Source organism: Recurvomyces mirabilis, assembly GCF_035927965.1.
Source record: "Recurvomyces mirabilis strain CCFEE 5264 chromosome Unknown scaffold_42, whole genome shotgun sequence".
Classification (NCBI taxonomy): domain Eukaryota; kingdom Fungi; phylum Ascomycota; class Dothideomycetes; order Mycosphaerellales; family Teratosphaeriaceae; genus Recurvomyces; species Recurvomyces mirabilis.
The window spans coordinates 1-137,092 of NW_027041976.1; the positions used below are offsets into that span (position 1 = coordinate 1).

Below are 137,092 nucleotides of genomic sequence, written 5' to 3' on the forward strand. Positions count from 1 at the left end.
CTGAACATGTCGTGGCACTCGCTGTGGGAGTCCCACTTATCCTCCTCGCACAAGCAAGCTGAGCAGGGTAAACCGTCGTTATGCTATGTATCATAGATCCATCAGTCTTTGACGAAGGTGTACGCTTGATTTGCTTCAGGAACGTACCTTGACGTTCTGGCATTTGCTGTTATAAATCCCAGCAGCGGTAATGAATCGCGGCGCTCCATGCAGCTGTAGCAATTGCTTCTCGGTCATTCTTCAGAATCACGCGCGATTCTCTGGCACACCAGAGATGTCCGTTTGTATAGTATACAAGCAGACCTATCTCAAATGGGAAATGTTGCTCAAAATTTTCATAGTATTGGCGGGAATGAAGTACACAGCTCTCTTATGGCCGCTAACAGTCAAGCGCTCACAACCAGGCCTCTGCCAGTACAACAAGGTGAATGCTGGAAAAGATAACTGAAAGAGTTGGAAGCACGCGTTGAACTGTTGACTGAAAGCTATCTGACTCCGCGCAAGCCTCATCCTTCTCCAAGACATTGCGTGTATTGTACGTCAGCGGGCGACACATCTCAAGCACTGACATTGATACTCTCTGATCGCGCGGTGCTGGAGACCAGGCCGTAGACCAAGCCCCAGCAGACAGCGACGAGGCACGGTCATACACATTCTCACAATACGATCAATGCCATCACTCTTGACCTTACCAATTGAGCTTCTCGATCGAGCGCGCTCTGCACTTGCCCGGTCTGTCTGACTGGAAAAGATTTCGCTGCACTTCCCGCGAATGCGCAGAGCGCGTAACGTACCTTGTTTGATTTTCCGCAGGCTTGCCATCGACCTTGATCCTCAGGGATGTAATGGCCTATCAGCCATATCACGTTCACCCAAGCTGTGCGCATACGTTCAGACGATCCATCTGCGGCGTCGGAATGGCCTGAAATGCTTTGGTGATTTTAAAGCCTGGCACTCCGCGAATATTCACGAATACCAAGCAACTCTGGACACAGACCCGGCACTATCGTGTCCCCTTCGTGACCGAACCAGGCTGAATGGCAAGTTTTGAGCGAGCATCAGCTCCATCAACTCTATCGGGATTACAAATTCGAGGAGGAAGCACGAGACTCCTATACTGCACGGCTAGCAATTGCAGTATCTTTAAAAATCGTCGCTGACCTCGCCGAGCCCAGCCTGGTCACTGCATAGACATCAGATGCTCAGCATCTCCTTGACAATCTCGTCACAGGGATCAACGCGCTACAAAATGCTCGTAGCCTTACGTACAGCCCGCATTCGAAGATGAGGATCAGTGAGGTCATTGCTGGAGGAACCTTGAATTCCACCCGGAGGGACTTGTACATCTTGGAAGCTTTGGCGTTGACCCTAAGCATTGACGCCCTTCAGCTTTATGCTGTTCTCGATACTGTATTACAAGCGCAGAATAGCTTGCAATCCGTTCAATTGTTCTCTCGAGGGCATGCATTCTGGAGTCCGGCACATCTTCGATGGCTCCTCGAGTGGACGACAATACCTTCGCCTCACTTAACTCCATATGATGTCCGTATGAGTGCCGGCCTTGATCGCTGGGTACATGACATCGGTGGCCCCTCAAAGGCGTTACAATTTACCGAAGTGCTAACGCGTGATCTTGTCGGTGTCGAATCTGGCTTCTCTTGCCTTTCTCATCTAGAACTACGGGTGGATACGATCTCGTCTGAAGAACCTGGAGAGCTGGAGACGATTTAGAAAGCAATTTCACACATGATCCGGAAGGCGGTCGGCCCTCATCACCTAATTCTCGTTTTCCGAGATCATGCTGGGAGTGACGGCTGGGGCGAATGTTCGTTCTTCGATAATGCCCATAGTCCCTTGGATGTACGCCAAGCAAGTCTGCCTCAGATTCCCCTGGCATCTGGATTGCTGCTGGCTGCAGTTTCTTATTTTGAAGTCTCTACGTGGGCTCCACTTATCATTTGCTGTCAACGCAGCCCATTTGAGACGATTATTGCAGGGCTTATCACACCTTCAGCATCTCAAACTCAGCTATGTCACATTAGAGAAGTGTAGATCTCTGCGGAAGGCACGACCCACGGCATGACGTCTCGTTGGAGTCTCGTCTCGTTGAGCTCATGCACACTCTTGAGAACATCTTTCATTTTCGAAGCTGAATAGCAAGGAAACAAAGTAGGTCCTTGCTGTCCCTTCAACAGCCCCTGACACAACCTCTTGCTTTCTTTCTTTAGCAGCACTGAAAATTTCATGTATATTCCATTCTCTTCGAGCCACTTCCTTTTCTCAGAGGGATGCGCAGATGAGCCTTGATCCTGGTGTAGACGCACTATCTGGCTTCGACATCTCAAGTGCAGGCCACTCGCGGAATGTCGCCCAATATGCCACCGATTCACAAGGGGGTGGAGGTACGGATAATATTGCTATTTATGCGCAGCTCGCTGTCGTTTGCGACAGGGCCCCGTGTCTTCGGCGACTTCGGTCTCAGCGTTCCAAATCTGGGAGGTCTTGCGCTTTTGTGGTGCATACGATGAAGCTGGTAATGGAAGCTGGTGATGATATTGCAGTTGTTCTTGCTGCTTTGATTTTGACGCGTGCGCAAGTCGAGGACTTTTGCGCAAGCGATTGTGAGGAATGAAGCGCTGCTTCGCTATTTCAGACGGTCGTATTGCTATTAAAGCACGATACATGCCAGACAGTGATGTTTCATAAATGTGTAGACGTGAAGGAGTATTTGAGAATCGGCGCCGATGTTAGCTGCTGAGCTTGTCAAGCTTGCTCGTCACTCCACTTCTTCCGGCCAAGACCGGCGTTTCGGAACTGCGTGTCATCCTGGAACACGACTGCCGAGTGGGTCGCAGACGCCGGGGATCATGTCGCATTGACAGCTAGGCTATTTAAGGAGGGTCATGTTGAAACGTGACTGTTGGGGAGGTAGGTCAGGTCAGTGATGCATTGCTTCCACTCAGCATTCGATCGAACAACCGGGTCACGCCTCGGGATAAACTTACCGATGAGCAGCATCTGCTTTTCATCTGTATTCCTATATATGGCGCTCACATTCACAAATTGTGACTGATGTCTCATCATCAAGGCATATCCGAAGCATCGCCATGGCACACCAGTACAAGCCCGACCGTGACAATTGCCACTGCGGCTCTCAGTCATCAGCAAAGCGCTGTCTAAACTCCAACGCTGAAGCTTCGGTGGCGTGCTTCAAATTTTGGTCTATGTGCGCCACCAGCCATTGGGTTTCTCATACGCATCATCGACAGTCTTTGTAACCGCTTCTGTCTCACATGGCACTATGCCGATCACATACATAATATCGTTGGTACTTTTGCGCTTACGACACATTCGCACAGAAAGCTGGACCACCACAAACCATGCCGTCCCAACAATATTTGTTCTTCTACTTCGACTGTGAAAGTGGGGCGATCGACAGTGCTCAGCGTATAGCTGTGCGTGCGCATGCGACTGCGTATAGTCACCGCGTAGCTCCACGAACAGGATTGCGAGCAGCGAAGTACAAGCAGCGGAGGTATCCCCAGGAGGCGAACGACACGATTTTCCCGACTCCGTCAGACGATAGTGGGGCATCTGCAGCTTCTGTATCTCGGAAGACTATCCATCAGAGCAGCCCGAAACTTTTGGAGACTCAACTACCACGAAGACCTATGGTCGAGCAATTGGCAGCCATCAAAATACAGCAGCCTGCGTTAGTCCAGTCGTACAGTCATGCTAGTAAGCGCATCAGCCAAGATCTGACCATCACCAGAGTCTTGTGTCCAGCGTCAGCTATCAAAGAAGGAATTGTGTTTAGCCGACCGCAGCCACTGCAAGTATTGCAGATACAGAGATCTTCTGAAAACCGACTTGCTAGGCGTGCTAGAGTATCGAAGGAGGGAACCAAAGATCTAGAGCCCAAGACGTTTCGCTGTCTTAGCGAGGGTGGAGCGCACCAGCGAGGAAAGTCTGAGCTCCTGCGGGACATTTTCATCCTAGGTGCCACGTTGAAAGACCCGTTCGACACTTATCCGGTGCCGTATGAAGACTGGTACGGACCAGTACTTGACCGCTTCTACAAGCGCCTTACCCTCGGACCGCAATTGCTGAAGCTGTCGCCAGCACAAATCGATAGCTATATCGAGTGGGTCCGCGCACTTGAGATGTCACACGCCGCTGTTTTTTACACCTCGATACTGCTGGCAACAGGTACGCCTATTGCTACAGGCCGGATGCCACTAAGCCAAGGGTTTCCCGTGCGTGGTCTTGCGGTGCAGGCCATGAAGAATGCGCTGAACGATCCGGCCCAAGCTACGAGCGATGCGGTAATATCTGCGACCGGTAAGCTCGCATTACCTGAGCATCTGTATGGTGATAGGAACACAGCCAACACCGTGCACCGGGCTGCGCAGAAAAGGCGAGCATTGTATTCCCTAGAGCTGCGTACTTTCCTACTGACATTGACTAGGATGATCGACCTCCGCGGCGGCCGCCTGGAAAACCTGGGGTTCCCAGCATTCGTAGTGCAGCTTATGGTGTGGTACGACACGTTCATGGCCAACGAGTCAGGCACAGAGCATTATTTCGCAGAGATACCTCAGCGGACGGGCCTCAAGAAGTACAACGAGGAGGAGGCTTCTGAGGTTGTGTGGAGGTTGAATCCAAAGCGGCTGCTGCACCCAAAATTCTCGTGACATACAAAAATGTACAGAGTTCTTGGGACGGTAATTTCTTCAACACAAATCCAGTACGAGCAGCCGCTCAAGCCAGTCGTTGGGTAAGAGACATTCACGTGCTTCCGTCCGGTCTCCGCCATCTGCACGGGATCAACCTGGAGGATGAGCTGCAGTGCGCCTCTGAACTATTCCCATACCTTGATACCTCAAGAAGGTGATCGATTACTTCCTATCACACATCGTCTTCCCGAAAGAGGTCAAAGAATTTCCTACGAAGCTCTCCACTTCCGGATGGGATACGGCGAGCTTCCAATCGATTCCATTCGCTGTCTTTGGTCGAGTCACAAAGCATTTTCTACTCCATTCCAGGAATAATCGACCGACGAGAAAATTTCGGGTCGACGCCTGCTGTATCCGATTGGGAAATTTATAGTGCACTTTCGACTCGATTGGTGGATTAGCTCCAAGCGCGTGATTGTATGCCAGACCCCTTCATATGCAAGTGAAGCAAGTTGTTCGTTTGGGCTTGACTCGCTTGCCGGATTGAGACACCTTACTTAGCTTGCAAGCAAGCAGTTCGTCTGGACTTGGCTCGGCTTGGCTTGGCTTGGTTGCAAAGGGGGGGGGGGATCATTCAATATCTACCACTAATCGATCGTTATGACCACCTAAAGGGTGAATTGGCGGTGTGCTGAGGGTGTTGACGTTGCGGAGGTTGGTGTCATGAGTGCGCCAGTGGATGTCGCCGGCGCAAGTAGGTCCCTAGGGTCACTGTCAGTAAGTAGTACCCTTCGAGGGGTGGATATTGCTATACCGCGTAAATGTGATTATCCCCCTTTGAATCCAGCTCTTTAAGCACACCTCATATTGAATAGTCTCGCTGTTAAGAGCTCGTCGCCGTGTACCAACCGCTGCTCCGGCAGTACTGAGTAGTCGCTCTGGTTCGTCTGACACCACCGGCGTCCTAAATACATTAGGAGCCATAGTAGCGAGCTGAGGCCACCGAGAGCGCTGTTCGAGCCAGTAGCTAATATGTGAATATTTAATAGACACCGTCTTGCTCCGCGGCTTGCCGGCGTACTCAACAATCTGCTTCGCAATTGAGTGTGGCACGTCGTCGATGTCATCATCAGATATCACATCATCGTCGTCGCAGCGGCGTGTGTCGCGCTGCGATCGTGGCGACGGCTGGAGCGCCTTGTCGTCGAACTGAAGGCTGAGTTTAGTGAATGAGAGCCTAGCAGTTGCAACCAGTCGTCTTTGAATGTGTTGAAGTATGCCTCAGACAGTTCCTGGATCTGCTGCACGTTTAGCGTCGGGAACGCTACATTTGAAGCTCTGCAGGAATCGGATGGCGCAGCGGTTATAGTGAAGCATAGTAGACCAATGTCGGACGGTAACGGATCTGGATGCTTTGCTATCTCTCGCGTAATGAACCACGGCGTGCCTTCTTGCGGGACGTACTGCAGGTCTGATGCAGTGGCGATTCCGTAATGCACTAAGTGGACGTAGATATTTGGCCACAGCATGATCTTGTGAGGTATTGTGAGGTATTGTGAGGTGTTGATATGATTTTTGGATAGTGCCGCCAACAGTCAATCCTTCTGTATTCCGCTGTGCCGTTTCGGCTTGTGATGCTTCCCTTAGCGAGACAGACGAGGCACGGCTGACCGAAGCTCGAGTACCTAAAGAGCTGGTATCCGGACTATTTCCTTGTGTCATGGGCATATTGTCGAATCTATTCTCCAGGCGAGCGAGGGTGGCCAGAATATGGACCATGGTCTTGTCCTTCTTACGCAAATCTGTTAAAGGCGGTGTTATTACCACTGGCCAACGGAACCAATGGCACAGACGGATTATATCGAGCATCTGGGTGAGCTTGTTCCAATAACGATCCTATGGTCTACTTCGTCGTTGACTTTGTGGTGTAAGGGAAGGACTTACTTCGTCGGTAAAGATGCTGATCGTCTACTGCAGAAGTCACTCGCAGGGCCGTTGCCTGGCGGCGTCACTGCCGCCCCCTTCAAGACTAGAGATAACAGCACTTGTGTGTGGGAACAGATGAACGCGCAAACCAGTATTCGGGGTTTCGGCAGAGTAATAAGCTCGCGAAGGATATGGGTTAACGATGATGCAGTGGCAGCAAAATTAGAGAGGCAGAGCATAGCGTTTGATCATCAGCCTGTCGTCAGTGACAGTTGCGTGGTCGATCTGGTAATACTCGAATTGGCAGTCAAAGAGTGATGACTACCGGATGTGCGATCTCGCATCAACGATCCCAGCTCAATGTTAGCGCATGCGACCACAACAGTCCCTTTGGAGAAGCGAGATGATCCTCTCGTGCAGACGTCTAGGCGCCTTCAGACCACGGCAGAAGTATGGCAGAGTGTGTCGTTCTCAAATCAGAGCGGATGTCCCCCAGCTGGCTAGAAGTGCGTTGGTGTCCTGTCCAGGTCATTCGTCGTGACGCAATCGCGCCGAGAATGCGTCCGTCGGATCGCGAAACCATTCCGTTGCAGGGACAATTCGAGAAGAACCTATCCATCTTCCTCCAGGAAGTGAGCGCGGTCTGTTCTGCTTCTCGTGGATCAACACATCCACAAGTTCGACTCCGCTAGACGGCAGCGGTACCGAGTTTTAGCGTTCATTGATCGGAGTCGTAACCGTCACCCCGTAGGATCCTCCGGGTGGCAAGTCAATCGGCACCAGGATGGTCGTACAGGCTTATCAAGTTGAGATGTACGGGTAAATCTCGGCCAGAAAGGAAGGCACAACACTGTTACAGACCTATGTTTACTTGCGAGAATCACGCTTTGATATAGCGGAGTCTTCGTAGCTCCTTTTGGTTGGCGGTACTGGCAACTCCGCCCTCTCTGATCAGACGCCTCCGAAGCGCATCGTTATTTTGGCACTAAATCTCTGACTGCTGCGCTCCGGCATCGCTTCTGCTGACGGTCCGTGCAACGAAGCTCCTCAGAGTTCCATCCGCTTCTATCACTAGATTACCGCCGCTACCATTTGACTCCTACGCTTGCGGCTATGCGCCATCGAATGCTTTGCGCACCATCTACAAATCTTCTTTCACAGTCCAACTGAATTGTATCCAGCTTTGGAGCCACGGCCGATTCCAGGTCCAGTGTTCATGGAGGTGCTTCATGTGAGTCACGCGCCTAGCAATGGCCAGAAGTGGTCGCTTCATCGTACACACGATATCCGCAGAAGTCGAACTGTCGTTGATTGCGCAACTGGTTCTTACCGTTCAAAGGTCGTTTGACTCTCCACGCGCTATGGCTTCAACGTCCCACCTTCCCACTGCGGACTACATTTTTGGCGCCAGACGCAAGCCCGACCAATACACCACAACAGCGCCTCCCTACAAGTTGTCCTTGTTAAGCGTCTTGCTTGATCCCGATGTTCAGGAGCCTACAGTAGGATACCTGGCCTCCCCTGGATCCGAGAAAATCGAATCAACCACTTCCAAATGCTGCAATGCTTGCATAGCACCCGACTCCAGCATTGGCATGGCCGACAAGATGCTCATAGACGGGGAGCAAGGCCCGGCAGGCTCTTGGTGCGATGTACAAGACTGCATCATTGATGGTTTCGTTGGCGCACGCCTGACGGATCCTGCAAGTACATTGCGAGCGATTGCACAAGTATTTCGGCCTCTAGCTTGCCAGAGCCGGAGAGACTGGCACCGAGAGTCGTATCAGGAGCATCTCCGGACAACGGGTGATGAGCAACTGCCCCAGGGCTGTTCAGACTCCAGTGTATTTTCCAGAGGCAGTTCTCCCATAGAAGAGACGCGGCTCAGGGGGGAAAGCAGATCTGTCTTACGTGGAAGGGATGGGTACAGGCGCGTAAGAGATCGTGTGGCCACTCCGTGGCCGAAAGGCAGAAGATGCATGCCTGAGGACGGCTGAGGCGCAGCTTGGCTCGCCGAAAGGGCTCGAGGCGCAGAGGGCGATGTTTAACAAGCGTGCTTAGAATACAACTCCTTTCAAACATTACTACAGAGGTGATAACTATTCGTTCTCCACGGGGAACTTTATACGTGGACAGACAATGCGTATATATGTGATGTGGCTTGTAGCTTTAACGTGCCATCATCTTGAATAGAACTCCGACGGAATCTTGGATACCGGCGTGACCATAGGAGAATGTTGATAGAGCCGCTTCATTTGGTGGACAGTGAACAAACTGTGGTTCTCAATGACATCTCGGTGCATGAAGTGAGCCGTTGAACGATTGTCTCATCGCTTTAACGAATTTGGGTCTTTGAATCGACGGTTGGTTGCGACAAGTAGATTGAACTCAATTCAGAGACTTCTGTAGACCTGTCAGATCCAACTGTTACGTTGTGAGTATAACATCGCAATGAGTAGTTCCCGTTGTCTGATTTCGCATTGCTCCCACTATACGGCATCAAATGCGGAAATCGCAAGAGCGCGAGCGATATCACGTCGCTTGAAGCCCGGTATACGGCCTAGGCATACACCAGAGACGATCAATACTACAGTCACATTAGCTTCTACGTAGCCAACACATGCTATACGATCTGCGCACCTTCGACAAACTTCGCGACGTCGACAATGACGACCTTCAAACAAGGCTTAGAGATCGGTGGATGACGGTACGTGGGGACCTGGCGACCAACTTGTGTATCGATGCTGCTCAGCTGGTCTAGATACTCCCAGGTTCCCGAGCCTCCCCAAGGCATGACTTGCCTCGACACCGATCTAGGTTGTTAATGTTGCTTCCCTAGATGGGCAGATCCAACAAGGTCCGTCCAGGGACTCGTAGCCGCGTCGGGGTAGCTCACGCCAGAGAAAGTCATTTTAGAGAAGTCGTTCCATTGATTCGGGTCCGCCAGAGCGTGCTCCACCACTTTTAGTTGTTCAAGATTGAATGGTGCAATTCGATGTTCTGTAGAATACCGAACCTCACCTCTTGGCGTCTGCGACATAGGTCTGGGGGACGTTGACATGCTCTCTGGAGTAGGTGTGTGTTCCATGATCTCGACTGCGGCGAATGATAAAGTAGCATCGATCGAGATGGCCTTTTCCTCTAAATACCCTTCAACGTCGTATGGGTCAAAGCACTCGCCTTCGAATCCTGCTATTTCGACGGTCATGTCTGCACTGAGACTGTCGCGTCCCAGATTATCTAGCACCGCAAGGGTCTGTGGTCCGACGAAGCAGACGTTATAAGAATCTCTTCTAGCCTGCAGGTTGCCGAATTGGTCTCGGTATGGATAATGAGTACCTGCCCCTCCCACGTGAATCAGAGGAGCAGAAAGGGAGCTCAGTACCTCGTGTTTGCCTCGTTCCAGCGTCGCTTGGAAAGCAGCAATCAGTTGGGCCCGATCTTGACTAATCAGCGAAAGCCTGAAGACCCTGTCGTAGGTATGAGGCCGACGCATAGGGTCGAGCAGGAGCTGATAACCCGCTTCAAGGCAAGCTCTGTGCAAACGGCGCCCGAACGGAGTTTCATAAAAGCTATACGTCCTTGGTGGTGACAGTTGTGGTGGGATCTGAATTTCCTTGGGGAAATTGGCCTCGAAAACGTTGTAAGTGGTCGGCTGTTGGCCCATGCGCTCGCTTTGGTTGTAAGAAGCTGGAACAACAGCTTGAGCCTGTTGTCCGAAGCTGAAGTATTCTACTTGCTGCGGGACCTCTTTGGCTTCCTGGATATGCACAGCATAGCCCTGGTCGATTTCGACAGGGCCTGCTTCCTTCTGATGCAATGATTGCAAGGCTACAGTCTCCTCCAAACAAGAGGACCACTTTTCGTCCGCTAAGAGGATATGCATAAGTCTGGGCGAATGCTCCTCTTCGAGATTACATGCAAGTTTCATGAAAGCCGGGCCCTGCATAGATGTCTCCCGAATGTCTCGTAGTTGTTGATTTGACAGCAACAAGTTGCGACTCGATCATAGCATTCGAGGAACGCTTCGTTCATAAGGTCAACTGTGTCTGTGAGCGCTGACACTCGATTCCAGGCCTCGTCAACGCTGTCACTTATTCGTTTTCTGTAAGCACGCTCAGCCGCTCGGTTCTGCGTCCGACGCCGCTACAACAAGGTCAGCGCTCGAGTTTTCACCTTGCTACCACTCCCGCAGAGCACTTGCACTGTAGAGTAGATCCGAATCCAGTACGTTGAAGATGGCTAGTACCTGAGATGGGTAAGAATTTACCTACATCTGCTCCAGATTCATTTCTCCTCTCTATTAACACACGAGGTCTACCACGTTTCATCTTATCATCACTGCCCCTAGTTCTGCTTATCTTGGCACACTTCCTTTCGAGTTGATCAGTGTCCTCCATTGCTCCTGTTGAGCTTCGGTGCTTCTGAGGAGCAGTACGAGAACGTCCCTACAAACAACGCAAGATATTGCTGTGACGAGTCCTACGTCTGAAAACAATGCTTGTGGCCGATTTTGTTCCACCGTGATCTACCCAAAAATTCTTGGATCTTAGCAAATCCAGCATTGTCTCCGTAAGCCAAGTATTACTTCTGACTAGGCCTCGCGTGTATTGGTAGCAGGCAGATCCACATTGACCGTCTTCGGACTCTCGCTTTGTATTGGCACGCATATTGCAGCATCTCGGTGGCTGTAGATCGAGGTCTGGATTAGGATCACGAACCGGAGTGTTTCGACGTCGCAGCTTGATATACTTGGGAACCATGCTCTTATCGTCGCTGCACACTTCGGACGTCTCTCCAACCACTCGATGAGCGTGCTAGTGTTTACTCGCGATTGCACCGCTTAGACTCACCGAAACACAGCAGTCTGTTCGAGTGTATGCCACAAATCCTGTTCTCTGTCCAGATTCGCGTTCTTCTGAGTTCTTCTGCTCGTCTATCCATTCCAATTCTACGTCACTTATTGGTCATACTATCATCATCATCTGCTTGTATAGCTGCAGAAATCTTGTAGTAGGCACCACGTACAGGTGGACCTCGTCGCTGGCCTATCGAAGTTGCAGGTGTGCGCACTAAATCCCGGGCTGCAGCACCACTTCCCCAGGATTTACGACAGTAGTTCAGGATTTTGAATTCAGAACCTCTAACTACACTAAACGTTCGGGCTAACACAAATCCCGTGTTACGAATTTGCTGACTACTGGTGAGTGATCTTGGGCTAGCGTCCTGCAAAGGAGAAGTTCAAGATGCGGACAACCAACCGACTATCTGTCAGCATCATGCATGGCTGGGTCATTCGTTGGATCATTCGTGCCCGATAACGGAGTCCAGATGCGGACACACTAAAAGTAGCTTACTTCGCCGGAACCAGGATATCCTGTGGTTGATCACCTTTGTATACCTAAGTTAATCATGCAAGTATCTTTGATTATGCATCGTCATTATCTCTACCAACTGTACAGACAGCCTGCTAACTACACAGACAGCTGGAAATACACTGGTCTGCAGCTCGTGTAAGCGCCGTCAGCGTAGTAGTGATTGATCCGTCGGTGTGATTATTAGCCTCTCTTTGTACCTCTTACTTTCGACTGAGATCTATAGAAACGCTATAAGTAGTCGATCTCCAGGCAGTCTACCTTGTTAGCTCACCACAGTGCACATCGCATCAGTCTCAACATCGCCACTATAATTGCACCGTTTCCTTCAATGACCGCCACTTGGCACAACGATACCTACCCATCCATCGACCCTAGCCTTCCCGGCATGTCTGTAAGTGGGAAGAAGGTCCTAGTGACAGGCGGCAGCTCTGGTATCGGCCGTGAGACTGTTAAGACCTTTGCTGCTGCTGGCGCGGCCTCTATCGCAGTCATCGCCCGTCGGCAGGACTTACTCAACGAAACAAAGAAGATCGTCAATAACGAATTCAAGGATGTCGGAATCACGCTACACTCGGTGGACATAACCAATGTCGAGCAAGTTAGGACAGCAGCGCAGAAGATTGGGCCTTGGGATATCAGGGTCTTGAACGCCGGATATATGTCGACGCCTGCTCGGATCGAGGACGACGACCTTGAGGAGTGGTGGAGGGGCTTTGAGGTATCGTTACTACCACGTTCTTGAAAGGCTTACCCATGACGCTGGCTGATAATCCCTCAAAACAGATCAGTATTAACGGCCAGTTCATGATCGCGCAAGCATTTATGCCATCGCGCAATGAAGGGGCCAAGGTAATCGGGACGAGCACCAGCGCGATCTCGATGGACGCATCTTTGCAGACCTCCTACTCCTCGTATGTGACGTCGAAGTTTGGATTGGTGAAGTTCTATGAGGTCTTAGCCGCGAAATATCCAGACACTCACGTTGTCACGTTTCACCCTGGCATCGGTACGTACACACTCCTAGACCTAGAGCCGACACTCTTTAATGCTGATTGGCGGACAGTGGAGACAGACATGTTCGTCAAGTCTGAGATGACTGGTATGCCAATGGACAAAGGTTTGACTTCCTTTACCCGCTTACACATCTGGCCGTCGTTGGTGCTTACAATTTGCTAGCTACTCTGCCTTCGCACTTTGCCGTCTGGCTCGTAAGCCTTGAGGCCGCCTTCCCGCGCGGGAAATTTGTCTCGACGAACTGGGATGTCAATGAGTTGAAAGTAAGGGCCAAGGAGATACAAGACTCGTCTATACTGACGAGCAACATTCTTGGTTGGCCGTTTAAGCCCTAGAGCTGGTCTAAAGTAGAACACAGAGGAGGTTGTGCCTAGCACTGTAGTGACATGAAGGATTCGTGTCGTGCGGTGGTTTCGTGGCTGTTGAATGTGAGGGTGGCTTACGTGGCTGCGTGGGCTAACATAGTTGTAGCGGAGGAATTGTGAGAATGGAAAAAAAAGCATATTCTAGTGCTTCCCCGGCTCCCCGATTCTTATCATCCACAGAGGCAAGCAGGCGCCTACGATGTTGACCTCAGTCCTATTCTTGATCTCAGTCCTGATCCAATGCTCCGGTTCAACGCGTTCCCTTATCGGCTATACATACTTGTCGCTCTCCATGGGCGTGAGCTCGAAGCCCAGCGTGTAGCAGAATGTTCTGAGATCCGTGGTCATGAATGCACTCGTAAGTGACTGGCTGGCTGCACGTTCTCCAACAAATGTCGTGATCTAGGAGATCCCATAACGAACCGGACGATACGTTTCGAGTTCTTGGTGAGGTTAGCGAATGGTTCAAAAGAGGCTGGACTCTACAGGAGCTGCTGGCTCCACGTCTGGTCAATCTCGTGACAAGCTCATGGCAACTGATTGGGCATAAAGGAATATCTTAACTTAGTGGCTACGAGACTTTGGTCGGGCCTAGCCTGGAATGTGATAATTCTAAGACCACTGGTATTCCGCAAACCGCGCTGCACGGCTTCCGAACAGATGCTGAATACGGTGTGGAACAGAAATTGGCATGGATGGAAGGCAGAAGTACTACACCTGAGGAAGATGTATCGTACGCCTCGTACGGGATATGTGGGGCCACGCTCGGTGCGAATTATAGTGAAAGAGGTAAAGGAGCGAGACAGCCTCTGCACTCGTGCATCTTTATCCGCATCTACGCAGATGGTGTTGACGGTCGACTATCTCAACATGACTGCACAATTTGAGACGGGTCAACAACCACCGCTTGTAGTGCTGAAGGGAGAATTGTTGTGTTGGATAATCTGGCCAAGGATATACAGAATATATCCGCTCTTCTTGAGCATGCAATCAAGACAATAGAGCGCAATGCAAGGTCGAGCGAGTAATATCTTCTCGGGTATATCAGTTGGTGCCAGAGTGAACGACCGCTGGCCACTCTATTTAAAAGCAGTCGAGAGAAGCCGCGAAAACTTGTGCTTGACTATGTGGTATGTGGCCCCACCCAGCATCTGTGTCTCGGTGCTGTTGCGCCTGCCATAGTGACTCGAATTGATCTTTTCATCCTTCGAGGCATGCCCTTGTGCTGCAAGCCTGGAGAGAAGTAGATGCTCGCATTGGTGTGACTATAGTCTTCCCCCAGATGGCTTCAGCTCACCACATTTTGGCAACGGGAATCACCTGTTGCACTGGCATGAACGTGCCCTCTTACATCTCGACAGCACAAGACTGCGTTAATCCTCCTTCCGAACTTAGCGCATCTACATACTGCTCGGTTTCTATGCATTGCATTGGGTTGGCCTCAGCCGCCTTCACCGTCGGCTTGACACCGGAGTCTTCGACGTTCGAGGTCACGTTCCTAGACTTCCTTGCCTCTTTCTCGGCTTCCTTCACGGCTTTATCCATTCGTGCCTTTTGGAGATCTTCGTAACTCGTCACTCTAGCCTTTCCGACCTTCATTGAGTCCATGTCTCCGACCATGCTTAACATCCAGGCCGTGAAGGACAGCAGGAGGAGCGTTCCGGACTACGGGCAGGAGCTCGTCTATAGGGACGAGAAGGGCACGGTGGGGCTCACGCAGAACGCTTACGTCTCGTTGTTTGATGGAGGGAGGGCTAGATAGCTATGTAGCCCTCAGGGGCGGAAGGATAGCATCGAAGGTGCATTATAAGTGACATCGGTGACGGAGGTTCGAGAGATGATTGACAAGAAGTAGAGTGTGTGGCTTACAAGCAGGTTGAGGATGCATTCACCTTATGTGGACTAGCTCAGGTCGTGCGCTGATATATCTCTGCCCAGTTCTGATCGTATCTTGAAGACGCCGATGTCCAAGCACAAATGCCTCTTCGACCTTGCCTCCAACACGCGCTTTCCTACTTGGCGGCGTATTCATACTCTTGAAGGGCGGTGTCCGCGCTACCCTGGAGACAGTCGGCAGGCTCCCACGTGTCTTGCCAACTTACTCGATAGTACAGCTTCGATCCACGACGCCTGCTATTTGTAATACGGGCTACAGCCCATGTCGGTCCGGATGGACGACTCACGACTTCAGGTCTTGAGCTATGCCTATGACGCGACAGCAAATTTGCGCTGCTGCTAGCCGGGCACGAGCTCGTTTTCGTGCGAAGTCTCCGGTAAGGCTTCCGCGGAGCTTCGCTTTCGCTTTCGCTTTCGCTGTCATCAGTTGGAGCGGTAGCCAAGCATCTTGACTGGAAATGTGTGCTGGACGCCAAAGACTTCTGTAGGCGCCAGGCCGTGTCACTGCCGTCGGAACCGGCTGGCGGGATCGAAGTCGAGGGCGACAATCCATCAGAATGTCTACCGGGTTCAAGGAACGTCGGTGGACTCAGGCAGCTTATAAAGCGGGTAGAAGGCTGTTCGGTAGATAGTTCGCGAGCAGACACTCCGCTGGTAGACGACATTGCAGGACGGTCATCCGTGTCTTCGGTGCGAAACGGGACACCAGGTTCGGCGGATGTCGTAGTATCCCAGCAGAGCTTTTCCGCATGGCCCGGCAGCTCGGCGACGCTGCTCCGTGTAGGTGTGCGTTCGATCTGCAGCGGTGATGAACATGCTGCTACAACAGACTCCGCCAACGACACATGGTTATCGCCTAGTGATACCGCAGTCGACGCGGTACTGGCCGTCGAGAACGTGGCATCAGGGATCTGCATGGCCTCCCCAACAGGGGAATCGCCTGCAGCCCTAGATAGAAGCTGGGGCGGATGGAGCTCCCGGCCGTGTGACGGTGCGATTATCGATGCTATACGGAATTCGGTGTCCATGCCGGCGCCGGGACCTATTGTTCACTCGTCAACGTGCTGAATAAAGGCGGGTAGGCTCGAATCTTACCGATGGACGTACGATTCACTGGCGGCTGGTGGCAAGCGCTCGAGATGCTGAACACGGCTTCGCCGGGGCGACTTCTCGAGGCGGCGAAATGTTCGAACGACTTGCGGGCGGTCGACTGTGGAGGTGGGCCGGGGTAGAAGACCATCTTATCTAGCGACACTGCAGAGGCCATTGCCCTGGTTGAGGAGTTCGAGCTATCCGTCTACAGACTGTTCTGGGAGGTGGGGCCCTGTTGGGCACCGAAGAATCGTAGACAGAACGGGTCGGCAGACACAATACGCTATATAGCCGCATCACAGTGAGCGCAGACTTGCCTGCCGGTTTCAGACTTTCCTTTTCGAGGGAGGACCGAGTCGCAACATTTCCTAACCCCCTCATTGCCATTCCCGGTCGCAACCACAATCCGTTGAGGCGCTAGCAGCGTCGATGCAAAGTCACGCGCATGCGTGTATGAGAGCCTAGCGTCCAGGCAGCACTCAAGAGCAGACCACTCGACACGCGAGCCGACGAGCTTGCCAGGATGATGCATAAATGAGATGGCGAAAGTGGCAAGTCTGTGCCCGGGTTGGCGCTAGTGTGATAAGAGCGCGCTGCAGCGAGGCTGCAGATGGGAGGAGCGGGTGTGGTCGGCTTGCCACGGCGAGAGTTGGGCAGTGATGAACGCTGAGATCGACACCGCACACCCAGACGGCAAAGTTCCATCCCCGCGGGGCAATGGCACAGATCCATGGGCAGCCGGGGCGCGGCCTCAAAGAAGGCTCAGTCCGAGAATCGCGCGGGCGAGGTATTGCAGAGAGTCGGCGCAGCATGACCACCACGCAGGTTCGCTTGAACCATCGTGGAAGCTGCGTCTTCGCGGCGACGGCGATCTTCCATCGTTAGACTCCAGTGTTGCATCCTCGTACCGACGAGACGCGTCAGCTGTGGAGGCGCAGCGCTATCTGCGGTCAACGATCGCGATGCTGGCGAGCGGCAGGCTGGTGCAGTCGTATTACGAGCAAAAAGGGTCGTGGGAGTTGGGCGCGCACCGCAGGTGAAGTCGAGGTGGGCACGCTTGGCCGGACGCGGCCGGCGCTAGACCATCCCCGGACGACGCTGCGCCCGATCGGGGTGCGTCCCGATCGGGGCGCAGGTCCGCTGTCGCCGGCTTTATATAATAATATTAGGTTACCTAGATTTTCGATAATACTAAAGATTATAGTAACAAAGTAGGCGTCGCGCTACTAGAGAGTAGGCGAGAGTACTAGGAGATATAGTAGGAACCTAATAACTAATTCGTTTATACAATAGACAAAGAAGGCAGCGTATAGGTGTTACGGACACTGTCACAATGATTGGTGGGATAAGCGAGTGGACAGGAAGGCAGGAGCGGAGGCTTCCGCTCCCGCAACTGATACGACTGACACTCCTTCGATCAGTCGGATCAGACGCCACTGACTGAACTGACCGCACCGCGATCAGTCAGATCAGTCGAGGCACGAATCTCCTATGTATATAGAATGAACGTTTCTTATGTAGGTAGTTCGTGTTCAACCTAAGTTACCAACCCGCCGAAAGGTCAAACCTCAGAGCAGTCACTTACCCGACCCATCGCTTGAAACTCACTCGTCTAACGAGCTCTAACCCCCTTGTACCGCAGGTGCATAACAATAGGGCTAACTAATATATAGTACCTATATAAAGACGGTAGCTTGCTATTACTAGCGAGGCATTATAGTAGGGAACTATTACGCCTGTATATTGAGGTAGGCAATTATAAACGAGCCAGAGCATTATCTATTTGATTGATTGGCAGCTATCTTTGATTAGTCTTGTAGCTGCGGTATCCTGATAGGTGTGATGGATCGCGCAGATCAAAGAAGCTGTATGTAAGGGTGTAGCGAGGCCCATCCCGCTCTAATTGCGGAGTAACACGTCCGTGTGCCCCACATGTACAAAAGCGCTAGCGTCGCCATATGTTCACTCCGCCCCAAGAGGCGAAGAAAACATTTACACAATTCTCAGGATTTTCCGTGGGATATGTCGCCGCGGCTGCGCGCAGCACAATACATTCTGGTCGCTGTCATTTGTCCTTGAGGTGTAGATAGCAGTGAGGGCTTTGAGTTAGTGCTTGGTATCTGCGTCTCATGTGCCAACATCTTACCATGGCGGGAATTGACTACATCGATCCGGAAAGCATGTTCCGAGCCATTGATTCTGGTTCTACGCCAGACATGAGGCCTATACCTGAGATCCTCAACAAGAATGACGTACAGTGGCAAAGCCGACCACGTATAGCGAGCATCTTTCAAGACTGGAAGTTACTGAGAGCTATCATGGAGCGGCACGAAGCAACCATTCAGAAGCGGTGGCGCAAGAAGACTAAAGTACAGCGCCTCAAGATTCTCCTGACGGCATGGCCTGAAATGGCAGCGTCGCATCGGCCTGATTACTTTGCACTTAGGAAAGAGACTGCAGAGGAACGGCGGGCAGGTACAAAATATCGCGCATATTTTTTATGGCCGTATATCAACCAAGAGGACCTTACCGACGCTAAAAAATTGTTGCTGCTTTTTCAAGCACGAGGACGAAGCTCACCGGATGTCTTCGCCATAGCAGATGAACAAGCTGCACATCTCGGATTCACCTCTGGAGCGATCGTTCAGCCCTTCCTTAACAACTACACCATGTACTTCTCTGGCCGTAGTACGGCCGAAGTATATGGTGAGATTGTTGCGTGGGATGATGACGATGCTGCATTCCAGGATATGATGTACCAGAGAGCATTACAACCCGGTGCGGGTCTTACACTTCTGGAGATTCAAGAGCGCATCTATGACTTCTTGGTTGAGTGTTGCAAGAACATTTTGCATGATATATCCGGTATTGCGCTCACGAGCGATGCATATCCGATACAGTCGGAAGTTTCAATCGCAAAAGATACCGCCATCGGATTTGACTCGCTTGCGGTAATGGCCGCGGAAGCGCCGTATCGCGTGCCGGCAGAGTTCGACCTTGCAAGGCTTCAATCGCTCTTCGCAGCCAGGGTTTCGGCAGCAGAAGATCACATATGGTCAATGCGCGAGGATCCTAGTTACTATGCCGAGCACCTAACGGAAGCTAGTGAGCACCGGACTGAGAGACTGAGAGACTCAGCCGGGAAGGCGCACCCGTTCTTCAGCGTAGCTTCGAATGAGCCGTTTTGGGCATATGTGATTAGCGACGTGACTGGAAACGCCCACGTTCTACTTGAGGTGTTTCAAGAGCTCTATCTTCAAGTGATTGCGCTAGGCGAGCTGCATACGAAGTACGCGAAGGATCTCAGAGTCGATCAGGACCTCCCGCAAGAGTATCTGCATGCTCTGCTCAGGTTCCGTTACTACCTCGACCAAGCCGTTAAAGGCCCTCTGCGGCAGCTTCGTAACTATGCGCTTGCATCTCCGCCTATGCGTCCATACTTTGCTCGATCCCCTGCAGAAGGTCAACCTCTGAAGAACCAGATCGTGCAGAAGCCTGGTGTGAAATTCGACAAGTCGCAGCATGAGCTTCTGCAACTGCTGATGGTGCTGTGGGAAAATGATTATCGAGTGCACTTGATCGGCCAAACAACGGCAGTTGACGAGCTGGAGCGGCTCCTTCGAAGCGAGCCGAATGCCCGCGACATGATATCCAGCTATGTCGCCAGCATCATCTCTAACCTATCTGTTCTTACAGAAGTAACTCGACAGCTGAGTAGATTCCAGCCTTGGGCGCAAACGTTTGAAGACACCATGGTCAACCACAGGGAAGCGATTGAGGAGGACTACAACCAGCGCACCAAACACTGGAATGGCTTGCTTGAAGTCGCCAGAGGTTCTTCACAAAGTCAGCTCGTTCGTCTCGGCGATCCAACAGAGAGGCGTTTCTACTATCCAATCGATAAGCGGAGGAGTAAGGAGAATGTCGAGGCCGTGCGCTCTGCTGAGCAGGGTCTTGACGCCTTCTGGGCTGAATTCGATCGTGCCTTGCTGACGAAGATGGGCGAGAACCTGCCGGGCACAGCTTTGTGGAAGCTCTTGTCTTGGCCGAGGACGTTGCAAAGGATGCCGGAATGGACTGAACCGAAGAAGAAGCTGGGGACTGGGCAGCACGTGGACGCGGGCGGTGCACTCGCAAAACCGCTGTCGGAACTGTACCTCGATCTTCAGCAGCGTACAGAAAAAACCATTGATCGTTCACGCCCTGCTCAGATCGCTAGCATGAAGACCAAGACTAAAGGTACGGGAAATCCTCCTCGGACGCACGAAGACCCGCCATCTAGCGCACAACCCGATCCTCAGCCAGTCTTCGCTGTTGACGCTCGCGCACTCAAAGTGTTTCGCACCCTCCTCTTCTTCACGCCATCTGCCCATGCAACACCTGGCGAATTGGCGTGGACGGACTTTCTATATGCCATGGACTCCGTAGGCTTTCATATCGAGAAGCTGCATGGTAGCGCTTGGCAGTTCCAGCCAACCAAACTCGGCATTGAGCGGGGTGTACAGTTTCACGAGCCACATCCAAGTGGCAAGCTGACGTACAGAGTCGCTAGGCGAATCGGACGGAGACTGGAAAGGGCATATGGATGGTTCAGCGGATCGTTTGTGCCGGGGGACAAGGATGGTGGGAAGGCTCAGCAATAGACTATGGACCTGTCTCCTCGCCATGAGTCAGGTGTTGAGATTGTAGCTGCCTCTGGTATCTCCGGCTTGAATGGTCGGCGCTCGGTCCAATCTTCCTTTCTCTTCATTTTTAAGGGAACAGCTGTCATTGCTGGATGGCTAAGCGATTACCGTTCTTGGCCGTTCGACAGCATCGGGAGCCACGAGGGAATAGGAACGAAAACGCCGCAATAGTTCTTTAAGCTCTGAACCTTGAATTCGATGTTTGGTACATCGCAAATGGCGTCTCCACGCTGTTTCTTCCGGTTCTAAACAGTAACCACAAGTCCGACACAAAAGCGTGCGTACGGTGATCTCCTCTCGAGTCGTGCGGTACACAAAGCACAGCAAAGCCTTCCAGATGCTGACATCTTCGCCATGTGGCTTTCTGGAGGTGTATCATCAATGAACGATCAGCTGCATGCGGCCGATGAAGGAAGCTATTGATTCTGACCTGGTCGAAGACATTGACGCGGTCGCTACACACTGATTCGTGCGCAGCTTGTACGAGGCGCTCTAGGCTCTGGCACAACGCGACACAAAGAGGCTCAACTTCCTTGTCTGGTGGACAGAGAAGGCTGGCGGTAGAGGACAGGTGTTGACCAACAAGGTACTCCAGCCAGCGTGTCAATTGTAGCCATGGTGAAGGCTGTTTCCTAGTTGGCAGGTCACAAATCCATTCCTCACCATGCTGCGCCACTATCTCCCGAGCAGCGAGTTCTTCTAGCATCAGGGTCGCGAGCGGTAGGACTGTATGAGACCAGCTAGTCTTGGCCCTGGTGTAGATGGTAAGCTTGGCGCGTTCCTGATCTGGAAGTATTTACTCTGCCGTCCAGTATGAAACAGACGCTGAGCGTTGACATCGCGAAAGGCTGAGTTCGTGCGCACTCGAATTGCGTGCCGTCAGGATATACTGTGGGCTCCTCCACGGGTGCCAGCTGTCCAGTTATGGGCGTCGCGCCAGTGACTTCGCAAGGTCTCAAAGTTTGGAGATACGTACGCACAGTGATCAGGGTCGAGGCGGCATAGGTTGTATTCCAATGGACTTTGAGACCTGGTATCGGGTCGTCAAGGGTAGCTGGTAGAGTGAAGGTATCCTCGGATTGATGGATTGGCCACGCCTCCAGATCCCGGACGATCTGTATGCGCTGCTTAGAGGGTATCGACGGGTCCTTCGCACGAAGATGGGTAACAGCGTGAATCGGCCACACAGCATAGCGGCACTTGTAACAGACGGCGACCCCAGGGTCTGTTATACACCCGAAGTACTCATCGGCCATTGGCTCGTATCAACGAGTGTTTTTGGAAAAGCTTGTTTGTTCGTCATAATTCCTCTATAGTCGTGCCGACTCACACATCTCGGTCATAGCTGCTAAGCACGAGCCTGGCTGGAGTCAGTGCTATGGCATGGAAGAAGAATTGGGGGCGGAACACCAAAGCAGCACCATCGCTGACAGCTTCTGGTTCTCGGAGTCGTGTAGCTGTCAACTGGGCGACCATGAGCGTGATATGGCGTCCCTGACGAGACTTTTGACCATGATTGAAGGACGATCCCAACGCGGGGTCGATCCGTGTGCGGAATAGAAGTGAGAGAATAGAGAATAGTCGTGTCCGTCGTAGCAAAGAGAATAGACCTGTCCGCGGTCTTGAGGAAATGTGCCCCCCCACTCAAGCGCGAGTCCAGATGCACTCCCAACATTCGTACTACCGGGGACGGATCACCGTCAAAGCCAGGGATCCGCACTGTGGCCTGCATGACGAAATTCTTCAGCCGTGGTGTAAATTGGATCAGCTGGCACTTGTCGGGAGCGAAGGTGGCACCGTGAGTCTTGTCTTAGTCGGCGCAGATCTCGTGTGCTCGTTCCAACATGCGGCAGGTTGCTATCTACTGCAGATCTAGTACACCAAGAAACCCGCGTCTTCCTACAAGATGCTCATTCAGAAAAGGGACAGACTGCACGAAGGTGATCCACGTGCAACCGCTGTATCTCGCATTCCAACCGCTCCATGAGCCGTTTGTCACGCTCCATGCAGGAGATCTTCTCCTTGATAGCATTATTGTACAGTTCGAAACGCTCCCATTTATCGGCATCGTCAAACCGCTCCACTTCCTTGTTTCTTTCGTCATGCATAATCTTAAGAGTGTTGTCAATGCCCGCAACCGAAGCCTGCATCTCGGTGGACTCATGATTTCGTAGCTCAATTTCTGCAATGTACACCGACTTTGCAGTCACCTCTACCCGGTCGTCTGACATATGGGTCTCAAGTTCGACAATCGCCGCCTTATTGAGGTCTATTATGCTTTTCTGTTTCACCCTCTGCTCTTCTAGCTGTTCCTTTTTGGCTAACCAGATTGCGAATTCACCCATGGCAATCTCTGTCGCCATCCGCAACGGACTCCGTGCTCCTTAGTGTCGTAGAAGATTCGTCCAGTCCGTGCCGTATCGTAAGCGCAACTTTTTATCTCTCGTAAGAGCTCCGTCCTGTCTGCCGATCCGATCTCGTCAGCCTTTAATGTCTCGTGATGAAGTCGGCAGCTTATACAAGCGAGCTCTAACAGCCTCCAAGGATTGAGTTATGAAGCCTCTTGAGTAGTCGGGCCGGGCCGTGAAAGCCCGCTTTGGGCGGCAGTCTTGGAACGAGATGGAGCAATTCGAAAAGTTCTTAACTTCTTAAGTTCAGTTAGCAGTGCATATACACCACGAGACCCAATGTCATGGCTCCTCACTCGTAGCAGATGGTTAATCGTAGACTCATAAGACTTCGGGATAGCATATTGTGGGGATGACCATGACGTCGAAATGACGCCCAGAAAGGCCTTTGTCACGCAAGAAAGGTATTTGAGTACCTGCCGCGTCGCATTGAATGCAGCAGTGATCGAGCAGCATCTAGACAAAGACAACGAGGTGTACAGGCGAGGTGACAGCATGTTGATTTCACTTCACATCTGCAGTCAATCTGGTTTCAGTCGTGCTGTCAGGTATGCTCGGACGCAGAGATCAAAATTATCTTTCGATGGAACATTCACTGATTCCAATGTATGGATGCACACTGTCGATGGTCAGGACTTCGAATGAGAAGACATCGAGCTTCTGGGTCAAAATCAAAGCAAAAGAGTGCGAGTGTTGCGTAGTCGGAAGGTTTTCGGGATTTGGGTTACGGCTGATAAATGGTTCGCCATCGCCTCAATTCCACCTAGCATGGTTATCGAGCATTTTGAACTTGCTGAAGGGTCAATATTCGGACGGCCGTTCAAGCTGGTTCCATTACAACCTGCTTTCGTCCCTCCTAATTTGTGCTGCATCGAGGATCCAGTTCGTGCCATTGATGACGCGCGGGTTCGCCGGGCAGAAATGAGTGAGCAGGAGCAGGATGAGCAATGGCGTAGAGCCTGTGAAGAGGAAGAGAAACATCCCTGGCGGAATCATTCAGGGAGTGATGAGCGCATCTATAAAGACTTCAGGCGGGGAACGCGGAGCGCAATAGAAGTCTTAGCGTTCATACACTATCATGGTCAGAATGTCTTGCAATTGGGATATGAAGATCAGGCAGGCAGCGGGTAATATTCGCATGAGCATGGTGACATTGGCTTTCACTACTTCTACCTGCCCGTAGCGAGACTTCCTCGACTCCGTCGCACCTCGGCTGCTGCCTAAAGGCCTTGAATGAAGCTTGTAGACGAGACATGGATCTGAATCTGCCTTTGCCACTCCTTCATGGGTAGCGTAGGGGATTGCTTGTAGGTTCTGACTCAAGTCAGTCCACCTTGCGATGCTGGAAGAGGCGTTAAAGAGACCCGTGGGCTCTAGGTTGTCAAGATTTCATACCCGTTACAAGCTCTGATAGGAAGATTACGACATTCTTTCTGGCACACAAAATTTGCTTGATGGACATCCTAAATGAATCTTTGCCTTCGGAGATCCGCAGGCCGACCAGACTACTGAGGACATGCCATCGATTTGGCAATGCCGGCTAGGTAGTGGTCAGGTAAGCCTGCATAACTCAAAGCGTTGCATACTAGACTCTTATAGGCTCCTATCTCTTACGGCATATGCCAAAGAGCAACTACCACTGAAGCAAGTGAATATTTGCCCAACGTCGTTTGACCCATAACGGAAGCATTGCCGCAGAGACATTTTTTTTCTTCGGTATGGTGGGTGACGACAAGATTCGAGATGGTCCCCCACCTTACGATGACTTCCGCAAGCCCCTTCACTGATGAGCGTCGATCTCGTCAGCACAGCCTAGGAAGTCTGACCTTGTGCTTACTGACTGTGCTGGGATCGCCACGGTATCTTGCTCCTGCGATAAATGCCAATGACAACGCCGACCCTTCGTCCCAGTAGAAGAGCAGCGTATGCAGTTGCTGTCATTGTCTCGTTCCAGAAGAACGTCCCATGCTTGCCGCGGCCTGCTTTATCTGCCGAGTGATATTGTTGGTGCCGTTGTTGCTGGTCCGCGGAGCTTAAGAATCCGTGATTTTGCTGATTCGGCTTATGTTCGCACCATTCCCACGTCTTCGAAAGGCCGCATCACAGGAGGATTTCCAGCACGACAACGTCCATTCCACTGTTGATGTCACGTTACTAGGTTCCCTGTGGCTCATCGCCAGCACAACGTGGAGTTAGGTGCTTGGGCGATTCTTTTGCGTCTGAAGAGCACATCTGTTTATGTGTCGCACACGACGAAAGTCGTTCGTCCTTTCTTTCTTCATAGCTCGTCTTGTGTATCATCTTATCATACATGCCTGGACGTATGCCATTTCTGCTTGTTTCGTATTCGTGATAAGGCCCCATCCTCGGCAGTTGGCAGGCTCCTCCTTGGCCACTCCCACCTAGATTGATTCATCCTTCCGCTCGCACATGTTGTTTACACCGTGTGCATTCGTCAGTCTGATCATTCATGCCGTCGTGTCCTGTTGAGCCGGATCGATGACGTCGACGACCGCGTGGAGGTTGAAACGTGTTGTCATCTTCGTCTCGATCCTCCCATGATGCATCCCTTGCCTGCTTTGACTTTCCCATTGCAGACCAGTCCCTCCCCTCGTCCAGCTTATTGATGCCCCAATCTATAACCGGGCGCGAATCGCCCATGCTCGGAGCCCAATCCTCTCTTGCCTCTCCGGTAATGCCCGCTATGGCAGAATCAAAAGAGTCGGACGAGAGCCTCTGTCGTTTTCCCAATGCATGGTTAGTCTCCAGCTCATCAACAACCTCGTGAACATCATCATCAGTACCTACCACCGCATCCTCCCTCTTCCGTTTCGAAGGACTCTGCGAGGAGCGCTTGGTGGGACTTCGAGAACTGCGACCAGCGCCCTGGCCCTCCATGAACTGGACGCAGTCGCCAGCAGTGTATCTCTTTGTCTCTTGCAAGCCATTGACGATTGGCACGATGAGCCATCTCGCCTGTCCCGAACCCAGAAACGTGCGAAGTTGTGGCAGGATGCCATATGCGAATCGTACAAAGAGGAGCTCCCAAGCAATTCCGCGCAGCTCTTGGAGCTCCACGTTGTGATACAGCGCCAGTAATTCCGATGACCAGGCGGCTACATGTACCACCAGGCGCGCCTTACTGGCACCGTCAGATTTCTTGGGCACGAAGAACAGCCGAGAAGCATCCCAGGACCTGTGAACGTCTTGTCTTAAGGTAATGCCATTGACAGGCTTGTCGATGGTGTCTGGTCCTGCTGTGGGATTGCCGCGCCAATACGTCTGCATCGCGTTTTCTTCGAACCACTGACCCTCGGCTTTAGGAACGAGATGAGCCGCTTGAATTGATTCCCGGCTATCGGTCAAACGGCAGCGTTGTCCATCGCGCGAGAGGACACCCTCCGTCCCGTCTAAGAGTCCCCCGTCTCTTACGCCGATGTCTTGCCAGTGTGGTATATGCACAGCACGAGGAAACTTCCATGCGCGGAAGTTAGGAACGACGGGATATGGCGTCACGGCTTGAGAGTCGGCTCGGGCTTGGGCTTGGATGTGGTCGGATGGCGGTATATGGAAGTAGTACGTAGCAGCGGGCAGGACAGTCATGTGGTCGAGATCCTCGTGATCAGCGCCAGGGTCAGCAGACCTGGACAGGTAGCCATCGAACCGATTGTTGGCGATAATGGCGCAGGCAACATGAGTGGTGCCGTGGTCGACACCAGGTAAACCCGACTCGTCGTCGGTAGCAGGTAGAGAAAGGAGGATGGCGCCGGGATCACTGGGGTAGCCTGGATGCCGTACGTCGACTGAACCTCGACCCAGCAAGCTGGCCTCGTACTGCTGCCCAGCACGCGTCAATCGCTCGCGCAATTGCATGGTAGACCTGCGTCTGTCGTGGCCGCAAGATTTCGAAACGGCAGCTTGTACTTTGAAGCACCTCCAATTGACCGTGTAAACAAAGCTGAGAGCTTGTGCTCCAAAGGAGGTTAGCTTCAGCCCGTTGGTGCCTCCAGCAACGTCACGCCGATCCTCCCGATTGGGGTAACGCGCCTACAAACGCTCTTGCCGGAATGGCTAGCGAGCAACCATGTACTGTGACTTTCGTGGGTTCCGACGCGTTCAAGCAAGCACACTATGGCTAGAAATGTTACTACCGCGACAGCTCACAGCAGTCTAGTCGTATATGGCTTAGTGCCTCGATTCCTGAGCATCATCCAAGCACTAAGTCATTTTTGTCTAGCGCAAAGCTGAATACAAGATGCGTGTTCCACGCGTCGTCTCTCTTTAAAATGGTCGGTGGCACCCACGGTGTCTCATGGTTGAATGTTGACTATCGAGGTGGTATACAAATCGCGCTCTCTAAGACGCCTTTGTCTGGCATAGTAAAAAGTACCGCGAAGTGCATCGGTGGGATCTACAAGCATAGTCGGGGAGCAGCAGCGGAAGAGGCCATGGACTCCTCATCAGATCTCTTCAATCTCGATGTCAACGACTCGACGAATGATCATCCGCTCGGAGCCATCGCTCTTTACGCTATGGGTCTCTCCTACACGGTGTTCTTTGTCCTGAAAGTCGGGAGCAATATTGACAGTGTACGCGGAATCTTCAGGTCTTAGACGGACGCAAGATTCGCCATTCTCGTCGCGGCGCTGCGAAGTACGACGGTTGTGCACCGATTGTAATTGATATGTATCGGGGACTGCAGGGTGATCGGCTCCAGTGTCGTGGGCGAAGGAACTCAAGTTAGTCCTGTTCCCGCACAGTCAGCAAGCAATGTTTGATGCAAATTGCAGTCGTCACGTACAAGGTAACACCATTTGACCTGAACGAGCCTAGTAGACTGCGCAAGTATGGTATCGTGGCTGTCAAGAGCGACACGCAGAGGAGTGACTCCTACCATGCCACAGTTTTGGCAAGTCCAATGCTTGAGACACCAGTCCGGTTGAAGTTGATGTACGATACGGTGGTTCCAATGAAGAGAAGCATTTCTGCCAGCTGGAAAGAGAAAGAGAGCATCACAAGCACTTTATTCCAAGCACTCACGCGGTACTGGAATATCAGCCACAGCGGTAAACCAAGGATAAGAAGTTCCGTGGCCGCATCTGAAGCACATACGATGGTCCAGCGAGTCGACTAAACGGATCAGCTTGCGGCCTCGAAGCGTAGATAGGTAAGGCTTACATACGTTGAGGGAACAAGACCATATCCGATGCTGGACACCAATCGCTCCTTATGGAGATTTCTACTGAATATGCGCCTGATAAAAACCAGCAACGAAGCCTTGGAGAACGCCAGAGCGAGGAGCAGACAGATGCGTAAAGCGAAGTACTTCTATCAACCACCACGGAGGATCAGCTCCTTTCAAAAGCGAGCGAACTGCTCCAGCCCAGACACTCCAACTGACCTTTGCAGGAGTTTCGATGCTGGCTGGATTCAGAGTCGTACAGCGTACGATGTGCTCGATCGATCGTGAAGCGACAAAGGCATCGCACCTGATCCATCGTGATCGACACCCCATGGTATGTGAGCTGAGTCTTCTCGAGATCCCACGTCGCAGGGCGGCTGACCATGGTGATCGGGGGCAATACCGAATAGTCAACGTCGCCAGAGCAGCAGATACGCTAGCGGCTTGCTGATGGTATTCGTGAAATATGCTTGCATATGACGATCAAGCTCTTCATCTAGACCACTATCGAAGTCGTCGCTGTTGCCGTCTAGTAAAGCCCGTCTACAGCGTGGCATGCGAAGCGAAACACCCACGGTTGGGCACAATAAACCAGTGCGGACAGATGATGGTTGAACGATCCAGGCTGCTTCCAAAGCCCTGATTTCTCATCAACACACAGCATGGCTGCATAAGCGGCAATGGGCGACCGAAAAGGTGACGCAGCTAAGTAGTGCTGTATCAACATCTTCGAGATTGTCGTCACTGCCTGCCGTAATGTCGCATCTCTCGTTCTGTCAGATCGACTTGACCTGGCAGATGAAGCAAAAGCCTGTAGATGGCGCCTAATATAATTAAAACCCTGGGTTCCAAAGTTTCTACGCTAGAATTAAAGTTAGGGTTCGTCGTTCTACTCCGCGTTTCAACGCGCACCCAACGCGTCGCCCCTGTGAAGAGATATGTATGCCACGGCGAACTCGCGACCGGATCCCTCTGTCGGAGGTTGCGGACGAATGGTGAAGACTATAGTGTACCACAGATCTCCTAAGAAGAATTGCATCTCGCACCGTTGATTTCCATATCAGTTTGTCTTCGCGGACTATGAGGACAACGAGCTGCGTCGGATTCTAGTCCTCCAGATCGAGACACGCTTCCAAGGACAAATGGCATCCGAAATGGACTCGATGGTGTCTTTACGCGTGCGCCGTTTGTGGTGTAGGCTACCAACGGGATTTGGTGGTAAGCAGAAGGATTTGATGAACAACAGACTCCGAAACTGACACTCCTTAGTCATCGTGAAAGACCCTCCAGACTCCATGGGTGACGTGCTTGGTGCCTCCGAGAACACGATGTACGGAATACTGAGCTCGACTGCTGACAGATCCCTTGTCATAGACGAGCCTTACGGATTGTACACCTCCTCGACCGGTCAAGCGGCTGATCCGTGAAAAGCAGCATTGATCGACACTCTGGTTGCCAGGATACAGAGCGTACCCGGCGACGATAGATGCGTGCTTCATTTTGGATACCATAATAAGATGCGAGACCATGCTGCGCAACGCCAACCCCGGTCTGTCTCGCCATTTCCTGATATCCGAAGCATTCCACTTCCAAGACTTTATTGACGAGGAGCTGGCGGACATAGTCAGACTGAAGTTTACACAGTAAGCATATAAAGTCTTAGGCCATGCCATGCAATGTAACTCGGAAACCCTGCAACACGCCCGCAACAAGCTCCGCTTTGGCGATGCGGGCGAAGTGAATATACTTCTCAACATAGCAGAACAACGTCATCGATAGCGATGTCCAAAAGAAGGGCTATTCTCCAAAATTCTACTAGAGGCAGAAGATTTCGACGTCAACTTCGCCCAGACTGACATCTCGATTGCCGAGCTTTTCAAGGACCAATTTAGGCGTCATAGGCTTGTGTGACGGCTTGGGCAGGTCAAAAATGTTGTGATGAGCATGAGAGCCCGGGATCTTGATCCGCGCCAGCGTGTCCCTTACAATCTTGTCTTCTGTGAGCCACGTGACAGGCTGAGGGTCTTGGAGACTTTTCCTCATGACTGACTATTTATAGGCGCCGGTAAGACAACGAATACTTGGACAACACCTACCTCGATTGAACGATCTTGGCCACAGATGAGATCTTAGAAACATCAATAACTGAGCCAGTAGGTAATTTTGTCGGACATACTGGCAACAAGACTAGAAAGCTCCTAAAGAGCGCGCTCGCCAAAGTACTGTTGATAGACGAGGCATATTGCTTAGCAAAAGGCGAATTCGCGAAAGAAGCTGCAGACGAGTCGATGCAATTATTGGCAAAGCCATAATTCTCGAGTAAGCTCATCATTATCCTGGCCGGCTACAATTGCGATATCGAGCGTCTGATGGTAACAAACCCTGGCTTGACGAGTCGATTTCCGGAGGTATTCCCTTTTACAATCTGTCGCCAAAAAGTTACATCACGCTTTTGATCTCGCGGTTGGGAAGAGAGACTTACTTCCTTGTGTCTCTGTGCAGTCTCTTTCAACGTCGAGCAATGCGATCTTGGGGTTGCAGAGACTCTTTTGTGTCGAGAACTAGGCAAATGCTAGAGACGTCCGGAACTTGGCCAGCGACATCGGCAGCGAGGTGCTGCAAGAAGATGATGTCTCGAGTGCGAAGAGTCGAGAGATCATCATAGAAGAGAGTCGGAACTACAAGTACAAATCATCAGGGGCGAAGGTGCGAAGATCACTATGAAGCAGTATAGAGCGTTCGGACGCATAGGGTGTCATCTCTTCGTGAGAATCGGTTTCCTGTCGAAAAGCTGTCGTGGTTGTGTCCGCGAACAGAGTCTTATGTATCCGCAGGGAGGTTGTAGCCCGAGAGAGCTTGCCAAAAAGCTCCGGGCTAGCAGCAAGGATGTTGTGAGCGGGAACTTGATGTCGTCTAGACCATTTAAGTCGGCACAGATTTGTATGTGGACGAGCTTCGAGTGAATCTTTTTAATTGGATTTCAGAATCTCGACAACAAGCGGTGTTGCTCATGCTTCGCATAATATGAACGATAAGATCGACTCCGGTTGCCCCAAGCTTCTTCCCCTCCCAGCACTGAAGATATGCCTGCATCTCGAGAGTGGTCCATTTCTCCCATCAGACGCATTGGAGACAACGTCACGTCGAACTACCTGTCGGTGGGGTCACGTTCGGCTTATCTCGCTATCGTTTATCGAAACCAATTCATCGTTCGCGGCCAACTTCAGCAACGAAGACGGCTTGATTCCTGCCCAGCGCAAACCTCGACACAACCACCACCGCCAGATCAGGAGTGCTCGTTGTGACGCTATGCATGCACAGCATGAACGCTTTTTCCGGTTCTTTACCGCGCCAGGATCAAATGATTATTCATCCGCCAGCAGCTCCGTGATGAAACATGTCACATCTGCATTCTACAAATGCTACTGCAGACGGAGTATATAAATCCGACCTCTACTGAACGCCTTGTATGCCCAGCTCTTAGTCAGTTCTGCCAGACTCGATAAGCAGGCCGGTAGGTTTGCTTGTTCGTCGCACCGTGCTCGCGAGAAGTCTGACGTTCCGCGTCTTTGCACCCTGTAGTAACACCCTGTTTGCTGCTATATTATTTCTTTTTTCCGCTTTCTGGTATTGTAGAGAGGAGACTCGGGGAATCAGCAAGTGTAAACCAGGCGTGATATGTTGTTGTACCTACACTTGGCAAATCGCACAGGCTGTACTGTTACGTGGTAATCCACGTAAAGAAGCATCCCTATATTATTCACCCTGCTCGCCATCCCATCTGACAATCGCCGGTCTCTACTTGCTCGCGTATAGTCCCTGGCATTGCTCAATATCATGTAAAAGTTGATAGGTGGTTGCAGCAGCTATAATTCTCTTGCTGTCTGACCGCAATGCATCCGCACCAGACGCAAGGGTCGCGATTCATCCTTGTGGATGGCTGCGGCGAGCCGACCTGTTCTGGGTATGCCGCTGTTCAAATCACCAAACTCTGTACAACGCTTCATCTATTTTAACGAACGCGCTGTTGCTCGCAGTGATCTTGAGTTGAAGCATCGGCCGCGCAGCTTGTAGGAGTCTTGCTTGACCGAGGGGATAGACGATGTATCGGCGTTGTCCCCGCGGGACCTATGTCGTGGTCCACTTTGCACTTGCGAGTCGAGCAGATTCAACAAGGGCGGGAGAGGTTGTTGGAAGTGGCACTCTCACGTTTCGGCTTTGACACAGATGGTACCGTTGGATCCATGGACAGAGTCCAGTTCTACTGCGACGACTAAGATTAGTGCCGACGCTAGATACTTGGCGCGTTGGCGTCATGCGAAAGGTTAGCTGAGAGATAAATTCTTGCCTTTGTAAGTCGACATGTTGAGAACTACACGGCTGTTTCTGCTATGTCAAAATGAATCTCGACGAATATGAAAGATCGTTACAAAGCGCTGCGAAAAGCAGCCAAGAAAAAGATCTAAATCTCGACCACAATGCTGAAATCGTTCAACTCCTGAGTGACACGGATACTGGGCTTGCTGATAAGGCGATTCGAGAACATTCCGACAAAGCTCAGAGCATGACCAGATACGAAATGGTCTCTGGAGCAGGTGCCGAAGTTCCGGAGGTGATCACATAAGCGCGAAGGAAATTGAAGGAGGTGCGAGGATTTGTCCTCCAGCAATGACCAAAAGCTCACGGAATCCAAAGATGTTGCCAATGAAGAAGATCAATTGGGGACCGATTGGGATCGTCTCAGCGAAGCTAACTCCACCCAACGGGTGAGATTCCCGTCCACTGGCGGCATTTTGGATTCACTAGCCTGGAAACGGGTAAGGTAGTGTACTGGCCAGAAAGTTCTAAGGGTTTTGTAGAAGTTGGGCAAGGGCCGATAATGTGGCTCACAGCGAAGTGAATTGCAGCTTTAAGAAATATCCACAAATTGATCCCAGTCAACTCTCTCGAGGAAATTAGCCCAGTCAACCGTGCCAAGCTCATCCAGGAAAGGTGTCAATGGAACACTTTCTGGATCTCCTGCGAAGCGCGGTGCACCGTCAAGCACGGGTGCTCTGAGACCATCCACGCTATCTTCTGGGAGATTCAGCGGAAAAGGTGCTTGAACATCTCCGACCTCAGTCGCTCCTGCCCATGTAACATAGCATGGCGGGACTGAGGCGTCCCTCCTAGTTGTATGCTGTGTATGTGTACCTGCTTCGCCTGGTGCTTCGCTGTCATCGAGGAGTCTCCGTGTCACCACGCTTTCGATGTTCCCGGATCCTATGCCAAGAACGACTTCGCCGCCTCGTCCTGCATAGAGTAACGGTCGTGGAAGGCTCGAACGTCCGCTGTGTCGCTCACGACGCTCATTGCGCAGGTCTTCACCTTTCTCGTGTGTAGTCGTGTGCATGTTTTCTTCAGGGACATCTGTGCATTGTTAGTCAGGAACGAATCAGAGCTGGTTGAGCAGATGCTCGTACGTTTGGATACTGACTCGGTGACATCGGCATCGATTGGTAGCTTCGGCTTGTCGAAGGAAGCTCGCGGGGTTTGCAGGTCGTCACATGTCACGCTTGTGTTTTCTGACACTTTCAGACCCGTGGATAACAGGCTGCTTCTGGACGAGCTACTATCAGCATCTATGTCTCGACCAGGCTCTCTCGGTGACCTCGGGTGGAGGGCCGATGTGTCACCAAGGCACAGAGGCTGCGATGCCTGGATGCCGCGAAGCCCCGTGTTGCTTGAGACTTCTTGAGTCGGCGTAGCCGGATTCACAGCCGCTCCATTTGCTGCGTTCTCAGAAGCAGCAACTACGGTACCACGCTGTGTCGGGTCCTGCTCGACATATGGATGCCCAGGCGAAGAAGATATGATCCTATCGAGCGGAAAATTCACAGATGCAGCCCGCGTCGCATCTTCGATGTGCTGAGAAGTCTCCAGGAGTACTTCTCTGTAACCCTGTCGTTGTTCTGCAGTCCGACCGTCCTTTGAAGCCTGCCCTGCATTCACGTGCTGGGGAACGTTGCCGCTTGGACGTACGTGAGCCGATGTCGTTGCGTGGTCGTCTGCTTCATTAGATGCGTGTCGTACAGGAGCTAAGCAGAACTTACCAGAGCAAATGGAGTCTGTAGAACCATCATCCTCGCCGACGGATGGCAGTTTGGCAATCGTGGGAGACGTCCGTAGCAGCCGCAATATCTCCATTTTGAAGGCCAAAGGACACGTTAGACTGGCCGCGTCCAGGTCATTGCCACGGATCCAGTGTCGCAACACCCAAGTGACATAGACGCCACAGTTGACGTAGTCGTCCTTTGCCTGGAAAGGACCATCGAACTTCTCGAGACGCCACACGGACTGTCCACCATCACGATGCCTAGCCCACCTCTCAACATGCTATGAGGGATTAGCGCCGTCTGAAGGACGGTACATGTGGCCGTACCTTGAGCGTGAGTCGACTGCGAGCCGTGGCTCCCTGGTGCATTGGATCATAGTGCTGGATGAGGCGCTGGACCCAGTCAATCCTGACGGCCATCCAGTGACCACTTTCGTGTACCCCGAACGCCCATCGTTTGGCCTGCTTTGGGATCTTGGCCGCCCAGGTGTCTAAATCCTTGTACCTGGCTTCGCGAACGAGCTCCATGACAAATGTCGGTAACAGATATTCTTTCACATCCTCGTGTTCACCCAGTAAGGGGACTATGTTCACGAATTCATCATTCAGCCTGCCATCGGTGGCCAGTTTGCGAAGATCTTCTGCTTTACACATTCCCGGGCTCAGCATGATCAAGGGAGAATCCCCTGTCCATATCTCCTGGCCATTCTGCTCCAGAGTCTTTGCCTGCCACTCGTCAGTAGATTTGTGGTTGAAGAGCGTCTTCACATACCAGCGATTCTGCTTCTGTCCTAATGTGCTCCTCCGTGATGGCATTGTTACCCACACCTTCCGCTTTTACTTGTTCTACGTCTGCTTCCTTTTCCATATCGGCAATCGACGAGTGGTGACCGCTGCCACTTGTCTTACTCAAGCCTAGCTCGTTACCCGCGACTGAATGCTCATGCACAGATTCCGGCGCCGGGACACAATGATCTAGACTCAGTCAGCAACATAGTAGAGATGGTGCAGAAGATCGTGGTACCGTGCTGCGCATCGAGACGCGGTCTGTTGATCGCTCGATCCTCCGTTAAGGACGCTTCGCCTAAGGATCGCTTCCGCTTCTACCCATCAAATCAGCGCGGCAAAACTTGATGTAAGGCTACGGCGCGGACAACGTCCGAATCGTGGCTGCCGAGAGCGAACGACCTACCACACCATGAATTGTTGCGCTTGTCGATGGAGTTCCCACTACGGCAGACGTCAGAACACACTTTTCGCGGCTCGACTTGAGGATACACTTGCCGGTCACTCCCCAGTCACGCCTAGCAGGCGTAAAAATCGCTGCCCGTGCGTTGAGTAGCACATCCGTCATAGGCCGGAAGGGCTCTGGCTTTGCCGTTGGTAAGAACGCCCTGGCTTGCAGTGGAGGTTCTGCCGGTGCTGTTGATTCAGCACGGACACCTGACGATTGCAACGGAAATGCCCACGGGCTGACAGGCGAATTTGACGACTCCGTGTATGTAAAGTTATTCTCCTTGAACCAAAGTCAGCCAAGAGCAGTGCACGATCAATTTTGGAGGAAGGACTCACGGATGTCGATGCCATAGCGCCGTAGTACCTAAAGCGGCTGTAGTTCGTACCCTCAGAGTCAGCCGTAGGTAAGTCGTCGCTATCAGCCGGCTCGTGGATTTCGCTGAAGTCCTGCGCTAAGTCGTCCAAACGCCGCCGCTTGGTCGGACTGGTCGTCTTGTCGTATCCTGTGGCAGAGGACAATGGGCGTTTTCGAGCCAAAGATATGAGACCGGCGGCGGCGGCGTTGACAACACTGATCGGCAGGTCACTCGCTCGACTAGCAGCAGTCGATGGCGAAAGGGAAGCTGGGTCTGTGGTAAGCCATCTCATCGGCTAATATGTATTGTTACCCAAAGACGCTTACCGTGGGCCTTACGCTCCTGTGAGGAGCCTGACGGCCACGCAGGTTGGAGTGCTCGCTCATCGTATGTAGAATCGTACCCTAAAGCAGAGGCGACGAAAGATGGCCTATAACAAGTGAGGAAGTTATATGCGAGCACTGTGAATGGAGCTGACGTACTGGACGATGTGCTTGACCCGGTCCTGTAACATGCTCAGGGGCGTTGATCGAAGCAGAATGAGCGGCTCCGCCAGCGTTGCGTTTGCCACTAGCTGACGCATCCAAGGACAATGCTTCTCGCAGAGATCTGGATCATTTAGGCCTTTTACCAGTAAGAGCAGAGCGGCGGGTCTTCGCGCTCGTGCGAAGTAGATCTGCAATTGCTTGACACCTGCTCTCACTGGACGACCGTCAGCGTGTATACGTCGTGGATGGTGTGCCAGGTCAAGTCACTTACGCAAGAACACAAGAAGCAACAAATGAAGTCCTCGCCAACGTTCGTCCAGGCGCAGAAGAACATAGTTGAGGCAGATATAGATGTCCATGCACTCAATCTCATGTTTGGTCCATTCTGTCAGGGCTTCTCGATACTGGACGCGATTAGTAATTTTGACCACGACGTGACATTAAGTATCCTTACTTCTTTCTCATCGTGTTGCTTTGTGACCGTAATCATCAGGCTTTCCAGGCAGCGAAAAAGTCTCAACTCATCTCCTGCGACCTCGCTCCGACGGCGCAGTGCTTTCACGACATCGACCAACCGCGAAGTCTCCCCGTCGCGCAGGGGGGAAAGACAGAGCCTTCGAATGAGGTTGGCGTCCTTCTTGTCTGCCTTGTCGTTGCCGGCTGTCGGTAGACAAGCCAGGAGAGTAGATCTTGCGCTCTTCAACTTGGTCATTCGAGGTGTCGTCAGTTCTGCTTGGCCTTTCGCAGTGGAACTCATGTATAACTCCAGCGGGTTTTCGGAAGGACGTTCGTATGTGATAATGAGCCGGGACGGGTCCAGCCCGGCCGCTGCATAGCTCCTGCGAATGTAATCTTCTGGTCGAGATCTTGTTCGTCCAGAGCCTTTCGCGCTGGTGCTTTGAGGTTTTTGTCCACTCACGAGCGATTGATCCCGCTCTCCATTGGTCTTGCTGGCGGGAGTACTTTTCTTGATTTTCTTTTCTCGCCGAGCAGTCTTGCGCATCAGTGGGGACAAGAGTTCATCATCACCAGCAGAATCGCTGTCTCCTGCTATCGAGCTAGGCGCTTGCAGCGTAGCATCGGAAGATCCGACGTTGTCTACAGTCGTCACTTCGTCTTCTATCGCTCCCGTGCAGGATGTCTCTGGTCTCTTTCCCCACGCCACTTCGATCTGCGAGCCATCCGAGGCGGCTGATTGCGGTACTGGAGGTCGAGTCCCTTCCTCGAGTGCTGACGGCAATTGCCGCAGACTGGTTTGTGCGTCGACCGAGGTGTCGCCGATGCGCGTTGTTGGCGAGGGGACCTGGCCCCCATTGGCAAAAGACGAGAGTGGCGACGTGGTGCTTGGCGAGATATCCAATTGTGGAACTTCCACCTCTGCTGTATCGTTTGAGGCTGGCACGCCACAGCTGGTGCCGCCTTGCGCCACATGAATGGGCGAAGGTGATCGCGAAGCGGACGACTCGACCAAAGGCTCCGCATCCTGGTCGCGCTTCGACAGCTCTGTGGACATGTCTGTCAGTGACCAGTCCAGCGGCGGAGACATCAGTTCCGGGCTTGGCAGCACGCTTCGCGAGGAAGCGGGTATGGGTCGGCCTTTCTCCACGTCGACAATCATATTTCTTGCTGGCGTTTCTGCAAGCGAGGCGGGAGAGGTGACGGAAGCTGTTTGCGCGGGCTCAGCATGTGGTGTAAAGGGCATGGTAGGACCAGCCAAGGTGTCCGTGTCCCACACGTGTGTGTGCTCGGGCTTGGCGTCCGTGGTAGCTTCGCAATGTGTCTCGTCCATGGTGCTGCGAGGCACGTCGTGAGTAGCTTCACCTAAAACCTCCCGAGGAGGTTCGTCGACTGCGGGAACCGGGACGTTGACTGGTGAGTCGGGTGCTTGTGGAGGGACAACCTTGAGCGATCCTTCGACAGCGTCTCCCACCTCGAGTCTCATCTCGTCCTGGGCCCTAGCCACGTCCTCCAAGGCATTGTCGTCATCACAAGATCCAGCCTTCGAGGCCAGCACTGCTAGATCATTCAAAGGTGGTGCAGCTGGTGCAGATTGGGCGTCTTCGATGCTAATGGCCGACAGATCCTCCGCTTTATCTTTACAGAACTCACCTGTCGGGCTTCCCGCCACAGTCTTTCGTGTCGTAGAGGACGGTGGATCACGACTGCTGACCGACTCCGGGACTGCGGGGCTTGCAAGATGGCTGCGTCCAGCATGTTCGGCCATGAGAGCGTCATCCAGCGACGAATGCCGTTCAGAAAGCGAATACAGAGGGCGGCAGCCAATCTCGACAACCGCTCGTGGAAGATTTTCCGTGGCATGTGAGACCGTAGGTACCTCGAGTCCGTCTGGACTGCACTCTGCCATGGGCGGTATCGATGCTCGCGGTGTCATCTTTCCTGGTGTAAGAAAAGAGTTGACTTCCATGTCCTCTCCTTCGAGGTTTGAACCCGAGAGGGGGGAGCCGCATCTTGGCATGTGCATCTGCCAGGGGTCAGCGTACGTCAGAGCTCAGATGCTGTATGGTAGGTATGGCATGAGATATAAATGTACTGACCACTCGTCTCAGTGAATCGTTCTCAGCACGGAGTATGGCGAGTTCAGATCGCGTTGCATCTCTGATACTCATGTCAACTCTCGGATACGTCAGTCACAGCATGAGAAGCGATACCTCTCGTATATTGCAATTGCCTCTCGACCCTCCGAGTCTGCCAGTCGTTCTGCCATAGTCTCCAACTCTTTCCGAAGGGATGCATTCTCCCGCAGCAAGGTCTCTGCATCGCGCATTGCGGGGAAACCGCCCACTCTATGTTCTGGTGTAGCCATTGCTTTGGGTCACACACTGCATTTCCTAGCAGAGCAAAAGGACAACGGTTCTGGCAACGGAGTTGTGGCCAGTCATATAAGAAGGCAAGCACGTATGGGCACGGGTAACCGCAGCGCTTACACAATCCAGTGATTGGTAGTCGAGAGCCTACGAGCTTTGGCGGGCTATCTCCAGAACAGCTACAAATTTGACACAATTCCGGCAAAGGCGTACAGGGGACGGAAGCGAAAACGTTCGGGAAAGGAAGACGCGGAGGAGGGGAATTAAAGGACTGCAGTATCTATGAATAGATGTGACTCATGCGGTCCCGCCGCGCGCTAGACCCAAGCAGCCTAGCCGCTGGAACTTCGTAGAACATCAGAGCACTAAACTGTTCGGAGTCAGACCTCGATCAACAGCAGGCAAGGATTCATGTCGTGCATGCGCAGTCCGTTCTTTGGCGTTACGCTGATTGCTGCATTGTTTGGTCATTGAGCAGCGCTCTGTATAACTCTACAATCACGATGGAAGGGAGCAGAGAGTCTTCTGCACATCTCGGCGAAATCTAGAGATGTTAGAGCACAGAACTGACGGGATAGACAAGATGCTCCCATACGACCACTGTAGCGGTGAAGGAATGATCGGCGTTGAGGCAGCGAGTCATAGGCCTTTCGGTGAGGTCTCGGTATTCCACAGGGGCGAACGACCTTGCCAGCTCTCTTACCATAGCACAGGGCTGACCACAGTAAATTTATGCTATGTTGGGCATATTGCCTACGGTAATCTCGCCGTCAACAGGGATGACCCGTTGTCTGGGTAACAGATGTTTGTTTACTTCTGCAAGTAGGACACGAGCGACATATAGCGTGGTAATGGTCGCCAAAATACTGGCTTCATCATAGCTGTCGAAACGGATTCCTGCTCTCAACACATCACAAGATTCACGCAATGTCGCCGCGTACGGCTGCTCCACCAGGAATTGCATCATTACCGCGGGAACTGTTCTTGTCAATCTTGTCGTGCCTCGACGGGCGGACGCTGGCGTGGGTGTCAAGAACGTCATCGTTCTGGTACTCTATATCCAGGGATTCGTGTCTCTGGCGGCAATTGTGCATGCAAGGTGGCTGGTCGTTCGAGCCTGAAGCTGTCTGCCACCAGGCTGAAGTCCCAGGACGCGAACCACACACGCCTGACTAGTACAATCTTTACAAGCGCCGTACACGGTTGAGACAGCGGTGGAGGGAGGGACGAACCAGAGGCTTCCATCTCCCAAGCCACGATCACATGGATGAGGGACATAGTGAAGATGTGTACGCAATCCAGATGGTGGGGTGTATCTTGGTCAGTGGCAGCATGGACAAGACAGTCCGGATCTGGGATCTTCTGGCGCAGCGACTAGTTGCACCGCCTTTGCTGGGCCATAACGGCGGGGTGCTTAGTCTCCAATTTGACCCCAACCCAGGCCGGGACATTATCTTTTCCGGTGACACAAATGGTCAAATGATCTGCTGGAAGTTCTCGACACGTACAATGATTGGGCGACTGACTGATGCCCATGCCGATGCTGTGATAACCATGAAGATGGACGGCGACCGTCTCACCACCGGTTCCGCAGATGGAATGATTAAGCTGTGGCAACTGGGCCACGACCCCAGAGATGCTCTGCAACCAACACAGATCGAGCACAAACGATCGTTCATTGGGCACGCCGGAGGTATCAACGCTGTCGATATATCAGGCGATCTACTTGTGTCTGCATCGAGCGATCGGACAGTTAGAATCTGGAGTGTATCTACAGGTCAGTGCCTGCGGATCACTGTTGAGCCGCGTACGGTTGCATGTGTAAAGCTTTGCACAGACATGATCATCAGCGGTGGTGGCGATGGCACTTTACGACTCTACAATCGACATTTGCAGGGTGTGGAGAAACGTCTGCGCGGCCACCGTGCTATGGTGAGGGCACTGGAAGCCCATGCATATGAGGACCATACCGATGTCATAGTCTCCGGATCCTACGACGGATCAGTCATAGTTTGGACAAGAGAAGAGGCGGGCAAATGGCTTCTTCACCATTTGAATGCTTCCGCGTTTCCGGGGCGTGCCGCTCGAGGTGTGGCCCACACAGCGCGCACGGCCTCGACAGGAAACGTTGAGGCGATTCTGCGCTCTCGTCCGCGGTCGATAAGGACGAGCACGCGCTTGCGGTCCGAAGACAGTCTCCATGCAGATCAGCCGGCTATGGTGTTTCGAGTCGATATGAATGAACGATGGCTCGTGTGCGCCTGGGAAGGCTCAAGCAGTATCTGTGGATGGGACTATACAGACCGTGAGCAGATGATGGCAGCAGTGACGGAATGACGTCAGCTCGATAGCGCAGAGCCGTGTGGCCATGATTTCTGGTTGGGCAGGTTTGCGCTTGTGATCTTAGTGATATGAGACCGTGGATCGACCTTTCACATGGCTTGTCGTGTCTTGTCTCCCTGCGTGCTCAACTTCTTTACGAAATAGTCTGTCGTGCGGCGAGGCGTATACTTGGGCTTCCACCCCTCGATAAATCTTTGCCGTATCGATCCTGAAGTGGCGGCGGCTCCTGTGGTGATCGCTCATGTCTGATGTGCCTTAGCAAGTTTTGCAGGGCCTTGCCGCGCGGGCATTAGGACCGTGCAACTGAAAACAGGTGGAAGTTTTGCGAAGATAACGAACATTGCAGCATATCGCGAGGGACGCTTGGAGAGATGATGCACACAAAATTGAGCATACACTGGCAGACGTGTTAGGGCATGCCGGGACATGGAACAGTCCGAAGAACGTGAGCGTAGCGACTTTTGCTGAATGAGGCACCACTATTGTAGAGATTAGCATGTTCTGGCGACGCCATGTACCGCTGAAATCACAGACTACTATTTGTCCAAAGCGTCACAAGACTGAACTTTTGCACGAACTTCGAGACACAAGGAGACATGGCAGTACATGAAAAGCGATCGAGATCCGAGCTCTGCTCGACTGCTTAAAGATCGTCCAAATATTGGGATCATGCCTCGGCTGAGTCGGTGTTCCTGGCTCTTCCGAGAATGGTTCGCTACCGTTCATTGACAGTCGTAGCATCGCATCGGCCCCGTGTAAGCCATCAAATCCGTGGGGCTTTGGTACGAGAGCAGGAGTGGAACATATGAGCAACGGACGCCACAGGCCGTTCGTGCCGATGTGGCGCAGCAACTTCATCCTTATCAGTTCGCCTTCGTACGCACTACGCATGCTGGAGATACCCGGAAACCTGGTCAGCAACGCTGATCGCATAATAGACCTTCAACAACCATTGAGCAAGCTCTGACAACTCGGAATCGAGATTAGAGCACGTCTCGGGTCTCTCTCGCTGCAATATCTGTCCATGCCACGCTGGCCATCATTAATCAGCTCTCCAAGCCGAGTGGCAATCAAGTCAGGAGATCATGCGTCTGTACAGTCAGTGTAGCAGGTTTTCGATCAAGCTCTCCAAGCGTCATGCCTTGGAAAAGTGTCAAGATCTAAGAAAGGACCGACAATACTGACAGATCTTGACCGTCAAGAGATTTGCCAACACGCGAAGCTGTATTCACATGAGAAGCAAGAGGATCTTGCAGGTATGTCCCTCAGAATGTTTCAAACCACAATATTGATACTTGCGCAGATATTTTCGTTGTCGACCGTAGGTACGGCTGTAGCTGGTGTGCTTCAATGTGAGGTTTGCTATTAAGATGGTACCATTTCGAAAATTTTAGTAAGAGAAGTATCTGGCAGCGGACGATGGGTGAAAAGCGCGATCCAAGCGTAGGCAGGGCCGTTCACCAGACACTGTCCGGGCACTGACGGTACAGGTTCGAAAACGAGTATGTAATCGAGCCAGAAGCTGCTGGGCTGCGACTAGAGATTGAACCAGAGGGACAGGTGGGAACCTCTGTCGGACGAGCCCATCATCAAGCAAGCCGAAGCGTTTACTGCAACAACACTTTCGGCGAGCAGACTGGAAGACTTAGGACTCGGGTGCCTTCAACGCTTCAAAACGGAAAATGGTTTAGTGGACAACCTCTCGACCGGTGTTGACCGTTAAATTGCGTCTCTTGCAGTAGCCGCACCGCCATCTTCGCTAGGGCTGCAGCATTCATCAAACACCGGAATCTTGGTGTGCGAAAAGTCTAGTGACAATCTTGTTAGGTCGGATCCCTCTCCGCTACAACTATCCCCACCGATCCTTAAACCCAACAAGCGATCAAAACATTGCCACTCCATCGCCGACTGCTACCAGCACTTTCCCAGCGCAAGAAGAGCAAGATTTAGAGGATCTGTGGGAAGACACTTGAGAGTATGCCTTGCTTCTTGAGGCTGGCGATCGACCCTCTTACCCCTTCCATCTCCTTAAGGAGACATTCAACCATCCAAACAAATACTTGGCGGATTCCGCTTACGGCGATATCAATACATTTCAGGAATCGCATTGACTTTGCAAGCAAAAGTGGATACTGTTGTATGTGGGTCCGCTGTCTAGATGAAGCGCATTCTTGAGAGTTCAGCACATAATCAGAAGTCATAGTATCAGGAGCGAACGCACATTGATTGGCTCGACATATTCCCATGCGCCGTAGAAGGTCTTAGGGTCCCCTGGCTGTAAGGAGCATTAATAGACATTTTGCAATTATGTTGCCAGTATCGAGAGACGGCTGGAAAAACACGGATTCACTGGTACATTCCAGCTGGAATCTGATCTATCCCGACACGACCCCCTCACGACCTGGGTCCAAAGTTAAGGATGCTGCCGACGGGCGTCGTGCTGAGCAAACGGTACCATCAGCAATGAATGCTCTTGTGGGTGTTGGGAGCGAGCTCAATGAATTGTCCTCTCGTGAAGGATTATGGAAATGTCGCAGCACACGCAGGATCACTTTGGAAGGTACGTTGGACAAAGCGCAGGTGACGCACGCGACGCTCAAGCGATGCTGTAATGCTACCACAGACTTCTGCCAACAGGCCAGAGACTGTCGTAAGGCACACAAGAACTTGGAGTGCCAAAATAATTTCTTGCATTGGGTCCATGAGTAGGTCCCGACAATCGGGTACGAGTCTTAACACGACCGAAGCAATGGACGTGACTATGAAGAGATGTGGGGCCATCAATGGCTCCACAGTGTGCGATCCCCAGTAGGCCCAGGCACATTCTACGGCGTAGGAACAGAAGAAGCGGAAATGCTGTCACAAGGATGCTATAGATATGCGTGTGGGATCTAAATGACGGGAAACCGTATGTCAAGGCAACGAGGCAACGTCTGCGTCATACACGACCGCTGTTGCCATGATAGCGAGAGGGAGTCATAGAACTTGTGGTTCTCCGCTGCTTTGTGCACTACCACGGCGTCGTGGTGAAAGGATAGCTCAACGGGAAGCGCCAATGCATCTGGAAGAGTCCATGGAGATGAGGCCGGCGTTACGTTCCAGACTGGATGTGCAACTTGTTGGTCTGCCACCCCAATATGACCGCGCGCACTTCATAGGCAATGTGTTTTCAGTACGTCCGTGCAGATCGTGAAAGACAATAGTATGCGAGGCAAAGCCTGAACCGTTGTGCTTGAAGCGATATCCCGAACCAAACTGAGGCTCCATACGATAGCCTACGTGCGTCAAGAATGCTTGTCATTCCTTGAATTCCACGGCTCTGTTGGAGTGCCAGAGCTCATGCCAGAAATGTGAATCATCTGCCCTCGTAATATGGGGTACTGGGAGTTCCGATGCTGGATCAATCCGACTCTGCCCTTGTGTATGCGTGGTCGAGAAGGTACGCACGAGTGTTCTAGCTTCAGATCGTTTCAGCTGCGTTGCTGTGGTATTCGCCTCCTTGAGCGATGAGCTCGTGATCGCACTGACTGCTTCATAGTCCCGCACAGAAGGTACATGATCCTGGATGGTCCGTCTTAGGACTGGATGGTTATGACAGATGTTGTGTATCGCATCTCTCGGAAATCAGGTGGCTCCCGATATGTGTCTCGTCCGAGACATTTTATGGATTTATGTCTGAAAGCACCAACAGCCCTGCTTAGGGAAGAGATCAGTTGACATCCGGACAGTGCATCTAGAAGATGCCGTACCAAAGCTACCACTTCCGAAGTATGGCGCGGGACTGCTCTCATGCAAGTGACGAAAGTCGGCCAGAGAATGTGGTAAGTCATCCAAGCCCGCGACGAGAGCAATGGTTGAATGGCAGGCGAAACAGTTTCGTGATGTAAAGGTTGACATCTCGAAAATTTTCTCGTTCTCAACGAAGGCATTACAGTACCACAGAGCCACATGTATCAAGGTTCTTGGCGCCGCAGTATCACTGCTAGCTCGACCCTTAGTGATATAGGGGTTTCGACTTCGTGATCATCCACCTCTTTACCACAGTTCACGATTAGTAGACCGAGCTTGAACCGAGTGCGTGGGTCAAATATGACAATGCGTTGCTCCCCTCTATTCCTTGTGCCACATGTGTTCACCAGTTGCTGCAATGCCTGAGGTAAATTCGTATAGGATATGTAGGCTGTAAAGTCTTGACGCTTGTGATCCGCGTGCTTTGTCAAACTGTTGTATCGCGATCATACCTCTTATTAGCACCAGCACTTGCAATGAGCGCAGCGTCATTGAAAGCGCGATGCACACATTGGTTGGTCTTGGAGCGATCCACATCGTACGCCGCTTGTAACGTTGATCAAACGAAACAGTGCACCATATCTGACCCGCTGATGCAATCCTTTCCTTCATGTTACGCCACGGCACTCACGCCATGCTTCCCGTCGAACGCCACGCTTGAACTTCACACGGTCTATCATTGATCGCGTCTCACCGTATGCCTGACTTCTCACCCTTCTTCGTCACCTCGTCGATCTTCTTGATCAGGTCGTCGACTTTGTATGGTTTGCTTATCACCTGTCGCACGTTAGCACGACTGCCACCTTGTGTACTAGGATGTGCACTCACATCATCCATGCCAGAGTTTACCATTTCGCCCTGCTGTGCGGGCCTCACGTTCGCCGTAACACCTAAGATCGGTATCCTCTCTACCTCACCCTTCTCTGCCATCTCGCGGATCTCGCGAGTCGCGGCGTTGCCGTCGAGTATCGGCATTTCTTGGTCCATCAGTATGATGCCGAATGCACCCTTCTCTCCACTGAAGTGCTTGGATGTTTTGCGGACTGCCTCCACCGCCTCTCGGCCGTTGTTGGCAGTGGTCACCTCGAAACCCCTAGCTTGTAGCTTCCGATGTATGATCCGCTGATTGATAATGTTGTCTTCCACGAGTAGCACGTGAAGCTTCGCGGGTTTCTTGTCGTGATCGGCTCCCTTTGGTCGCCCTTGAGCATCGCTCTGCATTATGCCAGGACGTACCGGCGTCTCCGATACCTCGGTGTAGCCACGTGGCGCCGAGTCGTCACTCCGGCTTGGTTTAACCTCTGACGACGTCTCAGCATGCGTGTGAGCGTCTGCTTCCGACTCCTCCACCTGTTCAGCCACACGTTTTATTTGCGCGTACCGATCATCCTTTTGCGGACTTCGATCAGGCGGAGCTGCGATAGTATCCTTTACTGAAGGATTTTTGATGCTCTCAGGAACATCTTTTGAAGGAACAGCTTTGCCCGCAGGATACCCCTGGTCCTGTATGAGGCCTTCGAGTCTGTCATCGTCCATCGCGTGCTGCTCGGAGCGACCCTGGTAAGAACCGGGGTCATCGGCCCGCTTGGCTTTGAAAAAGAAGCCGAATGTGCTGCCCGCGCCTTCTTTCGAGCTGACCCCGATCTCGCCTCCGTGAAGATGACAAAGCTTTCGACTGATATTGAGGCCCAGCCCTGATCCACCATACGTGTCGCTGGTCTTCGGCGTCGCTTGGCGGAACCGCTCAAAAAGCCGCTCCTGCCCTTCTTTGCTGATGCCGATGCCCGTATCTTTGACCGCGACCATGATATACATTGTTGGGCCGTTACCCCACTCGCTGCCATTCGTGTTGTCCATCTTGTACGTCTCGTCTGAGCTTAAGAAGACTAGGTTTGGGGGATAGCTCGTGGGCCGCTCACAGCTTGCCCCTACCACGACCGTGATCTGCTTCTTGCCACTCCTTCTCGCGGTGAACTTGATCGCATTGGATATCAAATTGACAAGGACTTGCCCAACGCGGGCCATGTCGGCCATGACCCAGTCAATGCTGTATTCTGCGTACGATGTATCAATCTTGAATTCAAACTGTAGTCTTTGCTTCCGGAACTCCGGTTGGAACATTCTCAGCGCATTAGCCAGCGTCTCGCTTGGGTGGCATGCTCGCGGTGCCAGAGACAGCATAGAAGCGTCCAACTTAGAGTACGAAAGCACGTCATCGACGATGTTACGCTGATGCTGCAGGCACAAGTTGATGATATCTATAGCCTCCCGTATAGTAGGAATGTCGATGTGCTCTTTGTCACTGATGGCGGCGTCAATGTCGTCTGAGCAGTGCATGACGGCCGAAAGCGGGTTTCGAATTTCGTGAGAGATCATGTCGATGAAGCGTTCTTGCTGTCCGCGGCGTTCTTCGGCTTCTTGTGCAGCCCTGCGCTCGGATAACGCCGCCCTCTTCTCAGAGGTGATGTCGACTAGGCTGCAGATGAAGCCTCCGTATTCACGTAGGCTGACGTGTTGTAGGTTCTCCTCCCCAAGTGGCGTCAGCAGCAACAATCGCCAGGGGTAATCGTCGCCTAGCGAGCGAAATTCCGTCCGTAACTGCTTTCCTGAGTCGAACGCTTCCCGGTACTCCGCCATGACCCGCGAATAATCGTCTGGATGTATGCTTTGTGGCCACGACGTGAAAGACTGCTGATCACCTTTGTGGGTTGTAAGCGTATAAAAGTGCTGGTTAACAAAGACAGAGTGCGCCTATGCGTACCATTAGCATTCACTCCAACGTAAGCATGACTGTATAACGCACCTTGTGGTCCAAAATTGCAAGCCCAGAAGGGAGCATCTCCGCAAACCGATGAAAGAACGGATGCTCGTCTAGGGGTACACTGTCGATCTTATCGTGCTTCACGATATCGTCGGGTTTTGCCGTGCCCATATTTGGCGTATCCCTGTCCTTGATTTCCTCCTCGCCGTCAAAGTCGTGTTTGGGAAACATCTGTGCGAGCAAGCCTGCTGCTTCCACCTTGGGACCATCGTCGGCGAACAGGGGGCTAACAAGGACCGTGAATCGCTCGTCCTGGTCTTCTGAGTCGTTTCTAAGCAGATCGCGACTCGCAATCTTCTTCTGTTGGCCACCATGAAGAGCCGAAGACAGTGCACGGAAAGTATCTGCGCCAAGATTGCCGCGTTGGCGTTGCCCCTGCTCCGCCTTTCCGCCGGCCCCTATCCAGGCATCGTTGTGCAAGAGTATGAGTTCCTCGCCCCAAAAGATGCCCGCCGGATAGGCAAAGGATGACAAAGTACGAGCGTAGGACTGCAGTGCCTTTGACCAACCTTTCGGCTGGCCGAGGACACTGTCCCTCCACCCATCTCGACCGCCAGGTAACTGTTCGCTCAGACTGGTAGGGTCGTGGGCATGCTTCCGGTCCTGGTCCTGGTCATGGTCCTGATAGGGGCGTTGCCGCGGCGTTTCCATCACATCGCGCTTGCCCTTGAGTGATCCGGGAGGATGCTTCATCAGGACGTTGTCGCACGCCCGGGCGAAGGTGTATCCCCTATATGGCGCAAACTGCGTGCATCGCGGGTTCGTTCAGCGGGAAACGCCAACCAATTTACGGCTGACATCGATCTATGGTGCATCGTCCTCGCAAACCGCCCAGCATTCGTGATGACGTTGGATTTTGGGAGGCGGGTGTACCCGAGACTCCACACGCGCATTGAGGTCCGCTCGGATTCCGTCGGCGTCTTCACCTCCATGTCTCTTTCAACGGCATAGATTATTGCGCTGCTCCACTCCATTTCGACAGATTGCAAGTACTGACAGCGCCCACAGTCGACACAGCGGGTGAGCTTCGAGTACTTATATCAGCAGACATCGCACCGCTTCCTCGACCATGAACAGGGCTTTGTTTTTAAGCCAGAGCATCGGGAGAAGATGTTCAAGTGCTGAAGGAGTATGGGGACCAGAAGGGCAAAGGCGTTGCATACCTCGACACCAAGATACAGATTCAGTCCCCAGATTCCAAACAACCCTCTTGTTCGACGGCTTTGAGACGAAAGCGGAAGGTCGATCGAAGAAGGAGGCGCGTCAGGAAGCAGCGCAGATTGCATGCGTTCACTTGGGTATTCGCAGAATTGCGCCGTAGGTTATACAATCATCAAGGATGTCTCTTCGACAGTTTCCACTTCTTTTCCGTGGCGCATCTACGGGACAGATGCCTTGATCAGGCTGGTCATGCAGAATGATCTCTATCTATTGAGATATGCTCAATTCGACCGAAGGCTCGTGAACCGGGCGTCGGCGTTACTTATGCAGCATCGCTTCCAGCTCTGAAGTGCTTCCGTATGCACGTCTTCCTCTCGTCAGGGTTCCGTTCCCGAATCTACCCACCTCGAACAGTTCGCTGCCCCAGACTAGAAAGGCGATAGAGTTCTACGAAGACTTGATCCTGAGGAGCGTCTTGTCAGCTGGGCGTCGCCATTCACGACCTCGACTGAAGCCTGGGGAGCGTCTTTAGATGATCTTTCACAGCTCTGTGACACAGAGTCTGGCGGAAAGACTGTAGTGTCGGTCGCTGTGTCATCAAAACACCACAGTCAAGTCTTCTGGGTCTCTGCGAATAGCAAGGTCAAGAAAAGCTTGTTCATGGCTGGAACGACTTTTTAAAAGATCCGTCGCGCCTGTGGCGATTCGAGCCTCAGTACGGAGGAAAGAGAATCGCAGATGCTCGGTGTATCGATGGCAAGGTGTTGTCCCAAGATGCGGAATTACATAAGGCAATTACGGTTACGGATTGGAATGTTAAAGAGAGCTCACCTCTCAGGCGACGGTAAATGGTCCGCGATCATGCCTACATCGCCTCGCTGAGACGGTTTCCCAAGGTGACCAGGTATTGCAGTGTATACTGTCGCTGGTCGCAGTAGAGGACTACGTCGAGTTGTCCAGGAGACGTACAGTACCATGCTATGTTGGCGATGGATCCAAATTGCGATGTTATCGAAGGGATGGCGGGGGCGATGATGGTACTGTCAAGTGCTGCAAGGAGGATGCTAAGAACCAGGCCAAGCGTAATCACGACGAGTTTGAAGCCGGATGGATAAGTAGGCGGCGAGCTAGAGATTGGGTCTGAAGCTTCATTTTCTCTGTCTGGGGACATGTTTTCTAGCTCCATGGCTCCATCTGATGGTGTTTGTGGTGAAGACATGCTTGGGTAGCCTGTGCAATGCAGGATTTTCGAGAGAGAATGAACGAGATTTGGGCTTCGAGTTCGTAATATCACTTAAATCCCTCGCGTCGAATAGCTTTTCCGGCTGCATCGTTGAACAAACCAGCACGCTGCTGGAGCTGAGCAATATCTCCCGCTTCTGATATTCCCTCGACGTCGCTTGGCGCAGCGTTCTCTCAAAGCTGACTCATTGTCAGTGTCATGCGTGAGAGCGTGGGCGCGGGAGCGAATACACAGAACTAAAAGAAAACGGTAACCCAACAATAACACCTGACCCGTATCGCAGGGCCAAAGTCATATATGCCCTGCCTCGTGTATACAGCTCGGCTATGCGGTGTTGCGGAGATTATACGAGACTTATTAGTAGTATCGTAATATATCTGCAACCGTTAGTATTGCTAGTATTAGATACTAACGTCTCGTAAAGCACTACCGGCTTATTCTAGTCGTAGCGTTAGTTATTAAAGATCTAAGTAAGGAGGTCTTTCGTTAGAATAGAGACCGTCTCGCTAGAACCGAATTAAGTAAGTTTCCCTATCCTAGAGTACGGAATAGAGCGACCTTCCTTCCTAAATATACTTTACGTACTTTCTAGGCGGGTGCTATTAGTATCCGAACGAATAATATATATTTAAACCTAAGTAATTACGATATATACCTAGACCGCTTATACCTTCTAAGCTTCTAAGGTCCTATTACTAAGGTCGTCGGCTCGATATACTAGAGATAGAGCTATAGATACTATTAATAAGGCTAACTACAATTAGCCACTGTAAAAGTACCTCGAATCTAGACCTCGGGTATTTCTACCGATAGCTAGACCTTGGGGTATTTTTACCGCGGATAACTTTACGCTTTATAGTTTGACTGTAGTAGTATGTTCTACTGTCGAGAGATTCCGTTTTGCAGGGTTTTGAGCGGAATTAAGGACAATAGGATCGCACGAAATAATTCTGAGCTTTAGGCGTTTACGACTGAAATTGGGTTTTCCCTCGGCAAAACCCGGTAAGACAACAGTTTGTTAAGGCTAAGTTTACGCAAGACATTTGTCGGTTTACTCTCCACGCAACACTACTAGTTCCTAGCACCTGATCGCTCCGCCGTAACACAATAAGGATCGAAGGAAGAACTTTTGTTAACGTAAATCCTAGGGAAGTGGTGCACCCCGGGATGTGGTGCACTTATTACAGACGTCGCTGCATCCATTGCTAACTTCTTCTCGCCACAATAATGCAATCGGAGTACATGCTTCAATATGCTCTTCACATTGTCTTCAATTTCTAGGCTGATCGAGCGCTTCCGTGGTTGCCTACGACCCTTTTTGCACATAGCCTCCGCTTCGGCTTCCCTTGCGATCTCGAGCACTTCCTGAGTGCTGAATACCAATCGGCCTTTTAGCTTAACCCGCTTCCCATTTCTGTGATTCTTACGGATCTGTAGGAGTTCCCTGTGCTCTGCAAGCTTATTCCGAATTGTGACAAGCTCGCTTTGAGTCGTTTCAAGTGCTCGGGTCATGCGCTGTGCGTAACGCTTGGCTGGAGACGAAACGTCCTTAGCCCTCGTGATCTGAGCTTTGAAGAGCGCATTTGCTTGTCTTAATTCCGTACCGTCTGGTGGAGAGCTATGGAGAAGCGATGCGTCGAGGTTTGAGGGTCCGCCCGGTGTAGAAGGTGGTACAGGGTGTGAAGCCGGAGGCGTAACAAGCTTTTCAAGCACTGTAATCGGACTCAGCGGCTCCAGACCCGTTGCTCTCCAGCCGGAAGTGATATTCGGTGATGTGAGAGCCTTCTCACGTGCACGAATATACAATTCAGTCCATTCTACTCGCTGTATGCGACCGTTATCGAGTCTTGAGACTGCGTCGGTGTCCACGGCCAGCGCGCGCCACGGGCAGCGCGCGCTTTAGCGGTGCAAACACACTGACTTCGAGGGGTTGTAGCATGTGCGACGTATGAGGTGGAAGGATGAGCAAGTCAGTTGCATGCTCCATAAAATGTGATATCACATTCGCTGTGATATGACTCCCGTGGCCGTCCATGATAAGAAGGCAGTGGAGTGCTGGGTCAGCTGGCCGGGTCAAAGGCTCGAAAACGGTGGTCAGCCACTCGTACGCGTGGCTGTCGGACGTCCAGCCGCTGTTGCTTGTCGAGAACCGCCAATCCGGCGGGGTATGTGTCGGTATCCAGCCAGTGTTCGTATGTTTCGCCTTGAATATGATGAGAGGCGGGAGCGCTATGCCGCCGGCGCTGACATACTCGATCGCGGTTACCCACTCCTGCCGGCCTAGAATCACCTTCCAGCTTGAGTTCTCGCGAACATTTATCAATGCCCTTGATGATTGACTGTCTCCGACTGCAAATCCCGACTCGTCCATATTGTAGATGCGGTCGGGAGTGTATTGATGCTGGAGACGGAACTCCACTACTGCTTCAAACCATGTCTTCGCAGTCCCGACACTCATCGCCTTGTGCCTTGCGCCTTCTATTTTGCGAGCCCATATACCTTGTATCTGGGGATGGCGTGCACGAAAGCGGTCAAGCCAGCTCTTGCCGATGGATCGTGGGTAGGAAGGCGGTGTTCGTGAAAGCTGGAAGCGGTTGCGGCGGATTTCCTCAGCCATTTCTATGGCCAAGGACGGAGATGCAGGAAACCCGGTACTTGTGAGATGAGTAATTCATCTCACTAGTGTCCTCTCTTCGGCGTTCGAGAGAATCTGCATGTGTTCGTGGGCGTGCGGCCGTGGAACGCGTCCGGAAAGGCGGTTTCGGAGGCTCTGAACAGGAATGCTGTTTGCGGTTGCACACTTTCGCACTGAGGTGAACCTGCCTGTGTTGCTGTCAAGTATAGCTTTCTGTATCTCAGACTCCGAATACGCTTTCGAACCGCGTATTATCGCGTCCATTGCAGGTAAAAACACGGTGTTTGAAGAGGAAGTGCGGGATAAAGTGCACTACATCCCGGGGTGCACCACTTCCTCAGGATTTGCGTTGGTGATAGTAATTACTATTGGCTCAAAATAGCAGTTACTATAGTAATTTACATCCTTAGCTCAAGCAATAGATCTAGTGCACTAATACCAATCTCGAAGCTAGGCAACGTTAACGGCAAACCGAGTTACCCGAGGTAGAAATCAAACGGCCCAACCTACGTCGTAGCCCTCGGTCCCTGGAGTAACAACGGGCATTGTGAGGATCGCCCATTTCTAATAAGCCGTTGTCCTGGCACTGCAAAGCGACCGTTGTTGCGTTTCGATTCTACAATTATACGTGGATCGACTTACATCTAGCGTCATGACGACCCCGACACCCCGTCACCAAGAGACTGCCGTCACTGCCGCGAAAGCAGATGACTTTGCGTACGATTCGGATACTGGCCTGATCGAACGTCGTCGCGGATATCGGTCCTACACGGTCTTCGTTGTTCTCTTCACTTGTCTCGGATCAGCGTCATACGGATATGCTGGGTCCGTTATTTCAACTACTCTTGGACAACCGTCGTTCATCACATACATGGGACTCGGAACTAGGTCGAACGCGAACGCGTTGATAGCTGCATGATCTCGTTGTTCTATGTTGGAGGGATTGGGGGTGCATTCTGTCATGCATGGATCTCTAACGCATACGGCCGAAAAGTCTCCATTATCGTTGGGAACACCATCGTTCTAATAGGAGGGGCTCTCACGACCGGCGCTGTGAAACCCGCGATGTTCATCGCGTTTCGCTTTGTGACTGGATGGGGGTAAGTCTTGCCTTTGTTCACATACCAGGAAACGAAGACGAAAAAGGCTGATGGAATTCGCAGCGCATTCCAATCGCTCGCAAGTGTGCCGCTTTGGGTGGGCGAAATTGTTCCCCCAAGGAACCGTGGGAGGCTCGTTGACATTCACGCGGTCCTCTTGAAATTTGGCTACACCCTTGCTGGGTATGTTGGGGTTGGGTTCTATTCCTACTCCGGAAATGAGCATTGGAGGGCTGCACTGAGTTTTGTGATGCTATTCCCAGCGATCCTCCTTGCAGGAATCCACTGGATGCCCGAATCACCACGCTATCTCCTTTCGAAGGGCCGCGTCGAAGAGGCATGGGCGGTGGTCAAGCGACTTCGATCCGACCCTCAGGATTCCTCTGATGAGTACGCCGAGCGCGAATTTTACCAGATGCCGAAGCAAATTGAACTGGATGCTACTTTGAAAGCGAGCTATCTCGACACTTTCCGACGGCCATCCTACCGGAAGCCAGCGCTCATAACCATATACTTGTTTTTCTCGCTGGTAAGCTCAGGAGTGCTTGTAATCAACAGTCCGTATTCAGTTGGAGTCGTTACATGTGTCCTATTAACCAAACCTAGGTTATGGCGCTCTGCTGTACTCCGAGCTGCGTTACGACGCTACAGGGGTCTTGCTGCTCCCGGCAGGCTAGACACTTACTGGACTTGTCATAAACGCAGTGGCTATAATATTTGTGACAAGTTGCCCCGACCATATCTAACATCCCTGGGCTTTGTTCTTTGTACATTGACACTCATCGTCGATGTCGCGTTGCAGAAGAACTTCCTGTATACCAAATATCCGGGAGGACTAAGCGCCGCCGTCGCGATGCTCTTCTTGTTCTTTATCTTCAACTCCCTCACTCTTGATGGCACCTCGTACTTCTATATCGGCGAGTTGTGGCCATCACATTTGCGAGCGCAAGGCTTTACTTTGGCACTTGTCACCCTTTGTGTGATCAATCTCGCCTGGGTCGAGGCCGCCCCGTACGCATTCGCTGCTATCGGCTGGAAATACTACATTTCCTTCATCGTCCTCTCAGCTCTGGCTGCTGTGGTCTCATTCCTCACTTTTCCGGATACGCTACACAAACCTCTCGAGGAAATTGCACTGCTGTTCGGGGACAGCGACCAAGTAGTTGTGGATCAGAGACAGCTGGCTGGCGCTTATCTGTCGCGCGACATTTTGAATGCAGAGGACACTGAGATAGAGAAGATTTGAAAAGTTCCGCACGCTAACTCAACTTCCATAGCGGATTGTGGCTCAGAATTGAGTGGACTGTTGTATTTTTGTAGGCCAGAGTAGATTGGTAGTAAGTGATATCGCCTTTTAACTTCCTAATATTCATTAGTTGCTGTCTGGCATCAGACTCCTCGGAATGTGTGACAGATCAACACTCGAACCCTTAAGTTATCGAATCATGACGCCGAGCAGCTTTCGAGATAGATGACACGGTCGTAAGAAGGTGGAACGTAACGGTAATCTCAAAGGTCGAATACTTGCTATGTTCTAAGTTACTTAAAGGTACTTTTATTTCCGCTGCTTATATAAATGCTATCGATTTGAGCAGATTCGAATGGCGCAAGAAGGGGTCTGAACGCTAACGTTTTGCAGCTTTAGCATTCGATTTTGCGCGGATATCTGGTGCTAGACCAGAGATGGCTAGATCACAGGGCTAAATATAGGACAGCAATCACCGTTGCACCTAAGTCTGATTAGTTAGGTCTAGCAAGGCAGCATCCATGCCTTCCGAGGCTGTCCAACCCGATGGACAGGAATGACGGCGATGGCTGGGCACCCTTGATGTGTTGTGATTTTAAAATGAGGATGGCATGCCCCTACTTTCCTGTGTATAGCTGTGATAACCTGCATGGGCAATGGAGGCCAAGGAAAGCGACGTCGGATGCAACATGCAGGCACATGTCACGATGACCCAACCAGCCGTTGAGCAGAGCGCTGACCCTCCGCTGCAATGTAATGAGCAGCAATTAGCGGAGATTCGGGAAACGCTGCACGTCGCGTCACATCGGATAGCCCGTACTTTGATCTGAATTCTGGGACAGGAACGCGAGCACTGCAGAAAACGAGACGCTTCGGCGAGCGAATGATGCAGCTTTAGCAGAGAACAAGCTGCTTCGCCAAGCACAAGATGCGATCTCAAGAGAAACCAGTCGCTTCGCCAAGCGAGATGCGACCACAGCCGAGCTCAGGCAAGTCAGTAAAGCATACGCTCGTCTCCAACGCTCGGTAAGTGGGTTGCGGTATCCGAGCATAATCCCCTTGGCGCAGAGCTTCGAGTTGCTGGATGCTGATCGGCGTAGGTTAAGACCATGCGCAGCTCCAGAACTCTCTTCCGTCCAATTGATAAGGAAAGTCAACAGATGCAGCTCACAGTAGCTTTGGGAAGTTCGGTTTCGAAAAATCACGGCAGGTTGGAAGATGATCGAGCTTCGGATGATGAGGAGCTCGGTAAGGGAGGTTCCGAAACCCATGACTCCGCCACAGTGCCAGCGCGATTGCAACATCACAACAGTAGCGGTGACAAAGCAACGGTACGGAGTACCTTCATGATGACGTCTATGCGCCCCACTGGCATACTCCAAACGATTCCCAACGGAAGAAAGAAAGGCCATTCCTTCCAGTGTGTGACGCCGGTGATGGCGCACAGAAGGAAACCCAGATTATGAGATCAGAGAGGTCCAGCAGAGAAGGCTCGACCCGTGGTCTTCCCGTCGTTCTTAAATGGCAATGCTACAGTCCCAGTAGACGACGAAGGAAGCCTAGATCCCAATGCAGCAGTACCACCATTCTCCTTCTCGAGCGCTAGAGCGGTGTATGAAGGCACGTGACCATGCAATGCCTCTGATCCGGGAGTGCGGTAAAGCACCGAAGCTTCCTCGTTCAAGGTCGGATTCGTATAGACCAACGGTAAGTTGGCTGCCGTGTTCGTCTCCAACTTTGAAAACGCTGAAGGCCCAGGTGAGGCTTGCGAAGAACAACTAACATCGATGGGCGGTACAGGCGATTCTGGATATGGTGACGATGTATGACCGAGGAGATTGCTGCTGCTCTTTCGAACGGCGACGGATATGCTATAGGTTCCAACGTAGCCGACTGGGATGTGGATGGAACCACGACTTCTCCTGCAGAATGCGCGGCCCGGAATGGGCTCCAGGATGTCGCTATGGCCCTCCTACAAGACCAAGCCGATGTCAACGCCACCGATGAAAACGGTCGCACAGCGTTGCATGGGGCAGCAGGGCTAGGCCACGTTGCCGTTGTGCGGCTGCTGCTGGACAGTCATGCTGATGCCGGTGCAAAAGATGTCAACGGATGCACAGCTCGCGAATTTGCCACGAGAAGGCATCACTCAGACATTGAGTCCCTCCTGTGTGACCACCTCGAGTTAGAGGTCAAGGACAGTGAGCCCTTTTAGACTTAGGCATCGTGCTTAGCATTCGCCATACCCTCAGCGCTTCTCAATGACTGAATGCAATGGACTGGACAGTCTCGATCGTTGCAGGCAAACATTGTTCCAGTCGCACTATCTTATGACCACGTGCATCTGTTGACCTTTCCACATGTTGAAGCCATGGCCTATACCACGACGCCTTTCAGTTCGTCGACGACAAGGTCCGTAAAGGCTGTATGGAGTTCAACGCCGATGCTCGAGTTGTTCGTCTCGTCGCCATCCTCTTCGACACGCATTCCCAACTCACCATGAGCCACAATACATCGGGGAGTCGCCCTCCAATATCTGTCCCCGACGGTGTGGCGTAATACGCGGAGCGAGTTTGCATCTTCGAAGGGCGGGAATCGCCCTTCCTCCAGAAGCCAGCCACGAATTCGGGCATCTTGAGGGGACGGATCCGGCCATTCTTTCAAGGACATGAGCATATTCAGGGGCTGCCAGTAAGCGATTTCGAGGAGTAGAAGGCCTAGGCTGTAGATACCATACATCTTTCGTGAGCGGGAAGCTGTCGGAACATCTGTCTGTATGCTAGGCCAACGGAGATGTCCCAGCGAGGGTCGAGCCCACGAGAAGTCGTTTCGTCGCTTTCTGGTCGGGAGTACTCGAAACCTGACAGGAAAGGAGAATCAATGTCGAGGTCTCCAGTTTGGTATGTGAATAGGACATTTGCACTACACACCGCTTTGTGCAACCATCCCGCGGTGTGAAGACATAGCAGTGAAGAAGCCGGTACCGCGTCTCACCCAGCATGCTATGGAGCGTCCTAAGCGAGGTCCTTCCGTCCGAGCCGTCCGGCATCGCGAAGATCCAGCCAAAGCGGCCCTGTCCGGCGTGGTCGTCTGCATATCCGATACAGGTTGGCGCGAGAAATTGATGTGGTTTGGGGAGAGCAAGCATCTGCGCCAGCGTGGCGATCCGTATCGTCGTTTGCCGCACAGCGAAGGACCCATCGAGACTTGTGCTTGCCTGTCTCCACTCGATTTACACCTCTCTGTCTTTCCTCCGCTCGTAAGGACCCATCGAGGGCGCGGTGACGAAAGATTGGGGTTCGCGACCCTCGTGACGGCGCGGCTGAAACATTGTCGAAAACGGAGTCCGTCATAGCGCTGCACTGTGATCAAATCTTCCAAGAATCGATCGACGTCAAGATCAGCATCCCCCGTAGATTCCAACAAGGTAGATTCCGAGATGCACTGAATCTCCTTCAAGTGCAGGAGATCTTGCACGGTCTCGCTATTCTCCCTGCTGTAAGTTTTCCCAGCTGTGAGCTCAACCAGACCAGTGACTGCGTCTAACATGTCTCTAAGCTCTTTGACGCTGTTGCGTATAAACACCATTTCTCGAAAGGTCTTCGCGGTGATCTCATGGATCTGTCTGGCGCGATAGTCGCCCATCAGCTCGTTCATGCGCTCCGTCAAGCGGTGGAGGCCCTGCAGAAATTCTTCAAAAGCTGGTTTGTCCACCATGACCCATCGGACTCGAGCGGGATGTTTGATCGCGACTTTGGTATTTCCTGCGCCTCTCGATATCCATCAGACCACGCGGTCGACACGCTTCAAATACGAATGCTTTGCTCGGTTTGACTCATATTGTGCGGCTGAGCTCGAGACTTGCTGGCTGAAATCTATCCGTCCAGCTTGGTCTTCTGTGGACAGTAGTCGGTGAGCCTGTGATCGCAGTACCTCGCCCTCCCAGCGGCTGTTGATATCGTTGAACTGTTCGAGAAGCCAGCCAATATGCGCGATGATACTGGAGAGCTCAATCGCGTTGGTGCCAAGGCACGATGCAACATGCGCACTATCTGGAGAATCCACTAGGCCAACAGCGTCACCCCATGCGAGTAGACGATTGTACTCGATCATTAGCTGCAGACGACAACGTTCGGGCATATCGACCATAAACGAGACAAACCTGAATACTGGGTTTAGGTCAGCACGGTCGGACGTTACCTTGCTCTCTAAGGTAGGCTTACGCTTGACCGACCGATCAAAAACGTCAAAGGCGAGCGAGACCACGCCTACCGCAAGGCCGCTTGCACTTGCAGGGTCCATTTGGCATTTGGTTGAAGCTTGAAGAAGGATGGAGCGGACAGTGCGATTGATGAACAGCAACATCTGGGCGCTGCGATGAGACCCCGCGCTTATACGTGCAAGAAAGGGCGCGCCTGCGACTGACAACTCATCGTACAGCTTGTTACGCATGAAGACGCTGCTACCGAGCTTCCAGAGGCCCAACATGCGGAGATAGCAACACAGGGGCAAGTCGTCAAGCCTGCATCTTCAGCGATACGCTGTACCACTCGTATTGACCAATTCGCGGAGGGAACCAATCTAAGGAGCATCATGTGCTTGCAAGGTGTCCAGGACGTTGTGATGTACAGTAGCGTCCCATCTGCATGTCGTCCTGTCGCTACTCACGTACTGACGCCAGACTGCGGTCTGAAACCTAACACGCACGGTGGAAACGCTGGTGGCGTACCCCTCCCAGCTGCAAAAGCGTGGCCGAACCTTATTGGTGGTACATGGAGATTCGAATTGTGAAGCTCGCCTTTGAGACCACGGGGCAGGCTCACCGAAGCATTGACCAGAGTCTTCAGCATAGGAGGAGAAGGAGATGGTCACGATAGTAAGGCGACTTGCCGAGGTACTCGCGACTGTGACAATACAAGATGCGCGCGTGCAGGCGTTTTGCGCGGCTTGTCACCCCAATGAGATGAAACTGCATGACGCTAGAGAGGAATCAGCCTTGACTTGTTTGCCATATACGGAGTGACGCATCCTTTGCTTTACGTCCCTCGAAAACAAAGCACACATGATTGAAGAGTTGAAACGCGAATTTCAGCAAGAGAAGCAGCTGCGCGAGGAAGAGCAGCAGCTTTACAAATAACAGCGGCGGCGACGCGAGGAAGAGCAGTGGGGCATTTCAAGTTCCCTCTACGCGATGAGTCCGACGACGTCTTCCATACCAACGCTGAGATCATCTTGTGTAAGCTTGCACGTGACTTGGAGCACGCCTTCTATATGGCGGTCCACTATTTGCTCGGGTAGACGGACAGTGGAATAGTTCATCCAACATGCACGACATAGCAGTTTAGGCGCATGCCTCCCAGCACATTCAGGGAACGTCCTTGGATTGAAAGGTTAGGGACTAAAGGTATTCTCGGTCTTCCTTTCCGACAAGGGCAACTTCCCTAATAAATCTGCTCCTTCGGCTGTACTATACTCCGGACGGTGACATCTCTGTGGACAGACCGGAGCTCCACATTGATCCACGGGTATGCATTGACGTCAGCACCAGCAGCCAGCGAGATCCCCCCGTTCGACAATTTCTCCGCTACAAGAAAAAGGCTGAAATGAAGTTCTCTATACTGTAACCCGCCCCTTCCAACACGATGTCGTTGCCTAATCCCCTCCTCCTTCTTACCGGCCTTACCATTGGTGCAGCACTGATTCTGCCGCCCAGTTATGATATAGTTTGGAACACCCCAGCTCCGCCAGTCAATGGCTCGTCTAGCTCGATGCCGGTTGGTGGCGGCGACATTGGTCTGAATGTCTGGGTTGAGAATGACACTGTTCTGTTCTACGTTGGCAAGGACGGCTGCTTCGACGAGAACAACAGTCTGCTCAAATTAGGGAGAGTCCGCCTTACACTGGATCCAAATCCGTTCGCGCACAGCCAGGCATTCGAGCAGCGACTCGTCCTTGAGGACGGTTATGTGCAAATCTCGGCTGGCAATAGCTCAACGGTGAAGCTCTGGGTCGATGTCTTCAATCCGGTCGTCCATGTCGAGGTGTCGACGTCTGCACGTTCGCATTTGACAGCGTCCTTTGAGGACTGGAGGAATCAGGACCATGTAATGGCGTTGGCCGAGCAGGCGCAATCATCATGGAACGGCGTCCCGGATATGAATACCATCACATGGAAAGACAACGTCACATTCTGGCGTAACAACTCCGTCCTGTCTTCTCACCGCAACATCAACTCAAGAGTATTTGATGCGACGCTCGCGCAACAGCAGTTGAGTGATTACAAAGAAGAGCTCTACGACCCACTTGCGAACAATACTTTCGGCATGGTGATGTACGGCTCTGGACTTGCGCCTACCAACGTCACATCTGACCACTATGTGAACTCGTCGTACGAGTCCTGGAACCTTCAGAGTACACAAGCACGCACAACATTCAATCTGACGATCGTTGCGCACACAAACCAGACTTCTTCGTATTCCCAGTGGCAGGACGAACTTGTGGCAATTGATGCATCGGCATCAAATCAAGGGCAAGGCCCCACTGTTGACTGGTGGAACTCTTTCTGGAACAGAAGCTATATTTTTGTCAATCCTAATTCCAGCACTTCCGACCCGTCTTTTCAAGTCGGTCGAAATTATCAACTCTTCCGCTACATGCTTGGATGCAATGCCTTCTCAAAGTGGCCTTCGAAGTTTAACGGCGCACTCTTCACCTTCGATCCGGTCTATGTTAATCCAAATTATCCATTCACTCCAGATTTCCGACTTTGGGGCGGTGGCACATATACAGCCCAAAACCAGCGTCTTATGTACTGGCCCCTCTTAAAGTCCGGCGACTTGGACATGATGATTCCGCAATTCAACTTCTACGAGCGGATTGTCGGGACCAGCACTCTCAGAGGAAGAGTGTACCACAACATCAATCACTCTTGGCTGACGGAGCAGATCGATAATTCAGGCCTCCCACAGATATTCAACTTCAACCCTGACATCTATATCTATGGGACCAAGAGACCGCTGAGCTTCAATCCTGGATTGCAATTTGATGCGTGGATCATTTGGTTGTCAGACACTGCTGTATGTCTGCTTAGAGACTTTCCTCTCAGATTGTTGTGCTAATAGAATGCTGCAGCTCGAGTTCGCTATGATGATCTTGGATGCGGTTCAATTCTTCAGCTTCGACGCAACACCATACATGCCATTCATTGAAAATGAGATCATGTGGTTCGACGTTCTCTATACGCAAATGCAGCAGAGCCGTGACGTCTACGGTTTGACGGGAACAAGCGGCAATGAGACACTCGTCCTCTACCCGGCTACTGGGTGTGAGACTTATAAGGCGGCTTACAACCCAGCATCTACTGTGAGTGGGCTGCGTGCAATTGTGACCCGCATCTTGCAAGTCAATCCACAGTATGCGATCGGCAATACCAGCTACTATCAGGGACTGCTTCAACGCATCCCGTCCACTCCACTGCGGCAGCAGCAAGGCCATCAGTGCATCGCTCCAGCAGAGGCGTATGCACGCCTCCAAAATGTTGAGATACCACAGCTTTACCCTGTCTTCCCTTGGCATGAGTATGGCTTGGGTTTGCCAAACCTGAGCTACGCAATCAACACTTATCTCTACGATACCGAAACGCAAGCTTTCCACTCTTATGAAGGCTGGAAGCAGGACGCCATTTGGCTCGCGGACATGGGCCTTGCCGATATGGCCCAGAACGTAACGACTCTGAAATTACAAGACAGCAATACGAATCGCTTCCCGACGTTTTGGGGACCCGGGTTCGATTGGACGCCGCAGATGGACACCGGCGGTACAGGCATGATTGCGCTGCAAGACATGCTGATGCAGACGTACGGCAACGCAAGCCGCACCATACGGCTCTTGCCCGCTTGGCCAGGAAATTGGACGGCGGAATTCAAGTTGGTGGCACCGTTCAATACCACCGTGGAGGGCAGCGTGCGGGGCGGAAAGCTGGTATCGCTCAGTGTAGACCCGACTGAGCGCAGGGGAGACGTCATCATTTGATAGTACGTGTAGCGTGCTTCAATGATAATGCCCGAGTGGAGGGTTTCGGGATTACCCCGCCTTTTGCGACTACCCCTCGAACAGGCAAGTATGGCTATATGTCCACCCGTTACCAATATTCCGTTCCCAAGACCCGTCCCATCGTGTCCTCTCGGCATTCAAGATGACAAGACAAAGAGTTGGAAAAGCAGCTTGGTATGAACCAGAGCTCCCTATTCTGGGCTACGACGCTGAAAGGTCGAACGCAGCCAGACATGCCGTGCTAGACACTTCGATTGTGGGCACGTGTGCTCCTCGATTCCATCAAATGTGCTCACGCGAGAACAGGCGACAAGGCCCAACCAGTCTGCCGGCGCTGCAGCGACAGTGGTAGGAAATGTGTAAGACTTCCGCCTTCAGGCCGTATTATCCGTTTGAGGACTAATGCCAACTCCAAGGTCCCGGCTTTCAACGTCCGATTTCGACCGCGCAGCAATTTTTCCGTAGGTCGAGGTAAGTTCAGTGCTGGTCCCCAGCAGAAATGGGCCGAGACTCGGAAGACCTGTACGTGTTATTGACCTTGGTTGTGCATCCTGACTCTAATCTGTGGCAGTAACTTTCGTCGATGAAACGCAAAGTGTGGGCAATGAGCCTCTGCCAACTCCATCCTCCGCAACGTCTTCGGCGGATGCCGGTCTGGGAACAACAACATTGCCGGTGACAGATGATCATGGCGCCCAACTTGACCCGCATGCTGTCGAGACGATCCAGTTCATGCCTCACAAAAGCCCACTGCAACCTGTACTTCCAAATGACGTCGGTTCTCAAGACTACGACGACACCGCCGTCAGGATCCGTGACCTACCATGTCAATCTACTGTCAACGACACCTACCCAGTCTCTTTCCATGACCCGTTGTCGAGTCCCATAAGTCCATGTCGAGCCGGGTCACTCTATGTTGAACCCTATCACAAGAATCTCATTGGATACCGATTTAACGAACTTCTCCATTATTTCAAGGTGGCGGTTGGATCAGTTTGGGTAAGCTTTGCCACCTGCTGAGTTAGAACTGACAGTCTTTAACTGTTCACAGTTCGACGTAGCAGATCCGGAGTTCACAAGAGAGGCTCTGCGTCTCGCTCCGCTTTGCCCTTTGCTCCTCTACTCCATGCTAGCTACAGCGGCAATACACAAAAGTCGCTTCGCCGACGATCCCATTATTGCGAGAGATTGTGCTGCCGAAGCAGACCGCCATCACGGCCTATGCGTAAGTCTGCTACTACCAATGCTGCAAGATAGGGAATCGATCACCGACGGAGCCTTCCTTGCATGCTCAACAATCCTCCGCTTCTACGAAGAGATTAGCGGTGAGTCTTTGACCTTGGAGCCCACCAATTCTTGCCATGAGCTGACTTGCACCGTCTATTCAGCTCCAGTCCATGGAAGGGACGATGCACGCCACCTTCTAGGCGGCTACGCATCAGTTGAAGCGACGACAACCGAGTCACAGAGCTATACTGGACTGAGCGATGCAGCCTTCTGGGTACACCAGAGGCAAGACGTCTACAATGCACTGATCAATCAGAGGATCCCTAAAACAGACCTCTCCCAAGCACGCCTTGATCGCTCCATGACTCCTGCGGATGAATGCGTATGGGCAAAACGTGCAACTTGCCTGAACGCTGATGTTGTCGATTATTGCTTCGGCATCGATTCAGGATCCGTGCAGAAGTATCATGCCATTGTGGATAGGTTGGAAGATTGGCACCAGAACCTACCCGACACTTTTCGCCCAGTATACTATCGGGAGAGAGAATCCGACAGCGCACGCTTCTTTCCAGAGATTTGCCTGCTCCTGGATTGTTGTAGTCAGTCTGTCCGCTTTCCTTTGTAGAGCGACTCTGGTCTGACTCAGATGATTTGTAGCTTTTGGGCTGTCGTATTATTATTTTTGCATGCTCCTAATGGCCATCTATGATCCCACGACTCCAAAGATCGGTTTACGGTACATCGAAGGAAGGAAGACGACGAAGGTATGTAACTCATTGAAGACATGTCACAATTGACCTAAATTCTCCTGCAGAAGAAAGTATTGCAATACTTGCGAATCCTCTGCGGTCTTGCTATCTCGAACGCAGTTCCACCCGCAAGGGTCATGTCATGTCTGGCAGTATCACAATGTATGAGCTCCATCAACCCCACTTCTGGAATCACTGACGCAGACAGGTGGTGTCTGGGTGACGGACTCACTGGAGCAGAACGCTATGCTTGAAGTTTTGCGACTGGTGGATCGGCAAGATGCATGGCCGAGCTTCAACACTGAGCAAATTTTAAGAGAGCAGTGGGTTCAGGTAGCGCTAACAGGATGATTATCCAAGCACTAATTCCAGACATCTTCAAGTAGTTGCTTTGACTGTCGCAGTTGCTTGATCCACGCATTAACATGCTGCTGCCCTGCGGCCTTGGCTCTCATGACAGCCAAAGTGTCAACCACGTCCCTCGCCATGTCTGCAGATCCGCATATGTACATGCGGCATCCAGATCCCTCCTCGAAAAGCCTCATGATCTCTGCCGCGTTCTCCAACAGGCGGTCTTGGACATAGACTTTCCGCTTCCCGATCTCGCGACTATAAGCGGTCCAGATCTTGAGGAGGTCCTGGCCGATGATCCTTTGATGCTCCGACCACTCATCCTCGTACAGCAAATCGCTCGCCGGAGACCGAAATCCCATGAATAGGAAGGTACTACCGACCTCGTGGCCCATTGCCTTGCGGCGCGCGCGCTCTTGCACGAAAGCTCGGAATGGAGCAACTCCAGTCCCACTCCCGACCATGATGATGGGTGTCGAAGCCCTCACTGGCAACTTGAACGGACTCTGTCGGACAGCACCGAAGACCTTGTGATCTACTAGAAGAGCTCGGGGAGCACCTAGTGCGAAAGGACTGTGGTAGCGATCGGAGGGAACCGAGTTGCAAGACCGCTCTACAGCGTGCAGATAGGACGTAGCCAGCCCCCAACCGCCGACTGCAGCTATCGCACCGTCCTCGGAAGTAGGATTCGGCGGTTTGTCCACTACCACCGTAATCGAGACCCGTTGCGGCTGAACTACGGCTGAAGACGATATGGAATAATAACGGGGCTGCAACGGCTTCAACTTTTCGAGGAAAAACGAAAGCGGAACTCTCCAGACAAGAAGTCCGCCGACAGCTCGCATGAGGCTCGGCAAAGTGAGATGCGAGCCCACGACCTCTTTCTTGAAGGTTTGCGCGTTATCGCTCATCTGGAGCACCCGCGTCTTGCTCGCCTCTGAAGGAGCGAAACTGGCAAGCGCCAGGACCGCCTCGCGGCTCAGGAGACCGCAGATCTCAAGGTAGTGAGAGAACAACGCTTCGATGGTGGTCGGAGAGAAGGCGGACTCCCTCCCACCTTCAGGGGTATTGACGGATCCGATCGATATAATCGTTTCTCGCTTTTCCTGTAGGCCAAGAAGAGAGAGAAGCTGCTCTACCTCACGGACTGGGTTACTTGGCCAAACTGCTAAGTGATCTCCGGTCTTGTATTTGACAAGCCGATCCGCTCCCAGGTCCAACTCGACGTGGAGACATAGTCGCTCATCAGATTCCCATAATGGTCTCGCGTGGACTACGGGAAGGGCCCTCGGTATCTTGGGGTCTGCAATCTTGCTGGAAGCTGTGGCTTGATTGAGGAGAGCTTGATGTGGCTCTCCTCTAAACACACCATTCGGATCTGCTAGCAGGACCTCCTGGATATTGAAAGCTGGATTGTATATGCTGTCCTGCTCAACTAGACCAAGCTCTGCTTTCAGCAGGTCTTCGGTGGCTGTTCTCCAGGCCAAGAAATTGTCCTCGGTCTCGCCATTGGCGTCGTCGCCTCGACCAAACTCGCCGATACGCGTACCTCCGAGTCGCTCGAGGATATCATCTACTGTCTCCGCTACTCGATTGAACTGCCGGTATTTTGAGTTGCCCAAGCCAAACAGCATGTACCGCAAGTTTGAGAGTTGAGCTCCGCGCTTCGAGAATGCGTGAATGGCTCTCCAGAAGCCATCAGAATTGTCTGGAGGGTCGCCGTCTCCGTGAGTAGACAAGACGAAGCCACAAAGATGAGACGACTCCAGCTGAGTCAGGTTCGCATGGTCGTAGTCATTCAAGTCTGCTGCTAAACTCCTTAAGCCAAACCGTGCTTCCAGGCTCTCGGCGAGACGCCTAGCAAAGGCCTCGGCTCGGCCACTTTGGCTGCCCCAGAATATCACAGCGTCGACACCCTGCTTCAGCTGTAAGTGGCATTACTGGTTCGGTCACTAGCATGCCTGACATACCGTCTCCTTGAAAACGAGGGCGACGTTTCTCGCTTCGGCCTTTCTCTGCCTGAACGTCTGCTGGCTGTCCGACGACTGCGGTACTTGATACCAAAACTGCGAAGGTATGTCTTCTGTTCTTGATATGTAACCACCACAGGTGTACCATAGGAACGCAATCGCCGTCATGACGACGACTAGCACGTCGTCAACATCCAACCTCTCCCAAGACATACCGGTGTACTCTCGCATTATCCCTTGAGGCCTGGTTGCGCAACTTAGCTCCTACGAATCGAAGCCCAAGCTATTTGTCACATCCTTGATATTTAACGTGTTTGTTCCAATGATTTCGGCAATTCCGAGGCGATGTTCGCTTCGACAGAGGATGACAGCACCAAAACTGGCCAGAGTTGCCGTTTTCGAGACTCTAAAAACCTCTACCAATCACTGTGGGTCTACAATGTATGGCAAAGTTGCCAATTTGGGAATCAACCTTTGCACCACTACTCCCTCTCTGCTGATTGTGGTGGACTTCTGTCATATGCCTAGCCCTTGGATTGTGCTCCATCGATGCCGATTCTGACCGCTTCTCGGATTGCCGCAACGCAGGCTGTCTCTTATGCTGCGCTCTCGTTAAGCTGTCTCCCATCATTCACACATCCTCCTGCTCGACAAGTTATCATATCATTTCAACTCCCTCTGAAGTAAGATGATTGCCCTGAATGCAGTTTGCGGGATCGTAACGTTTGGCATACTTGTTCTTATCACCAGTCATGTTTTCGAGTATTTTCGCGATCGAAAAGCCCTTCGCCGCTTTCCGGGCATGACGCCATTGGCACCGTTCACCAACCTACCGTACATGTACCATGCATCGAGAGGTAGACGATACAAAGCGGTCCACGAAGCTCACCAGAAGTATGGCCCTATTGTTCGAGTCGGGCCAAACTCCGTATCGTTCAACGACGTGCAGGCCGTCAGAGACATATACGGTCACGGCTCAGCAGTCCGCAAGGACGAGTTTTACGACGTGTTGTCTGGAACCCATCGCCATCTGGCCGACGTAGCAGACCGAGACGATCATTCCCGCAAGCGGCGTGTGCTTGCTGGTGCCTATTCTCAAGCTGGCCTTGAACATTGGGAGCACATCGTTGCAGACAGGACCAGGGCCTTAGTCCAGCAATACGATCGGCTCTGCAACAGGCCCGTTTATCAATGCACGCCGCATAGAGATCCGCATCTGAACCTCGAGCACGTCAAAGGTTTCATCAATCACCGAGCCTGGATGGGCATATTCGCCGAGGATGCAATTAGCCAGATCGGGCTGAGCGCAGACTTGCACATGATCGAGGCTGGCAACGACATAGTAGAAGTCACAGCCCTGAACGGCAAAACATCGCGTTTCAGCTACCGCGAAGCATTGTGGTACTCCCACCGTATCCAATCCCCCATGGTTTGGTCACCGAAGTGGTTCAAGACACTCGCACAATGGACGTCGTGGCATCCCTGGTGGCGACACAACGACAACTACACCAACATGTGCGTCTATTTCGTCCAACAGAGGCTGAAGCGGTATGAAGCTGGTGAAAAGCTGGATGACTTCTACACATACCTCTTGGAAGACAAATACGGGAGCGCCAATTTCTACCCGATGGGTGAGCTGGTGGCAGAATGCAGCATTATGTGCAATGCCGGGTCGGACACCACTGGGACGGCTCTGACGAATGTGTTGTATTGGCTGATCAAGAACATGGAGACTCTGACGGCACTTCGCGGAGAGGTCGACTCTGTGCTTGAGCCTGGCGATAGCGTAGCTGCGTACGACCGCGTCAAGCACCTTCCATATCTGCGCGCGTGCCTGGACGAAAGCATGCGCCTGACGCCACCAAATACCATGAATGTGCCTCGACTGACGCCGGGGGAAGGGATCGAAATCATGGGGGAATGGATTCCCGGCCACACCACCGTTCACAGCCCGCCGTATGCCATGCATCGCAACGCTGTCATCTTCCCTGACCCTCTCGCCTATCGGCCTGAACGCTGGCTCGCTGACAATGCGAAGGACTTGCAGCCTCACTTCCTCACCTTCAGTGCCGGGGCGAGAAGCTGCATTGGGAGGAATATCACCTATCTCGAGCAGACGGTGGTGTGGGCCACGTTGGTCCATCGGTATGAGTTTGAGTTGCTCAGTGCCGGTTGGGAGCTCTCACAGAGGGAAGCGTTCACGTGTTCTCCAGGAGATATGCCGGTGAAGATCTGGAGAAGGGAGATACCTGTCGGCGGTGAATGAGTCGAGATAATGGACGTCCATTCCCTGAGATTGTTTCCCTTGCTAATTTTTCTAGCTGTCTGCGGGTTTATAGTTTGCGAGACCGCTCTACTGCTCGATCTCAGCCTGTTAGACAAATCCTCATTCTGTAGGTGTAAATGGGCAATCGCGTCACACAAAAGCTCATGGTCACTCTTACAGACGCGGCACGACATCCATGACGAACGCAATGGCACTGAAACGGCATCGATCGAATCACAGATCAGGGATGAACCTTATAATGAACGCAATAAAACTGACAAACGACTCATCCAAACACCCAGTCATTCCCTCAGGCTCAATTCTCAGTAACCGGTTCCCGAATGAATGTGTATGTCGGACACTTGAATCTCGTACGACATAGCACACTTCGTCTTTTCGATGATTAGGCCTACTGCAGTACCTCGTCCAGCTCCTCCAATGTCTTGTTCGCCGTCTATCGCATTTATTAGTAACAAATGCGGTTGCGACATCATGGGATTTGTGCTCACCTCAGGCACGAGGAAGTATGAAAACATCGCCGCAACAGCGCAGAAGGCGGCGAAGAAAATGAACGTTCCGTACTTGATGGACTCAATCATCGGCGGGACGATCACGCCCTAGAAGGTCTTGTCAGCCTCATCTTCCACGACCGACTGGGAAAGTCGAATGCAGTCGCTTAGGTCGAAGCTCACAATAATGAAATTAGCCAGCCAGCTGATAGCGACTGCAAGGCCCACGCCCTTGGCTCTGTGCACGTTCTGAAAGACCTCGGAAGGCAATGTCCAGATGAGTGGCCCATAAGAAAGACCGAAGACCACAACGTATACGTCTTGATGTCACACGTCAGTGAATGCAGTCCTGAAGACCTATTCTCCTTCATGAGGGACTCACAGACGAAAGCGACGCAAGCCCATCCCCCTGCTACATGCGCAGGCCAGTCGTGGCCGTATGCGCCGTATATACCCGCCATGGTCGCATGGGCGATCATCATCCCGACTGCACCCCAAATTGCCATCCTACGGCGGCCAATGTTATCCATGAAAATCATTGCAGGTGCGACGCCAACAAATTGCCCTATATTGATCATGCCCGACAGAATCAGACTCATGTGGTAGTCTTGACCAAGGCTGGTGAAGAGCGTCGGCGCATAGTACACGAACGCATTAATTCCGGAGAATTGCGTGAAGAAACAGATGCCACAGGCAACGACAGTCCTTTTCCAGGTGTCGCGCTTGAACAGGTCCAGCCATCTGAGAAGCTCCAGCTTCGTTCCCGATGGTCCCGGATGCTTCCGGCCAGCAAGGTCTTGCTGAAAGGCGATTTCTCCAATGATGGAGCGCCACTCGGCCTGCACCCGGTGATCTTCGGCTGGGAGACAACGCAGTTTGGACAGAGACCGAAGCGAGTCGTCATGCCGATCGGCCATAACAAGCCACCGTGGAGAATAAGGGAAGAAGTGGATGCAAACGCCAAGCAGCGTCGCCGGCAGCATTTGAAGACCAAACGGCACACGAAAAGCGGCATCGCCGGCCAAATCTTTAGTTCCGTAGGTCACCCAGTAGGATAAAATGGCGCCAACAACGATAAAAAGCTCTTCGAGCGTGAGCAACGAGCCACGCATCTCCGGAGGCGAGATCTCGGAGATATAAAGAGGTGCGCCCATGGCGAGCGTGCCCACCCCGATTCCACCGATCGCACGTCCGGCAATGAGCTAGATTTAAGGTCTTCTGTCAGCTTGCGTTGCACACTGGCCAATTGCTGCCGATAAACGCACCGTGCCGTAATTTGGCGCTGCAGTCTGGATGATCGCGCCGACGTCGAAGAATGCGACCGCAACGCTCAAAGCCCATTTGCGAGACAGTTTGTCGGCGACGTAAGGGAAGAAGAGACAGCCCACGAAACCCCCGAGGAGGAGCATGCCAGTCATGAAGCCAGTATTGAATCCATAGTGCGCCGCCGACGGGTCAACCTGAGGGTATTGAGCTCGGAACTGTGGCATGACCAGAATAAGACAGATGACTCCTTGGTCTGCGAAGTATGTAAGCAATGGGTCTCTCTGTACGGCTGCTTGCTAGATGCCTACCGTAACCGTACGAAAAGCCGCCCATGGAAGCCACAAGTGCCGCGCCGAATACATAACTATTCAGTAGGGGTCAGTCCAAAGTTCCTAGCAAGTCTCTCATATGCCCACGACTTACGGCGAAGAGAGAAATGCTCTGGCTCCAGAGTAGCCATAGTGGACCTCCTCGGCGGCGAGATCCGCAAAGTGAATTGCTTTGTCGTCAGAAGAATCCGAACGTCCGCTCTCGTTGTGATCGGCATCAGCGCTTTGCTTCTCGTCGAACGGGAGCTGATTTGGTCCTCAAAGACAGTGGAGGGGGGAGAGTGGGATATTCAATAGGTAGAGAGTGAGAGAGCCGTCCGACCGTTTGTTGCTAGAGCAGAAGTTGGACCATCGAATAGTCCTCTTTCTGAAGCAGTTCATGGGTGGCGTCCGAGCATTGCGTGGTATAAGTTGAAGATCCGCATGGTTGACGGGGAACTTCCCGGAGGTTAGAGTTAGTCCTTAGTTAGTGAAAGATCGGCAAGGATGAAGTCCAGGAAGGGCAACACTGGGTTCAGCCCCAGTCCGTACTCCACAACTCGGTATTCTGTAGCGACCCCCATCATCTCGGGGAAACCAAAAATGCAACTCAGCTTTGTACTTCAGAACGGCATTCTTTGCCCATTATACTCCTCTACTAATGCTACAAACCTAGAATACAGCGGATCGATAACCTTATTAACCTTCTCGATAGATATAGAATCGAACGATCTAATAGCTTCTTTCCGTATATCTTCGATAGTAACTCGAGGATGTTTTCGAAACTCCGTCTTCGAGATACCCGCGACAGTCTCTATCGCCGAAAGATCAGGCGAAGACGACGCGTTAAGATAGTACTTAAGAATAATATCTTTCTTATTCTTAAAAACGTCTTTAGCGCCGTGCGCGCCGTCTCTATCTTCTTCGAGAACAAAGTCTTCGCTTCGATCGAGAAGAGGTTTAATAAACTCTCGAAGAATCTCGATTATACTTCTCGCTAGACATCTTCCCGTTCTTTTTCGAAGGTACCGTATACTCGAACATCGGAGGCTTAAAAGTTATAGCCTATAAAGCCCGACTAGGGAAAACGATCTACTACATCTGTACAACGCCTAGCCAACGCGCGCTAAGGAGGTGCAATTCAGAGCCAACCTAGAAACACGTAAAAGTCAAGCAGTTCTCAATGCTACGGGCTCGGGACATGGAATAGTCCTGGAATATGATTCTCTAGACTCCAACGACGCACTTTAGAATTGTGCTGAGGTGTTCATTATTGAAGCTGCAGGAGTAAGAAGTGATGACGGATTCGTGTTGCGTTTCTCCACGTGCCGCGCTATCCTACGGACTAAGTTCCCATGACTGAAGCGTGAGTGATTCGCTCCACAAGCAAGACAGTCATGGCACATCCTGTCTGGCATGCTCGCTGGATGGAAGTCGATGTAGCCCGCGATCAGGCATCAACCAGCTCCCCGCGCGAATCTGACCTTTTACCGTACCTGTAACGAGGAAGATCTTCCCACGATAGAGAGGTCTTATCTTGTGACCGATAGGGCCATGGCTCTGTAGACACTGGTGCGTATGTGCCACCTTGTCCAGGGCTTCTGGTCGTGTGATACAACGCTTGTGGACAGTGCAACACCGGCCAACACACACGCCTCTGCTGCTCATGCTACCTCAGTAACGTGTGGCCTCGTTAGGTCGTGCACGACTGTGTGACTTGCGCAGCTTGCATTCACACACATCTGCGATAATTCTGACTAGGTGTTCGCTATCCATTGTGATGTGGGACCCATGTAGAACAACACTGTCTCTGGGGCTCAAATTCCGTCTGAGCTCAGCATATTGCCGTAGCACGCATTGCACATTGGTTCTGACGACTGTGCCTGCCAGAACGCTGCTAATTTTGATGTCTTGTCCTGCAAACATCTGCTGCACCGAAATGATACTGTTGATGCCATGCGGAACATTGGCAACTGATAGTATTTGGTCAGATCTTTCTGTACTTGTGCGCTGCTGCCAAACGCCCTCTGCACGAGTGTCATCTCTGAGGCTTTTTTGTGCGGCGTCATTTTTGTCGCTGATGGAGAGGTCTTAGGCTGGTGAAATGTGTCAATGAGGATAAGTAAGTTCTCAGATGCTAGAACGCAAGGACAGTATCATACCGTCAACGAAGACATTGCATCTTGCAGATACTGGTATGAAAGCGTTTTGTGTCCGCTCACTATCGGCTGCTTTACCCGTGACAAAGAAGATTCCGACGAGACGACCCAAATATCGCAAGTCGACCAAGTCATCACGCGCTCCCGACCCCCATCGACACGATTTCGCGGATCGGAGATGTGTTCATGCCATCGATCAGCTGCTTCGCGTTAATCTCTCCGTGCTCGTCGGGACCGGTGGAAAAAACAAGCTCTCGTATAGTATGTCCTTGACGACGGTACATAACTCTATACTTTTGGTCCACACAAATGTGTCAGGACGAGCGAACAATCTCCAGAAGCATAATAGCAAGCATAATTATGAGGCGGTGGTGTCGAAGCCCCACAATAAATTCAAACGTGCCCTCTTGCATCTCGACAGCACAAGACTGCGTTAATCCTACCTCCGAACATAGCGCATCTATATATTGCTCGGTTTCTATGCATTACATTGGGTCGGCCTCAGCCGCCTTCACCGTCGGCTTGACACCGGAGTCTTCGACGTTCGAGGTCACATTCCTAGACTTCCTTGCCTCTTTCTCGGCTTCCTTCACGGCTCTATCCATTCGTGCCTTTTGGAGATCTTCGTAACTCATCACTCTAGCCTTTCCGACGTTCTTTGAGTCCATGTCTCCGACCATGCTTAACAACGAGGCCGTGAAGGACAGCAGGAGGAGCGTTACGGACTACGAGCAGGAGCTTGTCTATAGGGACGAGAGGGGCATGATGGGGCTCACGCAGAATGCCGACGTCTTGTTGTTTGATGGAGGGAGTGCTAGTTAGTTGTGTAGCCGTTGGGGTCAGAAGGATAGCAACGAAGGTGCATTATAAGTGATTTCGCGGACGGAGGTTCGAGAGATGATTGACAAGAAGGAGAGGGTGTGGTTTCATAGGCAGGTTGCGGATGTATTCACCTTATGTGAATTAGCTCAGGTCGTGCGCTGATATCTCTACCCAGGTATGATCGTATCTTGAAGATGCCGACGTACAAGCACAAATGCCTCTTCGACCTTACCTCCAATACCCCCTTTCCGATCTGGCAGCGTCTTCATACTCTCGAATGGCAGTATCCTCGCTACCCTGCAGATAGTCGGCAGGCCCCCACGTGTCTCGCCAAACTACTCGATAGTACGGCTTCGATCCACGACGTCTGCTTTTTGTAATCCGGGCTATATCCCATGTCGGTCCGGATGGACGACTCACGACTTCAGGTCTTGAGCTATGCCTATGACGCGACAGCAAATTCGCGCTGCTGCTAGCCGGGCACGAGCTCGTTTTCGTGCGAAGTCCCTGGTAAGGCTTCCGCGGAGCTTCGCTTTCGCTTTCGCTGTCATCAGTTGGAGCGGTAACCAAGCATCTTGACTGGGAATGTGCGCTGGACGCCAAAGACTTCTGTAGACGCAAGGCCGTGTCACCGTCACTGCCGTCGGAACCGGCTGATGAGATCGAAGTCGCGTCGACAATCCATCAGAATGTCTACCGGGTTCAAGGAACGTCGGTGGACTCAGGCAGCTTATAAAGCGGGCAGAAGGCTGTTCGGTAAGTAGTTCGCGAGAAGACACTCCGCCGGTGGACGACATTGCAGGATTGTCATCCGTATCTTCGGTGCGAAACGGGACACCAGGTTCGGCGGATGTGGTTGTATCCCAGCAGAGCTTCTCCGCATGGCCCAGCAGCTTGGCGACGCTGCTCCGTGTAGGTGGGTGTTCGATCTGCAGCGGTGATGAACATGCTGCTACAACAGACTCCGCCAACGACACATGGCTATCGCTTAGTGATGCCGCAGTCGACGCCATACTGGCGGTCGAGAACGTGGCATCAGGGGTCTGCATGGCCTCCCTAACGGGGGAATTGCCTGCAGCCCTAGATAGGAGCTGGGACGGATGGAGCTCCTGGCTGTGTGACGGTGCGATTATCGAGGCTGTACGAGAACCGGTGTCCATGCCGGCGCCGGGATCTATTGTTCACTCGTCAGCGTGCTGAATAAGGGCGGGTAGGTTCGAATCTCACCGATGGACGTACGATCCGCTGGCGGCTGGTGGCAAGCGCTCGAGATGCTGAACACGGCTTCGCCCGGGTGACTTCTCGAGGCGGCGAAATGTTCGAACGACTTGCGGGCGGTCGACTGCGAAGGTGGGCCAGGATAGAAGACCATCCTATCTAGCGACACTGAAGAGGCCATTGCCCTAGTCGAGGGGTTCGAGCTATCCGTCTACAGACTGCTCTGGGAGGTGGGGCACTGTCGGGCACTGAAGAATCGTAGATAGAATGGGTCGGCGGACACAGTACGCTATATAGCCGCATCACAGTGAGCGCGGACTTGCCTGCCGGTTTCAGACTTTCCTTTCGAGGGAGAACCGAGTCGCAACATTCCCTAACGCGCTCATTGCCATATCCGGTCGCACCCACAGTCCGTTGAGGCGCTAGCAGCGTCGGTGCAAAGTCATGCGCATGCGTGCATGAGAGCCTAGCGTCCAGGCAGCACTCAAGAGCAGACGACTCGGGACACGAGACGTCGAGCTTGCCAGGATGATGCATAAATGAGATGGCGAAAGTGGCAAGTCTGTGCCCGGATTGGCGCTCGTTGGATAAGAGCGCGCCGCAGCGAGGCTGCAGATGGGACATTGGACCAGTGATGAACGCTGAGATCGACACCGCACACCCAGACGGCCAAGTTCCAGCGGCTCGAGCATTACTGTCTGGTCCAGATTGTGGACACAGCGAGCTGGCCTTGTAAAGGGAAGCGGCTTGACGCGATAGGTCAGCAACATACGGGTGTGGTCGCCAGGGGCCGTCGCCGTCACTGCCGTCGGAATTGGCCACTGGGATCGAGGTCGAGGGTGATAGTCCAACAGAATGTCTATGGGGTTCAACGCACGTCGGTGGGCTCGACCAGCTTGTAAAGCGTGCAGAAGGCTGTCCTGTCGATGATTCGCGAGCAGCCACTCCATTATCGGACGACGTCCCAGGATTGTCGTCCATATCGTCTACAGGGATCGATTCCGTGTCTTCGGTGCGAGACCGGGTACTGGGTCCGACGGATGTGGTGGTAACGCCGCAGGGCATTTCCGCGTGGCCCAGCAGCTCGGCGACGCTACTTTGTGGAGGAATGCACGCAATCTGCGGCGGTGGTAGACATGCTGCTATTACAGATTCCGCCAAGGGCACACGGCTATTACTCACTGATGCCGCGGCCGGCGCGAACCTGACCGTTGAGAACGTGGCATCAGGGGTCTGCACGGTCTCTCCAAGGGCGGAATTGCCTATAGCGCTAGATAGTAGCTGGGACGAACTGAACATCTGGTCGTGCGACGTTGCGATCATCGATGCTATACCAGCGCCGGGATCTATTGCTCACGTGTCAGCGTGCTGAGAGAAGGCAGGTAGGCTCGGTTCTAGTTGATAGACGTAGGGTCTGTTGACGGCTGGTTGCAAGGGCTCGATATGCTGAACGTGATTTCGCCAGGGCGGCTCCTCAAGGCGAGAATATGTTTGAACGTCTTGCGTGCGGTCGACTGCGAAGGTGGGCCGGGAGCGCAAGTCCCAGAGAATGGAGTTGTTCAATTCCCGCTCTAATACCATTCATGCAAGCAGTAACGTCAAGTGCTCGCGGGTCATCGTCGAATCTATATTGCAATATGATATCGTATCTCTGCAAAGCGATACCAGCAATCCGGTCCTGTTTCGATATGCATCCATGATATCGCACCAAACTTCTGTGCCCGTAAGGCTTGAGGATCTCCAACACTTGAGCTTCTTCGATAAGCATCCTTGGGAGCAGTTTAGTTTCCTCCAGATCGTCGAGGCAAAGGAGCTTGGGCCGTTTGATGTAGTATCGCTTCATATCATTATCGTCCGCAACAATTGTCAAGCCAGCTGTCATATCCGGATAGATGACTTCGTTGGATATCCGACGAAGGCTCTCTCTCAAGTCCTCCACTGTCAAGTCATACTTTCGAACTCCGGAGACCTGGCCGAACCAGGCGCTATTGTAGGTATCGACGAACGAGAACGTCGTGCGTAAAACAGATCCTGTCTCAATGTCTTCAACCTCGCAGAGATCTGTGAGATCTTGCTTCGACGCGATCAGTGGCCGGTCTGAAGGCGAATCTTGCAACATCTTAAGCTCAACGCATACGTTCAGGAGAAGCCAAAATGCGAGCGGAGTCTTAAAGCATCCCTTGTGTCAGTCAAGGCAGTGGTTTCGTGATCAATTGTTCCAATGACAACGCATGTAAGACGAAGATCAAGGATTTTGTTGCGTAAAGAGAGGTGCACTTGCGCTTTGCGAATGGTAGTTGCCTACTATTACGTCAAACGCACAGGGCAAGTTCTGCCAGCGCTAGCTTGACTACTAATGGCAAAACTTGCCCCGTACGTTTGATGCGATAGTAGGCATCTACCAGTAACAAAGCACACAAGGGGTCGCTCTGGTATCGGTCACTGTAGGATTATCTATATGGCGATCGCGTTGTAGATGCTAAAGGCAAAGATCTTCGGCATAATTATGTGCGCGAGTAAGTAATCCTAAAGGTCATTCGCTACACGCAGTGTATGCAAACGTCTTGGGTCTGGATCGATCAAGAGTGTATCTCGAAGGTCGACTATGGAGAGAGGAAGACTTGATGGATCTCGTTCACCGCAATAGTGCGTTACCTGTAGGCCTGCTAGCTGTGATTATGGGATCGCAAGCAGACATCTTGAACCTGCAGAATTTGCTGGAAGGAAGGTTCGTCAAGATGCGGAGCGAAGAGGACTTCCCGCAGCTGAAGCAGTCCTCAGATGCGCCCCTATGGCCAAATATTAATTTCACTGCTTCGGCACAATTCGTCAGATCGTTGGTGGAATAGGGTCTGGATCTTCCAAGAAGAATACGTATCGTCGACGTATATGCGACTTTTGATCTGCTGTGAGCCTGGCAAAGCAGCGACTGGTACCAAAGGACACCTCGATATACTACAGTGGAGGCTTCGACTGAACACGACATGATTTCGCCAAGCTTTGCTCGGTGCGAAAATCTGATCGACCGCAGTATTACTACACCATGGTCTCATATGTCGTCTTTTATGAGCTTAGGAATACCCACGCCTAGGCCGTTCGTGCTCCCCTTCGTCTATTACCAGTGCAGTGGCAAAAGCATCCAGAAAAGCGTCCATAGTACATTCAGTTGCAACCGTACCAGAGTACCGGTGCTCTTTGTTGGCTTCAGTAATCGTGAGAGGCCATTCAATTCGGCAGGGCGGTTGTGTTAAACACATTCTTCTCCAGGAGCCAGCACCAAGAGGTTGTCTTTGTACCTCGCAGTAATCGAACGGTATCGGTAGAATGGAGATGTTCGTCAATTGTAAAAATACCAACTTCTGCCCGCGTGTCTTGTTCTCTCTCACCGTGGCCAACGTGCAGTAGATCCGTTTGCGGTCGCCTCGCGGGAAATAGCTCAAAGCCATGCTCTTGTCGTCGAAGTACAGAGGTAGATAGGCGAGAACCTGCTCTTTCGTTATCATAGGATTGAGAGTGGTAGATTCCCCGGGTGAAGCAGTGGGCAGAGGAGTAAGAAACAGCCGGTGTTGAAGAGTCAATGATCCTGCAATGACTAAGCGGAACCGCCTGCAGATACGTTGAGCCAACAATACATCATTGCTAGGGAGCTCGAGGAGAATCATTTCCAGAATCTCTGAAGTGTTCGTAAGTCGAAGACCGGCGTTATATTGAGGATACGACGTTGCTTCCATCGCTGAAGGTCCTGCTGTAGCTAACTCCTCGAATCTTGCCGTAGATACTTTGTAAGGTCCGGTAGAACCACCCGCAATAGATTGCTTGACTATGTCGGTAAGGATAGCGTTTTGATGCCTTACAAGATCAACGAGTGTGTGCAAAGCGAGAGAGAGATCCTTGGACTGTCTCACAAGCTGAGCCTGATCTTCTTGCAATCTCTTGATTTCTTCACCGATATCACCAAGAGTGTTACATGTTTTCCTTTCATCTGTATCCAGAATATGCTTCTCCTCAGACATGCTTTCACAAGTAGCACTGTCCAGCACGTTGATATGTGTCAGTCGCGGGTCTCGGAGGTGAGGACTTCCTGTGTGGTGTACAATACACGACGAACGAGCTGATGTTGTGGACTTTACTGCAAGTACGACACAAAGCCGTTGCCTGATCTCAATTGCTGTGCTCTTGCGAAGCTCTCACATTGATTGGTCGTGCGCTTCACCGGTAAGTCTGCGGGCGGGGTACTACACAGAGGAACAGATGGTGATCACTCGAGATATCCTCTACGGATGAACTCAGGCCCAGTCCGTCCACTAGATTTCATTGTTCACTTTTTACATGTTTTTGGCTAAATGGTGCATCGTCGGATCGTTTATGTGCTTCGCCGGGGTCCGCGACAAGCTTTAATTGGCTCACCACACACAATGAGCTTTGGAGCAGATCCATCGTATTGTAATCGGTTCCATGCTAATATTGCAGCTGCAGAGTAGTGGTCTGTACATCAACTAGGATGCGAGAGCTTCCAGAGGACCTTGTCATTCGCGAAATCTATCTGGGGTGTTCTCGATACAAACCAAATGGATAGCTTTCCGAGGATAATCGATTATACACCAGATGGTGCTGGGGCCACCTGCATTCACAACTGCAAGAGCAAGGATGGCCAGCGTTGCGCAAACCGCGTGAATAAGAATGACAGAAAGGAGGCGGCTGAGCTCAAATTGAAATTCGACTCCCTTCATGTGGGTGATGTCGGGGCGCTGATGCGGGTCCTCTTCCAACATATCCCCGATAAGACTTTCGAGGGAAAGCTTAGGCTGAGAGAGAAGATCTGTCCGAGCCTCTCGAAAGAGATGCAGTGATAGGTTTTGAATAGGACGATGTGCATGAGCATAGTTGAATAGTCCTGACATGCATGATGCGGATACAGCCGACAGATTAGCTTTTGCCGCTAGTGCACGATGCGACGATTTCTTTGCGACTCCTCTCGCATGATAACGACAAAGTCCTCACGATACAATATATGTACACGATATTATGATGGCGGCAATGTGTGATAGTTAGTTTCATTCTGTCTACTACTTTTGATCTATCCACGCTGGTCACACGACCCGACGGCGCTTTTTCACTGATCATCACTCTGGCCACGAGATGATCATGACCAGGTCGAGCGCTCCTGCGCCTATCCGTATGGTTCTCGCAGTATCACTGACTGACTGACTTCCTCAGGCGCAATCGAGAGTGCTCCAGCGCCGTGATCGTCGGCCTTTACCGCCCAGTTGCGCAAGAAGAGATCCAGCGCAATGGCTCGGCCTGCATGGCACGCTCACATTCATGTGTCACGTTGTGGATGCGTGCGATGAGGCGTCGTAGCGCAATCACGGCGAGGAAGTGGTACTGGAAATGACTGCGCTCTTGGTTGGCCTGGGCGGAACCTCCTGCGACACTGCTGCCTTGGTGTTGCTCTTGTGCTTCGTGGAAGTATGGTAGGGGTATTTCGTCCTCCATGGTGTGTATGCCGGTTTGCGGGAAGTCGAGATCTAGGTGGTATAGATCTTCGCTGAGGACGCAAGTCCAATATGCACGTTTCACAAGGTCGCCTGTAGCAGATGACCAGTCGATTGGCTCGCAACGAATCAAGACTTGGCACGCCATCGAAGCGGCGACTGTGCAGCGCCAGAAGTCTAGATGCCGAGATGTCGCTTCGTAGTAGGTAGCTTGTAGTAAATTGAGTTGGACACTCTCCAAGGTGCATTGCGTCCAGATGAAGCCAAGTCTTCTTCTGGCTTCGTTGAATAGAGCGAGTCCCGGTGGGTGATCAACAGTGCCGCCGCGGAAGCCACTTGGTTGACCGTTGACGACGCTGATAGGTCTCTCGAACACGCCATCGACCGCCACCGCACCCAGCGCGAAGACTAGAAGAGCCAGAACGCTGCCGGAATCGCCGTCTCCGTAGCCGTCTCGCAAGAATCTCGCCACAGTGCCGTTCATGAATGCCTCTCGATTGAGTACTGGATATAGAACATTGAATGTGTTGAAGTAGGCGTCGGAAAGCTCTTGTATTTGCTGAACACCGAGAGTCGGAAAAACAACACTTGAAGCTCTGCCTTGCTCTGTATTTCCAATGGCCATCGTGAAGCACTGCAATCCAACGTCCGATGGTAGTGGATCAGGATGCTTGCTCATCTCTTGCTTGATGAACCATGGCGTTCCTTCTTGGAGGAGGTACTGCAAGTCAGATGCAGCCGAAAAGTGGGTTCTGCCCTGAGCAAATGAATGAGGTTCATGGGGGCACTGGGACCAGTAGTCGAGTGTTGTCACCTAGTCAAATGCTGTGCAATGACCCATCCCGGCTGTACGTGAAGCTTGTCACACTACTACTGCATGCTGTACGCATGTCAAGAAAGGTAATACGACATGTTGGAGGGAAAGTCCCTGCAGGAGCTCGAGTATATAGACGATGGTGTCTCCTGGTGATGACGCTGATGACATAGCCCAGGCAGCGACCGCAACGATCCCGCGACCGTGGTTGATTACAGCCGATACTATCTGCCTAGAAGTGCACAGATGGATCTGCCACATGGAGCTCCCACTCGCACGGACACAAGTGAGCCGGGCGTCTCGTTCGTCTCGGCCGAGAGAGACCAACTTACGATTGATAACATTCCCATAGAGCACACAGAGATCTTTTCCGAATGCTGCGGGAGAACTTGGAGACAACAGGCGGCAAGACGCTATCACGAGCCACCCGATGATCTCTTTGGTATCTTCCTCGCTTCTCTTCCCTCGGTTCTCACTCTCCTTCCTGCAATTCACTGTACCGCCGGCGTGGTCGACCTAGGAAATGCCGGAAATGCCAGAGTCCGACCACTCTAAACTCACGATTTTATCGTGTAAGCTCGCCTCCCTTCACCTGTGTCCATGCACGCACCGATATACGCTGCTTCTGATTCGCAATATCTAGCCATTGGGAGATCTTTGTCAGATACACCAGGCCATTCCATTTCAACCCAGCACGGGAACTGCTCCGTTCATTAGCAACGTACGTGCAAAATCAATCTTGAAGGCCTACAAATCGAACCTCAGGGTGCCTTGTCTTCGACTTGCATCTGACGTCTACCACGTCGACAAAGTCCCTGCAGGCGCAAGCGACGATGTATATCGACTCTCGGTAAGCACTCACCCTGCATTGCGATGTAGGTGGGGAAATGGAATGTCCTTTTGGCAGACCTCACTCCCGCAGCCCGCATCCTCTACTCTTCAGACTCCGTAATCGATATTCTCGGCTATACTCCAGATGAGGTTGTGAATAGGTCTTGCTGGGATTTTTTCCCAGCCGAACAGCTTCCGTACGCGCGGAAGTTTCACCAGAATAGAGTGTCAATGGACAAGGCAGCTGTACTCGCATATTGCACAGTCATGGACAAGCTCGGAGAGTGGGTAGGATGCGAATGTTGTTTCACGATTGTTTACGATGTCGTAGTTGTCTGTACGAGTATATACAAAAGAGGGAGGAGCACTCAGAGTGAGAACCAATTTGAACCCGGCAAGCGGTACACGCTGACAATGCGTCGAGGGCGAGCTATGGAAGCATCGATGGTACGACGCATGTTGTCTTCGTCGCAACGAGATCCGCGATATCACATGTTATCGCATCTCTCAACAAAGTTTGCGCAGCCGGCCGAATCCCAGCAGCATGAGCCACGTGCGGTGCTCCTGCTTAACAGGTTCACGCGGACATCGACTATTATGTATGCTACTGGCGGGCTTGAGGATGTGATTGGCATTCCAGCCGAGGCGATGCGCGGACGAAGTTTCTACTGTTGCATCGCGGAGAACTGCCTCTACGATGCGGTCACGTGTTTAGAGAACGCGAAGTACAACGACTCGATAGCCTACCTGCGATTCTGGTTTCGCGATCCACGTCCAAGCCATCCCCAATCTTCGACAGATCTTACCGACGACGGCGATGAGGAGACAACGACGGATATGAGCGAAGATCATAAAGAGGCCAGCGCGCAGAGTCGCGGCGGTGCGGAGCTGCATAGAGAGCAGTGGATAGGGTCGCACACGGCGCGGCCGAGCTCGAGCGACAGGATAGAAATGATTGCTATGGATGAAGAATCGAACCTCAAGTCGAGGACATCTCCCGGGGACAACACGCGTGAAGCAGATAAGTACGAGGCGAGGTTTGACCAATCGCGAGCAGCGGAATTGTCATCCTCTTCTTTAGCAGTATCGCCGGAGCGGGATCGTGCATCACCGCAAAGAGCACAGGCCGAGGCGGTCGAGCTTGAAGCAGTAATCTCATCTACTTCGGACGGTCTTGTGGTATGTTTACGGAGAGCACGACCATTGATCCCGCATCCGACGCATCGGACTTCGAATCCGGTCTACGAGAATGGCCTCTTCGCCGCACCATGGGCCGGAGAGGCGATACTGCCATTATTAGATTCGCGACCGTACGCCGGCTTCGGTTCCGGCTTCGCGCCGGCACTTGGTCACCGGCCGCACAACAAAATAGCACCTACGCATGCCAGTGGTCCAGATAGGACGGACCTTATGAACGCCATCAAAGACCAGGCAATCTTTGCCTGGGGACTCGTTGGCATGAATGAAAGTTTGGCGGAGTACAGCCAGGGCAAGCCTCTCGGGGAATCGTTACCGGGGTGTATGTAGGCGAGCGATCCGGGACAGTCGGGAATAAGTGATCGAAGTATTCATAGCTGGTCTTTCGGGTAAGATTTGTTCGAATCACGGCAATTGCTTAGTGTCAATCGTGCTCCGGACTCAATCAGAATTGCCTTTGCTCTTTCGATCCATCACGCTCTCGGGAGCTTGCGGGCCCGCAACGACCTCTCTATAACTTGGCTGGCCAACATTGTCCTTGATCATGGCCTTCGGAGTCCTGTGTTTTATGATGATTGAGAGGAGCGTCGAAGTCGAGCTGAGAGCAGAGACGGCGTCAGAGACCGGAGTAAAGGTCCAGAAGGATACGAGCCTCACGCAGATTTCGGACAGTCGATCAGTCGCCATCTTTGCCAAGCGCGGGTACATACCGACTTCCCGAATGGACGATGTTTTCCTCAGCTCGGACCTAGGAATCCCTGCGATTGTGGTACAGCATGCAACACCTTGCAGCTCTGATTCATTAAATTCAGGAAGATGATGATGGCTCACCCAACTATTCGTTGTATTGGACCATTTACAGTTCATCTGCGCGCCAAGCGGCTTCGCTGGTGTTTCAGACACTGCATGTCTCGACCATGATATCGAAATATTGGCACAAGTACTTCAGCGCATGGCGGCCACTTTCTCGTCGCCTTTACGATGGAGTCAACGACACTAAAGACATGCAAGGATTGGAGCGCAACTGGCATGAACGAGGCATTCGAAACTTGCCTCTCGCATAGAAGACGAAAAGAAGCGTCTAAGCCTCTTCGATTAGCTCGGTGGTAGTGCCCTGTTCAACAACCCTGCCTTTGTCCAAAACGACCACGCGATCGTAATTGGTAATTAGTTTGATGCCGTGGGCAATGGTCAGTACACTTACTTCCGCCGCCAGGCTCGATCGTAGCCTCAATTGCACTAATGCATCCGTGGCATGATCGACAGACGCCGTGGCTTCATCGAGTATAAGTAATCGGGACCGCTGGAGCAGCGCCCTCGGAATACATATCAGCTAACGCTGGCCCAAGGACAGGGTCCAAGCGAGATCGTCCAGACTACCTGATGGAAGACAACGGCAGAATTGTGTTTCGCGCCGCTCGCCCTGCCTTTGCCTTCTTTCCGGAGAGGCCTGCTTCTTTCTGATGTCAGTGTTGTTACCGTGCATCATCCTACCTGCCCAAGGAGGTATATCATGTGCCTCTCCATATCTCGATCTGGTCTTTCCATTCTCGTGAGCTGCTGCAAGCCCTCGCAACAACCTATCGCTGCATATTGGACGCAATGTTCTTCGATGGTCGAACGCCCGTCGTGACAGTTAGAGTTCTTGTGCTGCAGAATCGAGGCATGGGTATAGGAAAGTGTCCGCGTCCAACAGCACGCTCGTAGGGGGAAAACTGAAAGCTTAGACGGGAGCGGGATCTTTCCTCGTCCTTGCCAAGTCCGACCATTCGCCGCATCTTGAACAAGGGCCGTTGCTAACTACCCAAGTAAGAACAAGGTCGTTGTCGTATTGAACAACGACTGACATTTGATAAACTTTCGGAATGACGCAGTACCCCAGACGCAGTCTCGAACTCTCAGGCCGAGAAGCCCGTGGGGAGATGATGACAGTCAGACAGCACAAGCGTTGTGCCGCATGGCCAACCGTATTCTTTCCCATACAAGGTTGGGACGGCAAGCTTCAGTGGATACTGTGCAGGGAGTGTCATCAGGCACGCCATCAACCTCGCAGTGACATGCCTCGACCCACGTGATCTTCTCGCCCACTCCGGGGTATATTCTGCACTCCGCACAAACTCTATATTAACATTTTGAGCTGTCCGACTTGGCGCGTTTCCCTGTTACATATCGATTGAAAGGTAAGCAATTACAAATCACTTCCTCCTTCTCCATACCCATAAAGATTTCCCTATCTCGCTCATTGTGAATGGAGATGGACGTGTTCCCGCAAGTTGAACTTCAACATGTGAACGCTACGTAGCAGATCATGATAAACATAACCGAAATGGCCAGAACGTTGCGCCAGACCGCTCAAGGCGCCGCAGATCAAGCCCAGGAGGGCGCAGCCGACGGTAGCCAGAAGTGGGATGCCATGACTGAGGAGCAGAAGAAGCAAACGTTCGACAAGCCTCCTGCAGACCAGAAGAAGGGCAAGTCGTACTCTGAGTGGGGTTCTGAGGGTTACCACGACCAGTACGTGAACTGGACGCCATCGATCGAGGATATGTACTTGAAATCGTTTACGAAGGACAATAAGGCGAGCTATGCGATAAAGGGTAGGTGACTCACACCTTAATCTGTTGTTGAGTGCTGACTTGTCCCATAGACACTCTCGACAAGACCAAGATCATCCGCGTGGAGCAAGTCGACACTCTGCAAGGCGATGTGAACAACCTCGTCGGCAACCAGTTTGGCAAAAGCGGTATTCTGCAGCCCGGAGGCCACACGGTGTCGGAAGAGGGTATCAACCGCGCTGAGCGTGGTAGCAAGATAAGCTCAGCCGTCTACTGAGGTCACCGCTGTTACTGACAAGGTCGTTTACAGGACGAGTCCGGTGGCTACGGCATGGGTGCCACCTCCACTCTTACCGACCCAGCAACCGAATCAAGCTTACACTTTCGACCATGGAGCTCAAGACCATGAGACTATGGCCACGGAGACGACCAGTGACGAGTATCAGCGGCTGCTCACACAGGACTTTCAATCCCCGAACCCTCACATTCTGGCGCAGGCGCAACTACAACCCCAAGGCTACTATCAACAGACCATTACGTCGTTGCTGCTGTCGCAAAGTTTTGCATCGGAGCTGTTCCATGAACTGAATCAAGATCATATTCTGTCACCTCAGATGCAGATACAGTCGGTGCAAGTGTCTTCTTCGCTCTATTGGAGCGGCTGTAAGAGTCTAGGTATGCGCCGGTGCGAGCAGACGTTGCAACCGTCGCGCAGGCGGAGCCATCACGAGGACTTTGCGTACGACTATCGTCGTCCGCAAAAACTTCGGGCTGATGTTGGCAGTGCTGGTACTCCAATTTTTGCCGAGCTCACACCACTTTCTCACTATTTGCAAGTGCAACCTGGTGCTCTTTCCCATCAAGTACGATCTCAGTGTCCGCTTTCGCAGCATACGAAACCAGGACGGGTGTTTCACACCTTACCTTCACAATCACAGTATCACCACCATAGTTTGCCCTACATGCAGCGCGCCCGGAAAGCGCAGCGCACACGGTATGGCGAGGAGTCTTCGTCCGCCGAAGAGGATGGCCCTCCAAGTGTAGTCGTGCAGCCAGGCACGCCTGGTCCAACCGCCCCGCAGAAGGCCTCGAAGCTAAAGTTTACTCCCAAAGATGACGCGCTCCTCGTCGAGCTCAAAGAGATGACGCATCTCACGTGGAAACAAATCGCCGATTTCTTCCCGGGTCGCAGCTCTGGTACCCTACAAGTAAGATATTGTACCAAGCTCAAAGCCAAACCCAGTGTGTGGACCGATGAAATGGTCTATCAAGAACTTGCCGCCGCCGAGGAAGAGAGTACTGAGGGGGGTTGACGAATTCGACTGCGCTCCACGGAATAGTCTCAAGTAGAAACTTCGTCCGCGCATCGCCTTGACTGGAATGCCAATCACATCCTCAAGTCCGCTAGTTGCATACATGATAGTTGATGTCCGCGTAAACCTGTTGAGCAAGAGCACCGCACGCGGCTCATGCTGCTGGGACTGGGCCGGCTGCGCAAACTTTGCTGAGAGATGCGACATCATGTAATATCGTGGATCTCGTTGCGACGAAGACAACATGCGTCGTACCATCGATGCTTCCATAGCTCGCCCTCGGCGCATTGTCAGTGTGTACCGCTTGCCGGACTCATGTTGGTACTCACTCCGAGTGCTCCTTCCTCTTCTGTATATACTTATACTGACAACTACGACATCGTAGGCAATCGTGAAACAACATTCGTATCCCACCCACTACTCGAACTTGTCCATGACTTTGCAATATGCGAGTACAGCTGCCTTGTCCATTGACACTCTATTCTGGTGAAACTTCCGCGCGTACGGAAGCTGTTCGGCTGGGAAAAAATCCCAGCAAGACCTATTCACAACCTCATCTGGAGTATAGCCGAGAATATCGATTACGGAGTCTGAAGAGTAGAGGATGCGGGCTGCGGGGGTGAGGTCTGCCAAAAGGTCAGTCAGCACATACTTCTTACAAGTGTAAATGTGTCAATCGCACCATGAATCAATATGAAGGTGGTCTCCATTTAAGGCTTCCGTCAGTGGAGTGCGCGCAATGGTATGGGTAGAAAGCTGTTTGGCGCAGAGAAGGGTGTTTGCGACAGTAAACGTCGAAGCATATTCTACACAATCTGCCCTTGACGACGTCAGATTGCTGCAATTGAGCGTGCACGAAGCATCAGATATTAGGCCCTTCACACGAGTGCGGAATTCTCATGGAGTGAGAGCAATACGATGTCCATTCCAGGCTTGCCTTCTGGTAGACATCGCTGTGCGGCCTGAGGTATGACAAATGATGGGCGCGAAGTCTTCGTGACGAGCTTGCGGTGAACCTCTCTGTTCAGGATCGGCAGGCACCAGCTTCTTTTTTAGACAGCGTCTACGGAAACAATGACGTAAGGTCGTAAAATTGGCTTACGATCATGCCTGGAATACTCTTATCCCGGTCTTAATCCGAAAGCTTAGTTCGCGATATGGTTTAGTATATGGTCGTCCTAGAATCTCTCCCCTTCTTTAATTGGCCTGACCTCCACGCCATCGTCAGCCGCGGTCTGCACCTTACGGAGAAGAGTCCGCTACCGCGCGCTGGAAGTTCACGATGACACCTCTCAAAACTACTTTTCGCGCAATTCTCCCAGTGTGCTTCTGGTGTGGCTCTTGATTATTCTCCGACACCCAGTTCTTGCTGTACACTGTATCAGATCGATATCGACATATTCGATCACTGTGGTTTGAGTGAACCTTCATCATGGCGTAACCAGCGCGGGCAAATTCGTTGTCTTTGTCCAAGCCAAGACGTTCCAAAGAACCTACCTTTAGACTCACTCTGTAGCTATTGCACCTCCGTTACAACTTTGTTCCCGAACAGAGCGTCATGCCTGAACTCAAAGATTATTTCGTCACCATGTGATCACTGTAAGAAGTCCGTATTGATGGTACCCATCTAAACAATTAAGAGCGCTACAGTTTCCGATGTAACGACACGATCTTTTCTCATCATCGCGTTAGAAGTACAAGCATACAACACTCCCGACTGCGGATCTAGTTGAACAGACGGTCTCGTCATTATGGTTTTTGATGCTATAATACCAGAGTATGCGGTTTTCTGTATAGAGCGACGGATGGAGATACTCCTGGTACTGCTAGAGATTGTTCAGAAGCACAGCAGTGAGTCTTTGGAAGTATGTCGGCCACGCTCCTCTACATACAAAAACACGATGATATTTGATGTTGACAATCGATCCAAAGGCAATGCAGGAGAACCAGCGAACCTCAACCCAGAGTGGTGAGGCGATGCAGAGTAGGCTAATGTGCACGATTGCGGAAATCATGACCCATGAGCGTGTGGTCTACGCCGCGAATTGCCATCTTAACGCACAACGTGCCCGTTTGCCACAGCGGTGTCAGACCCCCGGCTTTAGGAACTTATCGCTGTTCGAAAAGTGCCTCTGTCTCCGCTATCAAAAAGATCGAAGGTTGGCGGAAGAGAGCAGCGAGTCAGTTGCGGGCAGTACTCGAACGAGACACTCTACATACGCTCGATAGCGGAATCGTCATGGACATGAAGACCTGTACAGACCTGTTATAGTAACAGCTTGAAGTGTGTCTTCAAGGGACGCGAACGCAGCTTCTCCAACAGATCGATGAATGGGCTAAAGACCCGAAGGGCAAGTGCATCTTCTGGTTGTGTGGAATGGCTGGCACTGGCAAGTCCACCATCTCCCGTACTTTGTCAGGCAACCACGATGAAGAGGGTCTTCTAGGTGCGAGCTTCTTCTTCAAGCGCGGTGAACGCGAGCGGAGCAACGCGAGCCTTTTCTTCTCGACTATCGTTAGACAGCTCGCAGACATGATACCTGGTCTCAAACCATCACTCGCCAAGGCCATTGACGCTGACTCCCAACTCTGCGAGAGGAACCTTCGGGAGCAATTCGAAAATTTGGTGTTTCAACCACTGCTTAGCGTTGTGCAAGGAAATCCACCAGGTCCGCGATTGCGGTTATGTTACATTGTTAGCTTTCGACGAATATGGCATTTCTCTGACAACAAACACTAGAGTCTTGGACATTAGCTCATACGCCACTTATTCAAAGGCCTCTACGCCACTACCTGCTTGTGCCTTGATCGGACTTCGCGACCAGTGGCTACACTATCAAGGACAAGACTTCCTTTGGTTACCATACGAGTATCGAGGCTCATGCTCGGCTCTGTCTGACGAAACACTTGTTATTGGTCAGAGGTCTGGGGCGATGTCTTTTTTCAGATTCAAGGTAAATTAGTACAGTAACAGTATAAGCAAATCCAGACATACACAGTTCTCAAAATTTGTAACAATGAGCATCTGGCAGTCGGGGCATTGCAATCGCCTGGACAGGTATCAGCCCTTACTGCGTGCATCTTCCTTGGTAGATGGTGGCTTTCCGAAAGGTCTGGCGGTAACAATATCCAGCATACGAATTTTGTGGGTTTTGGAACTCTATCCTATGCAAATACATGGTTGCGTCCTCGGAGATGCACCTATACACTAATTTCAGTAAGTGCAAATCATCATGCAACCATCATACCCCGCCAGATGCAACGAGGGATAAGACCTTCACTTTCTCTCAGTATTTGGACTAGTTAGCTGCCGTCGTTCGTGCATCTCATCCTGGCGCAAAGTGCAGTATGGCAAACCTTCGACAATCGGCGAACAAGTTGTGGAATGCAGGTCAGAGGTTGACTGTGGCCGGAACAGGATCGTCGATGCGCACTCAGACAACTACCTTGAGACGACAATCAAGACGCTCACTAGGGCTGGGGCTCGCCGTCTCCGGGGCAGCTGTCCTCTGGTGGTTCACCTCTCAGAGAACTGCCCTTGCAGAAGCTCCGCACCCTGACCATTCCAAACGCCATACCAGCCATTATGCCGCCGCTCACGCTCACGCTCACGCTCACGCTGACGGCTACGATAAGCGGCTCGTGCCCCATGCAGCTCCAGTGACACCCTCAAAGCCTGTCGCACACGGCAGCAAAGCTCACGTGGCGGACCTCTACGCGAAGCTCGAACACGCATCCTTGGACCTGGCAAAACTCCCGGTCGAAGAAGCCGTCCTTACTAGTGCGCCAAATGTACCCCCTTCGATCACCCGCGACTATCCCGTGGTCCTGAAAGTGGACTTGACAACGACCATCAAGAAAACACAGTTGATAGGAGCTTACAAGTACGAACAGTGGACGTTTAATGACCAGGTTCCTGGACCTTTCATTCGAGCGCGGGTGGGTGACGTTGTGGAGGTGACATTGACCAACAAGGACGAAAGTGGCATGCCGCATAACATCGACTGTCACGCATTTCTGGGACCTGGGGGCGGATCAGCAGTAACGACGACCGAGGAAAACCAGACCAAGACGGCAAGATTCAAACTGCTGTGCCCGAGGCTCTTTGTGTACCATTGTGCGGCGGCACCGGTGCCTGTCCATATCGCCAATGGGATGTTTGGACTGATGTATGTCCAGCCAGCTGAGGGCGATCTTCTACCTGTGGACAAGGAGTACTATGTCATGCAAAGTGAGTGGTATCACGAGCCTCCTGAGAAGGATGATGATGGTAGGAGGTCGTCAGAGGTGGAATTTTCGTATCCCAATGGTCTGCGCGAAGAGCCGAATGTCGTGGTTTTCAACGGCAGCGAGTCGGCCCTGACAAGAGAGAAACCTCTAAAAGCCAGCATGAACGACACGGTGCGCATCTTCTTCGGTAACGCCGGACCGAACTTGACGAGCGCGTTCCACGTTATCGGAAGCAACTTCAGGCGGGCATATCGTGACGGCGATGTCGTGAGCCCACCTGGACAATTTGTATCGACTTTGAGCGTTCCGCCGGGTGGAACGACTATCGTCGATATGCACATGCTCGTCCCCGGTACCATGACCTTGGTCGACCATGCAATTTTCCGGATCGATAAGGGCGGTGTTGGGTACCTGAATGTCTCGGGGAAGTCGAGGCTTGACGTTTACCAGAGCGTGCAACCTCCTGCGCCGTGTGTGGGATGCAAATTACATCCTTGACAATAATGCTACATTTAGCGACAACTTGGTCTCCTAGAACCGTGACTTGTGGTCGATGTAGTGCGATCCATTGAGTCCTCAGAGGTGACCCGAAAGAGCAGGGAAGATCCATCTGCAAAGCTCACCTTATGGAGCCGGGCAAGGAGTTCAATGTCCCATGAGCACCGGTTGATCCTCCATAAAAGATGGCCAAGCATGGTACGAGTATAGGCCAAATTTGGAACGAGAGGTGTTATGATGGCAGCTCCAGCGCCACATACACTCCTCTCTACTCTATGCAGCCTCAACATTGCCCAATACCACTGACCTGGACCTTACCTCCGCTTGTAACTTCTCCACCAACGTCTGCAGCGCTCCGAGCTGCGACATCAAATCTCGCATTTCCACGCTGCAGCTGCTATGCGTGTCGGTCCGCTCAACATGCCGATGCAACACTCGCTCTGATGCGCCGAAGAGATATAGTAGCGCCGGCGGTTCGACAAAAAGACACTCTTGGTATCACAGACGAATGCTCTGGGAGCTCTCCATCCAACGCTGCAACGACGTCCACCAGGCGGACCCCATTCAGACGGTTTATCCGAACCGTGACATGGCCGCCGTGCTGAGTACGGCGGCGGCGACGGTCATCAAAGGTGAGGTCGATGGCGGTAGCAGGGGGCTGGCAAAGCAGCTCGCACATTAAACGGCTGTCTCGACGGGCGAGCAACCATTGTACTCCGTGCCAGGATGTTTAGCCAGCTACCAGCGCCGGCCGAAGCAAGAAACCATTCACTCCAACGACGTCAGGGCGCTCCTGGACGAACATCCTTCCTGAGAGCGATGAGAATTCCGCTATAGCATACTAGAACTGAGGGCACGCCAAGCTCGTCTGAACTAACTCGTGTGCCGAGAAATCTGTATGTTCGAGCATAGCTGAGACGAGCTCGAGCCGCAATGGTAGGCAGCGTTTGGGTACCGCCGCAAGGCGAGCAGGTTCTGCTTTACTCTCTTACGTGTCAGCCAGTGTCCACTGGGCAGCTTAGCTCAGCCAGATAAAACCTTCATCATGCTGTTACGAATATCGTCCTCGTTTCCTAGGAACTCCGTCCTCACCACCACTTACCCTCTTGAGAGTTTGCATGTCGACGCGGGCAGATTGTTCAGTCAAAAGTGGCTAGAGACTCCGACGTTGTGCTTGAAGGAAAGAGGCTCGTTTCGAGCGCGGCAAACTCGAGTGCCCCCTTCATCGGCCCAATGCATTTGGGAGGCACCTTGTTGGACGGGAGATGCAGAGCCACACGTTGTGTATTGCATATCAGCTGCATGAACGATTGGTTCGATCTTAAGTATGTGTGCCGCGTCGTGTGGCTCCCAACATCCGAGACTCCGCCTCGCATCGCTCTGCCGCTCTGTCTAATATTCACCAATCACGATACGAGCCCCTCTTGGTTGTCACTCAGCATGAAACACGATGAAATGTGCCGGACGTCTCCAGGGCGCACCTTATAACCTTTGTCTTCCCGAGTCCCAGGGCCAACGCCATCCAACGTCGCTGTCAGCGGACGCTATCAAGCTGCATCAGCCAGCGCTATCGACTAGCACGAACGCCTGGTGATCGAGTCGTTTTGCCTAAATTCGTTCTACCTCCGTCAAAGAGCACAACTAGTACGATGCCGGAATCCGTATGCGACCCTCTCGGTTCCCTCGGCCTTCTATTGCTGGAGCTGCGCCAGCTGATCTATGCTGAGGTCGTAGAGTTCGAGCGCCACACTCTACAAGAGCTCGCAAGCGCTTGCACATCGAGCACTAGGCTGGCTTGCACTTCTAGCGTTCTTCGTCGACGGTGGCAAGATGTCGACAGAGACTGGCCCCATCTTCCATATAAAAATGACACCATCGATCAGACCGACAACGCAGCAATCTCCGTCGACATTGACGGGGTAGTTGCAAGCATTCGGCGCCATACGCAGGCAGGGGATCGCATACATCGTTATGATCAGGCTCAGAGTATGGGACTTCTATATCCGAAGTGGCGGAGAGAGTCTTCTCGGGTTCCGAGGGCAGCTTCACTTCGACCGAATGCTGTATACGCCTGTCCATAACAGCAGACGCGAGTTGTTACCTTCGTCGAAGTACAGTGGATCATGTTGACTTGTGCCTTGCGATGCTTTTCACGCACAACCCAGAAAAGGTATTGAAGCAGCGGCATGATGCTGCGGACCCTACCGATTTGGCCATTGCTTATGTTTTGGCAACGACTCCGTTTCGGTGGGCCATGGACGCGGGAACAGAAGACGACGACACAGTTCCGTACTGGTCGAGTTTGGCATCAGACTCATACGACCAGTACGCAGTTGCTGCCGGTGTCGCTCTGGCAATCTGGGCCGAACATAGATCGACATCAAGTATCGGGATCTAAAAGAAAGGAAAGCTCTGTTGAGGTAGTAGCGTTCAATGGACCAAGCACTCATCGCATCGAATTGATTTGATGTGGCCGTGCTTACTGTCTCTTAGCCCTCAAAACCCGTGAGTACACGTCGGCCTGCAAGGCTGCGCTTGCATTTCACGTTCCGAAGTCAATCCTAAGCAACCGTATGGCTGGACGGAAATCGCGCGCTATAGCGTATGAATCAGAGCAGATCCTCTCAAACGCGGGAGAAAAGACATTAGTCCGATGGACTACACGTCTTACACGTACTGGATTCCCTGCGTCGCCAGCGTTGGTTCTGCAAATGGCCGAGCAAATCCGACGCGGACGCGTGCAACTATCGAAGACTCCACCACCATCTCCTCGAACGCTTGGCGAGAAGTAGCTTGACCGCTTCAAGACTCGTCATTCTAAGATCGCAGGCATCTAGACTCGCTAGATAGAGAGCGCTCGCTTCACTGCGACGAGTTACGAGGGTGTGAAGAGGTGGTTTGACGCGGTGACGGAGCTTTTCCCGCAACACTAGTATCCTCTAGAGCGCGTATACAACATAAATGAGTCTGGCTTTGCAGGCGGAGCAAGTCAGTAGTCAAGAGCATTGGTCAATATACGCGAGGCATCTAGCTAGAAGGTTATTGCAGGCCGACAGGAGTGGATAACCGCAATCGAGTGTATAAGCGCTACCAGGGTTGCTGTGCCTTCCTTGATCATCTTCAAGGCCAAACACACCAAAACTGCGTGGGTGCCTGCACACACGCCTCCAGACTAGAGGTTCTCGACTAGCAATAGCGGCTGGACGTCCGGTAGCCACTGTTACGAGTGGCCAACCACTGTTTTTGAGCCTTTAACGCGGCCTGACCACCCTATAGAACGGCGACTACTAATCATGGACGGCCATAGCAGCCACATAACTGCGAGTGTAATCGCTTTCTGCATGGAGAATGTGATTGACTTGCTCATCCTGCCGCCTCGTTGTTCGCATATACTCCAGCCGCTTGATGTTGGCGTGTTTGCGCCGCTAAAGCGTGCGCTAGCTTCGGAGACCGAAACCGCTCTACGACTCGATTCTGGCCGCATATCGCGGAGCAATATTCTAAGCGCTGCTGGTCTGGTGCCGCTAAGCCCCGTAACGGTGCTTAATGAAAGCTCTCCCCCAGATGGCACCGAACTACGCGAGGCAAACTTAGCTCTGAATTCAGCGCTACACGGAACGGATAACTCGCTCTTTCGAATCGACGCATAACGAGCTTGTTACTTTGCGCAAGTAGGTAGAAGAACAGGAGAAGCTTCTTAATATGCGAACGAGTCACAAAAACGGCAAGCGAGTCGCATTAAAGGGAAGGTTCGTGTTTGGCACGGAAGAAGTGCTCGAGATAGCGAAGGCAGCTAAAGCGGAGTCATCTACTAAAAGCCCCGCGCGGACGGCCACGCAAGCGTCCAATCGAGGAACCACTCAAGAAAGATAGAAAAGAAGAGCCAAAGAATCTATCTAGCGACTCGGATTCTGACTGTATTGTTGCGGTGCGCGAACCTCGTGACCCAAACCCCACGGTTTGATCCAACCACATGCCAAGCACGGAGACCCTTAGGAACTTCAAAACATCGGGCGCGCGATCTTGGTCATCTTTCGCCATCAATATCTTAACAACAAGGTGAAGTCAGTCGCAAAAGTGCCATTTCCTTCATCTTGATGCGCTCTACAGACTGGCCGAGTATGGTGAAAATGTTCGATGGTTAAGGCAAAGGAATCGTTCAATGGAATCGTCGTCAAACCCATGGATTTTCCGCAAAACGCTAAGATAGCAACGGAACGACAACGGTTCCTTCGTGATATAATGTAAGGATACAATACAATGAAGTATATATCATAGTACCGGAAGACCGGCAGATGGGCCAAAGGAACGATGGAAGCCGGATATCAAGGTAGTGCGAGCGGTTGTGCAGTTTCCTAAGCAGACCGCCCGCCGATCAGGTCGCGAGCTTCCTGATGGGGCTACGCAAGGAACCCCAAGAGACTACTAAATGGTGACAGGCTGAGAACTGAGACAAGGCAGCGGAGAGTGAATGTCGTGATAACGATAGGACGGCTCTCAAGTCTCCATAGAAGATTTCGTAGCCTGAACAGATCAATCCATTCGCACAGGCTAGCCCTCCGTTCCCGCTCAAAACAGTTCCTTACAGGCCTTGGTCTCACTCCAGAAACGAACAAGCCGGTGGATACCAATTTGCGACCTACCATACCACCGGAAGCTTAGTGATACCGACATCCCTCGTCGGCTCAGTATATGCAACCTCAGAATGCGGAATCCCGAGCTTAAGATTTGGGAGTTTCTTGAACAAAGTCGCTGCAACGGACACGTTTAGCGCGCAGTCCATGTCTCGTCAGGAACAGAAGCAGACTGTACTCACAAAAGACGGTCTCAAGTTCGGCGCGTGCGAGCCATTCCGCAATGCAGCGGTGCTCACCCCAGCCGTATCCGAGTGCCTCTTCGGATCCTCGTTTCCGATGCAGGTCGAATTTGTCAGGATCGGGAAAGACTTCCTCGTCTCGGTTGCAGGCTTGATTGGAAGCGATGATTCCCTCGCCAGCTTTCATTACCTAGCGTAGGAGTGTCAAGTATTAGCAGGGAACCACAGATCCATGAATGATTAGGAAGGAGCGTGGTGTGGATATACGCGTACCTGGCCTCGTAGGGTGATATCCTCCTTTGCGACGCGACGGGTGGCAAGAGCTGAGGCCGTGTGGTAGCGACAGAGTTCTTCAACGAACGGCTTCGATAGAGATGGGTCGCGAATTAGGTCCTCTAGCTGGCTTGGATGCTCAAGCAGTGTAACGACACCCTACGCCTGGCATAAGCCCGTGCACAAACCATCAAAAAAACTTTTATGACAGCGATGCTTACCAAGGCAATCATGTTTACCATAGTAGCATTGCCGGCTACGAGCAAGAGGAAGGAGATCTGAACAGCATCAAGCCTGTCGATGTTGGTCGGTTTGAGCTGGCATCGTGAGCCGAGTGCGTGCTGTTAACTTCGTTTCAACATACCTGTTCAACGACGAGCTTACTGATCAGGTCATTTTCAGGTTTCTCGGTTCTTCTGTCCACAAGCTTTCCCAGATATTCCAGCAGATCACTGATCCGTCAGCCGGTATTCTTGCAAGAGGATGGCTCAACCATTACTTATTCGCATTGGCAGCAGCTGCGGCTGTCGAGCTTCCATTCGTTCGGACAGCGTTCATACTATTGAGGTATTCGACATCCTCAAAAGGCACTCCCAGAATGCTATAGATGCTCTACACAAGCAACTCATCAGAATGTGCTTCGATGAATCTCCTGAAGGCAGTAACATACCTCTGAGGGTACCGGCAGTGCAAACTTTTCGACGAGATCCACGGGCTCCTTACATCCGCCCTTAATCATTTCATCGAGGCAACGGTTAACAGTCGCCTGGATCTCGGGCCGCTTGCTCTCGATGTGCTCCTTGGCGAAGGCTTGAGCAACCATATTTCTGTCAGGGCGGCCCATCAGTTCGTTGTATGTATCTTGGCTTCTGAGGAATAGGATTATTACCTCTGCCGCATATGATCAGGAGGGTCCATGTCGACAAAGGTAGGTCTGTTCTTCGCTGCTGCCTTACCACCAGCACTCATCTCAGGGAAGCCCTCGCGTTGGCGTTGCTAGAAAGATCGTTATTACCCTTGGATTCACTCGGTGCCGTTATAGAAAGTGTATCAAGCCTTACCTTCGACAGTCGCGTATCGGTCAGTACACTGCAAACATCATTATGCTTTGTCACCAGCCATGGATGACTGCCATCCCAAAGCTCAACCCGAGAGACAGGGTTGGAGGCACGGAGTTTGGCAAGTTCGGCCGGCGGTTCAGCGCCTGCCGCGCGGGCGAATGGGAAAATTGGGCGGTCTACCATGAGCAGCGAGTCAGTGCAATATTCTCATCAGAGATAGTGGATCTGGCTTACGTGCTTCCGTAGACATCTTGCAGTTCGATACACGTCTGATAATAGAAGAGCGATTGTAAAACCTAAGACGAGTGCTCATTCTTTACTCGTGTCGTTTTGATAGGTGATCCGGCAGCCCAACAACCTTCAGAACGCGAGCAGTACGGGCATTCTAATAGAAATCCAGCCGCCCCCCACGGAGATATCGCAGTAGGTAATGTGGGGTAAGCGTGTCCGAGACGTCCGAAGCTCGCGGTGAGCGGAACGTACGGTCCACAGCTACGTAATTCGTGACGCCGAAAATACATCCTGATCGTACGATGGGATACTCAGCCGTTTCAGAACTACACTAAAATCATGATCCTGCTTGTGCACCCGGCAAGTGACACTCTGCGACCACATTAGCTGCCGTCCACCAAGCTTGCAAGTACCGTCGTCTGCCATGGCTTGTCAACCACCGAACCGTCAGCCCCCCGATATAGCGGCCCAGGGGGGAAAAGTGTGTCGTCATTCGGTCCTCAGCACACTACTGCTGATAACTCTGCAGTGTGTCAGCAGGAAAACTTGCCGGGGCACAACTCTCAAGGCCCGCGCCCCCGATCTTCTCTCTCTCGACACACATACAGCACAGCGGACCAAGGCGTGTTCGCGATGCGATACGACCTTTGGCTTCTGTCTCCATTCCTCTCAGACACGGTGGTGGCCGCGAGGTGAGGTCTAACTAGCGCGTTTGGCAGTCAGGACGTGGAGTCCACCTCCCCGTCTCGTGTGCGACCACCATCTCCCCGGCCAGCAACAATCCTCGTTTCTGTTTGCACAAGCCCGACCCGGTCTGCTGCGGGAGACGGCGTCCTCGCTGTGAGGGATGCCTGGGTTAGCACGCATACGCCTGCAGGATGTGTTCACTGCACGTCTCGTCAAATGTGGCCGAAGTCGCTTTACATTACCGTAACAATGTCGGTTGCCGCGAGCACACGAGTGATGTGCGCACAGCGTACAAACAATACAGTCAGTATGACGAGGTGCAAGCTACGGCATCAGAGAGAGTGGGGTGAGCACAACCAAGTGAACGGAGAGAGGCGAGCCGGCTGGCGATCTGGGTTTCCTTGTTCGTAGGAAGGTAGATCGACGGGCTAGCCTCAGGGCTAAAACGCAATGTGAACGTGGAGGAGGAGCAAAGCACTGGGGAACGTTGTGCTGCGTCTAGAGCTGCAAACCGCTACATGCACACTCGATGCTCAAGACAAAGCGTGGCACTGTCACGTGAAGTCTGTACTCCCCACACACCGATGATCACGCCCTTTTTGAAGGGTGACATGAAGCCTCGTGCATATTCCATAGGTTGGCCAGAAGGATCCAGATCGGCCATAACGATCTTGCATCGTGAAGGACGACGGCCTTCGACCCCGAGTGAGACTGCCATCTTGATCTAAAACTTCGTGCATCTGCGGCTATCACGTTTGTGGCAATTGGTAACGCGAGACCCAAGAACCGTTCATATAGACCTCCCACAGGTCCGGCATATACCACTCGAGATACCTACTTGATTTGTGGCGTCTGCTCCCTGGACTCTTGGCTCTGACTATGGTATTTTGAGAATACACCAGGTGCTACCTGGCTGTCTTTCCGACGATGCAGAACGACCACAGATACCAAGCAGCGAGGGAGCAATTTTGGGTACATCAGTGCGGTACGGAGACGCCGCGCCAGACACCAAGAGCAATTCCCCTCCCACAACCCAACGCCCTTCGAGCGTGAGCCAGCACGACTCTGGATACGCTAGCCATGGACGAGGGTCGCAATCGTCCACCGGCTCAGGTCTCTCAGGCCTAAGGAGCAAACCCGCCGAGTCATCCGGTACCGAGCCTGGACGGATGACCCGCCCAGTACGAACTCAGCACGCGCGGCAGCACATCGGGCCAACGTGGGATCACTTAGAGGGCGAGGTCTCCCCATCTTCAACTATCTCCCAGGATCACCCACGTCATGCACATACCCAGGCGTTCAATGGTCGTGTCCAGAGCCCAAGCGCGGTCTCACCAGTAGCCACGAGCCCTAGCGGATGGAGTCCTGCGTGTCGCGAAGCTTCGCATGATCCTCCACTCCGCGCACCGGTGGCAAGCTACGTCATGCCAGAGCCGACGTCTCAAGCCCCAATGACTGCTGCCTCGATGGATCCGGAGATGAGGGAGACTCCAAGCCATCAAAGCATTGGAAGAATCTGGCCCGACGAGAACCATGTAGTCAGATCGCCGGACCAACTCGTTCAGGCTGCAGCAGTGCTCGAGGATCAAGATGCATCACTTCGACAGCTTGAATCGATTTTGGATTGATGAGCGTCAATGCCACCAGAAGATTGCTACGGATTGTTTACGAAGGATGAGTGCACCGGGAGCATTGAAACAGGATATGTGCGATGTTAACGAACCGGAGATACAGCACGTCGATGTTAGCAAGACTCAAGTTGCGACCTCCGTCACTCCCGATATGGCGTACGCTTGTTGTTATTGGGTATGGCACCTAGTGCGGGGCGGGGAAAAATTACGAGCACGACACGAGCATTATGGGCACGTTTGCTTGCACCGACCGGACTTGCCCTACCACCAGATGGACAAGCAAGCAAATTGCCATTACTATACGACATTACCCTGGGGGACGATACAACGCTCGAGTCTACTTCCAGCGCTGCGAGTCGTGTAATTCCCTCAGCCGACCTGAGCTGGACGACTCGTATGCAGAAAGAGTTTCATATCGCCTAGCAAAGTGGTCTGGTGTCGCTGTAGAGGAGCCTTTCCACTCTGGCCGCAGCAGGGGACCACATCAATCTAGCCTCTGTGAAGGGTGTAGGCACGGTCGTTGTTGGCAGAGTCGTCTTTAACGTGGTCGTCTGTGTTTGTGCAATGCCTACAGCCACGGAACATGTGAAAGAGGTGGCCGGCTCATGTATGTTCACAACAGTAAATTGGCAAATTCTGTCCAGCTTGTGGACTTTCCGTAGACTTGGTGGAGCGTCGCTTGCACTTATTCAAAATGTTCAGCATCAGTGTCTCGGCACTCTTGCGCCATCTACCGTGGCTCGAGTTGCTCATATCATGCCGAGAGGACAGCTCAAAGGGCATACGGCAGTTAGATCCATCTCCAAAAGCTTCCTGCATTACCGAAGCCACCATTCACAGATAGCGCGCGCGTGAGCTCGTGTTCCGCAGTGCGTTCATTGTTTCAGAAAAGAGTGGTAGCGATGGATGCGAAGTGAAGTTGCCCCACCTCGATCACACCGTCAAAAAGCGACCATATTATGGTAGAATGTACAGATTGCCTTCATACATTATACTGAGGGTGTTGATGGTTGGTGGCGCTTTCAGACTCCCCAAGTGAGCGGCCGATCGTTGGTCACGGCATGTACCTCAAGCGTTATCGACGTATAGAATGCGGGGTCAGGTGCCATCTCATTGGCTTGTCGGTTGGATCACAACCTCTAACATCCCCCTCGGTGTGGCGAGCCATACCGCTAGTATTGACCTGGCGAACGCACCTTGATATACTTACAGTAAAATGATACTTATTATACTCCATCTCGTGCGGAGCGTTACACGAAATACTTAACGTGTCTAATAACTACGTTAGAAAGAGCACTAGAAGTATGCCGTTATTAAGAAGCTAGGCGATCGTTGTGCTAGGACCCTTTTCTCTACTCGCCTAAGTAGATAGTTTGTCCGTTAAATAGGTCGATATAGCTCGTATCGAGAAGAGAACGCTATTAGCATAAGAACAGTCTTCTACCGACTATCGATAGCTAATACTTATAGAATAAATCGGAATATTATAAGCTAAGGCTATATGCTTTACTATCTTTAATAATACTAAAACCTAGGAGGAGTAATACTAGCTCTAGTATGAGACTACAAATCTTATAGTTAGATTTACCGGAAATATTGTACTAAAGAGTAGGATATAGTAGCTTGTTTCCTATTAAAGTCGGGGTATTAGTATTTACTCCGTACTAAAGAGAAAGTTATATAGCTAGTAGAAGACGTTAATAGTAGGCTATATATAATAGTATATAGCCTATAGCGCTAGCAATATAGCTATTAGGATTGCTTATAATCCTAAATAGAAAAATAGTAATCTTCTTATAGCCCTCTAGATAAAGGAGAGCGGCTTTCTAGATATCTAAGCAATATAAGTATATTGCTCCGCTTTATATATAGTATAGTATAGTCCTACTATAAGGATTTAGGACTCTCTCTATATAGTATCGTCTCTATACTTATAATCTACGCTTAGCTACTTTAAGACTAGTAACTAGATCTATACTACTACTCGTACGGCTAAGCTATTACTAGTTGTTATACGGCTGTTCCGTATATATACGCTGCTCTCTCTATAGCTAGGGCTATAGAGAGAGAGCACCTATTATACGCCTACGGTATAAGAGGTTAGAGCTCGTTAGACGAGTAAGTTCTAAGCGATAGGTCGGGTAAGTAACTACTCTAAGGTTTAACCTTTTGGCGGGTTAGTAACTTAGGTTGAACACGAACTACCTATATAAGAAACGTCTATTATATATATATAGGAGATTCGTATATTAACTAAGTACTCGTCTGGCCGACCGGTATGTTGGTTAGTTGGTTAGTTACGTATCTAACCAAAGTCTAAGACCTTTAGTCGGTTACGTGTTCTCTAGGCGCGGCTTCCGCGCGCTCTTTCTTTAAGGCTAAAATAACTAGTCCTTGTTTCTCTATTCCTATATCCTATATTATATGTTCGTAACAGCTATTTAGGTATATAAAGAAGCGCTACTTAGAGCGCGCCGACAGTACTCTAATTAGCGTTCTTTAGTTATATTTAATACGCGTCCTCTACCTTTAGCTTAATAAGTACTTAAGGTAGTCGCCTTTCTTACGCTAGTAATACAATAAATATTCCTTTCTCGAATAGCTAGTTATAATGAGTGTTTACGAGTACGTTATAGGAACTATATATATATAGTCGCTAACCTAGAGCTACCGATTATAGAATATATAAGCTAATAGTTATACAATTATTATATATAGGGGCTAAGAGCCCTCTTTTAGAAAACACGCGTATACGCCTACGACTTTAATAAATAGCAGCGAACTTATCTCCTAGTTGTACTCCGTATAGCTAGCGTACCACTCTAGGCCATACTCTATCCCTTATACCCGCGGTTGGCTTATCTAGCAGTAATATAAAGAGACCGATTAGCGAAGACTTTGCCCCTTATAGTACAAAGATGCAACATTGCTCCGAAATTCGGCGATCTTACGGAAATGTCGTTTTCCCGGATATTCTTAGGAGATCTAGGGCAAGACATAGGGGGCGCAAACGAAAGATTATAAGCAGCGAGTCTCGTCTTGATTCTAAACTCCTGGATCGGTGCCCAAAGCATTCGGTCCGCTAAGACTTGGATTGGAGCTATCGAGCAGACCGAAAGATAAGAAGTTATTGTCGCTGATGGTGTTTGCCCAAGGTCTCGCATTCGTGGCGCGAGTGCCTCCGCAGCCGCCAACGTTTGCGTTTGCGATTCAGTTGTTGAATCCGAGTTGAGCTTGCAACAGAGACACCGCCGTCACTTTCACGCCTTCTGCTTCGCGGCTTTGTAGAGGTTCGTTGGTCATGTGCAGCTTTTCTAGGTGCCGCAAAAGCAAATGGGAGAATTGATCCCCAGGGTAATGCTTTCTGCGTGGTCTTAGCGCCCTTTTATTATTAGAAGAATGCAGCGATCGGGAGAGCTTAGGGCCTTTCCTCAGCAGGCAACATGTTACAGGTGGCGGAGATTGAACTTCGATCGCAGCGTCCAACGGCATGCATCCACCAATCTGACTCGAGATGATCATCGCGGCAGCTTGATCCGGGAGCGTGGCGCGATACGTACCGTCCAGAAATGGACCAGGATGGCCGCGTTGGGGCTGCATCTTTCCCTGTTGAGAGTGCCATGCTTCCTCTATCGTGATCCTTGTCTGCATTGTGTCAAGTTTCAACCCTTTCTAAACTTCGGCACCTCGCTAGGAGGTAGACCACCGCATTTGGGCTAGCCCCCATGTCTCAATTGAGCCGCTTCCGTTGGGAGTTTGCGAACAACTTTGAGTGAAATCCTCTTCACACGGTAGGAGGAGCAGCCTGATTGTCACGTCACAGCCCATCTGCCGGCGAAATTGTGATGTCTCGGTCCGTCAGCAAGCCGACGAATCGACGTTGATGGTAAGAATAGATCCGCTGCGTTGCGCAGACTTCCCTCTTTCCTAGTCACCACTCGTTGGCCTTGTACAGTCGTATCTTTGCAAACCTTTTCGACGGTCGTTTACTGCTATGTACATGTTTCTGGTTCGACGTTCCTTTGAAGCCTCTGCAGGCCTTTGGCCGTTCGTTGCTCGTTGACTTATTTGGTCGTTCGCTATGATACCCGTCAAGAACGCAGGCGCCGGGTTTGCGCTGCTCGCGACTTGCGTTCTACTGTCCGAAGCCTACAGATACGACCCGCGTTACGTGCAGCATAATCTCAACCAGAACAAGACTGCCGTCAACCCTCTCGATTATTCGGGAGAATGGACGGGGCACCAGTATACACCGTCCCCGGACAACTGGAGATTTCCGTTCTACACCATCTTCCTCGACAGATTTGTGAATGGCGACCCTACCAATGATAACATCAACCACACTGCCTTCGAACATGACCACAACTCTAATCAAATGCGCCACGGCGGTGACCTACAAGGTCTCGTCGACACCCTCGACTACATCCACGGAATGGGGGTTAGGGTACGTATTAGCCGAAGTCTTTCACTCATATTCAACTAACAACACTTACAGGGCCTATACATCGCCGGCTCACCTTTTATCAACCAGCCTTGGGGCTACGATCAGTACTCTCCTCTCGACCTGTCGATTCTTGAGCCACATTTTGGCACGCTCGACGTCTGGCGGTCCGCGATCGACGAGATTCACACTCGCAACATGTATGTGATACTGGACAGCACATTCGCTACAATGGGCGACCTGATCGGCTTTGAAGGCTACCTGAACTCGAGCTCGCCGTTTACCCTGAAAGAGCATCAAGTGCAATGGAAGACTGATCGGCACTACTGGGACTTCGAGTTTGGCAACTCCTACAACAAGACCTGTGACTATCCGCCCTTCTGGAGCGATAATGGTTTCCCTGTCGATAAACCAGTGACGGACCAGATGGTCGGCTGCTACGACTCTGAGTTCGACCAATACGGAGACACCGAGGCATTTGGTGTCTTCCCTGACTGGCGACGTGAGCTGTCTAAATTCGGTTCGGCGCAAGACCGGTTGCGAGAATGGCATCCTCCCGTCCGGGTTAAGCTCGAGAATTTCTATTGTCTGCTCATCTCGCAGCTGGATGTCGATGGCTTCCGTTACGACAAGGCAACTCAGAGCACTGTTGACGCCATGGGCTTCATGAACGATGTCATGAGAACATGCGCTAAAAGATACGGCAAGGAGAATTTCTTCTTGCCCGGTGAAATCACTGGTGGCAACGATTTCGGCGCCATCTTCCTTGGAAGAGGGCGGCAACCTGATCAACGGCCTGACAATGTCACTCAAGCCGTCAACTTGACTAGCTCGGATAATGAATACTTCCTCCGAGAACGAAAGTATGGTGCGCTTGACAGTGCTGCATTCCATTACACTGTCTATCGAGCATTGACTCGCTTTCTGGGTATGGACGGCAACCTCCAGGCAGCTTTCGATGCGCCAAACAATTGGGTTGAGCAGTGGAACACTTATTTGCTCACCAACGACTTCCTCAATACCAACACCGGTGCCTTCGATCCGCGACACATGTACGGCGTTACAAATCAGGATGTTTTTAGGTGGCCTGCGATCACTCACGGCGTCGAGCGTCAGCTCCTCGGCCATTTCATTACCAGCCTGCTCTTGCCCGGGATTCCACTACTGCTATGGGGTGAAGAGCAAGCCTTCTATGTCCTCGACAATACAGCCAGCAACTATATCTACGGTCGCCAGGCGATGTCTTCTGCTACCGCCTGGCAGACTCACGGATGCTACCACCTGACCTCGACCAATTATTACAAGATGCCTCTGGAATCGGCGAAATATGGGTGCTCGGACAACACTGTCAGCTATGACCACCGGGATCCTTCGGCGCCGGTGCGCAACATCATTCGCCACATGATGGAACTCCGCGAGGCATTTCCCGTTCTGACGGATGGATTCTTTCTGCAACAGCTCTCAAACCTGACTGATGATGTCTACTACCCTGGCTCCAGCGACGTTCCAACTGAGACTGGTATGTGGTCAATTTTGCGATCTGGACTCCCTAATCAGCAGGATCTCACCGGCCATGGTGCGGGTGATGGCACTGCAGACGGCGGCGCCATGATTTGGCTCGTCTACTCCAACTTGAACAGAACCCGGACTTGGCAGTTCGACTGCATGAACAACGATACGCAATTCCAAACCACCGCCCTGATTTCGCCATATGCGTCCGGGATTACTGTCAGAAATCTGTTCTACCCTTTCGACGAACACACTCTGGAAGACAGTACCCGGAGTCTTGGTCTCGACGGCTCGACTGAGCCAAATGGATGCCTGAGCTCCCTTGAGATGGCTGCGTACGATTTCAGGGCGTACGTGCCAATCAACGATTGGGTTGCGCCTACGCCTATGATCACAAAGTTCTCACCTGGTCACGATGCCAGGATGTTGTCGAAAGTGGATCCAAGTGGCACAGAAGGCGTGGATGTTGAGCTTCAATTTTCCGTTGCAATGGATTGCGACAGCGTCACCAACAGCCTCTCATTCAACTCTACGACAGACAGTGGCAGCCACCCAAGCGTCGATCAGAATAGCATTAAATGCGGGACCCTGGGAACAGTCGCAAATTCGACTTTGGTTGGCACAATTCCGTCGAAATGGTCGTGGCAGGCCAGACTGACCGATGTTGCCAATGGCATCCACAGCCTGACATTCCGCAATGCCAGTGCTGCCAACGGCGCAGGCTCCACTAACACAATAGATCGCTTCCTATTCAGGGTCGGCCAGTCGGACAACCCGATGGTCTTTCCTCGAACCGCGAACTACTCTACGACTCTGCTGAGCAAGAGCGAAAGCGGCAGCCTCCAGCTGCACCAATCTGCTGCTGGTGCAGACCTCTTCAGGTATTCGACCAACTTCGGATCTTCTTACTCTGACTGGATGCCCTACCAAGGAGGAGTGCGCGAGATCGAAAAACAACCCTGGTCGGGCACAAGCTTACAGGCTTGGTCTGGCGAGCATGTTCGAGTCCAGTATTTCAGTCGCCTCGGTGGCACGAGTGACCATGTCCAGGAAGCGGATATGGACAGCAAGAAGCGGCGCTTCCCTCACATGTTCTTGAACGGTCCGTACAACCAGTACGGGTACGACGCCGGTCTGAACAACAAGATTACATTGACCGACGACTATACGTGGACGCATCACTGGATGTTGGAGTGGAGCAAGAATGGCTCTGGCTCAGTTGCTCAGATCAACGTCTGGGGTATAGACCCAGACGGCCAACGTACGTATTGCTCCATTCTCATTCCTTGCCTTAAGATGCCCTATCAAGAGACTTGCTAACTTTCCTTTTTAGCCGACCTCAGCCTTGTCATGGGAGATGCCGACGGGGACTCTATTCTCGATCGGCTCCCGCCATCTTCGCTCGCAGCTGTCGTCCTGAACGTCACGAGCGCTCCTCCGAAACCCTACCTTTCATGGAAATTCGTGATCAACGACGGCGATTTGCGCTTCAAGCTCGTGCCCGCAGGCTCGATGTGGACACAGCTCATTCTGTACATCCTCCTCTGGTTCCTCCCCTTGATCACCGCATCATTTTCTTGTTGGGCCTTCATGCGAAGCTTCTACAAAGTCAAATTCAACCAGGTCGGCATCGCTCCCAAAGTCGGATTGATCCCGACTTCAATCAAGAGGCACTTTCAACGAACCTCAGCCGAAGATGGCTCCGACGAGAAAGCGGGATTCCTTTCTCTCCTGAAGCACAAATCAGGCAATTTTCTGCAAAAGAGCGATGTCCTGAACACTCCACGGCGTCGGCAGACGGTCCTCATTGCCACCATGGAGTACGACATTGAAGACTGGGCCATCAGGATCAAGATTGGTGGTTTGGGCGTCATGGCACAGCTGATGGGCAAGAACCTGGGCCACCAGGACCTTATTTGGGTAGTGCCCTGCGTCGATGGCGTCGAATACCCGGAGGATGAGAAGGCAGACCCAATGGCTGCGACCATCCTGGGGGTGACGTACGAAGTCAACGTTCAGTACCATAAACTGCGCAACATCACCTACATCCTCCTCGACGCCCCTATCTTCAGGCAGCAAACCAAATCAGAACCGTATCCGGCACGGATGGACGACTTGACGAGTGCCATCTACTACTCGGCTTGGAATCAGTGCATCGCCCAAGCCATCAAGCGCTTTCCCATCGACTTGTACCACATCAACGACTATCACGGCACGGTAGCACCGCTTTATCTGCTTCCAAGCTCGATTCCCATTTGCTTGTCTCTCCATAATGCCGAGTTTCAGGGCTTGTGGCCGATGCGAAACAAGAAAGAACGAGAAGAAGTCTCTTCGGTCTTCAACCTACCCCCAGACGTGGTAGAAGAGTATGTGCAGTTCGGGGAGATCTTCAACCTGCTTCATGCCGGTGCTTCATATCTGAGAATCCACCAACAAGGGTTCGGTGCTGTCGGCGTCTCGAAGAAATATGGCAAGCGATCATACGCCAGGTATCCAATCTTCTGGGGCCTCAAAAAGATACAAGCATTGCCAAATCCTGATCCGTCGGACACAGGCGAGTGGGATAAGCAGCTACCACGAGAAGAAGACATCTACGTCGACGACGCTTTCGAGGTAGAGCGTCTGGAGCTCCGAACTCAAGCTCAAGAATGGGCTGGTCTTGAAAAGAATGCCAAGGCTGAGCTCTTCGTCTTCGTTGGGCGTTGGTCCATGCAGAAAGGTATCGATCTGATCGCTGACACATTCCCAGCGATTCTGGAATCAAACCCCAACGTCCAACTCATCACTGTCGGACCTGTCATCGATCTATACGGGAAGTTCGCTGCTCTGAAATTGGACCGGTTGATGAAGATGTACCCGACCCGAGTATGCTCAAAGCCCGTCTTTACTGCGCTACCGCCTTACATCTTCTCAGGCGCCGAATTTGCCCTTATTCCATCACGGGATGAGCCCTTCGGACTGGTGGCAGTAGAATTTGGAAGAAAGGGTGCTCTCGGTGTCGGCGCGCGAGTCGGTGGTCTTGGTCAGATGCCAGGCTGGTGGTACACCGTTGAGAGCACGACCACTGCTCATCTGCTGAAGCAGTTCAAAAAAGCGATCCGTGATGCAATGAGCTGTCCGACGGAGACCAAGGCGATGATGCGAGCCCGATCTGCCAAGCAGCGATTTCCAGTTGCACAGTGGGTGGAGGACCTTACAATTCTGCAGTCGACATCCAGGCGCATCCATGACAAGGTGTACTCCGAAAAAAGCCACTCTGCATCAGGCAGCGTCTCCATTTCTGCCCCGATTGTCAATTCTCCACCGGGCAACCGTACGGAACCGTCGAATGGTCTGGAGATCGTGATGCCTCAAATGTCTCATATGCCTGTGAGTATACCTACTGAACTTAATCCTCCAAACGTCGGATCAGGCGTTTCGGGACTGCATTCACGGGACCGCAGTCAATATCCCTCACACCGACAGCAGCCTGGCCTGACGAGGAAGGCGTCTCTTGGTTCTCGGCGCGGCCCTGGTCATGTCCGTACCGAAGATCTTAACGATGGCGGCGCAGAGCAGGGCCTGCGTGGAGGCCAAAATCTCCTGCCACCAATCGCTGACGGCGAGCTGCTCGGTGTCGGAACAGCCATATTTATGTTTTCCAGCCATGATGACAACGACGAAGACGACGGCGATGACGACAGCTCCGTATGCTCACAGGGGGACGTGGAGCACCACGTGACTAAGCCTTCAAAGCCTCGGCCGCGACTGAACAGGGGTCCGTCAACTTTTGGTGATGGTGACCTGCCATGGCCTCTGCAATCACCACAGCACGACACCCCTTCACTATCCTCCACGCCCTCGCAGCCCGGCACACCAGATGTATTAACTGGTTTATTCCCTCCGCCACGCATCTTTTCAGACGGGGTTCTGTCTCCCAACCGCTCCATGCTCTCTGTCAACTCGGTTGTCGGCGAAAGCACAGAATTCAATTTGCAGAAAGTTGATCCTTTCTTCACGGACAGCAACGGCGCTTTTTACCACGCGTTCGAGAAGAAGCTTCAGACACTTGACGGTAAGAACTCGGAGACCATCAACTGTATCGAGGAATACCTGGTCAAATCCGAGAAGGCGTGGTTCAATGCCTTCCGCAACGCTAAACTCGGCCGCCTCAGAACACAGCCGAATTCCGCTCGTTCTTCGTTCGCAGCCTACCCCGACTCCGCTCGACCAGGCACTGCCGACCACGCACCCAGGTTCCCCAATCCATTCGAGATGAACTCGTACAGGGATGACGACGCAAAGCCCCTCGCCGACGAGTTCCTCCTGGGGACGGATTACAAGCCTCCCACCGGCATCCGAAAATGGATGCAGATCCGCGTCGGAGACTGGCCTCTCTACGCCTTCTTCATCGCCTTGGGGCAGATAATGGCCGCGAACAGCTACCAGATCACACTGCTGACGGGCGTGGTGGGTGAGACAGCAAGCAGGCTCTACGTCGTCGCGTCCATCTACCTCATCACATCCATGTGCTGGTGGTACCTTTTCCGCCGATTCGCCTCTGTCGTTTCGCTCTCCCTCCCATTCTTTTTCTATGGCCTGGCCTTCCTCTTGATCGGCCTCGCCCACTACGGCTCCCCATCTGGTCGAGGATGGATCCAAAATGTTGCGACAGGCTTCTACGCCCTCGCTTCGTCCTCTGGCGCTCTGTTCTTCTCGCTCAACTTTGGCGACGAAGGTGGCGCCATGGTGAAAGCCTGGACATTCAGAGCCTGTGTAATACAAGGAACGCAACAAATCTACGTCGTGGCACTGTGGTCTTGGGGAAGCGTTCTTGGGAAGAAGACTTCGCGCGGCATCGTCACCGCCAACGACTCCGTGGCAGGGACATGGAAGATCACCGCGATCACGTTCCCCATTGCCATCGCTTTATGGGCTGTGGGAATAACGATGTGGCTTGGCCTGCCGACCTATTACCGGCAAGCCCCTGGAACGATGCCGACTTTCTACACCTCCGTTGTGCGAAGAAAAGTCGTTCTCTGGTTCTTCGTAACCGCGATCGTACAGAACTTCTTCCTAAGTGCGCCTTACGGGAGGAACTGGCTGTTCTTATTCAGCAGTGAAGCTGCGAAGCCGTGGCAGGTCCTCCTACTGGTCGTGCTCTTCTTCATCGGCGTATGGGCTGGCTTACTCGGAATATTTGCGCACCTCTCAAAGTCTCATTCCTGGATCCTGCCGCTCTTCGCAATAGGATTACTCGCGCCCAGATGGGCTCAGATCTGGTGGGGCACCAGCAATGTTGGCCTTTGGTTGCCTTGGGCCGGCGGTCCTGTGGTAGGTGCTCTCGCGTCGAGGGCGTTATGGTTGTGGCTCGGTGTGCTCGATGCAATCCAAGGTGTCGGACTGGGCATGATCATGTTGGGAACGCTGACTCGAATCCACGTGGCGTTCACAATTACTGCGGCTCAGGTCCTTGGCTCTATTGCTACAATGGTGGCGAGGGCGGCAGCTCCAAACAAACTCGGCCCAGGCCCTATCTCTCCCGATATCACTGGAGGAGTCGGCACCATCTGGCAGGCGTGGTTTTGGGTAGCATTGACAGCGAATCTGCTGCTCTGCGTTGGCTTTTACAAGTTCTATCGAAAGGAGCAGTTACAGAAGCCGTAGGGATTTAAGATGTTTTGAATAGTGTACATAGCGAATTGACTTCTCCCATCGCTTGTCTTCAGTTTTTGTTTCCTCTCCTGAACGCAAGGAACTGCTCGCTTATTCGGTAATATACTGGCCCAGTCACAACTGGATTTGAACTCCCAGTTGAGAAGTTTCCAGGCGGGCGATGATTCAAGTCTCAAGGTCTCTGCTGCCAGTACTTGGTGATAATTGCGTTGGTCGGCCCAGGTCACTCTGAATCCGGTGGCTCCTGACTGAAGTCTTGGATCTCTTCATGTTGAGGAGGCTCTGTGACGGGAATTGTAACTTTTGAGAGCACTTTCCTTGTGACGGCTGGCTGGACTGGCTGTGTGACAGCTGGTTTGGTTGGCTCCTGCACGGGTCTTCCAACTGGCCTCCTACTGGTGCAGCATTTGATATTACGTGGATGGGAATTCCAATGTCCATATCCCCTCCTTTCTTATGCTCGGTATGCACGGCCGGTGATTGGGGGAGCAAAGGAATGAAGTCGGAGAGCAGGAAGCTGAAGGCCACGGTGACTTACTCTATCTCCCACTGGCTCCCGAGCCCCGCCATACGAGCTCAGCTCACCTTCAGTGCCCTCTGAAACCTCGTAGTCTTCAACGCACGGGAGTTATCGGCGAACCGATTCTTTACCACCACGACGCCGGTTTGACCACCGTAGACTAATCTCACGTTCTCGCTGCTATAGACGACAGATGAGCGGATACTGTTCCCGAGTAGGGCGTAGCGCTCCTGGCGCGCGTTCGAGACAGACGCGCACCATGTGTGCGTTACCTAGACATTGCCTCTGCGCACTTTAGCACTGATCGGTGCGCTCCGCATTCAAACGGTGTGTACGCCGGGAGCTCTTTCGGGGATATAGCCCCTGAACATCGTGAAACATGCTGGTGGCTGGATGAAGAACTGGTCATGGTGCGTCTTGATGTAGTAGTGGCGTACATGGCGATGAATTGAGGCTTTAGAGCTTCTGGATACAGCGGCGCAAGGTCGACGCCTGTTGCCCGTGTTGAGGTAACGTTATGTAAGAATTTCCAGTGCCATGCGCTGGAATATACTTACGAGCCGCTATGATCAAGGATTTCTCGCTTGCTGCTGGACGAAAAGTGGGTACTGACAGGCTTCAACCCTGGCTGACAGGATGTGCAACCCATGTGAAGGAATTAAATCACTTTCCAGGCTAGCAAACCGTACGGATCCATCACCTTCCATATTCATATTGTCTAACTTTCTAGCCATTTGATTGACTTTTGAGGAGGTTGAGAACGAACTCAGCTATCCAGCATCCTGCAGGCGATGCTCTTTTTGCGCTCTTGCACGTGACCTCCTTCCACACAGCAGACGGTCAGTCAAACAGTGGCATCATTCTGAAGAGCTATCAGTAAGTCAAACAACAGCTGCTACACCAATCTTTTGGTCTGTTTGACTGTTGAGACGATGTTACGTCGTCGATGGGAAGGTCCTAGGATAGGCCGCCAGGATCGTCGAGATTACCAGATTCCGTGGAACGAGGAGGGTCAATCCGCTCGTCGCCTACCTTCTCCTGCACCACCCAAACTCGGCTGCAATCAGATCTCGACTGAACGAGTATGACCGCTTGTTTATGTCTCTCTTAGGACTCCACCATTAAACAATGTAGAGGTCTTGCATACAGACGGGATGAAAAGTTCGGCATCATCAAGGAGTCTGTGAAGGGTAGGATCATGATTGATCCCAAAGTCTTGCGGTGTACGACCTCCAATTACCGCAAGCCGTAGACCCATGATACTTTTCTTTGGTGAACGATCCGCACTGACCGAGGAAAAAGGAGCGATCAAATGAGCGGATCGGAATTCGACGAGCTCATACCCGGGGTCGTTCGTTCCCAGCCTGTCGTCCGTCGGCATGGTGTGCTAAGGAAGTCTGGATAGTTACAGAAGCTTGCCACCTACTGAGCGTGTGCGATGCGTAGGACTCGTACTCGGGATAGGCCACGCCAGCTCTGCAACTTCATCTAGTGTACACGCATCACCAACGGGCCCCTACCATATAAAAGACACCCAGTGCATGTTAGTGAACTTGCTGCTGCAGCGGAGTTGGCACCCGTCTCGACTTGCTGTATACGAGTGGGATGAGGTACACTACCTGCCCGATACTCGATTTTCTCGGCCACCGGCAGCAGGGTAGTGTCAGAAGTTCATCGGTTTGCTGTCAGTCATCCATGCTCCATGCTCCACCGGCGAATCGAGGTCAGTTCGTGTGTTTCTTGTCAATAGTTCGTTGTGGCATTAATAGGAGACATGCTATCGCCAGAAGAAGTGGCCATCATCAACGCTGTAATTGCCTATTCTCCAATCAAGCAGAGTGAAGGTCATTGGTAAGGTTGTTTCCTCTTGTCGTCGCGACGGGTTCGGCACTCCGATGTCCCCGAGCTCCCCCCGTCATCACTCTACAGCACTATTCGGTCAAAATCTTACGCTTTCAGCGACTCCTCGAGCGCGGAAATATCTACAGCTCGGCACCTACCTTCGACGACGTAGTAGCCTACTGCGTCCAGAAGTGCGGAACCGTCAAGCATGGTATTGTGATCGTTGTCAAGCATAAGTAAGAGCTCGAACGTTTCTCCTTCGCTTCATCTGGCAGCTGTCCAACCTTCTCCACTTGCTTGACATTGATACCAACGACAACATGCAATTCCACCTTAACGGTTTTAAGAGCTCCGGCGATCCTTTACAGGCTCTTTACGAAAGCGACCAAGAACCAGACTTTCAATCATTACTTCCGGAGCAAGTCGACGTCCTCATCGTCGGTGCTGGCCCAGCAGGGCAACTGCTTGGTACCCAGCTATCACGCTTTCCTAATATCACGACCCGCATCATCGAGACGAAACCTGGTCGCCTTGTACAGGGACAGGCAGACGGTCTACAGTGCCGTACGATCGAGATCTTCGAAGCATTCGGATTCAGCGAAAGGGTGTAATGGATGCGCTGGTTGTGACGGACTTCCCCGACGTTAGGCTGAAGACTGCCATATACTCGGCAGACGAAGGCAGCATTCTAATCATTCCACGCGAAGGCGGTTATCTAGCACGATTTTACATCGAATTGGATAAGCTGAAGCAGGACGAGCGGATAGCAAGTAAGAACGTCACAGCAGAGGTGCTGATCGATCGAGCACAGCGTGTTTTCAAGCCATTCAAATTTGAGGTACGGCATATTGCATACTGGTCTGTCTATGAGGTCGGCCAGCGCCTCACAGATCATTTCGACGACGTGCCCGAAGCAGAACGAGAACAGCGAAATGCTCGCGTCTTCATTGCTGGAGACGCTTGCCATACTCATTCTGCAAAAGCAGGCCAAGGCATGAATGTTTCAATGAACGATGCATACAACCTAGGCTGGAAGCTCGCAGCAGTCCTACATGGCTTGGCAGATCCCAAGCTACTCTTCACCTACACAGACGAGCGACAAGGCATCGCCAAGCTCCTCATCGAGTTCGATGGCAAGATTAGCAAACTATTTGCTGCTAAACCGAAGAATAAGGCTGGGAAAGACGACAAAGATGCCGTTGATCCGGCTGTGTTCCAGGAATATTTCCAGCGACAAGGACGCTTCATGGCCGGAGTCGAGACGAGGTACTCACCTGGTCTTTTGACCTCAGGCGACACGGGTCAACAAGACCTGGCCACTGGCTTTGAGATCGGCACCCGCTTCCACTCATGTCAAGTTCTTCGACTAGCGGATGCAAAGCCAATCCAGCTTGGTCATGTAATGGATGCCGATGGTCGATGGCGAATCGTGCTTTTCGGGGACAAGTCTGAGCCTAATTCTTCAGCATCGGCACTTGCCAAGACGTGTGACTTCTTGTACAAGAAGCTCTTGCCCAGATACACACCAGCAGAAGCAGATATTGACAGTGTCATCGACATAGGAGGAATTTTGCAGCAGAGTCGAACATCGATCTCGATCTCGGACCTGCCGCAGATTTTGCTGCCGCATAAGGGTGTTCTCGGTATCCAAGATTACGAGAAAGTGTTTACTGATGAAGAGAGTTATAGCTTTGGATTTAGCAAGATCTACGAGAGTAGGGGTGTCAGCAAGGAGAAGGGCTGTCTGTTGGTCGTAAGGCCAGACCAGTATATCTCAGCGGTGCTGCCACTTGGTGAGGAAGCGCATGCGCCGCTGGAGAACTTCTTCGGTGGCTCTATGAAAGATCAACGAAGCAGCAACGGAACCAATGGTCATACATGAGGGTGATACGTGATGTGTTTCGTGGATGATTCTTCTGGTGTATTACTGTTAGTTCAGCATTAATCTCGTCTCGTTCGAAGTAGTCCCGAGCATCTGTCCTTCCATAGCACCGCATACATATGCAGGTCCTCTTATACTGTACGCTCCGCTACCGTGTCTCCTGATCACTAAAGGAGCATTGACACCACGGCATATGAGGACCTCGTCTTCAAGCTGTGTCGCCTTTGGTGCACTGCATACGATGCCTCCAGCTAGCACGAGCAGTCTTGCGCACCAAGCAGAGCGGAACATTAAATCTGCCAGCTCGATGCCTACCAGGGTGAGTCGATCCTCTGGTTGTCCCAGACCCGGAGGCAAAATTCTCGGCAGCCAGACGTCTTGACTTATAAGCCTGGCCACTATGGTAGTGGCAAGGTCTGTAAAGACTTGAGTGTTACGCAGTCTCTGGGACACCTCACGTAGCAGCATCCCAGCTACGTCCAAACGACAGAGATTGGAGCAGTCATCTGGGCCAGACTTGCCAAGCAAGTGAGTCAGAGATTGCGTCCACTCCAGCCACCAGCACCAGAAGTTTGCTAGTGGCACCTTAGACTCTTCTACTAGTGTCTGCGTTCTGGCATCGTCAATGTGTGCTTGTGAATTGCGGTGAAGCTGTACGAGTCTGGCGCTGAGTACGCGCCTGTCGTCGGCAGATAGCGCAATTTTGCCGCTACTGCGTAGTTGTCCGCTACCAACTATTCTCGGGCTCAACCCAGCAGAAGTCGCTAAAGTGGAGAATTGGTTGCCGAGAGACGTGACCCGCCCTATAGCGTCACCTTTGATCATTAAGCCTAAGCCAAATACTAAGCCTTGCGCTACCACGAACGATAGCTGTTGTAGCGTATCCTTAGCGGCTCGGAATCTGGTGAACAAGGGACAGATTCCCGGTAGACCAATCGTGAGCCCAAGATGGCAACTTGTCCGATACAAGTCCCTTAGAAGTGCTGTACGACTTGAATTTGACAAGAAGGTCAGTGAAACCTTGCTCGAGGAGGAAGCGAGCCGTCCAGACATAGACTTGCTCGATGCTCGCGCTGTACTCAACCATGATACCTTGCTGACTGTTGGTCAGACCCAGTGGCGCGTACACCAGGTCTGGAGGATCTGTAGCATTATGCGTGAAGGAGCGCTCAAGGTGTAAAAACTTGAGCACGTCCACAAGTGGCAAGCCGTTGATGCATTTCGTCCGAGCAGTCATGCACTTCATGAGCCTTTCGTCGAAGGTATCGGTACGTAGGAGTTGCTGTCCCTTGTTCAAAGCCCACACGGCTCGTGCAAGACTTAGGTTAAGCAGCACCTGTCTATGTAGGGCCTGTAGGGAACCATAATGGAAAGTCAGAGAGCAAGCTCTCCCTGTTTCTTGGAGAATCCAGATTCGTTGGAAGTACTCGAGCTACGAGAGCGCATATAGAGAGTCTAAGGCAGGGTGTAGCAGACCATTGTTCCTCACAGCGGTATGCAGTTCGGATTTCCTGCTGGTCAGAGCTTTCGGAACGAGTCTGGGCAAGCACGAAACAAGTCTGTAATAAATCGTTCTCCACCGCAAGTCTCTTGCAATCCTGCGTCTCCTGTGCCTGGCGCCAGATCTGGTCTGTGTATAAAGCATTGGAGATATTATTGACGCTATCACGTCCGTGCGTTGGACGCGGCCCAAGCCATGCATGGACAGATGTTGCAAGCGGATATATCCCAGTCAAGAGGAGAACTTGCCAAGACCTCTCTGTTCTATCATCTTGTATGATGCAGAGAGCATCAGCCCATATCGTGACAATTTCGTGTGTGTTCCTTATGTCTCAGAGCCGCTGCCAGACTGTTACCTATGTCTTTGCATGTTGGAGATGGCTTCCGGTCACGCGAAAAGATGCCGCGCATGTCCTTCATATAAGGGGTCTTCAGATCAGATCTTTGAAGCGTTTGGTCCCCCCAGACATATGACAAGGCGCGAAATCTCGCACCATAAAGCGGAGCATGTATGATTTTGCAGCTCAGAGCAGCGTGATGGCTGGTGGCAGGTTGTAACTCGAGAAGTCTGATCTCTGGCACCTCCCGCCGTAGTGGTCGGTAGACGAAGCCAAGAACGGTTTGCTGCCATGGGTGGACCCGGGGATGACATTGACATTGCCAGCCTAGAATACCCACGAAAGAGTGATCTGTGTGTACACATCAGGGTTTAATAATCAACGCACAATGGCCCTGCCATTTCCTCGATATCCACACTTGGGAGCGGGAGCAGTCTCGGATGCCTTTGACACGCCCATGACAAGTCTCTGTTGCCATAGTGACGCATCATGCTACCTCGACGGATTGATGCAGCATTTCGCAAGGTGCTTGACTAGCTCATCTGCACTATGCTTCTCACTTCTTTAATTAAGACTGTCCCAGATCGACCTTGCTGGCTCTCCATCCAGCAATGGAATCCACAGAAATGACTTCAATATGTCTTGCACCTCTGTCCATGATCTCCGTTGGCTGCGGGCGTGGTAACGCAGCGTAGCACCCAACCATTCTTCTTTCTGCACATCAAAGATCGAGACGGCTCCTACCATCAGCATCCACAGCATGAAACGAGCAGATGCAACACCATCCTCCTGCAACGCCAAGGTGCTTTCTCTCAAGGCGTTCTGCAAATGGCGACACGGCAACTTGATGTCGCGCCACTGAAGAAAGCCATGGTAACAATAAGCCAACAGAATAAGCCGCACACCCTCATTGAACGAGCCCGGAGAATAGCGCATGCAGAGCAGGCGATACATTACCGAAGTCATCGTCTCGTTGATTACCTTTGCTGAAACGAGCCGTTCGGTTTGTGAACCCAGATTGACTAGCAAGCCGAATCTCCTCATGATTGACCAAGCTCCAACTAGGCCTGCGTCTATCACTTCGGTTACCTCCAGAGTGTCTCTAGTTTGCGCTGTGCCATTAAACTCCGGCAAAAGACAGACCGGGTAGGCGGGTATTGGTTCAAGAGGTTGGCGGAAGAAGACAGGTTTCGAGGTACCGAACACCGCAAGACCAAGGTCGCACCTGTTAAAGGTCAGTCATTGCGACTACTATGTGGATACATCTAGCATGTACCTTAGCATTTCAAACAAGAGAGGATTATTTCTGAATGCATCTAGTCCGCCTCTGAGATCCACCATCTTCCGGACTCCAATCATGTGCTGCCTCTCTGCTTGACGATCACCAGCAAAGTGTGCAGAGGCTGCTAGCTTTAGGACCACGCCAATACTTGCATCGGTGGTCTTCAGCTCCTCGTCGCCGCCCGCGAGTCTCTCATTAAGCAGGCTGAGACCTTTTTGGAAGTGGACCATGGCCGCGGGGTTAGCCTGCTCTCGTTGGTGAAGACACACGTCGATGAAGCATTCAATGGAAAATGCAGTAATATGAAGGGCAGCAGCGTCTGTCATACATAGATGAAGCCATCCATGATTGTCCACTTGGTTACCTGCCGCCGTCATGAGCGGATACACAATCTTCTGCGCTATAGGTGAAACTGCACACGGTGTGACCATTAGCTGCTGCCAACACGAGGTAGCTCTGCTCCGCACCTTTGATAATATCTGACAGGATGGATAGGTCTAGGTCTCCTGGAGACGCCAAGAACGAGAGGTCCGCGCCAATACGCCTCATCGGCGGCACGTATACGCGCATGACGTCCTCAAAGCTGACCGACGTCTTCTGCATGCTACCAGCAGCCATATCGTAGCCGTGTCCTAGAATGTTTCTTCTAGGCCGAACCCGGCTTTGCTTTCGTCCTCGCATAGCATAGCTGCGAATGAACTTCCTCGTGGCTGCATCGACCCTGGCGTTATTGGACAACACAATAAAAGGTGTGAAAGCTGGCTCCAAAGGAATTACGGCGGCATGTTCTGGCGCTGCCATCCTGTAAGAGCCCATCCTATATCTTCGCCTTGCTTTCGGCGATATGATGTCCATGTAAGGAGAGCAGTTGAACGCTCGGCGAGAGCTAATGCATGTCTTGGCGCTAAGCCCGAAACAGGTTACAAAAATAGCCTTGGCAACGATCACAGAGAACTTGGGGTCAACTGTCTCAAGAGATACATCCTGTTTTAGATTGATCTGGCATACTTCTCGCCAATTCACGCTTGGAATCCATGGTGATGATACAGCAATGGGGCTCTGAGTGGAGCATAGAACGGTCGAGTCCTCTGACTTCGTACTTGAAATTTGTGTATCGCGGAGGAGAGATGGATGAACTCTGTCCGATGTCCATGTCAATATATGATCTCTGTCACGACTTGTGATGTTGCTTTCTAGCTCTATCACAAATTACGAACACGTTAAAGAGGCACGCAGGACCAAGAGATCGAGTCATAATGTCGGGGGAGTCGAGCAGCCGTAACGAACAGGAGATGCAGGACGAACAAGAGGCAAGCGTCGTCAACTCACTGTCCAAAGCGCCGCGCAATGAAGGTAGCGAAGACAAGAATGCTGTGAGCAGTAATGTACCGCAAACAGCTCAGTCGAAGCTTTCGCGCACTGCATGCGTCTTGGTTTTGGCGCCAGTCATACTCACATACTTTCTCTGGTTTCTCGACCTGGCTGTACTTTCGACGGCAACTCCAGCCATCACGTCAGAGTTCAATTCACTTGTCGATGTTGTCTGGTACGTCTGGCAATTTCCACCCGCCATCTATCTTTGCTTGCTAACAACAGTCAACCTTCAGGTATGGCGGGGTGTATCAGCTCGGCAGTTCTACAGTCACGCCGCTGACAGGCAAACTCTTCCGTTCGTTTTCCATCAAGGCAAGCTTACCCAAGTCATTCGTGCCTCATGAAGCGGTAAGCACACTCTAATATCGCGATGCAGTGGACCTTCCTCATATTCTTATTTATCTTCGAAGTGGGCTCGGCTATATGCGGTGCAGCTCAATCGTCAACAATGTTTATTGTGGGGAGAACTATCGCTGGCATTGGCTGTTCTGGTATCTCGACGGGGGTCCTAACTATCATAGCCGCTATCCTGCCTGGTAAAGCCCAAGCGCAAGTACTTGGTGTTGCTCAGGGTCTCGGTCAGATCGGGCTTGCAACTGGTCCTCTTCTTGGAGGGGCGTTTACCGAATATGCATCTTGGCGTTGGTGTATGCTACCTTCAATGCCGAAGGCAGACAAACATAGGCTAATGCTTTACAGGCTTCTACATCAACCTTCCAGCCGGAGCCGTTGTCGGCGTCCTCCTCGTTATGTTGCGCATCCCGGAGCCAGAATTGAAGAAACCGGCACGAGAGGTGCTAGGGACGGCCATCAAGTCCCTAGATCTTCCAGGATTCGCCCTAATAAGCCCAGCGGTCATAATGCTCTTGTTGGGCTTGCAATTTGGCGGCAACGAATACCATTGGAATAGCTCCGTCGTCATTGGGCTCATAACCGGTGCAGCCGCAATGTTCGTCTGCTTCCTCTTCTGGGAGCGATGCCAGGGCGACGAGGCTATGATACCGTTCGCTCTGCTCACCAACAAGGTCATCTGGTCGGCCGCAGACAATATGGCGTTTGTGCTGGCTAGCATTCTTGTCGCGGACTTTTACCTCGCAATCTACTTTCAGGCGGTCAAAAACGACTCGCCTCTGATGAGCGGCGTACATCTACTGCCAACGTGTGTCGCTATCGTCCTTTTCACAATCATCTCAGGCGTAATGAGTAAGTAGCTCGATCTTGTTGCCTGAAGTTCATGTTAATAGATAGGCTGATAACTCTTTCTTCACATAGTTGGTAAGCTTGGCTACTACCTACCGTGGACAGTGTCGGGAAGCGCGATCTCAGCTATCGGGTACGGACTCTTGTCGCTTCTAAGCTCAACGACACCAGCTGCCAAGTGGATTGGCTATCAAGTGTTCTACGGAGTTGGTAGTGGCTGCACGACCGTAGCAGTGAGTTCAACTCGAGGCACATTTCAACGCGACACCCTGGATGCTGATTATTTCAATCGTGTTAGGGTTATATCGCCGTTCAAAATCTCGTTCCCGCAGCGCAAATACCAACTGCCATGGCGATTGTCATCTTCTGCCAAGGCATTGGCGGTGCCGCGTTCCTCATTGTCGCAAATACCGTATTCAGTAACAGCTTACGGCGCCTGCTCAGGCTACAGATTTCAAAGATTGGAATTGCTCCAGACGCCGTGGTCAATGCTGGAGCTAGAGGCCTCCGTCAGCTGACAACAGCGCGGAAAAGCAGCGCCTTGCACTTGTGCACCCCGGCAGGGTTGCTGTGCAAGGGGACGGCTATTACGTGACAGCCACATTCCGTTTCCGGCGAATTGCGATATTGTGTTGTCTGCAATGTTTTGATTAAAGACACACTCGCATATGAAACTCTGCCAAGGTGCAGATGTCCTTCAGTCTCAAGAAGACTCGATCAAATGAGCGAGTCCAAGCCATTCGTGATTTGGGCTCGTACCTTCGTAAGTTCACAACGGCATGATGGTGGCAAATCATTAGCGTTTGCCGCATGTAGGAACCCGGAGAGCCTGTACGCCACGCTGCGATCGACTCCTCGCAAACTCCGCAACCACGTCGAGGAGAAGTGGCGCCGACAATGTTGATATCTACCAGGTGAGGTCTCAAGAAGCGCTCCACGTTATAGAGATCCATAACATGGGGACGCTGTGGGGATACTTTCTTGATGCTTTTTACGAATTCAACCACTTCCTTTCGTCTGGTACTTTTCGCGCATCAGGGAGGAAGATTAATGTCCTGCTCATTTCTGCCGCCTCGCTTGGGGTCGATCACAGTGTATGGATCCCGTTTGGGCAACACCAGCAGGGTTTAGCCGCGGATCGGCAATTTGCAAGGGGTGGTTTTGATCGAGGCTCAAAAAAAGATTCAATGCGTGAACTGTAAGCGTAAGGTTATGTCTGGCCAGGGTCCCGGCTGACGTCCATGCTTGTGCTGCGTGCATGCTTACCCGTGGCACGCCCCTCACCCGCGTGGCACCCCGTGGAATGATTTGGCTAAGCTTTGGGCCCAGCGACACCGGGCACGGGATCTCTAGCTCTCGGGAAGCATGCCATCGAGACCTACTGTATCTCACTGGCTGCTGCACGGGCTGATCGACTTCGACTTCATCTCCGAGCGCCTGTTTCTCCGCCAGACTAGGGAATCCGATATTGGTCGACAGCTTCCCGTGGGCGCTTGTCGTTATGATGCCATCATTCTACTAAACGCTCAAACGATTCGTTCATCAACACTCAGCTGCATTAATAAGTGTGCCGAACGTGGTGGGCTTGTCATAGTAGCAGGTAGTTCTCCGACCTTGGTAGATGCCTCGTTAAGAGAACGGCCAACCCTGTTATGCGCCGTGACTGTGCCTTGGACATAGTATGATCTCTTGGCGAGTCTTGAACTTGTCAGAGACTTCCCAGCACTCGATAAGAATAGCGGGTAGACTGGAAACTCAGGACATTGCGACTTCCCGCGATTGAAAGAGGGCAGAACACACTCGATGTGTCACTCGATTTCGGAGTCTTGACGAACTTGGAGCGCATATTCCTCCTGGGAGACTTTGGAGTCGATGTGCGGGGACGAGTGGCGAGAAATCCACCTCAACCTGCAGCTTGGCCAGACCAATCGATAAGTCAAGGTAGTTCTGCTAGTGGCTGCTCTGCAGAGGATAAATATCAAGCCCGAACCTTTACACGATCCGATACATTAGTTCTTACAACGGTGACCCCAGGTCGTCAAAGGCATATATCCATGGGAGATGTTCGAGACTTCTACGAGCTTCTCGCTCTTCTCAAGATTCTCGGCCCGTGTATTGGACCCCGCACACATGGCACCTTGCGCACATCCACTTTCGACGAACTCTTGTACACTCCTCTTCGACGTTTTTTGGACCGACTGTCTTGGATGTGCGACAACGAGCCCGGTGGCGATACCGTCAGCTCCATAGCGGTCGAAGAGACGGCAGATGGTTGTGTATTCTGGCTGGCAACAACATATAGACGCGTACCGGCAATATACACCCATCTGACAGGAATCATTGAGCTCTTGAGAAGCGCTCATTGTCTTTCCGCAAAAGATTCGTATGACCTCGAACGTAAAATATGTAACAAGTGCATCTCTTTTGCTTTCAGGAGGGTCAAGCACTACTCGAGACTCCTTGTCCGTCTCTTCGAGCAATGTCAAAAGGTTTTCAACAGTTCCGACGAACAACTCGCTCGAGATCTTTCACATTTGGTAAGGCTTGAGAGTTCGCCCCTCGAACTCTGCACCAAAGCCGACCAGTTTCGCGACAGCGAGTCACTAAGAATTCTGTCACGACGCGTTGCATCGACAGCGTCTCCGTCGATTTGGTCGATGCTCCGCCATTATATTGGTCGTCTCGGGTCGTGGCATCACGGCTCTCGCACTCTTATTTCGTATGCGGGCAAGAGACCACAGCTTTTTGCGGAGTTTCAAGTCACTCCGCTAGCGACGCCAAAACCGATCGTTGTCCCACTAGCAGACGAATCTACCAATTTGAATAGCGTGCTCTCAAGGATGTTTACAGAAACTGAGCAGCTCGAGCTCGAGCGAGGCATAGAGACCCTACAGCGACTACAGAAGTTTGATCTTGACTCAGCATTCCGGAAGGTGTACGCCGACAAGAACTTCAAACCGCGAGTTCACGCAGAAGTATGGCTTCTCGAGTATTTTAATGAGAACAATCTACATTTCTTGGATGACGATCGTTACGTTGGCTGCAGCAAGCCTCCTTGCTACTGCTGCACGATCTACTTTTCAGAGCGCGAAGAGAGATCGATGCAGCGCCCCAGCCATGGTAATGTCTGGACAAATTGCCAGTCACCTCTGCATCAAGATGGCAGCAAACATGCTGTCGATGCTGATATCCGGTCAGCAATGATCTCGAAATTCAAGGAAAATCTAAAGAGTCAGATAGTCAAGCCAACCACGAATCATGGCCAAATCGCGGATACCACAACTGGATTGACTCTTTCGGACGTGCAGGATATTACCTGATGCCGCCGAATCTTGTGACGTACTTTTCATTTGCCAAGACCTGATGTCTGATGGTGTCTGGCAATGCCTGCATTGAATGAAGGGAAGGAGCCAGACTGCAATGGTGTATAGTAGCACTCGTTCATCGTAGGATGGAATTAAGCAACGGTGTCCATCCAACTCGATCACATGCCTGTTGTTGGGCCGATACTGCGCCTAAGCTTGGAGGGGAATTCGTTATAGTACGTTGTCAGGTGTGTCAGGTGGTGGTGATGTGTCTACACGATGACTGGAAGCTTGCCGTGTCTCTTGATTGGAGAATATTTCCACCTGTCTGGAGAATTCCACAGCGTGAGAACATGTACTATCCGTTCTTGATCTGTGAAGTCAAAGGTAGTGACAAACCTGTGCACGCTGCAGAACGGCAGGCTATGCACAGTGCTAGTATTGCCGTGCGTGCTCTGATCCAGCTGTACAGGAAAGTTTCTGCTGCAGAAGAACTAAATTGCAAAGTCCTCGTTTTTTCCAACGCACACGACGCTTCCATGATCAAAATCTATGGTCACTTTGCGAAAATTGAAGGTGAAAAGCTCACCTTCTTCCGACATCAGTTGTATCTCAGTGATATCGCCACCGACCTGCGATCAGAGGCATCATCACGCGCATACAAGATCAACCGTGCCATCTATGATGTCCTCTTTCCTCAACACCTGGCTCGGGTCAGAAGCGCTTTGTCGAAGCTCAGAGGGCCGATGCACTCGGAAGACTGGCGTGTATGGCATTTCAATGCACCGCTTGTACGGAAACTTTTCGATGGGCGGACGTCGTGCGGCTGCATTGTGAGCACGAATACTACGTCCCTTGCTTGCGAGCTTTTATCCTGCAACCTGTGAACGAGCACGATCTTGCGCTAATTCCTCCTCGATGCTGTGGAGACCCCGTTGCGCGTCCCACCCAAGCATCTGCTCCCGCGATAACCGACTACGCGCCAACCCTCTCATTTCCACGGCGCTGCGTGGCTTCAGGGAGCTCAGGATCGACCAAGATGACTGGGAAGATCAAGACACCCAAGAGCTATGCCGATTATGGCTTTTTGCAATTGAGCATGATCCTACAGGAGCACCTCAACGGAGAAACTCTGCTGCGGTCGCGCGGTCATGGCGAGGTTTTCCTTTGACCCAGCCCGCGTGCAAGAGGGTTGTCATCGCCTGCTTAGAACGCGATGGTGATAGGAACGTCACCAATATTCAAATCTGCAACGAAACGCATGAGAAAATAGACATTAAGCAGCGGCGCAAGGGCGGAAGAGGCAACACGGCTGCTTACAACAGGTGTGGAAAGGGCGCTGCTTGACCATGGCCGATGCGGCCGACCTGGTCGCGTCTCGCGCCGGCAGGCCAATGAAGCGTGAGCTGGGTTTCTTGGCGAAGTCTCGGCACTGGCGGGAGATTACACTTACGCCGCAAAAGAACTTGCTAATCAGGTATACAAGTCAATCGGCATACTTGCGCGTCAGATGAAACTCGACGTATGACGGAAGTCGGAAGCAGTGGCATTCGAGATACCGTAGATGCAACAATTGTGCTTGCCACCCCTCTTGATGCTCCCGCGGAAACAAAAATAATGGCTTTCGTGAACCATATGCTGCGGAATTTCGCCATCCTTCGCGCATGTGCTACATGTCGACGCGAACGGAGATTTACAGCCTCCTTCGCCTTCGCCTCCAGCGGAAGTATCTCTTTCGCTCTGCGCACGACGGCGCGTGGGTCGGCGAGGGCGGCGCTCGTGGAACTAGTCATATCGGCTCTCGTTGTCCACTGCCCCATCGCGCCGGCGTGACGGGAGGTGGTTGTAGTAGTATTAGTCGCGGCGATTGTACCGGGCATAGCTATCTTTGGAAACCACGACCAACCGCTGCTCAGTGCTCGGGAACCGGCGGGGCTCCCTACTAGCGCCAGCTCTCGGCCCCGTACACCGTGGACCTGGGACGTCTTGCGCCTTCCGTTCCCGCACCCTGTCGCCGGTTCGAGGGTGTCGTACGTCCCGCCCACCACAGTGCAATTGGAAGTCATGCAATTTGGTGCCGAAACAAATTTTCGAAAGCACTTTAAAGGCCAAGCACTTTAAAGGCCATGGCGTCCTGGCGCTTCAGGCCCCAGATAGCCTAAGGCGGCCTGATACCTTCCCAATCGGGTTAGATCTGCGATCTATTATCATCAACGGTAATCTATGTAACAGTGTAACGTCACCGGTAATTTATTATCAGTCACTGTGACAATACATCCCTAGGCATGGCAGGTAGTTAGGCTGATTGATTATTGAGATTGCGGGATGTGGTCCAGATACGCGGCTAAAACGTGCCTTGCTAGCCGAACCTTTCTTCCTAAAGCAACCATTGCGGGATCGCGTGGGGATACCTTGCTGAATGAGGCCATAGATCAGCGAACAGCCTCCAAAATGTCAGGCACAGCCATCATCAGGTGCTGGTGGAGCCGGTTGCCCGCCCTCAGAGACGACAACACCTGCCCGAGTGCCGGATATTTAGCTCTGCAGATGAACATAAGGGTAGCGTTGCGCCATTCGATATAATTAGGTTGTTGGAATTGCTGTTGGGGCCATACATCTCTTTGCAACCATGATGTCTCAAGTCGCTGCTTTCATATTCTTGGTTCTTCCAGCAGTGCTCGCGCTTGAGCGTCCAGGTGGCGTTGGAAGATTGCCGGCTTTGGGCTGGAACTCATGGGTAAGGCTCTCATAGCGTTGCTTACAAGTTGGATCCGCGGGCTTACTGTCGAATCAGAATATTTATGGATGTAACATTGACGAGGCCAAAGTACTGGAGGCTGCCAATGGTATCATAGACTTGGGTTTCAAGGACGCCGGCTACGAGTACATCATCCCCGATGATTGCTGGTCGGATCTGGATGGGAGAGATCCAGTCACTTTCCAGCTTCGACCAAACGCGACCAAGTTCCCTGATGGCATCAAGGGCACTGCAGACCAGGTTCACGCTTTGGGCTTGAAGTATGGAATCTACAGTAGCGCCGGTGAGAAGACCTGCGGTGGCTATCCAGCCTCTCTGGGCTACGAGGAGATCGATGCCGCGACTTTCGCTTCCTGGGGTGTGGATTACCTCAAGGTAGGCGGCATGTGACCGGAACATCTCATCGTTTCGGGCATCGACCGCTAACGCTGCGAAATAGTACGACAACTGCTACGTGCCCGAGTACTGGCAGGACGACTGTCTGGCATGCAACGCAGATCCGACTTACACGCCCGATGGCGTCGTGAACGGCAGCTGCACGTCTGCGACACCCGAAGTAAAGCTCTATCCGTTCTCTCAACCATCCGATACGCTGTTCCCGCTGTGCGCGCTTGGTTGGCCTACAGACGGCGTCAATTATACGGCAAAGTACACTGCTCTTCGTTTTCGAATCATGCAAAATGCTCTCGAATCGCAGAACAGGACGATACTTTATAGCTTGTGCGAGTGGGGTGCGTAATTTCGGTATGACAGCATGACAGGTAAAGCTAACGCTGACATAATGCAGGTACGGATCATCCGTGGGAATGGGCCAATGCGACAGGTAATTCGTGGCGGACAACCAACGACATCAACCGTAAGTCTCTCGCAAAGTCACAATTACGTGATCACTGAGACGGTCCACTGACCTTGTGTAGCGGCATGGGAACGCATCCTGCAAATCCTCAATCTGAACTCCTTCATCACGGAATACGGCGACTTCACTGGCCACAACGACGCAGACATGCTCGAGGTTGGTAACGGAGATCTCACCGTCGAGGAAGAGCGTACACACTTCGCTCTTTGGGCTATGATGAAATCACCCCTCATCATCGGCACCAACGTCACCAATTTGACTTCGGATGGAATCGAGATCCTTCAGAACAAGGGATTGCTTGCATTCAACCAGGATTCGGTCTATGGCAGGCCGGCTGGGCCGTACAAGTGGGGTGTCAATGAGGACTGGTCGTTTAACAGCACCTTCCCGGCGCAGTATTGGTCCGGTGCCTCGTCGAACGGGACGATGGTGGCGATGTTCAACCCGTTCGATTACTCCATGTCGATGACGGCATCATACGCTGAGATCCCACAGCTGGATGCTGGAGCATGCTATAGCGTGACTGATGTCTGGACCGGGAAGGACATGGGTTGCTTGGACAGCAACGTGACGATGACAGTCGAGGCGCATGATACAGCAGTGTTGTTGGTGGGGCCGGAGTGCTCGTAGATAGTGGCTGTAACTACGATATTGAAAGTATCCATACGCTGGCCAGCAAAACCAAAAGCGCAAATGTCCGGGTTGCGAATAGCTCATTTGCTAGACCATTGCTATTGTTCGAGAACGCAGTGCAAGCCGGCTGTCCACTAGTCGCACCTGGAGCTTCTGTCTCGGTCGCCGCCGCGATTATGCTGTAAACCGGTCTCAATCCAGGTCACGACAGACATTTGCGGGGCGAGGCGAAAGCTCCACCACCTTCTATATCCTTCCGATTCCTACCCGCTCTTTCTAAGCGCGATCCTGCAGAGATTAGTAAGACATTCACGTCACGTGCAGCCATGATCGGCATCCCTCTTCGCTCATGAAGAGAGGTAAGCAGTTGTACCATAATTACTCGCCATGCAGCATATGAGGTATGTTCTTGAGTCAGCCCGACGAGTGGAGGAAAAATAAGCGCAGGCATATTGAGGATCGTCCTTGGTCCGGCCATGGAGGTCCCGAAACCTGCCGCAGTCGGAACAATATGGAAGAGCATGTCGAATTGACGCACAGCGATGCAAGTGCTTCAACGAGATGCAGATGGCGGATAATAACTCGCCCACTTTGACCTACAGCCACACGAGCGAGGTCACAACAGTTTCGAGGACCGAAGGCAGCCTTGCAGTTTATGCGGGACGCGAGTCGCGAACGCGAGCTCACACCGGCGTCAACATTGCTGAAAGTAGGGTCCCAGAGTGCCTTGCCGTATCTGTGGGAGTCTGTGGCTATAGTCAACAAGACTAAGCACGAACGTAGACATAAGGAGAAAGAGAAAGTGCCTTGCGACCTCTGTGGAAAGAAGATGAGTAAGCATTATATAGAGAGCCATCACGCAAGCGATTGGTGGGCGTTAGACAGAAATTTTGGTACTACATCCAGTTCGTGATGCGACTTTGCTGTGCTGCTTCCAAATGAACTGTGCCCTCGCGGTGTAGTCCTTCCATCTGTAGCTCGTTACGGACGTGTGCCTGCCACTGATCCAGGATATCGTCGCCTCGCAGAAGCTTCAGACATCACTGATGATAAGATCGAAAGTTATTCCTATCCCTAAGCTGGGCATACAAGGGTGCGCCCCGAGACTTATTGTCGAAGAACTCCACGATTGGCGGATGTTGGCCTGGCAGTGCATCAAAAGGAAGTGGTATGTTGGAAGAATAGCACGGTGGACAGCCGTGGCTCAAAAGGACGGCACGTGCATTCATCTCGTGATGATGATTGTCCTCGACGACGGCGATGTCGATTGACGGCGTCAATGGACGCGTCCGCGGCTCGCGATTGCGCTTTGGCACAACTGCCAACTGGCTGCTGGTAGCGTTACTCACGCCGTAGGGTGGTCCCTCTTTTGCACCAACACCAAGCTGCCTTGATCATAATGATTGCAAAGCTCAGGAGAGCATAAGTCATAAGTACTTGGGCTACTAGACGGTGCAGCGTTGGTCTACGTCCAGCGATGTCAGTTCTAAAGCAGAAGTCTAGGCGCTCGAATGTGTGCGCTGCGTGGAATGGGTTTCAGGGACCATACTTCCTATTCTACTGGGATGAGACAACGCTTCATGTGTGGTCGGTGCACATCGGCCTTCTTTGTGCTCTTTCTGGCGGCACGTGACGTAGTACGCTCGCTCCCGCTCACCAGACCAATCCTCTTCCCAATTTTTGCTGGAGCTCCTTTCACTATCTTCTTGAGCATGCTCCGGGGTAAGAGCGCTCGCTGATCCGCTATCCTCGCGCTTCGGCGTAATGGTCTGTGAAGCTGCGAACACAAGCTCCGGGAGGCTGTAGTATTCTCCAGCTCTTGTCCGCCACTGCCAGACTCTGTGACACTCTCGGGAGTAGTCAGCGCAACGGGGACTGCATCAGAAGCTACAGTGGCTAATGTCGTGCTGAGATGACGCTGATCAGTGAGCTTTAATCGTTTGGACTTTCGCTGCACACTAATGACTTCACAATCACTATGCTTGCGCTTTCCGCACGCAAATGCCGATGGCCTTGCCAGTGGCTCCTCCAAGGGTAGTGCAGAGCCACCGCAAACGGCTGGGCATGGCGTGTCAAAACACTGTGGTTCTTCAACATTTTCAGCAATGGTGACTTCAAGAACATGGCTGGTGGGTTCACATCCTGCGCTGGCTTTGTCGCTTCCCACGAAACTTGACTGGCGCTCAAGGGAGAGAACTTGCTGCAGTATCCATCGGAGTAGATGACCATGGTGTTCTGCATCGTCGTACGCCTTGCGATATCTTTTTGTCTGCTGACAGAAGTCGGTAATCGCGTCGCGTCGCCGCATCAGCAATTGGTAGTCCTCCTCTGCTGTGTCACGTGCAGCTTGGGTGGCTAAAAGTCGCCTTGCGTTAGCTTGTCGCAAGCTATGAGACGCGGAGAACTTGTCGAGTGCTGCTTCAGCAGCAGAAAGCGCGGCGGTCGTGTACTTCCTTGCTTCCTTGGCCCTCTCGTTTTCGGCAGCGCGGTCAAACACAGAGTCAATGTTACAAACGACTTCGATTGTCTCCCCTGGTCTCAAAGCATCCGAGTCGACAAGCTTTTTCCATGCCTTGTCATGCACTCGCTGGAAACGTTTCACGTAGCTTGCATGCTGATCGTAGAACCAATATTCGTAGCCGAGGTATTCGATCCAGGTCGTCAGTGTGTCTTGTTGTAATAGATCGCTGTTGAGCTGAAATGGCTGCGTAAATCCATATTTGACTAAGCGCTTATTCATCCTTTTGGCGTACTCCGGGAAACCCCACTCGCCCTCCTTCGGACCGAAGTGTTCAACAAACGTCTCCCATGTATCCCAATCCGCCGCGTGGATCAAGGTCCACTCGCTCTTAACATCGCATTCTCTGATGATCCGCTGAACCCTACGAAATGCGCCCCATCTTGAAAGCAGGCCAGAACACAACAACGTCCGCTCCTCCTCACAAATGACGTGGCTTCGCCAGAACGTCATGATGTCGCGATAGTGAGGATCTGCAAGGTACCGTTGTGGATGGTCGAATATGTCTTTGAGGAGATGGATAGGATAAGGAGGTCGACCACCAGCCTTGATCAGCGCAGGGTAAGCATCGATCTCTTCTTGCAAGTCCTCAAGATCTTGCTCTTCCTGCGCCGGCAGTGGGGGTGTCGGTGAGGGCGAAGTTCTTCGAACAGATCGTTTGGGGTTATTGGAGACAGTGTTTAGTCGCGCAGCAACTTGATCCAAGTCGACAGCGCGTGACTGAATTGCATGAGTGGAGCACTGGACTTTGGCCCTATTCGAGCCGTCAGCAATGAAAGGAGTGGGAGATCGCGATCAATCCGCAACCTCAATCGCCGAATGAACCCAAGAGACACGTTTTGAGGATCCTGCACGCGCACGAGACTTGGATGAACGTCAGTAAGATAATGGGCCTTGCAAATTCTTGCTATCAGAAACCCACCGCCCATTCTCTTCTAGATATCTATCAAGTTGTTTATCGTCATATGCGGCAATGTCGCTAGCGGATGGCTTTGACGTTGTCGCGTTAGCCATCTGAGCCATTACGTGAAACATTAGACCACGAAGGAAGCTGGAACGGAGGACACAAAAAGAAAGACCCTGCCGCGCGATGAGTCATCCCCCGCGCCTCGGCTTATCACGTATGTTATATAGCCAATCGCAAGCATGTAACGCCGTGCTTGAAATGTTTCAATAAAAGAGTGCTGCAGGTGACGGCGCTTAAGTAAAACAGATAAGCTCATGTGTCGAACCTCCGATTCTCTTCGCACTATTTCGCTTCGACTTCGACCTCTAATCTGAATATCGACCTATGAACCACGTAGAGTGACGTTGCCCGAGGTAATAATGGAGGACTTGATTGCAAGCCTGTATCCCTTTCCGCACGGCAGGAAGAGCTACGCTCATCAAGCGATCGAGTTCCTTGAGAACAGCTCGCGGCTGATAGACTTCGAGGCTTGGGATTTACCTGAAATGCGAGGACGGCAAAGCCGTGAAACGACAGCCCCACTGAGCGACGTTGAGGATGACGATGCGAAGGAAATCGTGCGCGAGAAAGGGTTTCAACTAACTTTCACCCACGGTCCCAAGACCGGTCGTGGATACATGCTCGGGACTGACGCAAACAGCTGCGACATCATCTTGCCGCAAAGCAAAGGTGTTAGCCGTTGCCACTGTTATCTGACCTTCGATCACGAGCGACGCTTGATACTGCGAGACTGTTCGTCTAATGGGACGGTCGTCACATTTGACGGCAAAGGAGGAGAGAAGCGCCGACACTTTACGTGGATACTGGGCGGTCATGAGGTTCCAAACGACACAAAGACCATCGTCATTCAGCTACACGCAATGCTTAAGTTTCAGATCGTCGTAACGAAGCCAACGTTTCCAGGCATCTATTTCGAAAATGTGGACGAATTTCTTGGAGAAAATGCAGTACCAACCCAGCTACCTCTCGGCGCACTCGGAATACGGAGTATCGCTTCAACCGCAGCTCCCAGCGGAGCACGTACGCCAGAACAAGCTCCGGTTTTACTGGAGCAAGAGACGCTAGGCCGAGGCGCCTATGGAGTGGTACATCGGGTCTGGGATGTTAGCACGGGCCGTGAATATGCGTCGAAGAGTTTTACGAACCTGGATAGATCGGATTGGAAGAACGAGGCGCATATGATGCGGCAAGGCCCGCATGTACGTTAAAATAAAGACATGGAAGAAGACATAAGCTAATGTTGCATCAGGAGCACATTGTCCGCTTGTGTTTCACTGTGGAACGACCAGTCCCGCAGCTGGTGATGGAATATGTTCCGCTCGGCAATCTAGAAGATCAACATCGTCGACGAAAGATCTCGGAGGATGAAGCCATCACTATTCTGCAGCAAGGTCTCTCCGCGCTAGCCTTCCTACACGAACAAAGTCCACCCATCGTCCATCGAGACATCAAACCCGAGAATCTCTTACTGCGATCTCGGGACCCAGTTCACATCAAGCTCGGTGATTTTGGCTTATCCAAGGCGAACGAAGACCTCAAAACGCTTTGTGGTACACTCACGTACCTGGCCCCAGAGATTGCCCGGTCTCATGGCTCAACGTCAAGAACTCGATACACGCAGGCCGTCGACATCTGGTCTTTCGGTACGGTCATTTACCAATACGTATATGAACTTCCACAACAAACCTCAGGCTCGGCGCTGTCTTGGTGTGAGAGAATCGTGGAGCACCTGAATGATTGGGAATCTGATGAGCTGATCGACCTATTATCGGAAATGATTGTCATGGATCCCCGTCGGCGGCTTGCGGCAAGATCTTGTTGGCAAAGGGCATTGCTGTTGAGCCATGCATCAACGCCGACAGATTCTTCGATTTTGTACGAAAGCTGCTGTCCCTCAGTTGTCAGTGAGCCTCATGGTGATTTGGAACACCAGGCCTCAGTTCGAAAATTTCTGAATACTTCAGGAAACGAGTCTCGAGCCAATCCTGCGGCTCCCGCGGAGAGAGGGACGCTGTTGAGCACGC

General features: G+C 52.1%; 36 protein-coding genes across 36 annotated transcripts in view; 19 read left to right on the top strand and 17 right to left on the bottom strand.

Annotated features, from left to right (window-relative positions):
• Positions 1-3,380: 3,380 nt before the first annotated feature.
• Positions 3,381-4,694, top strand: LTS14_010406 (uncharacterized protein; the record flags this gene model as incomplete). The annotated part of the gene is made up of 1 exon (XM_064843082.1): positions 3,381-4,694. One exon carries the CDS (start codon positions 3,381-3,383, stop codon positions 4,692-4,694), a length of 1,314 nt encoding a protein of 437 aa, XP_064689301.1.
• A 4,729-nt stretch (positions 4,695-9,423) lies between these two features.
• Positions 9,424-10,533, bottom strand: LTS14_010407 (uncharacterized protein; the record flags this gene model as incomplete). Its single annotated transcript, XM_064843083.1, has 1 exon — positions 9,424-10,533. One exon carries the CDS (start codon positions 10,531-10,533, stop codon positions 9,424-9,426), a length of 1,110 nt encoding a protein of 369 aa, XP_064689302.1.
• A 1,832-nt stretch (positions 10,534-12,365) lies between these two features.
• LTS14_010408 (uncharacterized protein) lies at positions 12,366-13,329 on the top strand (the record flags this gene model as incomplete). The annotated part of the gene is made up of 4 exons (XM_064843084.1): positions 12,366-12,698; positions 12,764-12,986; positions 13,044-13,097; positions 13,157-13,329. 4 exons carry the CDS (start codon positions 12,366-12,368, stop codon positions 13,327-13,329), a joined length of 783 nt encoding a protein of 260 aa, XP_064689303.1.
• Positions 13,330-14,438: 1,109 nt separating this feature from the next.
• On the bottom strand, positions 14,439-14,979 carry LTS14_010409 (uncharacterized protein; the record flags this gene model as incomplete). Its single annotated transcript, XM_064843085.1, has 2 exons — positions 14,439-14,592; positions 14,768-14,979. 2 exons carry the CDS (start codon positions 14,977-14,979, stop codon positions 14,439-14,441), a joined length of 366 nt encoding a protein of 121 aa, XP_064689304.1.
• Positions 14,980-15,371: 392 nt separating this feature from the next.
• On the bottom strand, positions 15,372-16,522 carry LTS14_010410 (uncharacterized protein; the record flags this gene model as incomplete). The annotated part of the gene is made up of 2 exons (XM_064843086.1): positions 15,372-16,297; positions 16,363-16,522. The coding sequence occupies 2 exons, from the start codon at positions 16,520-16,522 to the stop codon at positions 15,372-15,374; spliced, it is 1,086 nt and encodes a 361-aa protein (XP_064689305.1).
• Positions 16,523-18,494: 1,972 nt separating this feature from the next.
• LTS14_010411 (uncharacterized protein) lies at positions 18,495-20,990 on the top strand (the record flags this gene model as incomplete). Its single annotated transcript, XM_064843087.1, has 1 exon — positions 18,495-20,990. One exon carries the CDS (start codon positions 18,495-18,497, stop codon positions 20,988-20,990), a length of 2,496 nt encoding a protein of 831 aa, XP_064689306.1.
• Positions 20,991-22,942: 1,952 nt separating this feature from the next.
• Positions 22,943-23,377, bottom strand: LTS14_010412 (uncharacterized protein; the record flags this gene model as incomplete). The annotated part of the gene is made up of 1 exon (XM_064843088.1): positions 22,943-23,377. The coding sequence occupies one exon, from the start codon at positions 23,375-23,377 to the stop codon at positions 22,943-22,945; it is 435 nt and encodes a 144-aa protein (XP_064689307.1).
• A 2,475-nt stretch (positions 23,378-25,852) lies between these two features.
• Positions 25,853-27,313, bottom strand: LTS14_010413 (uncharacterized protein; the record flags this gene model as incomplete). Its single annotated transcript, XM_064843089.1, has 1 exon — positions 25,853-27,313. One exon carries the CDS (start codon positions 27,311-27,313, stop codon positions 25,853-25,855), a length of 1,461 nt encoding a protein of 486 aa, XP_064689308.1.
• A 413-nt stretch (positions 27,314-27,726) lies between these two features.
• On the top strand, positions 27,727-28,053 carry LTS14_010414 (uncharacterized protein; the record flags this gene model as incomplete). The annotated part of the gene is made up of 1 exon (XM_064843090.1): positions 27,727-28,053. One exon carries the CDS (start codon positions 27,727-27,729, stop codon positions 28,051-28,053), a length of 327 nt encoding a protein of 108 aa, XP_064689309.1.
• A 5,478-nt stretch (positions 28,054-33,531) lies between these two features.
• On the bottom strand, positions 33,532-39,188 carry LTS14_010415 (uncharacterized protein; the record flags this gene model as incomplete). Its single annotated transcript, XM_064843091.1, has 13 exons — positions 33,532-34,031; positions 34,085-34,669; positions 34,715-34,997; positions 35,044-35,442; positions 35,489-35,691; positions 35,741-35,819; positions 35,871-35,946; positions 35,997-36,232; positions 36,289-36,575; positions 36,635-36,738; positions 36,791-37,010; positions 37,068-37,200; positions 37,251-39,188. 13 exons carry the CDS (start codon positions 39,186-39,188, stop codon positions 33,532-33,534), a joined length of 5,043 nt encoding a protein of 1,680 aa, XP_064689310.1.
• A 1,696-nt stretch (positions 39,189-40,884) lies between these two features.
• LTS14_010416 (uncharacterized protein) lies at positions 40,885-41,958 on the top strand (the record flags this gene model as incomplete). Its single annotated transcript, XM_064843092.1, has 2 exons — positions 40,885-41,398; positions 41,459-41,958. The coding sequence occupies 2 exons, from the start codon at positions 40,885-40,887 to the stop codon at positions 41,956-41,958; spliced, it is 1,014 nt and encodes a 337-aa protein (XP_064689311.1).
• A 4,485-nt stretch (positions 41,959-46,443) lies between these two features.
• On the bottom strand, positions 46,444-49,267 carry LTS14_010417 (uncharacterized protein; the record flags this gene model as incomplete). The annotated part of the gene is made up of 3 exons (XM_064843093.1): positions 46,444-46,530; positions 46,582-48,504; positions 48,557-49,267. The coding sequence occupies 3 exons, from the start codon at positions 49,265-49,267 to the stop codon at positions 46,444-46,446; spliced, it is 2,721 nt and encodes a 906-aa protein (XP_064689312.1).
• Positions 49,268-54,678: 5,411 nt separating this feature from the next.
• LTS14_010418 (uncharacterized protein) lies at positions 54,679-55,959 on the top strand (the record flags this gene model as incomplete). Its single annotated transcript, XM_064843094.1, has 2 exons — positions 54,679-54,713; positions 54,777-55,959. 2 exons carry the CDS (start codon positions 54,679-54,681, stop codon positions 55,957-55,959), a joined length of 1,218 nt encoding a protein of 405 aa, XP_064689313.1.
• A 1,825-nt stretch (positions 55,960-57,784) lies between these two features.
• Positions 57,785-58,174, top strand: LTS14_010419 (uncharacterized protein; the record flags this gene model as incomplete). Its single annotated transcript, XM_064843095.1, has 1 exon — positions 57,785-58,174. The coding sequence occupies one exon, from the start codon at positions 57,785-57,787 to the stop codon at positions 58,172-58,174; it is 390 nt and encodes a 129-aa protein (XP_064689314.1).
• A 161-nt stretch (positions 58,175-58,335) lies between these two features.
• On the bottom strand, positions 58,336-58,698 carry LTS14_010420 (uncharacterized protein; the record flags this gene model as incomplete). Its single annotated transcript, XM_064843096.1, has 1 exon — positions 58,336-58,698. The coding sequence occupies one exon, from the start codon at positions 58,696-58,698 to the stop codon at positions 58,336-58,338; it is 363 nt and encodes a 120-aa protein (XP_064689315.1).
• A 1,044-nt stretch (positions 58,699-59,742) lies between these two features.
• Positions 59,743-60,447, bottom strand: LTS14_010421 (uncharacterized protein; the record flags this gene model as incomplete). Its single annotated transcript, XM_064843097.1, has 2 exons — positions 59,743-60,128; positions 60,183-60,447. The coding sequence occupies 2 exons, from the start codon at positions 60,445-60,447 to the stop codon at positions 59,743-59,745; spliced, it is 651 nt and encodes a 216-aa protein (XP_064689316.1).
• A 1,154-nt stretch (positions 60,448-61,601) lies between these two features.
• Positions 61,602-63,990, top strand: LTS14_010422 (uncharacterized protein; the record flags this gene model as incomplete). Its single annotated transcript, XM_064843098.1, has 2 exons — positions 61,602-63,035; positions 63,091-63,990. The coding sequence occupies 2 exons, from the start codon at positions 61,602-61,604 to the stop codon at positions 63,988-63,990; spliced, it is 2,334 nt and encodes a 777-aa protein (XP_064689317.1).
• Positions 63,991-64,153: 163 nt separating this feature from the next.
• LTS14_010423 (uncharacterized protein) lies at positions 64,154-65,863 on the top strand (the record flags this gene model as incomplete). Its single annotated transcript, XM_064843099.1, has 6 exons — positions 64,154-64,267; positions 64,318-64,359; positions 64,428-64,533; positions 64,583-65,010; positions 65,063-65,336; positions 65,400-65,863. The coding sequence occupies 6 exons, from the start codon at positions 64,154-64,156 to the stop codon at positions 65,861-65,863; spliced, it is 1,428 nt and encodes a 475-aa protein (XP_064689318.1).
• Positions 65,864-66,349: 486 nt separating this feature from the next.
• Positions 66,350-68,521, bottom strand: LTS14_010424 (uncharacterized protein; the record flags this gene model as incomplete). The annotated part of the gene is made up of 2 exons (XM_064843100.1): positions 66,350-68,263; positions 68,309-68,521. 2 exons carry the CDS (start codon positions 68,519-68,521, stop codon positions 66,350-66,352), a joined length of 2,127 nt encoding a protein of 708 aa, XP_064689319.1.
• Positions 68,522-68,857: 336 nt separating this feature from the next.
• LTS14_010425 (uncharacterized protein) lies at positions 68,858-70,574 on the top strand (the record flags this gene model as incomplete). The annotated part of the gene is made up of 2 exons (XM_064843101.1): positions 68,858-68,991; positions 69,059-70,574. The coding sequence occupies 2 exons, from the start codon at positions 68,858-68,860 to the stop codon at positions 70,572-70,574; spliced, it is 1,650 nt and encodes a 549-aa protein (XP_064689320.1).
• Positions 70,575-70,983: 409 nt separating this feature from the next.
• Positions 70,984-72,682, bottom strand: LTS14_010426 (uncharacterized protein; the record flags this gene model as incomplete). Its single annotated transcript, XM_064843102.1, has 6 exons — positions 70,984-71,028; positions 71,084-71,191; positions 71,267-71,403; positions 71,466-72,285; positions 72,349-72,602; positions 72,658-72,682. The coding sequence occupies 6 exons, from the start codon at positions 72,680-72,682 to the stop codon at positions 70,984-70,986; spliced, it is 1,389 nt and encodes a 462-aa protein (XP_064689321.1).
• A 2,619-nt stretch (positions 72,683-75,301) lies between these two features.
• On the bottom strand, positions 75,302-75,496 carry LTS14_010427 (uncharacterized protein; the record flags this gene model as incomplete). Its single annotated transcript, XM_064843103.1, has 1 exon — positions 75,302-75,496. The coding sequence occupies one exon, from the start codon at positions 75,494-75,496 to the stop codon at positions 75,302-75,304; it is 195 nt and encodes a 64-aa protein (XP_064689322.1).
• A 558-nt stretch (positions 75,497-76,054) lies between these two features.
• LTS14_010428 (uncharacterized protein) lies at positions 76,055-77,037 on the bottom strand (the record flags this gene model as incomplete). Its single annotated transcript, XM_064843104.1, has 2 exons — positions 76,055-76,812; positions 76,878-77,037. 2 exons carry the CDS (start codon positions 77,035-77,037, stop codon positions 76,055-76,057), a joined length of 918 nt encoding a protein of 305 aa, XP_064689323.1.
• A 5,075-nt stretch (positions 77,038-82,112) lies between these two features.
• Positions 82,113-82,976, bottom strand: LTS14_010429 (uncharacterized protein; the record flags this gene model as incomplete). The annotated part of the gene is made up of 1 exon (XM_064843105.1): positions 82,113-82,976. The coding sequence occupies one exon, from the start codon at positions 82,974-82,976 to the stop codon at positions 82,113-82,115; it is 864 nt and encodes a 287-aa protein (XP_064689324.1).
• Positions 82,977-84,263: 1,287 nt separating this feature from the next.
• Positions 84,264-85,523, top strand: LTS14_010430 (uncharacterized protein; the record flags this gene model as incomplete). The annotated part of the gene is made up of 2 exons (XM_064843106.1): positions 84,264-84,284; positions 84,522-85,523. The coding sequence occupies 2 exons, from the start codon at positions 84,264-84,266 to the stop codon at positions 85,521-85,523; spliced, it is 1,023 nt and encodes a 340-aa protein (XP_064689325.1).
• A 214-nt stretch (positions 85,524-85,737) lies between these two features.
• Positions 85,738-86,257, top strand: LTS14_010431 (uncharacterized protein; the record flags this gene model as incomplete). Its single annotated transcript, XM_064843107.1, has 2 exons — positions 85,738-85,962; positions 86,006-86,257. The coding sequence occupies 2 exons, from the start codon at positions 85,738-85,740 to the stop codon at positions 86,255-86,257; spliced, it is 477 nt and encodes a 158-aa protein (XP_064689326.1).
• Positions 86,258-87,519: 1,262 nt separating this feature from the next.
• On the top strand, positions 87,520-89,061 carry LTS14_010432 (uncharacterized protein; the record flags this gene model as incomplete). Its single annotated transcript, XM_064843108.1, has 3 exons — positions 87,520-87,790; positions 87,841-87,964; positions 88,059-89,061. The coding sequence occupies 3 exons, from the start codon at positions 87,520-87,522 to the stop codon at positions 89,059-89,061; spliced, it is 1,398 nt and encodes a 465-aa protein (XP_064689327.1).
• Positions 89,062-92,409: 3,348 nt separating this feature from the next.
• Positions 92,410-93,789, top strand: LTS14_010433 (uncharacterized protein; the record flags this gene model as incomplete). The annotated part of the gene is made up of 1 exon (XM_064843109.1): positions 92,410-93,789. The coding sequence occupies one exon, from the start codon at positions 92,410-92,412 to the stop codon at positions 93,787-93,789; it is 1,380 nt and encodes a 459-aa protein (XP_064689328.1).
• A 4,721-nt stretch (positions 93,790-98,510) lies between these two features.
• LTS14_010434 (uncharacterized protein) lies at positions 98,511-100,189 on the bottom strand (the record flags this gene model as incomplete). Its single annotated transcript, XM_064843110.1, has 9 exons — positions 98,511-98,795; positions 98,879-99,037; positions 99,100-99,195; positions 99,243-99,330; positions 99,378-99,490; positions 99,549-99,705; positions 99,768-99,874; positions 99,940-100,115; positions 100,174-100,189. 9 exons carry the CDS (start codon positions 100,187-100,189, stop codon positions 98,511-98,513), a joined length of 1,197 nt encoding a protein of 398 aa, XP_064689329.1.
• Positions 100,190-106,569: 6,380 nt separating this feature from the next.
• ags1 (Cell wall alpha-1,3-glucan synthase ags1) lies at positions 106,570-114,084 on the top strand (the record flags this gene model as incomplete). Its single annotated transcript, XM_064843111.1, has 3 exons — positions 106,570-106,932; positions 106,984-109,699; positions 109,772-114,084. 3 exons carry the CDS (start codon positions 106,570-106,572, stop codon positions 114,082-114,084), a joined length of 7,392 nt encoding a protein of 2,463 aa, XP_064689330.1.
• A 2,691-nt stretch (positions 114,085-116,775) lies between these two features.
• Positions 116,776-118,337, top strand: LTS14_010436 (uncharacterized protein; the record flags this gene model as incomplete). Its single annotated transcript, XM_064843112.1, has 2 exons — positions 116,776-116,923; positions 116,995-118,337. The coding sequence occupies 2 exons, from the start codon at positions 116,776-116,778 to the stop codon at positions 118,335-118,337; spliced, it is 1,491 nt and encodes a 496-aa protein (XP_064689331.1).
• Positions 118,338-120,739: 2,402 nt separating this feature from the next.
• LTS14_010437 (uncharacterized protein) lies at positions 120,740-122,258 on the bottom strand (the record flags this gene model as incomplete). Its single annotated transcript, XM_064843113.1, has 3 exons — positions 120,740-121,400; positions 121,452-121,869; positions 121,925-122,258. 3 exons carry the CDS (start codon positions 122,256-122,258, stop codon positions 120,740-120,742), a joined length of 1,413 nt encoding a protein of 470 aa, XP_064689332.1.
• Positions 122,259-122,713: 455 nt separating this feature from the next.
• Positions 122,714-124,626, top strand: LTS14_010438 (uncharacterized protein; the record flags this gene model as incomplete). Its single annotated transcript, XM_064843114.1, has 6 exons — positions 122,714-123,003; positions 123,065-123,179; positions 123,208-123,478; positions 123,531-124,034; positions 124,137-124,264; positions 124,330-124,626. 6 exons carry the CDS (start codon positions 122,714-122,716, stop codon positions 124,624-124,626), a joined length of 1,605 nt encoding a protein of 534 aa, XP_064689333.1.
• Positions 124,627-129,968: 5,342 nt separating this feature from the next.
• Positions 129,969-131,580, top strand: LTS14_010439 (uncharacterized protein; the record flags this gene model as incomplete). Its single annotated transcript, XM_064843115.1, has 5 exons — positions 129,969-130,073; positions 130,131-130,469; positions 130,534-130,825; positions 130,882-130,950; positions 131,012-131,580. 5 exons carry the CDS (start codon positions 129,969-129,971, stop codon positions 131,578-131,580), a joined length of 1,374 nt encoding a protein of 457 aa, XP_064689334.1.
• Positions 131,581-133,135: 1,555 nt separating this feature from the next.
• LTS14_010440 (uncharacterized protein) lies at positions 133,136-135,124 on the bottom strand (the record flags this gene model as incomplete). Its single annotated transcript, XM_064843116.1, has 2 exons — positions 133,136-134,855; positions 135,024-135,124. The coding sequence occupies 2 exons, from the start codon at positions 135,122-135,124 to the stop codon at positions 133,136-133,138; spliced, it is 1,821 nt and encodes a 606-aa protein (XP_064689335.1).
• Positions 135,125-135,427: 303 nt separating this feature from the next.
• Positions 135,428-137,092, top strand: part of LTS14_010441 (uncharacterized protein) — a gene marked incomplete at both ends in the record, with an annotated part of 2,429 nt that continues 764 nt past the window's right edge. Inside the window, 2 exons of the mRNA XM_064843117.1 lie at positions 135,428-136,267; positions 136,318-137,092. The exon at positions 136,318-137,092 is cut by the window's right edge and continues 764 nt beyond it. Of these exons, the coding sequence (XP_064689336.1) occupies positions 135,428-136,267; positions 136,318-137,092 (1,615 nt within the window). The remainder of the gene's footprint in view (positions 136,268-136,317) is intronic.